At 50.5% G+C, this 139,467-nt stretch overlaps 3 protein-coding genes across 9 annotated transcripts; 1 reads left to right on the forward strand and 2 right to left on the reverse strand.

Moving 5' to 3' along the window:
- Positions 1 to 25,022: 25,022 nt before the first annotated feature.
- Positions 25,023 to 34,695, reverse strand: CLDN7 (claudin 7). Its single transcript, XM_073623502.1, is given in 5 exon segments — positions 25,023 to 25,637; positions 25,749 to 25,833; positions 26,762 to 26,863; positions 26,866 to 26,925; positions 34,417 to 34,695. Coding segments are annotated over 5 exon segments (651 nt in total). The 5' UTR covers positions 34,640 to 34,695; the 3' UTR covers positions 25,023 to 25,456.
- A 15,178-nt stretch (positions 34,696 to 49,873) lies between these two features.
- Positions 49,874 to 101,967, forward strand: SLC2A4 (solute carrier family 2 member 4). Of its 5 annotated transcripts, none has more exons than XM_073623505.1 (12): positions 49,874 to 50,541; positions 82,002 to 82,104; positions 82,227 to 82,340; positions 87,385 to 87,554; positions 94,751 to 94,875; positions 95,245 to 95,360; positions 95,444 to 95,606; positions 96,660 to 96,847; positions 96,937 to 97,041; positions 98,524 to 98,625; positions 98,865 to 99,068; positions 101,127 to 101,967. In XM_073623505.1, exons 2-12 carry the CDS (start codon positions 82,066 to 82,068, stop codon positions 101,331 to 101,333), a joined length of 1,533 nt encoding a protein of 510 aa, XP_073479606.1. In that variant the 5' UTR covers positions 49,874 to 50,541; positions 82,002 to 82,065; the 3' UTR covers positions 101,334 to 101,967. The 5 variants fall into 5 exon arrangements, with proteins under 5 accessions (XP_073479606.1, XP_073479604.1, XP_073479607.1 ...); XM_073623503.1 differs by lacking the exon at positions 49,874 to 50,541 and adding an exon at positions 80,156 to 80,249; XM_073623506.1 differs by lacking the exon at positions 49,874 to 50,541 and adding an exon at positions 80,156 to 80,249 and having other exon boundaries at positions 82,230 to 82,340.
- A 6,926-nt stretch (positions 101,968 to 108,893) lies between these two features.
- On the reverse strand, positions 108,894 to 120,537 carry YBX2 (Y-box binding protein 2). Of its 3 annotated transcripts, XM_073624389.1 has the most exons (10): positions 120,223 to 120,537; positions 113,966 to 114,029; positions 113,862 to 113,895; positions 113,696 to 113,785; positions 113,333 to 113,617; positions 111,727 to 111,824; positions 110,869 to 111,037; positions 110,688 to 110,789; positions 109,432 to 109,513; positions 108,894 to 109,047 (listed from the first exon to the last, which is right to left on the reverse strand). In XM_073624389.1, the coding sequence occupies exons 1-9, from the start codon at positions 120,320 to 120,322 to the stop codon at positions 109,463 to 109,465; spliced, it is 993 nt and encodes a 330-aa protein (XP_073480490.1). In that variant the 5' UTR covers positions 120,323 to 120,537; the 3' UTR covers positions 108,894 to 109,047; positions 109,432 to 109,462. The 3 variants fall into 3 exon arrangements, with proteins under 3 accessions (XP_073480490.1, XP_073480489.1, XP_073480491.1); XM_073624388.1 differs by lacking the exon at positions 109,432 to 109,513; XM_073624390.1 differs by lacking the exons at positions 109,432 to 109,513; positions 120,223 to 120,537 and adding an exon at positions 115,242 to 115,451.
- Positions 120,538 to 139,467: the final 18,930 nt, after the last annotated feature.

Here is a 139,467-nt window from a genome sequence, read left to right on the forward strand (position 1 = left end):
TCACATCACCCAAAGAACACCATCCCCACCGTGATACAAACCCATCACATCACCCAAAGAACACCATCCCCACCATGATACAAACCCAACACATCACATCACCCAAAGAACACCATCCCCACCGTGATACAAACCCAACACATCACCCAAAGAACACCATCCCCACCATGATACAAACCCATCACATCACCCAAAGAACACCATCCCCACCGTGATACAAACCCAACACATCACCCAAAGAACACCATCCCCATCGTAATACAAACCCAACACATCACATCACCCAAAGAACACCATCCCCACAGTGATACAAACCCAACACAACACATCACCCAAAGAACACCATCCCCACCGTGATACAAACCCAACACATCACCCAAAAAACACCATCCCCACCGTGATACAAACCCAACACATCACCCAAAGAACACCATCCCCACCGTGATACAAACACAACACATCACATCACCCAAAGAACACCATCCCCACAGTGATACAAACCCAACACAACACATCACCCAAAGAACACCATCCCCACTGTGATACAAACCCAACACATCACCCAAAGAACACCATCCCCACCGTGATACAAACCCAACACAACACATCACCCAAAGAACACCATCCCCACCGTGATACAAACCGAACACAACACATCACCCAAAGAACACCATCCCCACAGTGATACAAACCCAACACATCACATCACCCAAAGAACATCATGCCCACCGTGATACAAACCCATCACATCACCCAAAGAACACCATCCCCACAGTGATACAAACCCAACACATCAAATCACCCAAAGAACACCATCCCCACCGTGATACAAACCCAACACATCACATCACCCAAAGAACACCATCCCCACCGTGATACAAACCCAACACATCACATCACCCAAAGAACACCATCCCCACTGTGATACAAACTCAACACATCACCCAAAGAACACCATCCTCACCGTGATACAAACCCAACACATCACATCACCCTAAGAACACCATCCCCACCGTGATACAAACCCAACACATCACATCACCCTAAGAACACCATCCCCACCGTGATACAAACCCAACACATCACATCACCCAAAGAACACCATCCCCACCGTAATACAAACCCATCACATCACCCAAAGAACACCATCCCCACCATGATACCCATCACATCACATCACCCAAAGAACCCCATCCCCACCGTGATACAAACCCAACACATCACATCACCCAAAGAACACCATCCCCACGTGATACAAACCCAACACATCACCCAAAGAACACCATCCCCACTGTGATACAAACCCAACATGTCACCCAAAGAACACCATCCCCACCGTGATACAAACCCATCACATCACATCACCCAAAGAACACCATCCCCACCGTGATACAAACCCATCACATCACATCACCCAAAGAACACCATCCCCACCGTGATACAAACCCATCACATCACCCAAAGAACACCATCCCCACCGTGATACAAACCCAACACATCACCCAAAGAACACCATCCCCACCGTGATACAAACCCATCACATCACCCAAAGAACACCATCCCCACCGTGATACAAACCCAACACATCACCCAAAGAACACCATCCCCACCGTGATACAAACCCAACACATCACCCAAAGAACATCATCCCCACCGTGATACAAACCCATCACATCACCCAAAGAACACCATCCCCACCGTGATACAAACCCATCACATCACCCAAAGAACACCATCCCCACCGTGATACAAACCCATCACATCACCCAAAGAACACCATCCCCACCGTGATACAAACCCATCACATCACCCAAAGAACACCATCCCCACCGTGATACAAACCCATCACATCACCCAAAGAACACCATCCCCACCGTGGTACAAACCCATCACATCACCCAAAGAACACCATCCCCACCGTGATACAAACCCATCACATCACCCAAAGAACACCATCCCCACCGTGATACAAACCCATCACATCACCCAAAGAACACCATCCCCACCGTGATACAAACCCATCACATCACCCAAAGAACACCATCCCCACCGTGATACAAACCCATCACATCACCCAAAGAACACCATCCCCACCGTGATACAAACCCATCACATCACCCAAAGAACACCATCCCCACCGTGATACAAACCCATCACATCACCCAAAGAACACCATCCCCACCGTGATACAAACCCATCACATCACCCAAAGAACACCATCCCCACCGTGATACAAACCCAACACATCACCCAAAGAACACCATCCCCACCGTGATACAAACCCAACACATCACCCAAAGAACACCATCCCCACCGTGATACAAACCCAACACATCACCCAAAGAACACCATCCCCACCGTGATACAAACCCAACACATCACATCACCCAAAGAACACCATCCCCACCGTGATACAAACCCAACACATCACATCACCCAAAGAACACCATCCCCACCGTGATACAAACCCAACACATCACCCAAAGAACACCATCCCCACTGTGATACAAACCCAACACATCACCCAAAGAACACCATCCCCACCGTGATACAAACCGAACACAACACATCACCCAAAGAACACCATCCCCACCATGATACAAACCCAACACATCACCCAAAGAACACCATCCCCACCGTGATACAAACCCAACACATCACATCACCCAAAGAACACCATCCCCACAGTGATACAAACCCAACACATCACATCACCCAAAGAACACCATCCCCACCGTGATACAAACCCAACACATCACCCAAAGAACACCATCCCCACCGTGATACAAACCCAACACATCACATCACCCAAAGAACACCATCCCCACCGTGATACAAACCCAACACATCACATCACCCAAAGAACACCATCCCCACCGTGATACAAACCCAACACATCACATCACCCAAAGAACACCATCCCCACCGTGATACAAACCCAACACATCACATTACCCAAAGAACACCATCCCCACCGTGATACAAACCCAACACATCACATCACCCAAAGAACACCATCCCCACCGTGATACAAACCCAACACATCACATCACCCAAAGAACACCATCCCCACAGTGATACAAACCCAACACATCACATCACCCAAAGAACACCATCCCCACCGTGATACAAACCCAACACATCACATCACCCAAAGAACACAATCCCCACCGTAATACAAACCCATCACATCACCCAAAGAACACCATCCCCACCATGATACCCATCACATCACATCACCCAAAGAACCCCATCCCCACCGTGATACAAACCCAACACATCACATCACCCAAAGAACACCATCCCCACGTGATACAAACCCAACACATCACCCAAAGAACACCATCCCCACTGTGATACAAACCCAACACATCACCCAAAGAACACCATCCCCACCGTGATACAAACCCATCACATCACATCACCCAAAGAACACCATCCCCACCGTGATACAAACCCATCACATCACATCACCCAAAGAACACCATCCCCACCGTGATACAAACCCATCACATCACCCAAAGAACACCATCCCCACCGTGATACAAACCCATCACATCACCCAAAGAACACCATCCCCACCATGATACAAACCCAACACAACACATCACCCAAAGAACACCATCCCCACCGTGATACAAACCGAACACAACACATCACCCAAAGAACACCATCCCCACAGTGATACAAACCCAACACATCAAATCACCCAAAGAACACCATCCCCACCGTGATACAAACCCAACACAACACATCACCCAAAGAACACCATCCCCACCGTGATACAAACCCAACACATCACATCACCCAAAGAACACGATCCCCACCGTGATACAAACCCAACACATCACATCACCCAAAGAACACCATCCCCACTGTGATACAAACTCAACACATCACCCAAAGAACACCATCCTCACCGTGATACAAACCCAACACATCACATCACCCAAAGAACACCATCCCCACCGTAATACAAACCCATCACATCACCCAAAGAACACCATCCCCACGTGATACAAACCCAACACATCACCCAAAGAACACCATCCCCACTGTGATACAAACCCAACATATCACCCAAAGAACACCATCCCCACCGTGATACAAACCCATCACATCACATCACCCAAAGAACACCATCCCCACCGTGATACAAACCCATCACATCACCCAAAGAACACCATCCCCACCGTGATACAAACCCATCACATCACCCAAAGAACACCATCCCCACCGTGATACAAACCCAACACATCACCCAAAGAACACCATCCCCACCGTGATACAAACCCAACACATCACCCAAAGAACATCATCCCCACCGTGATACAAACCCATCACATCACCCAAAGAACACCATCCCCACCGTGATACAAACCCATCACATCACCCAAAGAACACCATCCCCACCGTGATACAAACCCATCACATCACCCAAAGAACACCATCCCCACCGTGATACAAACCCATCACATCACCCAAAGAACACCATCCCCACCGTGATACAAACCCATCACATCACCCAAAGAACATCATCCCCACCGTGATACAAACCCATCACATCACCCAAAGAACACCATCCCCACCGTGATACAAACCCATCACATCACCCAAAGAACACCATCCCCACCGTGATACAAACCCATCACATCACCCAAAGAACACCATCCCCACCGTGATACAAACCCATCACATCACCCAAAGAACACCATCCCCACCGTGATACAAACCCATCACATCACCCAAAGAACACCATCCCCACCGTGATACAAACCCATCACATCACCCAAAGAACACCATCCCCACCGTGATACAAACCCATCACATCACCCAAAGAACACCATCCCCACCGTGATACAAACCCAACACATCACCCAAAGAACACCATCCCCACAGTGATACAAACCCAACACATCACCCAAAGAACACCATCCCCACCGTGATACAAACCCATCACATCACCCAAAGAACACCATCCCCACCGTGATACAAACCCATCACATCACCCAAAGAACACCATCCCCACCGTGATACAAACCCAACACATCACCCAAAGAACACCATCCCCACAGTGATACAAACCCAACACATCACCCAAAGAACACCATCCCCACCGTGATACAAACCCAACACATCACCCAAAGAACACCATCCCCACCGTGATACAAACCCAACACATCACATCACCCAAAGAACACCATCCCCACCGTGATACAAACCCAACACATCACCCAAAGAACACCATCCCCACCGTGATACAAACCCAACACATCACCCAAAGAACACCATCCCCACTGTGATACAAACCCAACACATCACCCAAAGAACACCATCCCCACCGTGATACAAACCGAACACAACACATCACCCAAAGAACACCATCCCCACAGTGATACAAACCCAACACATCACCCAAAGAACACCATCCCCACCGTGATACAAACCCAACACATCACATCACCCAAAGAACACCATCCCCACAGTGATACAAACCCAACACATCACATCACCCAAAGAACACCATCCCCACCGTGATACAAACCCAACACATCACATCACCCAAAGAACACCATCCCCACCGTGATACAAACCCAACACATCACCCAAAGAACACCATCCCCACCGTGATACAAACCCAACACATCACATCACCCAAAGAACACCATCCCCACCGTGATACAAACCCAACACATCACATCACATCACCCAAAGAACACCATCCCCACAGTGATACAAACCCAACACATCACATCACACAAAGAACACCATCCCCACCGTGATACAAACCCAACACATCACATAACCCAAGGAACACCATCCCCACCGTGATACAAACCCAACACATCACCCAAAGAACACCATCCCCACCATGATACAAATCCAACACATCACATCACCCAAAGAACACCATCCCCACCGTGATACAAACCCAACACATCACCCAAAGAACACCATCCCCACCGTGATACAAACCCAACACATCACATCACCCAAAGAACACCATCCCCACCGTGATACAAACCCAACACATCACATCACCCAAAGAACACCATCCTCACCGTGATACAAACCCAACACATCACATCACCCAAAGAACACCATCCCCACAGTGATACAAACCCAACACATCACATCACCCAAAGAACACCATCCCCACCGTGATACAAACCCAACACATCACATCACCCAAAGAACACCATCCCCACCGTGATACAAACCCAACACATCACCCAAAGAACACCATCCCCACCGTGATACAAACCCAACACATCACCCAAAGAACACCATCCCCACCGTGATACAAACCCAACACATCACCCAAAGAACACCATCCCCACCGTGATACAAACCCAACACATCACATCACCCAAAGAACACCATCCCCACCGTGATACAAACCCAACACATCACCCAAAGAACACCATCCCCACCGTGATACAAACCCAACACATCACCCAAAGAACACCATCCCCACTGTGATACAAACCCAACACATCACCCAAAGAACACCATCCCCACCGTGATACAAACCGAACACAACACATCACCCAAAGAACACCATCCCCACCCTGATACAAACCCAACACATCACCCAAAGAACACCATCCCCACTGTGATACAAACCCAACACATCACATCACCCAAAGAACACCATCCCCACCGTGATACAAACCCAACACATCACCCAAAGAACACCATCCCCACCATGATACAAACCCAACACATCACATCACCCAAAGAACACCATCCCCACCGTGATACAAACCCAACACATCACCCAAAGAACACCATCCCCACCGTGATACAAACCCAACACATCACATCACCCAAAGAACACCATCCCCACCGTGATACAAACCTAACACATCACATTACCCAAAGAACACCATCCCCACCGTGATACAAACCCAACACATCACATCACCCAAAGAACACCATCCCCACCGTGATACAAACCCAACACATCACATCACCCAAAAAACACCATCCCCACAGTGATACAAACCCAACACATCACATCACCCAAAGAACACCATCCCCACCGTGATACAAACCCAACACATCACATCACCCAAAGAACACCATCCCCACCGTGATACAAACCCAACACATCACATCACCCAAAGAACACCATCCCCACAGTGATACAAATCCAACACATCACATCACCCAAAGAACACCATCCCCACCGTGATACAAACCCAAAACATCACATCACCCAAAGAACACCATCCCCACCGTGATACAAACCCAACACATCACATCACCCAAAGAACACCATCCCCACAGTGATACAAACCCAACACATCACATAACCCAAGGAACACCATCCCCACCGTGATACAAACCCAACACATCACCCAAAGAACACCATCCCCACAGTGATACAAACCCAACACATCACCCAAAGAACACCATCCCCACGTGATACAAACCCAACACATCAAATCACCCAAAGAACACCATCCCCACCCTGATACAAACCCAACACATCACCCAAAGAACACCATCCCCACCGTGATGCAAACCCATCACATCACCCAAAGAACACCATCCCCACCGTGATACAAACCCAACACATCACATCACCCAAAGAACACCATCCCCACCATGATACAAACCCAACACATCACCCAAAGAACACCATCTCCACTGTGATACAAACCCAAGACATCACCCAAAGAACACCATCCCCACCATGATACAAACCCAACACATCACCCAATGAACACCATCCCCACCGTGATACAAACCCAACACATCACCCAAAGAACACCATCCCCACCGTGATACAAACCCAACACATCACATCACCCAAAGAACACCATCCCCACTGTGATACAAACCCAACACATCACCCAAAGAACACCATCCCCACCGTAATACAAACCCAACACAACACATCACCCAAAGAACACCATCCCCACCGTGATACAAACCCAACACATCACCCAAGAAACACCATCCCCACCATGATACAAACCCAACACATCACCCAAAGAACACCATCCCCACCGTGATACAAACCAAACACATCACATCACCCAAAGAACACCATCCCCACCGTGATACAAACCCAACACATCACATCACCCAAAGAACACCATCCCCACCGTGATACAAACCCAACACATCACCCAAAGAACATAATCCATACCGTGATACAAACCCAACACATCACCCAAGGAACACCATCCCCACCGTGATACAAACCCAACACATCACCCAAAGAACACAATCCCCACCGTGATACATACCCAACACATCACATCACCCAAAGAACACCATACCCACCGTGATACAAACCCAACACATCACCCAAAGAACACCATCCCCACAGTGATACAAACCCAACACATCACCCAAAGAACACCATCCCCACCGTAATACAAACCCATCACATCACCCAAAGAACACCATCCCCACTGTGATACAAACCCAACACATCACCCAAAGAACACCATCCCCACCGTGATACAAACCCATCACATCACCCAAAGAACACCATCCCCACCGTGATACAAACCCATCACATCACCCAAAGAACACCATCCCCACCATGATACAAACCGAACACAACACATCACCCAAAGAACACCATCCCCACCCTGATACAAACCCAACACATCACCCAAAGAACACCATCCCCACCGTGATACAAACCCAACACATCACATCACCCAAAGAACATCATCCATACCGTGATACAAACCCAACACATCACCCAAAGAACACCATCCCCACTGTGATACAAACCCAACACATCACCCAAAGAACACCATCCCCACCGTGATACAAACCCATCACATCACCCAAAGAACACCATCCCCACCGTGATACAAACCCATCACATCACCCAAAGAACACCATCCCCACCATGATACAAACCGAACACAACACATCACCCAAAGAACACCATCCCCACCCTGATACAAACCCAACACATCACCCAAAGAACACCATCCCCACCGTGATACAAACCCAACACATCACATCACCCAAAGAACACCATCCCCACCGTGATACAAACCCATCACATCACCCAAAGAACACCATCCCCACTGTGATACAAACCCAACACATCACCCAAAGAACACCATCCCCACCGTGATACAAACCCATCACATCACCCAAAGAACACCATCCCCACCGTGATACAAACCCATCACATCACCCAAAGAACACCATCCCCACCATGATACAAACCGAACACAACACATCACCCAAAGAACACCATCCCCACCCTGATACAAACCCAACACATCACCCAAAGAACACCATCCCCACCGTGATGCAAACCCATCACATCACCCAAAGAACACCATCCCCACCGTGATACAAACCCAACACATCACATCACCCAAAGAACACCATCCCCACCATGATACAAACCCAACACATCACCCAAAGAACACCATCTCCACTGTGATACAAACCCAAGACATCACCCAAAGAACACCATCCCCACCATGATACAAACCCAACACATCACCCAATGAACACCATCCCCACCGTGATACAAACCCAACACATCACCCAAAGAACACCATCCCCACCGTGATACAAACCCAACACATCACATCACCCAAAGAACACCATCCCCACTGTGATACAAACCCAACACATCACCCAAAGAACACCATCCCCACCGTAATACAAACCCAACACAACACATCACCCAAAGAACACCATCCCCACCGTGATACAAACCCAACACATCACCCAAGAAACACCATCCCCACCATGATACAAACCCAACACATCACCCAAAGAACACCATCCCCACCGTGATACAAACCAAACACATCACATCACCCAAAGAACACCATCCCCACCGTGATACAAACCCAACACATCACATCACCCAAAGAACACCATCCCCACCGTGATACAAACCCAACACATCACCCAAAGAACATAATCCATACCGTGATACAAACCCAACACATCACCCAAGGAACACCATCCCCACCGTGATACAAACCCAACACATCACCCAAAGAACACAATCCCCACCGTGATACATACCCAACACATCACATCACCCAAAGAACACCATACCCACCGTGATACAAACCCAACACATCACCCAAAGAACACCATCCCCACAGTGATACAAACCCAACACATCACCCAAAGAACACCATCCCCACCGTAATACAAACCCATCACATCACCCAAAGAACACCATCCCCACTGTGATACAAACCCAACACATCACCCAAAGAACACCATCCCCACCGTGATACAAACCCATCACATCACCCAAAGAACACCATCCCCACCGTGATACAAACCCATCACATCACCCAAAGAACACCATCCCCACCATGATACAAACCGAACACAACACATCACCCAAAGAACACCATCCCCACCCTGATACAAACCCAACACATCACCCAAAGAACACCATCCCCACCGTGATACAAACCCAACACATCACATCACCCAAAGAACATCATCCATACCGTGATACAAACCCAACACATCACCCAAGGAACACCATCCCCACCGTGATACAAACCCAACACATCACCCAAAGAACACCATCCCCACCGTAATACAAACCCAACACATCACCCAAAGAACACCATCCCCACCGTGATACAAACCCAACACATCACATCACCCAAAGAACACCATCCCCACCCTGATACAAACCCAACACATCACCCAAAGAACACCATCCCCACCGTGATACAAACCCAACACATCACATCACCCAAAGAACACCATCCCCACCATGATACAAACCCAACACATCACATCACCCAAAGAACACCATCCCCACCGTGATACAAACCCAACACATCACCCAAAGAACACCATCCCCACCGTGATACAAACCCATCACATCACCCAAAGAACATCATCCATACCGTGATACAAACCCAACACATCACCCAAGGAACACCATCCCCACCGTGATACAAACCCAACACATCACCCAAAGAACACCATCCCCACCGTGATACAAACCCAACACATCACATCACCCAAAGAACACCATCCCCACCGTGATACAAACCCAACACATCACATCACCCAAAGAACACCATACCCACCGTGATACAAACCCAACACATCACCCAAAGAACACCATCCCCACCGTGATACAAACCCAACACATCACCCAAAGAACACCATCCCCACCGTGATACAAACCCAACACATCACATCACCCAAAGAACATCATCCCCACCGTGATACAAACCCAACACATCACATCACCCAAAGAACACCATCCCCACCGTGATACAAACCCAACACATCACCCAAAGAACACCATCCCCACCGTGATACAAACCCAACACATCACATCACCCAAAGAACATCATCCCCACCGTGATACAAACCCAACACATCACATCACCCAAAGAACACCATCCCCACCGTAATACAAACCCAACACATCACCCAAAGAACACCATACCCACCGTGATACAAACCCAACACATCACCCAAAGAACACCATCCCCACAGTGATACAAACCCAACACATCACATCACCCAAAGAACACCATCCCCACCGTAATACAAACCCATCACATCACCCAAAGAACACCATCCCTACTGTGATACAAACCCAACACATCACCCAAAGAACACCATCCCCACCATGATACAAACCGAACACAACACATCACCCAAAGAACACCATCCCCACCCTGATACAAACCCAACACATCACCCAAAGAACACCATCCCCACCGTGATACAAACCCAACACATCACCCAAAGAACACCATCCCCACCATGATACAAACCCAACAAATCACCCAAAGAACACATCCCCACCATGATACAAACCCAACACATCACATCACCCAAAGAACACCATCCCCACCGTGATACAAACCCAACACATCACATCACCCAAAGAACACCATCCCCACCGTGATACAAACCCAACACATCACATCACCCAAAGAACACCATACCCACCGTGATACAAACCCAACACATCACCCAAAGAACACCATCCCCACCGTGATACAAACCCAACACATCACCCAAAGAACACCATCCCCACCGTGATACAAACCCAACACATCACATCACCCAAAGAACATCATCCCCACCGTGATACAAACCCAACACATCACATCACCCAAAGAACACCATACCCACCGTGATACAAACCCAACACATCACCCAAAGAACACCATCCCCACAGTGATACAAACCCAACACATCACATCACCCAAAGAACACCATCCCCACGTGATACAAACCTAACACATCACCCAAAGAACACCATCCCCACCGTGATACAAACCCAACACATCACCCAAAGAACACCATCCCCACCATGATACAAACCCAACAAATCACCCAAAGAACACATCCCCACCATGATACAAACCCAACACATCACATCACCCAAAGAACACCATCCCCACCGTGATACAAACCCAACACATCACATCACCCAAAGAACACCATCCCCACCGTGATACAAACCCAACACATCACATCACCCAAAGAACACCATACCCACCGTGATACAAACCCAACACATCACCCAAAGAACACCATCCCCACCGTGATACAAACCCAACACATCACCCAAAGAACACCATCCCCACCGTGATACAAACCCAACACATCACATCACCCAAAGAACATCATCCCCACCGTGATACAAACCCAACACATCACATCACCCAAAGAACACCATACCCACCGTGATACAAACCCAACACATCACCCAAAGAACACCATCCCCACAGTGATACAAACCCAACACATCACATCACCCAAAGAACACCATCCCCACGTGATACAAACCTAACACATAACCCAAAGAACACCATCCCCACCGTAATACAAACCCATCACATCACCCAAAGAACACCATCCCCACTGTGATACAAACCCAACACATCACCGTAATACAAACCCAACACATCACCCAAAGAACACCATCCCCACCATGATACAAACCGAACACAACACATCACCCAAAGAACACCATCCCCACCCTGATACAAACCCAACACATCACCCAAAGAACACCATCCCCACCGTGATACAAACCCAACACATCACCCAAAGAACACCATCCCCACCATGATACAAACCCAACACATCACCCAAAGAACACCATCCCCACCGTGATACAAACCCAACATATCACCCAAAGAACACCATCCCCACCGTGATACAAACCCAACACATCACCCAAAGAATTTATTGTCGGCACCTTTTACATTTGTGTGACCTGAAAGTCTTGCGATTCGGCCGTGAATTTTTAGCGCTGACTTGAAGCAATGCCTATGTAATTCTTCAGGTCTGTGGACCTCAAGTCGCATCGATATGAACGGTGCTCATTGGAGATCATGGGGGGGGGGGGACTTGTCATGTGACTTTTGCAGTCCCAAGTCTCCCAAGTGTGAAAGGGACCTTAGAGGAAGAAAAATGCATCCCTCTAAAGTCTCTGTATGTCGCCCGGCTCCGTCGTGATGTTTAAAATCCCACTTTCTGCAAAAAAAAAAAACAACAACAACACACCTCCCCGTTATAAGGCATTGAAAACGCAGCAAGAACGTCTTAATAACGCACCTATGTTATGTTATGTTTTGCCGTTTTTTGAGTCACATGACCCATGAATAACACACCACAAGCGCAGTGATATCGCAGCACAATCACATGCGTTTTCTGCGCCATTATCAGCACCTTTTTTTTTATTCATGGGCAAAATGCTGAAAACACGGTTTTCGGGAGATATGTTTCGGCACATCTGTAATAACGAGTTTCCAGCTTAAAGCCTCCGACACAGGAGGAGATTATCGGAGGGACGATCGTCCGGATTTTTGCTGGTCTCATGTGGAGAATGAAGAGGTTCCTCAACTCCCAGGAATCCCCCTGGCACGGAATACACAGGAAGTGACGTCACGTGACGTACCAACCCAGTACCATGTGATCACTGTGACCAATCACAGGATTGGAGGCTTTGTTCTCACACAAGACTCTTCAAAGTCTCTGAGCTCCAGACCCCGATCCGGGAATTACAAAACTCGGAGAAACCCAAAAGCTTCGTTATTTCCAGTCGAAAGAGATTTTCCGGAGCCCCTCAATCTGCCCCCCGAGAATCCCAATGGCCTCCTTTTTAGCCCTTTTCCCATAGGGGCAGACCCTAACACTACATATATAGAAGAGAACACCGCCCATTTATACTATACCCCTCCGCCTCCTTTAAAATAATCCCATGCAGCCCAAAATGAAGGCAGACACAGTTTTCGTTTCATCCAGCTGTATTTATTCCATGCAACTTATACCATCCAAATGACAGATAGGGATATGAAAAAAGGATCCCTCCCTCCCCCCCCCTCTTAAAAATCAGGTGTAGCTAATAACCTTCTCAATGGCACACAAAGCCATGTGGACTGTCACCTGTGATCAGCTGTGGTCATTTTCATTAGATCAGCATGAAAAGAGCTTTCCTGGAGCATTTCAGTCCTTGGTAGTGCAAATGAAGCAAACAGTCACCTGTGGGTGGCGCTGTCACTGGGATCTCCGGGATAAAGCTGTGGACAGGCACAAGTCAGGAGATGGATACAAAGGCTTTATTAATGCCTTGAAGCGGGTGGAAATTGGTAGAACACAGGACCCCCCCCGGATCAGGACGTCGCTCCAAACTGGAGGAAACTGGTCAGAGAGGAGACCAAGAGGCCTACAGCAACTCTGACAAAGAGTGGTCATTGTGTGCATGTGACACCAAGATCACAAATTCATCAAAAGACGCTCCTCAAGAAAGGCCACACATCGTCACCACTGAGCTTTGCCAAAATGCACCGCGAAGATTCTGAGGCCGCATTGAGAAAGATGTTCTGGTCAGAGGAGAATAAAATGGAATGATTTGGCCTCAACACCAATCAATCCATCCAAATAGCACCATTCTTACAGTACAGCATGGAGGGGGTAATATCCTGTTATGGGGGTGGTAATATCTCATTATAGGGGAGGTAATATCCTGGTATGGGGGTGTTTGTTTGCAGCAGGGACTGGAGCACTTGTCAGGATAGAAGGAAAAATGGATGGGGCAACATACTGTCTGAGGAAAATCTTCTGCCCTCTGCTGGCAGAATGTTATGAATGGGAAGAAGGTTTCCCAGCAACAATGAGCACACAGTAGTTGGAGGACAAGACGGGTAATGTCCAGCAACAATGAGCACACAGTGGTTGGAGGAGAAGGCGGGGAATGTCCACCAATGAGCACACAGTAGTTGGAGAAGAAGGCGGGGAATGTCCACCAATGAGCACACAGTGGTTGGAGGAGAAGGCGGGGAATGTCCACCAATGAGCACACAGTGGTTGGAGGAGAAGGCGGGGAATGTCCACCAATGAGCACACAGTGGTTGGAGGAGAAGGTGGGGAATGTCCACCAATGAGCACACAGTGGTTGGAGGAGAAGGCGGGGAATGTCCACCAATGAGCACACAGTGGTTGGAGGAGAAGGCGGGGAATGTCCACCAATGAGCACAAAGTGTCTGGAGGAGAAGGCGGGGAATGTCCACCAATGAGCACACAGTGGTTGGAGGAGAAGGCGGGGAATGTCTTCCAATGAGCACACAGTGGTTGGAGGAGAAGACGGGGAATGTCCACCAATGAGCACACAGTGGTTGGAGGAGAAGGTGGGAAATGTCCACCAATGAGCACACAGTGGTTGGAGGAGAAGGCGGGGAATGTCCATCAATGAGCACACAGTGGTTGGAGGAGAAGGCGGAGAATGTCCACCAATGAGCACACAGTGGTTGGAGGAGAAGACAGGGAATGTCCACCAATGAGCACACAGTGGTTGGAGGAGAAGGTGGGAAATGTCCACCAATGAGCACACAGTAGTTGGAGAAGGCGGGGAATGTCCACCAATGAGCACACAGTGGTTGGAGGAGAAGGCGGGGAATGTCCACCAATGAGCACACAGTGGTTGGAGGAGAAGACGGGGAATGTCCACCAATGAGCACACGGTGGTTGGAGGAGAAGACGGGGAATGTCCACCAATGAGCACACAGTGGTTGGAGGAGAAGACGGGAAATGTCCACCAATGAGCACACAGTGGTTGGAGGAGAAGACGGGGAATGTCCACCAATGAGCACACAGTGGTTGGAGGAGAAGGTGGGAAATGTCCACCAATGAGCACACAGTAATTGGAGAAGGCGGGGAATGTCCCACCAATGAGCACACAGTGGTTGGAGGAGAAGGCGGGGAATGTCCACCAATGAGCACACAGTAGTTGGAGAAGGCGGGGAATGTCCACCAATGAGCACACAGTGGTTGGAGGAGAAGGCGGGGAATGTCCACCAATGAGCACACAGTAATTGGAGAAGGCGGGGAATGTCCCACCAATGAGCACACAGTGGTTGGAGGAGAAGGCGGGGAATGTCCACCAATGAGCACACAGTAGTTGGAGAAGGCGGGGAATGTCCACCAATGAGCACACAGTGGTTGGAGGAGAAGGCGGGGAATGTCCACCAATGAGCACACAGTGGCTGGAGGAGAAGGCGGGGAATGTCCACCAATGAGCACACAGTGGTTGGAGGAGAAGATGGAGAATGTCCACCAATGAGCACACAGTGGTTGGAGGAGAAGACGGAGAATGTCCACCAATGAGCACACAGTGGTTGGAGGAGAAAGCGGGGAATGTCCACCAATGAGCACACAGTGGCTGGAGGAGAAGGCGGGGAATGTCCACCAATGAGCACACAGTGGTTGGAGGAGAAGACGGGGAATGTCCACCAATGAGCACAAAGTGGTTGGAGGAGAAGACGGGGAATGTCCACCAATGAGCACACAGTGGTTGGAGGAGAAGGCGGGGAATGTCCACCAATGAGCACACAGTGGTTGGAGGAGAAGGCGGGGAATGTCCTCCAATGAGCACACAGTGGTTGGAGGAGAAGGCGGGGAATGTCCACCAATGAGCACACAGTGGTTGGAGGAGAAGGTGGGGAATGTCCACCAATGAGCACAAAGTGGTTGGAGGAGAAGGCGGGGAATGTCCACCAATGAGCACACAGTAGTTGGAGAAGGCGGGGAATGTCCACCAATGAGCACACAGTGGTTGGAGGAGAAGACAGGGAATGTCCTCCAATGAGCACACAGTGGTTGGAGGAGAAGGTGGGGAATGTCCACCAATGAGCACAGAATGGTTGGAGAAGACGGGGAATGTCCACCAATGAGCACACAGTGGTTGGAGAAGATGGAGAATGTCCACCAATGAGCACACAGTGGTTGTAGGAGAAGATGGAGAATGTCCACCAATGAGCACACAGTGGTTGGAGGAGAAGAGGGAGAATGTCCACCAATGAGCACACAGTGGTTGGAGGAGAAGATGGAGAATGTCCACCAATGAGCACACAGTGGTTGGAGGAGAAGGCGGGGAATGTCCACCAATGAGCACAGAATGGTTGGAGGAGAAGACGGGGAATGTCCACCAATGAGCACTCAGTGGTTGGAGAAGATGGAGAATGTCCACCAATGAGCACACAGTGGTTGGAGGAGAAGGCGGGGAATGTCCACCAATGAGCACACAATGGTTGGAGGAGAAGGCGGGGAATGTCCGCCAATGAGCACACAATGGTTGGAGGAGAAGATGGAGAATGTCCACCAATGAGCACAAAGTAGTTGGAGAAGGCGGGGAATGTCCACCAATGAGCACACAGTGGTTGGAGAAGGCGGGGAATGTCCACCAATGAGCACACAGTGGTTGGAGGAGAAGACGGGGAATGTCCACCAATGAGCACACAGTGGTTGGAGGAGAAGGCGGGGAATGTCCACCAATGAGCACACAGTGGTTGGAGGAGAAGGCGGGGAATGTCCATCAATGAGCACACAGTGGTTGGAGGAGAAGATGGGGAATGTCCACCAATGAGCACACAGTGGTTGGAGGAGAAGGCGGGGAATGTCCACCAATGAGCACAAAGTGGTTGGAGGAGAAGGTGGGGAATGTCCACCAATGAGCACAAAGTGGTTGGAGGAGAAGGCGGGGAATGTCCACCAATGAGCACACAGTGGTTGGAGGAGAAGGTGGGGAATGTCCACCAATGAGCACAAAGTGGTTGGAGGAGAAGGCGGGGAATGTCCACCAATGAGCACACAGTAGTTGGAGAAGGCGGGGAATGTCCACCAATGAGCACACAGTGGTTGGAGGAGAAGGCGGGGAATGTCCACCAATGAGCACACAGTAGTTGGAGAAGGCGGGGAATGTCCACCAATGAGCACAAAGTGGTTGGAGGAGAAGGCGGGGAATGTCCACCAATGAGCACACAGTGGTTGGAGGAGAAGATGGAGAATGTCCACCAATGAGCACACAGTGGTTGGAGGAGAAGGCAGGGAATGTCCACCAATGAGCACAAAGTGGTTGGAGGAGAAGGTGGGGCATGTCCACCAATGAGCACACAGTGGTTGGAGGAAAAGGCGGGGAATGTCCACCAATGAGCACAAAGTGGTTGGAGGAGAAGGCGGGGAATGTCCACCAATGAGCACACAGTAGTTGGAGAAGGCGGGGAATGTCCACCAATGAGCACACAGTGGTTGGAGGAGAAGGCGGGGAATGTCCACCAATGAGCACACAGTAGTTGGAGAAGGCGGGGAATGTCCACCAATGAGCACACAGTGGTTGGAGGAGAAGGCGGGGAATGTCCACCAATGAGCACAAAGTGGTTGGAGGAGAAGACGGGGAATGTCCACCAATGAGCACACAGTGGTTGGAGGAGAAGGTGGGAAATGTCCACCAATGAGCACACAGTGGTTGGAGGAGAAGGCGGGGAATGTCCACCAATGAGCACAAAGTGGTTGGAGGAGAAGACGGGGAATGTCCACCAATGAGCACACAGTGGTTGGAGGAGAAGGCGGGGAATGTCCACCAATGAGCACAAAGTGGTTGGAGGAGAAGATGGAGAATGTCCACCAATGAGCACACAGTGATTGGAGGAGAAGACAGGGAATGTCCACCAATGAGCACACAGTGGTTGGAGGAGAAGGCGGGGAATGTCCACCAATGAGCACAAAGTGGTTGGAGGAGAAGGCGGGGAATGTCCACCAATGAGCACACAGTGGTTGGAGGAGAAGGCAGTGAATGTCCACCAATGAGCACACAGTGGTTGGAGGAGAAGACGGGGAATGTCATCCAATGAGCACACAGTGGTTGGAAGAGAAGGCGGGGAATGTCCACCAATGAGCACACAGTGGTTGGAGGAGAAGACGGGGAATGTCCACCAATGAGCACACAGTGGTTGGAGGAGAAGGCGGGGAATGTCCACCAATGAGCACACAGTAGTTGGAGAAGGCGGGGAATGTCCACCAATGAGCACAGAGTGGTTGGAGGAGAAGGCGGGGAATGTCCACCAATGAGCACAAAGTGGTTGGAGGAGAAGGCGGGGAATGTCCACCAATGAGCACACAGTGGTTGGAGGAGAAGGCGGGGAATATCCACCAATGAGCACAGAATGGTTTCTAGGAGAAGACGGGGAATGTCCACCAATGAGCACACAGTGGCTGCAGGAGAAGGCGGGGAATGTCCACCAATGAGCACGCAGTGGTTGGAGGAGAAGATGGAGAATGTCCACCAATGAGCACACAGTGGTTGGAGGAGAAGGCGGGGAATGTCCACCAATGAGCACACAGTGGCTGGAGGAGAAGGCGGGGAATGTCCACCAATGAGCACACAGTGGTTGGAGGAGAAGATGGAGAATGTCCACCAATGAGCACACAGTGGTTGGAGGAGAAGACAGAGAATGTCCACCAATGAGCACACAGTGGTTGGAGGAGAAAGCGGGGAATGTCCACCAATGAGCACACAGTGGCTGGAGGAGAAGGCGGGGAATGTCCACCAATGAGCACACAGTGGTTGGAGGAGAAGGCGGGGAATATCCACCAATGAGCACAGAATGGTTTCTAGGAGAAGACGGGGAATGTCCACCAATGAGCACACAGTGGCTGGAGGAGAAGGCGGGGAATGTCCACCAATGAGCACACAGTAGTTGGAGAAGGTGGGGAATGTCCACCAATGAGCACACAGTAGTTGGAGAAGGTGGGGAATGTCCACCAATGAGCACGCAGTGGTTGGAGGAGAAGACGGCGAATGTCCACCAATGAGCACACAGTGGTTGGAGGAGAAGGCAGGGAATGTCCACCAATGAGCACACAGTGGCTGGAGGAGAAGGCGGGGAATGTCCACCAATGAGCACACAGTGGTTGGAGGAGAAGATGGAGAATGTCCACCAATGAGCACACAGTGGTTGGAGGAGAAGATGGAGAATGTCCACCAATGAGCACACAGTGGTTGGAGGAGAAGGCGGGGAATGTCCACCAATGAGCACACAGTGGCTGGAGGAGAAGGCGGGGAATGTCCACCAATGAGCACACAGTGGTTGGAGGAGAAGATGGAGAATGTCCACCAATGAGCACACAGTGGTTGGAGGAGAAGGCGGGGAATGTCCACCAATGAGCACACAGTGGTTGGAGGAGAAGGCGGGGAATGTCCTTGGATCGCCTAGTCAGGGCTCAGTCTTAAACCCCATAGAAAATCAGTGGAATGAATGAAGACTGCAGTCCACAAACGCTCACCATCAAATGAAGGCAGGCAGAACTCTGCTGAGAAGAGCGGGCAAATATTGCAAAGTTGCCCGAGACAAATCCCAACAGACTAAAGGCTGGAATTACAGCAAAAGGGGTCCAACAAAATACTGACACAAGGGGGGAGGGGGATTCTTTTCTTCAACTTAGTGATTCTGTTCTCTCTGACATGTTGGTGTTCTTTCACTTGAATGGTATAAGTTGCATGGAGTAAATACAGATGGATAAAACAAAAACTGTGTCTGTCTTCATTCCGGGCTGCAAAGCAACAAAATGTAATTTTAAGGGGGGGGGGTATTTTCTATATTCAATGTATATTATAGAGTGGTATTTGATCACCTCTGTGGTTTTTATTTTTTGCGCCATCAAAAAAAAAAAGTGACAATTTTGAAAATAAAATGTTTTACTTTCTGCTATAAAAACATTGAATAAAAAAAGTCTTTATCAATTTAGGCCAAAATGTATTCAGTTACATATTTTTGGTAAAAAAAAAAAAAAAACCCCAATAGGCTTATATTGATTGGTTGGTGCAAAAGTTATCATGTCTACAAACTACGGGATAGATTTATGGACTCATTTATTTTTACTAGTGATGGCGACGATCAGCGATTTTTAGCAGGACGGCGATATTGTGGCGGACAAATCTGATACAAAGTGACACTTTTTTGGGATCAGTGGTAAATAATATGCACTGACTGGGAAGGGGTTAACATCAGGGGCGATCGAAGGGTTAAGTGTACTCCTAGGAAGTGCTTTCTAACTGTGTGAGGTATACTATGACTGGAGGAACACAGATCCTTCTCCCTGCTTAGCAGAAACACAAGATCTCCATCTTCCTCCCGTTTATATAGGCATTGCGGGATGCGGGCGGACATCGGAACCTTCTGATTGGCTCCCGCTGTGTCCAATCACAGCAGGAGCGGGTCTCTGGAGCGCACGTGCCCCGGAACCACCGCTCCAAACCAGGTACAGGTGCGTTCTCACGCGGGAGGGCTACCCTGCCGCAGTATCTACATGTGGAGGTCCATAAATGGTTAGGTCACACTTGGATCACGATTAATACGACTCAATTTCCAGGTATTGTACTTTATAATATACAGCAGGGGCATCCGCATAACTTTTTTTCCAGGGGGGGCATCATTTTAGGGTCACCCATGCAACGCCCCTTTTTGACAATGTCATTATCACGTTATCATGGTCAGACTGCAGACATAGTACAGTCCCTAGGATAAGCAATGGATAATGGCCAACAGGCTCTCTTACCAGACCCAGCAAAACTAAAGCAGTGATCCCTCTGGCTAGACCAGGGATCTTCAAACTACGGCCCTCCAGCTGTTGCGGAACTACACGTCCAATGAGGCATTGTAAGACTCTGACATTCACAGACATGACTGGGCATGATGGGAATTGTAGTTCCTGAACAACTGGAGGGCCATAGTTTGAAGACCCCTGGGCTAGACAATCGCTCACTCTGGGTTCCCCGGGGGTGACTCTGGTCAGTAGTGTAGCATGTCATTACCCTGGTAGCAGCTCAGTCTCTCCCTCTGGTGGCACTGGGCAGCTTGGCTTTTTCTCTGGCTTGATGGTGTCACCCCATTGATTCCGGGGTGGGGGGGTCGGCACTTGACCCCCCTTGCCCCTACCTGCGGACGCCCATGAGCAGGGGTCTCCAAACTATTGGCCCTCCTGTTGTTCAGGAACTACAATTCCCATCATGCCTAGTCATGTCTGTGAATGTCAGTTTTACAATACCTCATGGGATGTGTAGTTCCACAACAGCTGGAGGGCCGTAGTTTGGAGATCCCCGATATACAGGATAGAAGTGGGCTGTCCCCCCACCATGGCATATCACCCCTAAAAAAGGCAAGATCACTTCTAAGGGGTACGTTCTGTGCACCCCTAAACAAATTCTCCAATTATGGACATTCCTCTTATCACGTGTATATATAAAATTTTACAGTAAAAAAAGCAGATTAGGAACTTCTGTTCCAGACAGACGTTGTGGTTAAACTGCATAATATCTAAATGTAAAGAAGTCTTCAATAAAACCAAATTAATCCAAATTCCTTCTTCACACTTGTTAGTAAATCCAGTATGTAGAAGTATTGCAGAACCAGCATCAGTTCTCTTTTCTTTATCCCGAGGATGTGGCAGGCCTTCATTGTGGTTGTCTGTCTTCACCACACATTGTCTACTTCTGGCCAGAACGTCGCTCTGTAAACAAGTTCTGCTTTCTCTAGTCTGAGAGTTCCAAGGCTTTTTACCAAGAAGTACGCTACATAAAATTACAATGAAGCCTAAGGGTTAGGTCAAAACAAAAAAGGGGTCCTTTACAATATCCTTTCAGGATTCATCCAAAGCTCGAATCTGACACGTCACAGAGAGAAGGCCAAGGAAGCTCAATATTTCCGATATGGAGGAACCTGCTGGATTACAACATACAGAATCCAATATCGGGCATGGAGGAATGCAGAGAACTGTGCTCAATGTAATGGAGGATTGGATATTATATACATCATATCCATCTCCACAGAACAGTGGTCTCCAAACTGCAGCCCTTTGCCAGCTGTTATCTGACGCCCCGGGTCACCATTTTTAGTGGCGCATAATTCCTCCTACTGACACCATCAATGGTGCACCATTCCTTCCACGGGCTTTCCCCCCCACCCCTTACTTTTACTGACCAAGCCTGACATTTATTCCCACTGATGCTGAGGCATTTTCTCCCCAAGTCTGAAGCACAAGCCCTTAGTTTAGAAAGTTTTAGCCCCCTGGTCTAATAGATGCCCCTCCAGTAGCAAGGGGTCCCCTCCCGTAGCGAGGAGCCCCCTGGTCTAATGGATGCCCCTCCAGTAGCGAGGAGCCCCCTGGTCTAATGGATGCCCCTCCAGTAGCAAGGAGCCCCCTGGTCTAATGGATGCCCCTCCAGTAGCAAGGAGCCCCCTGGTCTAATGGATGCCCCTCCAGTAGCAAGGAGCCCCCTGGTCTAATGGATGCCCCTCCAGTAGCGAGGAGCCCCCTGGTCTAATGGATGCCCCTCCAGTAGCGAGAAGCCCCCTGGTCTAATGGATGCCCCTCCAGTAGCGAGGAGCCCCCTGGTCTAATGGATGCCCCTCCAGTAGTAAGGGGTCCCCTTCCGTAGTGAGGAGCCCCCGTGTCTAATGGATTCCCCTCCAGTAGTAAGGGGTCCAATCCTGTAGCGAGGTGCCCCCCCCTGGTCTAATGGATGCCCCTCCAAGAGCAAAGCGCCCCCTGGTCTAATGGATGCCCCTCCAGGAGCGAGGAGCCCCCTGGTCTAATGGATGCCCCTCCAGTACAAAGGGGTCTCCTCCCGTAGTGAGGAGCCCCCCGTGTCTAATTGATGCCCCTCCAGTAGTAAGGGGTCCCATCCTGTAGCGAGGAGCCCCCTGGTCTAATGGATGCCCCTCCAGTAGTAAGGGGTCCCCTCCCGTAGTGTGGAGCCCCCTGGTCTAATGGATGCCCCTCCAGGAGCGAGGAGCCCCCTGGTCTAATTGATGCCCCTCCAGTACAAAGGGGTCTCCTCCCGTAGTGAGGAGCCCCCCGTGTCTAATTGATGCCCCTCCAGTAGTAAGGGGTCCCATCCTGTAGCGAGGAGCCCCCTGGTCTAATGGATGCCCCTCCAGTAGTAAGGGGTCCCCTCCCGTAGTGTGGAGCCCCCGGGTCTAATGGATGCCCCTCCAGTAGTAGGGGGTCCCATCCTGTAGAGGAGCCCCCTGGTCTAATGTAGTGGTTCCCGCCCTGTCCTCAAGTACCCCCAAAAGGCCATGTTTTCAGGTTTTCCTTTGCAGAGCTGCTTTAAATCAATATCAATGACATGGTATTGATAAGAGCCATGTTATCTAAGGGAAGTTGCCAAAACATAGCCCCTTGGTGGTACTTGAGGACTGAGGTTGAGAACCACTGGTCTAATGGATGCAACTTCAGTAGTGAGGAGCCCCTGGTCTAATGCAGTGGTTTTCAACCCATCCTCAAGTTACCCAATGGGCCATCCCAAGAGTGATCTACCCTCTTCCCTTGACTTCCTATTCTAGCCATCAACAGAAACTTAAAACCTCAATCTGGTACAGACCAATTTTTTTTTTTTACAGAGGTCTTAACCCCTCACTACTCAGAACTTGGGGACCATTCATAACATGGGATATGCTGCATATACATACATATATATATCAGCCTGTAGACCCCCTATCTTATGTGGACATGGTTGTGACTGTAAAGTTTTAGCAGTCTATGGAAGTCCATCCATCACCTGATCTGATTTTACAATCCTATTTGCATTTAGCTTCCCGTGCACTGTGAGGACCCCCCTGAACCATCATTGGTGGATCTGATCCTGCACAGCCCAATGCAAGTCATACGAGTGTAGTCATGTGCCCACCATGTAACGTGCCCGCCAGGTCTTTTATAACAAATACAAAATGTTTTATATATTTTAAACTTTTATTGAAAAAAAAAGTTATTTACAAAATCTACTAAAAATGCAAAAACACTCATGTACATATGAAGGCTGAGAGGTCACCAGGGACACTCACAATATACCGGGATAAAAGATCAGATACCAACCCCCTCCCCCCACCCCCCATATATAATTATAACAAACCAGTTACATTTCATAAGACACAATGGTGCAAAGTTACTCTGAAGCGAGGAGTAAAGCGGTCAGCTCGGTACTCCATGTGACCACACAATTTACAGTCCTGGAAAGGCAGAAAAAGATGGCGTCCATCTCCACACTGCAGAGGTAAAACCATGGCAGCCCACCACCTCTGCTCAGGAATCCTTCAAAAGTGCAGCATTATTGAAGTGTGGAGTCAGATGGAAGCTGGTAAGACACCACTTCAGCCACGCCTTAAGGTCAGACATATTCCTTGCCAGCTGATGATGGAGCCTTGGTCCGTGCTCCTCCCGTCTTTGGGTAACCACCTTTGGTGCTGTAGCCGGTTTTCCGGGGACACGAGCAGGCCAGGAGAGCACCACCAATCAGGGTCAAGAAAGAGCCAGCCCAGCCAAGGAAAACACCAGCACCGAATTCATACCTGGGGGGAGAAAGAGAAAGTTAGATAACCATCACGTGTTGGGGTTCTTGCTACCCCATCTAGTAGCAGAGGAAGGACAGCGGAGAAAGCAATACTGGAAGTGGCACTTACTTTGTGTTCACAGGAGTCAGAGGGTTGTAGAAGTCCCGGATGATTTGATTTCCGTACCAGGAGCAGGCAATGAGGGCCGCCAGACCTGCAGGCAAGACAATATACTATAAGTAAGGGTTCCACAAAAATCTGCCCCCTGCCAAAGACACCACCACAAAGACCTCTCCCTTAAAGCCCGTGTCACAAAAGGTTCCCTTTCCAATAACCCTGTCAGACCTCCCAGACAAAATGAGTCTTTACCATAAAGGCTTCCTCACCAAAAAAGCCTATGCCAGAAGCCTTCCCACCAGAGACCCCTTTGCCAATATAGCCTGCACCACAAGCCCTTCTAGCCAATAAAACACCATAGAGCTCCCACTAATAAAATCCATGCCAAAGGCCCATCCACCAATAAAGCCCACACTACAAAGACCTCCCACCACTAAAGTCCATGCCTTTCAAATGACCTCCCACTACCAAAACCCATCCCTTTCAAAGACCTATGCCAGGCATATGCAATTAGCGGACCTCCAGCTGTTGCAAAAACTACAAGTCCCATCATGCTCTGCCTCTGGGCGTCATGCTTGTGGATGTCAGAGTCTTGCTATGCCTCATGGGACTTTTAGTTCTGCAACAGTTGGAGGTCCACTAACTGAATATCCCTGACCTATGCCATCAATACCAAGCCCTTGTTGATATCAGTTTTCAGATTCTTCAGGTTTGGGCTCAGAGTCAACATTCCCCAGAGGTGCTAAAGGTTCACTCCATCCAAACTGAAGTCTGGTTTTAGCATCCAATGAACACTAAATCTAGGTTTCTTGTATCCGAGGATCTGGTGATCTGTGCCAAGTTTCTCGTTCTACAAAACCCACCTCAACCCTTGTAATGGGATCCCTCCCGTTCCTGCATGCCTTTATCTATAGATCTATTGGAAGTGGAAGACCAAAATCACCTCAATGCCTGGAAGTGTTACCCCAGAACAGCTGGGTATAGCACCCTCTATGAACAGATCCCACCCACAGCCTGGTACTCACCCCCCAGCAGAAAGATGAAGCCTCCAGTCATGGCAATCCGTGCCTTCTTCACCTTGTCATCACCCCCACATTTGGTGCACTTCATCCCCATGGTGGAAATGGCATGCCGACTACCCCGAGAACAATGGAGAGCACCATGAGAGCGCGGGTGGCCTGCAGGGCAGCTGTGGAGAGAAGAGAAGAGGATTAGTCACCTTCAATACTATGAGAACAAATCAGACTGTACTTTGCTTTTCAGGCCATGCACAGAGGAATAGTATAACAGCCAGACTTTTACCAGCAGCTCAGAGATAGCCCTTGTATTTCTGGTTTAAAGTGTCTCTAGCCAAAACGTCCCCCAGATTTGGATGGGGTGGAATGATCAGAACTTGTGCCCTTTGTCCCAGTGTCGTATGGACAGAAAGGTATGGGAAAGGCCTTTCCATTGTCACTAGAACAGGAAGTGGGGGAAATGTAGCTGGATAATTTCTGTTACTTCCTGATGGGTCTCTGGGACAAGAAATTTAGGGGAAATCTGATAGGACAAAACCTGGCAAAGCTACCAAATTCTTTCTCCAACCAACACTACAGCTTTGTCCAGTTACGCATTATAGCACTTCAGTGTCCAGCACCCCCCCGGAGAGAAAATGTTCAGAACATCTTCTGCCTTGTGTTCCCCCCAGTCCATGTTGCAGCTCTCCTCTAATGGCGGCCAGATCAGAACTCTACAGGAGAGCCTTATCTGCAGACCATCTAAAGGCCACAGACCAGCAATCTGAACCAGCACGCCAAGGACACCATTATGGCCTCAACCAGCACCCCAAGAGCCAGCACCCCAAGAGGGACCCCGTTATGACCCTCATATAAAATGTGAGCTTTTGGGGGTTGTTCAGAGCAAGAAACAGCTAGAAATTAGCTGCTGAGATTTACCGCCATTATGGAAAATCTCTGAACAGACAGTAATGTCCACATTCCTCTGCCCTGTAAAAGGTATAACCCTCCCGAGGGTAGGGAGATGCTTTCTGTGGATCACATTTCACATGACCAGGAAATCACGTGAGCAATCTATCCCACCCTCCCCCCCCAGGAGAGCCCTGAAGCCACCATACCTGGGCCTGCAGATTCTTGTCCTCGGCATCCAGCACATTTCTCACCGCAGGAGAAAAAAAAAAAAAAAACAAGCCTCCTTCCTCCTAGCACCAACACTACAGCTCACGGCATTGACATCTATCTCATCTTCCTCATACAATGCTACGGCTCATGTACCTGACATCAGTCTGAACATCTTCCCTGCCACACCCACCAGTCAGCCAGAACATTCTGACCAACAGGTAAAGTGAACATTAATGATCTGGTGACAATGACATTTGAAAGTGGGTGGGAATTATGAGGCAGCAAGTGAACATGTCCTTGAAGTTGGTCATTGCAGTTCATCGTATACGGGGATGTGGAGCCAGACCAGTCAGGGTGTCCATGCTGAACCCTGTCAACAGCTAAAAGCCCCTACAATGGGCACATGAGCCTCAGAACTGGGCCACAAAAGCAATGGAAGAAGGTTGCCTGGTCTGATGAACACAACGAGTTTGAGATATTGACTTGGTCTCCGAATTCTTCAGATCTCAATTCAAACAAACATCTGTGGGGTGTGCTGGAGAAACAAGTCCAAACCATGGAGGCCCCCACCTCCCAACTTACAGGACTTAAAAGATCTGCTACTGATAACACAGCACACCTTCAGAGGTCTAGTGGAGTCCAACTATGCCCCACCTCAAAACCAAATAAAAGATGGCCAGCACTGGAAAGTACTTCACACCCACAGAACTAACTTCAGAGCCAACCATCAGAATAAACCCCTTCACCTTAAAACTTGCCAAAACCTAAAAAACACAAAAACACAGAAAGCCACCATTCAGAAAACATACAATTCTCTCTTCAGTGAGCTTCTCAACACATGTGAGGAAATGTGACTACATCTCTCACCTTCATAAATAGACCTCCTATAACAGGAACGGTCTACAAGTGCATCTCATCAAGGGAGGATCCACCATTACTCATCAACTGCAACATATCAATCTTGGAAGGATTCTCATCTTTTGCCTTCCCAGAACAATTGTTCAAAGAGAAGGATAGATCATAGTGCTCACCGCTGTCCTATAGAAACATTTCTAAATAAAACGATTCCACTCACAAATCCCAAGCTTCATCCAACCAACAAGTGCAATCCCCCAAGGGGTGCGTAGAACTCATAGTGAGCCTGCTCATTTGTGAGGCTGTTGGAACTCTGTCCAAGTGGAACTGGTCTAAGTGACTACCAATTAAGGGGAGTGGTTAATTGCTCACAGGTGCTTGAGGCCTATATAACCTTGTGTAGAACTCATAGTGAGCCTGCTCATTTGTGAGGCTGTTGGCTCCTCAAGGCATCAGTAATCCCATGCTCCCTCCACACCCAATGTAAAGAAGTCCAGCAGCTTCTGAAGTGCAATGAAATCTACATCCTCCGATGGGTCCCATCCCCCCACTGGGAATATTTGATGCAGTTTTATGCATCTCTGTTTTGGCAAGTTGAGGGGATTTATTCTGGTGGAGGTCTTAGCTCTTCTGCACAGTTATGGTTTTGTCTGGTGGAATCGATGCCATGATGGGTCAGGGCTGTTCAGGTAGGAAGAGGGAGAGGGGACCTACTCAGTATTAGGTGGGTGGTCATAATGTTATGGCTGATTGGTGTGCAAGTCATGACCTGAGGAGCAGCTGGACATGAGCCATACCACAGGTTGTCTGTACATTGTCCCCCTAAATGCACCCCTGACCCCCACCTATACCACTGTACTACCCACCCTCCCTGAACACAGACCACGTGGCCCCCATTGTACCCCTGAGCACAGGCCACCATAACCCCCCCCCCCAGCACCAGACTACACCCTTCCAATGCCATACCCCCCAGCACAGGCCACCTGCCCCCCAAGCACCAGACTACACCCCCCTGTACAATACCCGAGCATAGGTCACCCTGCGCCCACACCCCCCCCCCCCAGCACCAGACCCCTGAGCACAGACCACCTTGCCGCCCCCCCCCCAGACCCCTGAGCACAGGCCACCCTGCTCCCCCCCCCCCCCCCCAGACTACACTATGCCCCCAGCACAGGCCACCATGCTCCCCCACTATAACACACCCCCCCTCCCCCCTCGAGCACCAGACTACACTACTCCCCAGTGCCATATCCCCAGCACAGGTCACCCTGCCCCCCTCCCAGCACCAGATTACACTCCCCCTGCACCATATCCCTGAGCACAGGTTAACCCTGCCGCCCCCCCCCCCAGCACCAGACTACACTATGCCCCCCCTGCACCATACACGCCCCCCCTCTGAGAACAGGCCACCCTGTCCCTCCCCCAACACCAGGACCGCATGTGACCACTTAGTACAAGTCCTGTGCACAGGGTGACCCCATAATCCCGGGGCAGACCGGCTCCTCTCCTCCAGATTGAATGACAGACAGGAGACTCCTTATCTTCACCGAGACGGAAAGTAACCGGAGAACCGAGCCGGATCAATTATACAGAAGATAGTTTTCCATAGACTCTGCACTACTCTGATCATGTATGGGAGGGGGGGGCCACATGTACAAAGGGGGGCCTGATCGGCCTGATCACACGTGAGGGGGGGCCTGATCACATGTACAGAGGGGGGCCTGATCACATGTACAGAGGAAGGGGAGCACTCACCCCGGGGGGGGGGTCTGATCACATGTACAGAGGAAGGGGGCACTCACCCCAGGGGGGGTCTGATCACATGTACAGAGGAAGGGGGGCACTCACCCGGGGGGGGGTCTGATCACATGTACAGAGGAAGGGGGGCACTCACCCCGGGGGGGGTCTGATCACATGTACAGAGGAAGGGGGGCACTCACCCGGGGGGGAGTCTGATCACATGTACAGAGGAAGGGGGGCACTCACCCCGGGGGGGGCCTGATCACATGTACAGAGGAAGGGGGGGCACTCACCCCGGGGGGGGCCTGATCACACGTACAGAGGAAGGGGGGCACTCACCCCGGGGGGGGCCCTGATCACACATACAGAGGAAGGGGGGCACTCACCCCAGGGGGGGGCCTGATACACGTACAGAGGAAGGGGGGCACTCACCCCAGGGGGGGCCTGATACACGTACAGAGGGGGACACTCACCCCAGGGGGGGCCTGATACACGTACAGAGGGGGACACTCACCCCAGGGGGGGCCCAAACACATGTACAGAGGGGGGGCACGATCACATGTACAGAGGGGGGGGGCAGACCACCCGTACAGACCAATCTCCTGCAGATTTCCCACTATGGGCAACCAATGTAAACCTACCAAATCCAGCCCCACACAGAGCGGGGAAATCTGAATGAGATTGTACAATCAGATTGCACCTGGTGTGTGCAGCATTAGACTATACACGGCCTCCAACATTCACCGTACTACAAGAGGGAGGGATAGTCTCCCTTCTACTGCTGCAGTATGAGGAGGAGGGACATCTGTACAATCAGCACTGAGGTGTGAGGAGTCAGGTGTTGTACTACGCAGCAGCATATGGCGGAGATGAGTCAGGACATCTAGGAGTCCCAGGTGACACAACAGTCACACCCCGAGAGGGGGGGAGGGGGTGGGTGAAGGGGGGAGGGGAGAGTTTCATAGAAACTGAACAGAGAATGAGAGGTAAACACAGGAGGAAACTACAACCCCCCCCCCCCCCCCCCCCCCCCCCCTACAAACTTCCTCCTCCGTCCAACCCAGAGAACAAATAACCACCAACCACACGTCACCCCAAGAGACCTGCTGAGGGGCAACTACTGCATTTCCTGCCCAATCACAGGGAAGCCTGAGAACCTTCTAGGGGCCCATAGCTCACCAACTAGCCCCAACGGGGGCAATTCACCAACTACCCCCCACTCCAACCTAAAGAACCTTCCAGAAGCTCCTTCATTCATAGGGCCCAGAGCTCACCGACTACCCCACCATCAACTAACCACAATGGGGCACCAACATAACCCCGTTATACAGTATAAATCATCCAATCAGCACACGGTATACGAGGGTAGAGGGTCCCCTCATACAATATGGGGGTCATATTGTGTAGTATAGGGCCGTGAAGTCCGTGTAGAGTGGCTCACACCTTCTGTAGAGGATTGGAGGCTCACGTGGCCTCCGCCCTCAGATAAGGGGGGTTATCAGTCCTTTCACTGACTTATCAGAAGATAACAGGTAACGGAAAACAGGTAACGGAAATGTCTGCACACCTGAGAAATGCCACAGGACACACCAACCGCCTTCCTGGGACCTTGCCTCATCTATAGGGGCATTTTAGGGACATGCTGAGCCTGGCATAGAGTCAGGAACACAGTCAATGCCGGGAGGAGAGGTGGGGGAGGGGGAGGAAAGTTCAAACTGAAACTGGTCTGACCGGTTCTGGGGAGCCAGAGAAAGAAATCGGCCACCGCCCAGCCAGCCCTCCGATCACCAACGTCTTACCAAGAGGAACTCAAGGCCCCCCCCGATAAACCACCATGGGGGGCCTCACCTGGGAATCCCGCCAAAACAACTGCCGTACAATGAGACTCAACCAGATCCACCCAACTGTACAAACAGCCAATACACCTGTTAAACCTGAGCCACCGTACAATAAACCACCGAACTGTACAATCAGCCACCCAACAAGATACCACCGAACCAGATCCACCCAACAAGATCCAGCAAGTCACCGTACAATAAACCACCGAACTGTACAATCAGCCACCCAACAAGATACCACCGAACCTGAGCCACCCAACAAGATCCAACAAGTCACCATATAACCAGAGCCACCCAACAACCAGATCCACCCAACCAATACACCTGCTGTACAATGAGCTACACTACAACCAGACCCACCCAGTCACCTCCCCATCAGAATAAACCCCTCCACCTTCCAATCACCCAACGTCACCATTGATGTCCCCACCAATATTCAAAGAGGATCTATCTATATATAATGAGTGGGGTGGAGGAGGAGACCTTGTCCTAAAGGCCCTCATTCACCACCAGGGAGGAGTAGTATGTGGATGATGGAGGTAGTAGGTGAGGGGGGAGTAGTAGATGGGGGTGGATGCTGGGAGTAGTAAGTGGTGGGTGGGAGGTGTTAGTAGGTAGATAGGGGGAGGGTGGAGGGGGTTGTAGTAGTAATAGATTGGGGGGGGGGGGATTTTTTGAGTAGTAGTAGGAGGAGGTGGGTGGGTGTAGTAGTAGGTGGGATGGAAGATGATGGGAGCAGTAGGCAGGGGGGGGGATGGGATTAGTACTCACCATCTAGCTGTAGTAGGTAGGGGATATTATGGGAGTAGTAGGTGAGGGAAGGGTGGATGGGGGTAGTAGTAGTAGGTGGGGGTGGATGATGGGAGTAGCAGTAGATGGGGGGTGATAGGCAGGGGGGAAATAAATGATGGGAGTAGCAGACGGGGGGGGGGGGGGGATAATGGGGGTAGTAGGTGGGAGATGGGAGGGTGGGATGATGGGGTAGTAGTACTTATGGGAGGGTGGTAGTAGGTGCAGGGGATGAAGGGGGAGTAGAAGATGATGGGGTAGTAGATGGGTGGGAGGATAATAGGGGTAGTAGTACTCACTGTCCAGCTGTAGTAGGGGGTGGGAGATGATGGGGGTAGTAGGTGGGGTGGATGATAGTAGTGGGTGGATGATGGGGGTAGTAGGTGGGGGGGGGTGGATGATGGGGGTAGTAGGTGGGGGGGGGTGGATGATGGGGGTAGTAGTAGTAGATGGGGGTAGTAGTACTCACCGTCCAGCTGTAGGAGGGAGTCATAGACCTTACACTGGATCTGGGGTGGTAGTAGTAGGTGGGGGGGGATGGATGATAGGGGTAGTAGTACTCACCGTCCAGCTGTAGGAGGGAGTCGTAGACCTTGCACTGGATCTGGGGTGGATGATGGGGGTAGTAGTAGTAGATTATGGGGGTAGTAGTATTGGGGGTGGATGATAGGGGTAGTAGTAGAGGATGGGGGTAGTAGGTGGAGGGTGGATGATGGGGGGAGTAGTAGTAGATGGGGGTGGTGGATGACGGGAGTAGTAGTAGATGATGGGGTAGTAGTACTCACCGTCCAGCTGTAGGAGGGAGTCGTAGACCTTGCACTGGATCTGGGGTGGATGATGGGGGTAGTAGTAGTAGATTATGGGGGTAGTAGTATTGGGGGTGGATGATAGGGGTAGTAGGTGGAGGGTGGATGATGGGGGGAGTAGTAGTAGATGGGGGTGGTGGATGACGGGAGTAGTAGTAGATGGGGTAGTAGTACTCACCGTCCAGCTGTAGGAGGGAGTCGTAGACCTTGCACTGGATCTGGAGTGGATGATGGGGGTAGTAGTAGTAGTAGTAGATGATGAGGGTAGTAGTAGTGGGGGTGGATGATAGAGGTAGTAGTAGAGGATGGGGGTAGTAGGTGGAGGGTGGATGATGGGAGTAGTAGTAAAGGATGATGGGGGTAGTAGTAGATTATAGGGTTAGTAGTAGGTGGGGGGTGGATGATGGGGGTAGTAGTAGATAGGGGTAGTAGTAGTAGAGGATGATGGGGGTAGTAGTAGTAGATGATGGGGGTAGTAGGTGGGGGGTGGATGATGGGGGTAGTAGTAGAGGATGATGGGAGTAGTAGTACTCACCGTCCAGCTGTAGGAGGGAGTCGTAGACCTTGCACTGGATCTGGCCGGTACTTTGGGTCACACAGGACATCCAGAGCCCCTGATAAATGGCCACCGCGGTGATGATGTTGTCTCCGGCGTACGATGACATCCTCCACTGCGGCATTATAGTCGCTGCGATCAGAGCGATCCATCCGATCAGACAAAGGACAAATCCCAACATCTGTAGCCCGGAATTCGCCATCTTCACCTCCGACCGACCGACCGACTAATGAGCTCACCTGAGACCGACCGCCCCCTTATATACCGCCCCGCCCCTCCCTCCCAGGTGAGAGTGTGACGTCACCAAAACCAGGCTCCGCCTGACGTCACCAAAACTCACAACACCGGTATCGGTGCTACAAAGAGTATCGGAGAGATCGGATGTGACTCACCGGAGACCCCGATCAATATTGTTATCAATATCCTCCTCCAATATATTATTATCATCACATTGTGTCCGATAATATCACTGAGCCCAGGAGCTGACACTCTAATGTCCCCTCCCCCACACTCATAACGATAGGAGGAAATCCGGGCTGATTGGTAGATTTCACTTTCTGTTATATTTATTTTCTCTATTTATTTATTTATATTTTTATTCATTTTATTTATTTTTATTTATTTCTATTGATATAAAAATGTTTTTATGAAGTTTTGTGTTTGTTGGATTTTGAATACACAAAAATGTGACCTCCGAAGACCTCCGATGACCTCCAAAGACCTCCAATAACCTCTGAAGACCTCCAAAGACCTCTGAAGACTTCCAAAGACCTCAGATGACCTCCGAAGACCTCCAATTACCTCTAAAGACCTCCAAAGACCTCAGATGACCTCCGAAGACCTCCGATGACCTCCAAAGACCTCCAATGACCTCTGAAGACCTCCAAAGACCTCTGAAGACTTCCAAAGACCTCAGATGACCTCCGAAGACCTCCAATGACCTCTGAAGACCTCCCATGACCTCCAAAGGCCTCCCATGAACTCTGAAGACCTCAGTTGACCTCCAATGACTCCGATGACCTCCAAAGACATCCAATGACCTCCAAAGACCACCGATGACCTCCGAAGACCCCTAATGACCTCCGATGCACATAGGAGGAAGCCTCTCTCTATCAGATTGATCAATGATGAGATATGAATTGATCTGGAGATTGCAGTGTATGGGGTGACAGAAGACATGTGGGGGATGGGAGTGTCACCTGTAATAGCAGTGCTGAGTATAAAGGTCTCGCACTGATAGGCTCTGGGTGTGGTCCTGTGTACACAAACACCTCCTTATCAGGTAATACAGCCAGCCGCACTCCTGTATATCTCAGTTTATACACCTTGTATATACCGATTATGATATACATTGTCACACGTCTTATGAGGGCTGAGATTGGCTGAGATTGGCAGATGTCTGAAGTCTCACATCTTCTGCCACCAGTACTGGTCACATAAAAGGAAAATAATCCCCACCATCCCATTTACTGATATCACTACTACTACTTCACTGGGGGCACATGGAATCTGCTCTACTCAGGGACCTGGAGTAGGAGAGGAACAATCACCTACCTCAGCTTTACCAAATCTGATCAGTCTCCATTCATGTTGGTATCTGTCAATGGTGGTTTCTACCATGGTGGTATCTGTCATTTGTAGTGTCTACCATGCTGGTATCTGTCAATGGTGGTGTCTACCATGGTGGTATCTGTCATTTGTAGTGTCTACCATGCTGGTATCTGTCAATGGTGGTGTCTACCATGGTGGTATCTGTCATTTGTAGTGTCTACCATGCTGGTATCTCTCAATGGTGGTGTCTACCATGGTGGTATCTGTCATTTGTAGTGTCTACCATGCTGGTATCTCTCAATGGTGGTGTCTACCATGGTGGTATCTGTCAATGGTGGTGTCTACCATGATTGTAGCTCTCAATGGTATTGTCTACCGTGATGGTATCTCTCAATGGTGGTGTCTACCATGGTGGTATCTGTCAATGGTGGTGCCTACCATGATGGTATATCTCAATGGTGGTGTCTACCACATGGTGGTATCTGTCAATTGTAGTGTCTACCATGTTAGTATCTCTCAATGGTGGTGTCTACCATGGTGGTATCTGTCAATGGTGGTGCCTACCATGATGGTATATCTCAATGGTGGTGTCTACCACATGGTGGTATCTGTCAATTGTAGTGTCTACCATGTTAGTATCTCTCAATGGTGGTGTCTACCATGGGGGTATCTGTCAATGGTGATGTCTACCATGATGGTATCTCTCAATGGTGGTGTCTATCAACTGTAGTATCTACCATGTTAGTATCTCTCAATGATGGTGTCTACCATGGTGGTATCTGTCAATGGTGGTGTATACCATAATGGTATCTCTCAATGGTAGTGTCTACCATGATGGTATCTCTCAATTGTGATGTCTACCATGGTGGTATCTGTCAATTGCAGTATCTACCGTGTTAGTATCTCTCAATGGTGGTGTCTACCATGGTGGTATCTGTCAATTGTAGTATCTACCATGTTAGTATCTCTCAATGGCGGTGTCTACCATGGTGGTATCTGTCAATGGTGGTTTCTACCATGATGGTATCTCTCAATGGTGGTGTCTAGTCTACCATATGGTGGTATCTATCAATTGTAGTATCTACTATGTTAGTATCTCTCAATGGTGGTGTCTACCATTAGGTATCTGTCAATTGTAGTGTCTACCATGTTAGTATCTCTCAATGGTGGTGTCTACCATGATGGTATCTCTCAATGGTGGTGTCTACCACATGGTGGTATCTATCAATTGTAGTATCTACCATGTTAGTATCTCTCAATGGTAGTGTCTACCATGGTGGTATCTGTCAATTGTAGTGTCTACCATGTTAGTATCTCTCAATGGTGGTGTCTACCATGATGGTATCTCTCAATGGTGGTGTCTACCACATGGTGGTATCTATCAATTGCTGTATCTACCATGTTAGTATCTCTCAATGGTAGTGTCTACCATGGTGGTATCTGTCAATTGTAGTGTCTACCATGTTAGTATCTCTCAATGGTGGTGTCTACCATGGTGGTATCTGTCAATGGTGGTGTCTACCATGATTGTATCTCTCAATGGTAGTGTCTACCATGATGGCATCTCTCAATGGTGGTGTCTGCCACATGTATCTATCAATTGTAGTATCTACCATGTTAGTATCTCTCAATGGTGGTGTCTACCATGGTGGTATCTGTCAATTGTAGTGTCTACCATGTTAAAATATCTCTCGATGGTGGTGTCTACCATGGGGGTGTCTGCTATGGTGGTATCTGTCAATTGTAGTATCTACTATGTTAGTATCTCTCAATGGTGGTGTCTACCATGGTGGTATCTGTCAATTGTAGTGTCTACCATGTTAGTATCTCTCAATGGTGGTGTCTACCATGGTGGTATCTGTCAATGGTGGTGTCTACCATGCTGCTATCTCTCACTGGTAGTGTTTACCATGGTAGTATCTCTCAATGGTGGTGTCTACCATGGTGGTATCTTTCAATGGTGGTGTTTACCATGCTGGTATCTCTCAATAGTGGCGTCTACCATGGTAGTATCTCTCATTGGAAGTGTCTTCCATAGTGGTATCACTTAATGTTGGTGTCTGCCATGGTGGTATCTTTCACATAGCATTGTTCACCATAAAGGTATCTCGCATATGGCGGAGTCCGCCATAGCAGTATCTCCCAATGGTGGGGTCTACCATGATGGTATCTCCCAATGGTGGGGTCTACCATGATGGTATCTCCCAATGGTGGGGTCTACCATGATGGTATCTCCCAATGGCGGGGTCTACCATGATGGTATCTTTCAATGGTGGGATCTACCATGGTGGTATCTCTCACATGGCAGTCTCTGATTGGGGCTCTTTAGATATCGGTCTCTCTGGTTCTGGCGCACCACTGCGATGGAATAGCAGAGCAGGTTGACCAATCAGCGAAGCACAATGGTCTTGTGCCCAATGTACCACATAAAATATGATGGCCGTACCATACAAAGGTTGGGGTGGCACATGTGGTCTGTGTGTTCACTGATTGGTTCATCATCCCTGTTACAGTTCGAGGACATTCCATCAGCTGGTTGTTGGCTTACAGTGGGGAGGAGCTTACGATCACTGTCCGGTATTGTGGATGTGTAGAAGATGGAGCTGGAAACACTAAGGGGGTCAATCTATCAACGTTTTCACCCAAGTTTCACCCATATTGTACTGTACATATACGGTAATTGCATTAGAAAAATGGATAAGTCATAGGTGAACTTTGTCGTGATTTTGGGTGAAAACATAAGTAGTCCCCTGATTGGTGATCTAATTCAGCACAATGTTTTATATTTTGGCTTATCTAGTAATCCTACTTGTGAGAAGACCACCCTGGAACCTCTACTGGTGAGAAGACCACCCTGCAACCTCCCTCTACTGGTGAGAAGACCACCGTGCAACCTCCCTCTACTGATGATAAGACCACCCTGTAACCTCCCTCTACTGGTCAGAAGACGACCCTGCAACCTACCTCTACTGGTGAGAAGACCACCCTGCAACCTCCCTCTATTGGTGAGAAAACCACCCTGCAACCTCCCCCTTATTGTGAGAAGACCACACTGCAACCTACCTCTACTGGTGAGATGAGCACCGTGCAACCTCCCTCTACTGGTGAGAAGACCACCCTGCAACCTACCTTCACTGGTAAGATGTCCACCCTGCAACCTCCCTGAACTAGTAAGATGACCACCCTGAAACCTCCCTCTACTGGTGAGATGATTTACCCTGCAACCTCCCTCTACTGGTGAGATGACCACCCTACGACCTCCCTCTACTGGTGAGATTACCACCCTGAAACCTACCTTCACTGGTGAGATGACCACCCTGCAACCTCCCTCTACTGGTGAGAATACCACCCTGAAACCTATCTTCACTGGTGAGATGACCACCCTGCAACCTCCCTCTACTGGTGAGATGACCACCCTGCAACCTCCCTCTACTGGTGAGATGATCACCCTGCAACCTACCTTCACTGGTAAGATGACCACCCTGCAACCTCCCTCTACTGGTGAGATGACCACCCTGCAACCTCCCTCTAGTGGTGAGATTACCACCCTGCAACCTAACTTCACTGATGAGATGACCACCCTGCAACCTACCTCTACTGGTGAGAAGACCACCCTGCAGCCTCCCTCTACTGGTGAGAAGACCACCCTGCAACCTACCTTCACTGGCGAGAAGACCACCCTGCAACCTCCCTCTACTGGTGAGAAGACCACCCTGCAACCTCCCTCTATTGGTGAGAAGACCACCCTGCAACATCCCCCTTATTGTGAGAAGACCACACTGCAACCTACCTCTACTGGTGAGATGACTACCCTGCAACCTCCCTCTACTGGTGAGAAGACCAACCTGCAACCTACCTTCACTGGTGAGATGACCACCCTGCAACCTCCCTCTACTGGTGAGATCACCCTGCAACCTACCTTCACTGGTGAGATGACCACCCTGCAACCTCCCTCTACTGGTGAGATGACCACCCTGCAACCTACCTTCACTGGTAAGATGACCACACTGCAACCTCCCTCTACTGGTGAGAAGATCACCCTGCAACCTACCTTCACTGGTGAGATGACCACCCTGCAACCTCCCTCTGCTGGTGAGATGAGCACCCTGCAACCTACCTTCACTGGTGAGATGAGCACCCTGCAACGTCCCTCTACTGCTGAGAAGACCACCCTGCAACCTCCCTCTACTGGTGAGAAGACCACCCTGCAACCTCCCTCTACTGGTGAGAAGACCACCCTGCAACCTCCCTCTACTGGTGAGAAGACCACCCTGCAACCTACCTTCACTGGTGAGAAGACCACCCTGCAACCTCCCTTCACTGGTGAGAAGACCACCCTGCAACCTCCCTCTACTGGTGAGAAGACCACCCTGCAGCCTCCCTCTACTGGTCAGAAGATGACCCTGCAACCTAACTCTACTGGTGAGAAGACCACACTGCAACCTACCTCTAGTGGTGAGATTACCACCCTGCAAACTACCTTCACTGGTGAGATGACCACCCTGCAACCTACCTCTACTGGTGAGATGACCACCCTGCAACCTCCCTTCACTGGTGAGAATACCACCCTGCACCCTCCCTCTACTGGTGAGAAGACCACCCTGCAACCTCCCTCTACTGGTGAGAAGACCACCCTGCAACCTCCCTCTACTGGTCAGAAGACCACCCTGCAACCTACCTCTACTGGTGAGAAGACCACCCTGCAACCTCCCTCTATTGGTGAGAAGACCACCCTGCAACCTCCCCCTTATTGTGAGAAGACCACACTGCAACCTACCTCTACTGGTGAGATGACCACCCTGCAACCTCCCTCTACTGGTGAGAAGACCACCCTGCAACCTCCCTCTACTGGTGAGAAGACCACCCTGCAACCTACCTTCACTGGTGAGAAGACCACCCTGCAACCTCCCTTCACTGGTGAGAAGACCACCCTGCAACCTCCCTCTACTGGTGAGAAGACCACCCTGCAACCTCCCTCTACTGGTGAGAAGACCACCCTGCAACCTCCCTCTACTGGTCAGAAGACGACCCTGCAACCTACCTCTACTGGTGAGAAGACCACCCTGCAACCTCCCTCTATTGGTGAGAAAACCACCCTGCAACCTCCCCCTTATTGTGAGAAGACCACACTGCAACCTACCTCTACTGGTGAGATGACCACCCTGCAACCTCCCTCTACTGGTGAGAAGACCAACCTGCAACCTACCTTCACTGGTGAGATGACCACCCTGCAACCTCCCTCTACTGGTGAGAAGATCACCCTGCAACCTACCTTCACTGGTGAGATGACCACCCTGCAACCTCCCTCTACTGGTGAGATGACCACCCTGCAACCTACCTTCACTGGTAAGATGACCACATTGCAACTTCCCTCTATTGGTGAGATGACCACTCTGGGACCTCCCTCTACTGGTGAGATGATTACCCTGCAACCTCCTGGGTCACCATCTCTCTCTACACGAGGTGGTCCCTTCAGTGCTCTGACACAACACGTCCCCTCCTGGGTCACCATCTCTCTACACCAGGTGGTCCCTTCAATGCTCTGACACAACACGTCCCCTCCTGGGTCACCATCTCTCTCTACACCAGGTGGTCCCTTCAATGCACTGACACAACATGTCCCCTCCTGGGTCACAATCTCTCTCTACACCAGGTGGTCCCTTCAGTGCTCTGACACAACACGTCTCCTCCTGGGTCACCATCTCTCTCTACACCAGGTGGTCCCTTCAGTGCTCTGACACAACTCGTCCCCTCCAGGGTCACCATCTCTCTCTACACCAGGTGGTCCCTTCAATGCTCTGACACAACACGTCCCCTCCTGGGTCACAGTCTCTCTCTACACCAGGTGGTCCCTTCAATGCTCTGACACAACACGTCCCCTCCTGGGTCACAGTCTCTCTCTACACCAGGTGGTCCCTTTAATGCTCCGACTCAACATGTCCCCTCCTGGGTCACCATCTCTCGCTACACCAGGTGGTCCCTTCAATGCTCTGACTCAACATGTCCCCTCCTGGGTCACCATCTCTCTACACCAGGTGGTCCCTTCAATGCTCTGACACAACACGTCCCCTCCTGGGTCACCATCTTTCTCTACACCAGGTGGTCCCTTCAATGCTCTGACTCAACACGTCTCCTCCTGGGTCACCATCGCTCTCTACACCAGGTGGTCCCTTCAGTGCTCTGACACAACACGTCCCCTCCTGGGTCACCATCTCTCTCTACACCAGGTGGTCCCTTCAATGCTCTGACACAACACGTCCCCTCCTGGGTCACCATCTCTCTCTACACCAGGTGGTCCCTTCAATGCACTGACTCAACATGTCCCCTCCTGGGTCACAGTCTCTCTCTACACCAGGTGGTCCCTTCAGTGCTGTGACACAACACGTCCCCTCCTGGGTCACCATCTCTCTCTACACCAGGTGGTCCCTTCAATGCACTGACTCAACACGTCTCCTCCTGGGTCACCATCTCTCTCTACACCAGGTGGTCCCTTCAGTTCTCTGATACAACACGTCCCCTCCTGGGTCACAATCTCTCTACACCAGGTGGTCCCTTCAGTGCTCTGACACAACACGTCCCCTCCTGGGTCACAGTCTCTCTCTACAACAGGTGGTCCCTTCAGTGCTCTGACACAACACGTCCCCTCCTGGGTCACCATCTCTCTCTACACCAGGTGGTCCCTTCAGTGCTCTGACACAACATGTCCCCTCCTGGGTCACCATCTCTCTCTACACCAGGTGGTCCCTTCAGTGCTCTGACACAACATGTCCCCTCCTGGGTCACCATCTCTCTACACCAGGTGGTCCCTTCAGTGCTCTGACACAACATGCCCCCTCCTGGGTCACCGTCTCTCTACACCAGGTGGTCCCTTCAATGCTCTGACACAACACGTCCCCTCCTGGGTCACCGTCTCTCTACACCAGGTGGTCCCTTCTAAGCTCTGACACAACACGTCCCCTCCTGGGTCACCATCTCTCTCTACACCAGGTGGTCCCTTCAATGCTCTGACACAACACGTCCCCTCCTGGGTCACAGTCTCTCTCTACATCAGGTGGTCCCTTCAATGCACTGACTCAACATGTCCCCTCCTGGGTCACAGTCTCTCTCTACACCAGGTGGTCCATTCAATGCTCTGACACAACACGTCCCCTCCTGGGTCACCATCTCTCTCTACACCAGGTGGTCCATTCAGTGCTCTGACACAACATGTCCCCTCCTGGGTCACCATCTCTCTACACCAGGTGGTCCCTTCAGTGCTCTGACACAACATGTCCCCTCCTGGATCACCGTCTCTCTACACCAGGTGGTCCCTTCAATGCTCTGACACAACACGTCCCCTCCTAGGTCACCGTCTCTCTACACCAGGTGGTCCCTTCAATGCTCTGACACAACACGTCCCCTCCTGGGTCACCATCTCTCTCTACACCAGGTGGTCCCTTCAATGCTCTGACACAACACGTCCCCTCCTGGGTCACCATCTCTCTCTACACCAGGTGGTCCCTTCAATGCTCTGACACAACACGTCCCCTCCTGGGTCACAGTCTCTCTCTACACCAGGTGGTCCCTTCAATGCTCTGACACAACATGTCCCCTCCTGGGTCACAGTCTCTCTCTACACCAGGTGGTCCCTTCAATGCACTGACTCAACATGTCCCCTCCTGGGTCACCATCTCTCTCTACACCAGGTGGTCCCTTCAGTGCTCTGACACAACATGTCCCCTCCTGGGTCACCATCTCTCTCTACACCAGGTGGTCCCTTCAATGCTCTGACACAACACGTCCCCTCCTGGGTCACAGTCTCTCTCTACACCAGGTGGTCCCTTCAATGCTCTGACACAACATGTCCCCTCCTGGGTCACCATCTCTCTCTACACCAGGTGGTCCCTTCAATGCACTGACACAACACGTCCCCTCCTGGGCCACAGTCTCTCTCTACACCAGGTGGTCCCTTCAATGCACTGACACAACATGTCCCCTCCTGGGCCACAGTCTCTCTCTACACCAGGTGGTCCCTTCAATGCTCTGACACAACATGTCCCCTCCTGGGTCACCATCTCTCTCTACACCAGGTGGTCCCTTCAATGCACTGACACAACATGTCCCCTCCTGGGTCACCATCTCTCTCTACACCAGGTGGTCCCTTCAGTGCACTCCAGTCCAAACAGCACGGACAGTTCCGCTCCCGGCTTGCCTTGATTCCGTTCCACAAACCTGCACAGGAGGCTCTGACCACTCCGCTAGGCTCCATTGCACCATGACATTACCCGACATGCTCCGGCACACACTGTAGTAAACACTCAGATGGTCCCGGCCGGCTCCGGAGCAGAACTTCCGAGCCGAGTGTCACAGCCATATTTCTTACTGGCAACCTTTTCCTGTCACTGGCAGGAGAAAAGTGCCAGTTTTTTACTGGCTGCCAGTAAAATACTGATGGTTGGCCACACTGTACCCTGGTAAGATGGCCATCCTGCACCTTTCCTCTCCTGGTGACATGGTCATCCTGTACCTTCCCTCTCCTGGTGACATGGCCATCTGCACCTTCACTCTACTAGTGACATGGTCATCCTGCACCTACACTCTACTGGTGACATGGCCATCCTGCACCTTCCCTCTCCTGGTGACATGGTCATCCTGCACCTTCCCTCTCCTGGTGACATGGTCATCCTGCACCTTCCCTCTCCTGGTGACATGGTCATCCTGCACCTTCCCTCTCCTGGTGACATGGCCATCCTGCACCTTCACTCTACTGGTGACATGGTCATCCGTCACCTTCCCTCTCCTGATGACATGGCCATCCTGCACCTTCCCTCTCCTGGTGACATGGCCATCCTGCACCTTCCCTCTCCTGGTGACATGGTCATCCTGCACCTTCCCTCTCCTGGTGACATGGTCATCCTGCACCTTTCCTCTCCTGGTGACATGGCCATCCTGCACCTTCCCTCTCCTGGTGACATGGCCATCCTGCACCTTTCCTCTCCTGGTGACATGGCCATCTGCACCTTCACTCTACTGGTGACATGGTCATCCTGCACCTTCCCTCTCCTGGTGACATGGTCATCTGCTCCTTCACTCTACTGGTGACATGGCCATCCTGCACCTTCACTCTACTGGTGACATGGTCATCTGCACCTTCACTCTACTGGTGAGATGGCCATCCTGCACCTTCACTCTACTGGTGACATGGCCATCTGCACCTTCACTCTACTGGTGACATGGTCATCCTGCACCTTCACTCTACTGGTGACATGGTCATCCTGCACCTTCACTCTACTGGTGACATGGCCATCTGCACCTTCACTCTACTGGTGACATGGCCATCTGCACCTTCACTCTACTGGTGACATGGTCATCCTGCACCTTCACTCTACTGGTGACATGGCCATCTGCACCTTCACTCTACTGGTGACATGGTCATCCTGCACCTTCACTCTACTGGTGACATGGCCATCTGCACCTTCCCTCTACTGGTGACATGGCCATCCTGCACCTTCCCTCTACTGGTGACATGGTCATCCTGCACCTTCACTCTACTGGTGACATGGTCATCTGCACCTTCACTCTACTGGTGACATGGTCATCCTGCACCTTCACTCTACTGGTGACATGGTCATCTGCACCTTCACTCTACTGGTGACATGGTCATCCTGCACCTTCACTCTACTGGTGACATGGTCATCCTGCACCTTCACTCTACTGGTGACATGGCCATCCTGCACCTTCACTCTACTGGTGACATGGTCATCCTGCACCTTCACTCTACTGGTGACATGGCCATCCTGCACCTTCACTCTACTGGTGACATGGTCATCCTGCACCTTCACTCTACTGGTGACATGGCCATCCTGCACCTTCACTCTACTGGTGACATGGTCATCTGCACCTTCACTCTACTGGTGACATGGCCATCCTGCACCTTCACTCTACTGGTGACATGGCCATCCTGCACCTTCACCCTACTGGTTACACGGCCACCCTACATCCTAACCCCCACCTCCTGCCTAGTGGTAAGAAAAGTGTCACATCTCTCTGGGGCCCCCTGCTGGTAAGGGAGTTGTCACATCTCTCTGGGGCCCCCTGCTGGTAAGGGAGGTGTCACATCTCTCTGGGGCCCCCTGCTGGTAAGGGAGGTGTCACATCTCTCTGGGGCCCCCTGCTGGTAAGGGAGGTGTCACATCTCTCTGGGGCCCCCTGCTGGTAAGGGAGGTGTCACATCTCTCTGGGGCCCCCAGCTGGTAAGGGAGGTGTCACATCTCTCTGGGGCCCCCTGCTGGTAAGGGAGGTGTCACATCTCTCTGGGGCCCCCTGCTGGTAAGGGAGGTGTCACATCTCTCTGGGGCCCCTTGCTGGTTTGCACCACACTGTAACCTACCCCAGATAGGAAAAGCATTCGATAAACTTGTTTTTAAGGTGCCCTCAAGAGATTTTTATCTTCTGCACTCGCTGTGGTGACGGGATGAGTTCTGAGACTTTCCCCTTATAACGGTCAAGGAGGGTTGCCAACCAATAGTGATCCTTCTCCTTCACGTATTCTTGGGTCCTTTCGCAGGTTTTGAAGCATGAGGGGGCCCATGTACCGCAAATTTGTGGAGGCATGAGAAGCAAACTCCTCAGGGCAGGGGCAGATCCGGGGGGGGGGCAACGGGGCAATTGCCCCCCTCCGAGAAATTAGTGATGGACAGGCCAGTCAGGGGAGGAGTGTGCGGGCGGGCCAGTCAGCGGGAGTTGGCAGGTGAGTGTGCCGGCGGGCCGGTTGGCAGGTGAGCAGAGGTGCTGGCCAGTCAGCGGGAGTTGGCAGGTGAGTGAGCGCGCCTGAGCGGGCACTGCAGGTCGGCGGATGAATAAGGGGGGAGTAAGTAGGTGAGTGTTCGGGCGGGCGGGGCAATTATCGAGTAAGTGGGCGGGCCGGTCGGCATGAGAGTGGAGGTGCTGGCCAGTCAGAGAGCCAGTGGGCGGGGAGCAGAGAGATGACATCATCTCTCACCGCCCGCCCTGCATCACTGCAGTTCCCCCCTGACTGTGCAGCCGCGGGCAGCAGAGAGATGACATCATCTCTCTGCTTCCTGCCTTCCCTCTGACAAGTGACAATCTGCATCTTAGCAGGCCAATGACAATCCGCAACATGTGGCAAGTGACACGCTCAGGGCTCCCACTGATTCTGCATTATGATGACTTGAACCATTTCAATTTATATTACAATGTAATAGTAGAAATAATGCGCTTCAATCATCCTGACACCATAACAACCATGGTGCCGGGATGATGAAAGCGCCAACACCAGCCACTGCCCCCATAACTTTAAAGCTAATAAAGGGTCTGGAGGATCTTAGTTATGAGGAAAGGTTGTGAGCTCTGAACTTATTCTCTCTGGAGAAGAGATGCTTGAGAGGGGATATGATTTCATTGTATAAATACCGGACTGGTGACCCCACAATATATAAATACCGGACTGGTGACCCCACAATATACAAATACCGGACTGGTGACCCTACAATATATAAATACCGGACTGGTGACCCCACAATATACAAATACCGGACTGGTGACCCCACAATATACAAATACCGGACTGGTGACCCCACAATATACAAATACCGGACTGGTGACCCCACAATATATAAATACCTGACTGGTGACCCCACAATATATAAATACCGGACTGGTGACCCCACAATATACAAATACCGGACTGGTGACCCCACAATATACAAATACCGGACTGGTGACCCCACAATATATAAATACCGGACTGGTGACCCCACAATATATAAATACCGGACTGGTGACCCCACAATATACAAATACCGGACTGGTGACCCCACAATATATAAATACCTGACTGGTGACCCCACAATATATAAATACCGGACTGGTGACCCCACAATATACAAATACCGGACTGGTGACCCCACAATATACAAATACCGGACTGGTGACCCCACAATATACAAATACTGGACTGGTGACCCCACAATATATAAATACCGGACTGGTGACCCCACAATATATAAATACCGGACTGGTGACCCTACAATATATAAATACCGGACTGGTGACCCCACAATATATAAATACCGGACTGGTGACCCTACAATATATAAATACCGGACTGGTGACCCCACAATATACAAATACCGGACTGGTGACCCCACAATATATAAATACCGGACTGGTGACCCCACAACATACAAATACCGGACTGGTGACCCCACAATATATAAATACCGGACTGGTGACCCCACAATAGGGATAAAAGTTTTTCGCAGAAGAGAGTTTAATAAGACTCGTGGCCACTCATTACAATTAGAAGAAAAGAGGTTTAACCTTAAACTATGTAGAGGGTTCTTTATTGTAATGCCCTGTACACACGGTCGGATTTTCCGATGGAAAATGTCCGATCGGAGCGTGTTGTCGGAAATTCCGACCGTGTGTGGGCTCCATCGGACATTTTCCATCAGATTTTCCGACACACAAAGTTGGAGAGCAGGAGATAAAATTTTCCGACAACAAAATCCGTTGTGGGAAATTCCGATCGTGTGTACACAAATCCGACGGACAAAGTGCCACGCATGCTCAGAATAAATAAAGAGATGAAAGCTATTGGCCACTGCCCCGTTTATAGTCCCGACGTACGTGTTTTACGTCACCGCGTTCAGAACGATCGGATTTTCCGACAACTTTGTGTGACCGTGTGTATGCAAGACAAGTTTGAGCCAACATCCGTCGGAAAAATCCTAGGAATGTCCGAACAAAGTCCGACCATGTGTACGCCCTATAAGAGTGGCAAGGATGTGGAATTCCCTTCCACAGGCGGTGGTCTCAGCGGGAAGCATTGATAGCTTCAAGAAACTATTAGATAATCACCTGAATGACCGCAATATACAGGGATATGTAATGTAATACTGACACATAATCACACAACATACAGGGATATACAATGTAATACTGACATATAATCACACACATAGGTTGGACTTGATGGACTTGTGTCTTTTTTTAACCTCACCTACTATGTAACTATGTAACTTTCCCGCAAAAAAAAACATATTTCCTGCCAGTGCCCCTCCCGGGACTAGGCTCTATATCGGCCCCCGCCTCAGGGTCACTGAGGATTACAGTATCTGGAACTTCCTCCTCCCAGCCACGTATTACTCCCAAGGGTTCTTACTGTTTGACGTATTCTTCCTCTGCTTCAATGCCTCTGAAACTGCCAGAATCCTCCTCCTCCTTCAATACTTACCAACTGTCCCGGATTTCCCAGGACAGTCCCGGGATTTAGACTCTATTCCCGATTTTATTGTTTCCCGGGAAATGTCCCGAGAAATCCAGTTCTTCACGGATTTTCGCTGCCGCCACCTGCTGCCGCTAGAGGTCCGCGGCCGGTGGATTGTCTCCGCTGGCCGCCATTTTTAAGAAGACTAGGAAGACGGCTGGGGGGCTAGACGGAGCTCCTGTGTCGCAGCCCACCCTCCGCCCTGCTCCGCCTCGCCTACCCCCCGCCCCACTGCCGGTCTGTTATGGAAAGGGGCGGGGGTTCTATTGTAATCATGCGGCCGGCGGAGGGAGACAGTATTTTGTATAACCCCTCCTACTAGGACTTACTAGGACACCTGAGGTGGGGGGGGGGCTCCGCTGGGGACATCTGATGTAAGGGGGGCTCCACTCGGGACACCTGATGTAAGAGGGGCACTGCTGGGGACATCTGATGTAAGGGGGGGCTCCGCTGGGGACATCTGATGTAAGGGGGGCTCCGCTGGGGACATCTGATGTAAGGGGGGCTCCGCTGGGGACATCTGATGTAAGGGGGGGCTCCGCTGGGGACATCTGATGTAAGGGGGGCTCCGCTGGGCACATCTGATGTAAGGGGGGCTCCACTGGGGGCACCTGATGCAAGGAAGGACTCTGCTGGGGCCACCTGATGCAAAGACGGACTCTGCTGGGACACCTGATGCAAGGAAGGACTCTGCTGGGACACCTGATGCAAAGACGGACTCTGCTGGGACACCTGATGCAAGGATGGACTCTGCTAGGACACCTGATGCAAGGATGGACTCTGCTGGGGGCACCTGATGCAAGGAAGGACTCTGCTGGGACACCTGATGCAAAGACGGACTCTGCTGGGACACCTGATGCAAGGATGGACTCTGCTGGGACACCTGATGCAAGTACAGACTCTGCTGGGGGCACCTGATGCAAGGACGGACTCTGCTGGGACACCTGATCACCTGATGCAAGGACGGACTCTGCTGGGACACCTGATCACCTGATGCAAGGACGGACTCTGCTGGGACACCTGATCACCTGATGCAAGGATGGACTCTGCTGGGACACCTGATCACCTGATGCAAGGATGGACTCTGCTGGGACACCTGATGCAAGGACGGACTCTGCTGGGACACCTGATCACCTGATGCAAGGATGGACTCTGCTGGGACACCTGATGCAAGGACGGACTCTGCTGGGACACCTGATGCAAGGACGGACTCTGCTGGGACAACTGATGCAAGGATGGACGGCTGGTGACACGCACAGGGATCCCACTGATTCGGCATTATGGTGAGTTGAATGATTTCATTTTATATTACAATAGTAATAGTAGAAATAATGCACTTCAATCACTCTGACACCATAACAATCATGGTGCCGGGGTGATTGAAGTGCTAACACCAGGTGTTTGGAGTATCTTTATCTGCTGATTGTTAAACTTTCTAGAATACACATATTTCTATTGTGGTGTAGGATCTGGGGCTGCTGTCCCTCCATCCCTCTCCCCCCTTTCCCTCTCCCTCTCCATCCCTCATTCATCTCAGACTCTAACCACACCACTTTGAGCCACGCCCATTTAAGACACGCCCACTATTTCACGTAAACCACACCCATTTTGCCGCATTTTTACTTTTTCCTATGCCACGCCCACAAACGCATGCCCCGCCCCCTATTTATAACAAGACCCCCGCCTACAGCCAAAAAAGTGTCCCTAAAATTTTTTTTACAATGTTAGCAGCTATGTCCTTCTCCTTGTGTGTTCTAGGGCATAGGAACAATGGTGTCTGCATAAAGTCGGCCTTGAGAGGAAAGGAAGTCCTCCTCTTCCTCCCGCTCCTCTTCCCCGAGTGCCCTGTCCATAATGCCATGCAGAGTCTTCTCTGGCAGGAAGACAACTGGGATTGTGTCACTGATGAATGCATTGTCACCATTCTTGTGGCCTCCTCAAATGGTGACAATACAGTGCATGTATCCTTCATGAGCAACCATGGGGCAAAAAAAGCCGAGCCGGCCTGAGCCTGTCGTCGTGCCGTACTCACACAGGTACTCGTTGACGGCCCTCAGCCGCATGGGCAGCCACTGCAGCATTGCCAAAGTCGAGTTCCACCTGGTGGGCATGTCACAAATCAGGCAGTTTACGGGCAGGTGGAATTCCCGCTGAATTTCAGCCCACCGAGCACTGGCTGTGTATGACCGCCTGAAATGGCTACAGACTCTTCTGGCCTGCTTTAGTACATCTTGCAACCCCTGGGTGCGTACTTAGGAAACCCTGCACCACCAAATTGAGGACAAGTGCCAGGCATGGCATGTGTCAACTTTCCCTGTCTGAGGGCGGACAGGAGGTTTGAGCCATTATCGGACACCACCATTCCTGGCTCCAGCTGGCGTGGTGTGAACCACCTCTGGGCCTCTCCCTGCAGAGCTGCAAGAATCTCTTCTCCGGTGTGGTTTCTGTCCACTAAACACACCAGCTGAAGCACTGCATGGCACCTTTTAGCCTGACTCTGGGAATAGCCCTTCGAACGCTAAGGGGGTACCTGATGTTCATAGGACAATTCTGCAGAGGAGGGCATGGAGATGGCAGAGGAGGAGGAGGAGGAGGAGGAGGGGTGGAGCTCACAGGTCTGGCATCATCACCACCAGCTGTATGGAGATGTAGGGGCACAACAAGCTGCAGCACTAAGCCCTGTCCTGCATCCTTCCGAGTTGCAAGCAGAGTTACCCAGTGTGCTGTGAACAAAATATATCGTCCCTGTCCATGCTTGCTGGACCACGTGTCAGCAGTAACGTGGAGTGCCTTGCGCAATGATGACACAACATTCCCTTCCACATGATGATAGAGAGAAGGAATGGCCTTACGTGAAAAGAAATAGCGACTGGGAACCTGCCATTGTGGTACAGCACATTCTGCAAATTCGTGGAAGGGGTCAGAATCCACCAGGTGGAAAGGCAGAAGTTGGAGAACCAGGAGCTTTGACAAGCTTGCATTTAGAAGCTGGGCATGTGGGTGGCAGGGACTGTATTTTTTAATAACGCTGCAGAAAAATTTGCCGGCTACAGTCTACAGCTGGTGGTGAGCTGCTGGCAGATGTGCTGAAAGGACCTGGGACACCCTGTACTATACCATCATCCCTGTCAGTGGAGGCTGCTGAGAGGTCATTAGATATAGCTGGGACAGACCGAGGTGAGTAAGGAGGAGGGGCAGATTTGTGCCCCTTTAGTGTGACTTTCAGGTGCTCTTGCCAATGGGCTGAGTGGTGGGAGGTTAAGTGCCTTGTCAAGCATGTGGTACCCAAATGGTTGGAGTTTTTTCCACACTTGATGTGCTTGAGACAAAGTTTGCAAATAGCAACAGTGCGATTGGCTGCACATGTACTAAAAAAGGTCCAGACAGCTGAGCTGTGGGAAGTGGGCCGGGAGATAACAGATCCACAATGTGATGGAATAGGGGGGCTGCTCTCTACTCTTCCATGATGGCTGCCTCCTTGGGGTTGTCCCTCACCCTCACTTTCCTCCTCTGCTCTATCCGACACCCAAGTCACGTCAGTGACCTCATCATCATCATCACCATCATCATCATCATCTCCTCCTCCTCATCATCATCATCTCCTCATCATCTCCTCATCATCATCATCATCATCTCCTTATCATCATCATCATCATCTCCTCCATCCTCATTACCACTGGAGACAAGTTGGCATTACTCTGTGGCTTGGTGAACATGAATGCCAGTTTATGGACCAGTCTTCTCCTCTCTCTGTAGGCTCATGTTCCTGCCTTCCTCAACCTCAGAACATCTGATACAAGTCCTGGTTGAGCATCATCAAGGAGGAAGTGGCTGACTCTGTGTTCACATAACTCAGCTGACTCTGTTCTATGTCTCTCTACATACGATATCACACTACAAATGACCGCCATAGAAAGATGCGCCATGATTGGATACAGTCATCATGACAGATTCCAATCATGGCTCTGACGGTGCTTTGTGCCCAGATTGGGCGAAGCTTTCATTGCTTCAGCCAATCAGGGCTTTCAGTGCACTGTCAGGCGCATTGCATTGTGGTCGTTCGTCCGACCCTATAATTTGTTTGTTTGGAGAACTTCCAAACAGCCAATGTTCGGCCCAAACTCATCCTCGGGCCAAACCATTCGCTGATCCTTAGAGGTGACATATCTCTTTGGGGCCCCCTGCTGGCCAGTACAGTGTGATATCTCTATGGGGCCCCCTGCTGGCCAGTACAGTGTGATATCTCTCTGGGGCCCCCTGCTGGCCAGTACAGTGTGATTTCTCTCTGGGGCCCCCTGCTGGTGAGTACAGTGTGATATCTCTCTGGGGCCCTCTGCTGGTCAGTACAGTGTGATACCTCTCTGGGGCCCCCTGCTGGTCAGTACAGTGTGATTTCTCTCTGGGGCCCCCTGCTGGTGAGTACAATGTGATATCTCTAAAGGGCCCCCTGCTGGTCAGTAGAGTATGATATATCTATAGGGCCCCCTGCTGGTCAGTACAATGTGATATCTCTATAGGGTCACCTGCTGGTATGTACAGTGTGATATGTCTATAGGGCCCCCTGCTGGTGAGTACAGTGTGATATCTCTCTGGGGCCCCCTGCTGGTCAGTACACTGTGATTTCTCTCTGGGCCCCCCTGCTGGTCAGTACAGTGTGATATCTCTATGGGGCCCCCTGCTGGTCAGTACAGTGTGATATATCTCTGGGGCCCCCTGCTGGCCAGTACAGTGTGATATCTCTCTGGGGCCCCCTGCTGGTCAGTACAGTGTGATATCTCTCTGGGGCCCCCTGCTGGTCAGTACAGTGTGATATATCTCTGGGGCCCCCTGCTGGTCAGTACAGTGTGATATCTCTATGGGGCCCCTTGCTGGCCAGTACAGTGTGATATCTCTATAGGGCCCCCTGCTGGTCAGTACAGTGTGATATCTCTATAGGGCCCCCTGCTGGTCAGTACAGTGTGATATCTCTCTGGAGCCCCCTGCTAGTCAGTACAGTGTGATATCTCTCTGGGGCCCCCTGCTGGTGAGTACAATGTGATATCTCTATAGGGCCCCCTGCTGGTCAGTACAGTGTGATATCTCTAAAGGGCCCCCTGCTGGTCAGAAGAGTATGATATCTCTATAGGGCCCCCTGCTGGTCAGTACAGTGTGATATGTCTATAGGGCCCCCTGCTGGTCAGTACAGTGTGATATCTCTATAGGGCCCCCTGCTGGTCAGTACAGTGTGATATCTCTATAGGGCCCCCTGCTGGTCAGTACAGTGTGATATGTCTATAGGGTCCCCTGCTGATCAGTACAGTGTGATATCTCTCTGGGGCCCTCTGCTGGTCAGTACAGTGTGATACCTCTCTGGGGCCCCTTGCTGGTCAGTACAGTGTGATTTCTCTCTGGGGCCCCCTGCTGGTCAGTACAGTGTGATATCTCTATAGGGCCCCCTGCTGGTCAGTACAGTGTGATATCCCTCTGGGGCCCCCTGCTGGTCAGTACAGTATGATATCTCTATAGGGACCCCTGCTGGTCAGTACAGTGTGATATGTCTATAGGGTCCCCTGCTGGTCAGTACAGTGTGATATCTCTCTGGGGCCCCCTGCTGGTCAGTACAGTGTGATATCTCTATAGTGCCCCCTGCTGGTCAGTACAGTGTGATATCTCTATAGTGCCCCCCTGCTGGTCAGTACAGTGTGATATCTCTATAGGGCCCCCTGCTGGTCAGTACAGTGTGATATCTCTATAGGGCCCCCTGCTGGTCAGTACAGTGTGATATCTCTATAGGACCCCCTGCTGGTCAGTACAGTGTGATATCTCTATAGTGCCCCCCTGCTGGTCAGTACAGTGTGATATCTCTATAGGGCCCCCTGCTGGTCAGTACAGTGTGATATCTCTATAGGGCCCCCTGCTGGTCAGTACAATGTGATATCTCTAAAGGGCCCCCTGCTGGTCAGTACAGTGTGATATATCTCTGGGGTCCCCTGCTGGTCAGTACAATGTGATATCTCTATAGGGCCCCCTGCTGGTCAGTACAATGTGATATCTCTATAGGGCCCCCCTGCTGTTCAGAACAGTGTGATATCTCTATAGGGCCCCCTGCTGGTCAGTACAATGTGATATCTCTATAGGGCCCCCTGCTGGTCAGTACAATGTGATATCCCTATAGGGCCCCCTGCTGGTTAGTACAGTGTGATATCTCTATAGGGCCCCCTACTGGTCAGTATAGTGTGATATCTCTATACTGACCAGTAGGGGGCCCTATAGAGGTATCACACTGTACTTACCAGCAGGGGGCCCTATAGAGATATCACACTGTACTGACCAGCAGGGGGCCCTATAGAGATATCACACTGTACTGACCAGCAGGGGGCCCTATAGAGATATCACACTGTACTGACCAGCAGGGGGCCCTATAGAGATATCACACTGTACTTACCAGCAGGGGGCCCTATAGAGATATCACACTGTACTGACCAGCAGGGGGCCCTATAGAGATATCACATTGTACTGACCAGCAGGGGGCCCTATAGAGATATCACACTATACTGACCAGTAGTATAGGGCCCCCTGCTGGTCAGTACAGTATGATATCTCTGTAGGGCCCCCTGCTGGTCAGTACAATGAGATATCTCTATAGGGCCCCCTGCTGGTCAGTACAGTGTGATATCTCTCTGGGGCCCCCTGCTGGTCAGTACAATGTCATATCTCTATAGGGCCCCCTGCTGGTCAGTACAGTGTGATATCTCTCTGGGGCCCCCTGCTGGTCAGTACAATGTGATATCTCTATAGGGCCCCCTGCTGGTCAGTACAGTATGATATCTCTGTAGGGCCCCCTGCTGTTCAGTACAATGTGATATCTCTATAGGGCCCCCTGCTGATCAGTACAGTGTGATATCTCTATAGGGCCCCCTGCTGGTCAGTACAGTGTGATATCTCTCTGGGGCCCCCTGCTGGTCAGTACAGTGTGATATCTCTCTGGGGCCCCCTGCTGGTCAGTACAATGTGATATCTCTATAGGGCCCCCTGCTGGTCAGTACAGTGTGATATCTCTATAGGGCCCCCTGCTGGTCAGTACAGTGTGATATCTCAATAGGGCCCCCTGCTGGTCAGTACAGTGTGATATCTCTATAGGGCCCCCTGCTGGTCAGTACAGTGTGATATCTCAATAGGGCCCCCTGCTTGTCAGTACAATGTGATATCTCAATATGGCCCCCTGCTGGTCAGTACAGTATGATATCTCTATAGGGCCCCCTGCTGGTCAGTACAGTGTGATATCTCTATAGGGCCCCCTGCTGGTCAGTACAGTGTGATATCTCTATAGGGCCCCCTGCTGGTCAGTACAATGTGATATCTCTATAGGGCCCCCTGCTGGTCAGTACAGTGTGATATCTCTCTGGGGCCCCCTGCTGGTCAGTGCAATGTGATATCTCAATAGGGCCCCCTGCTGGTCAGTACAGTATGATATCTCTGTAGGGCCCCCTGCTGGTCAGTACAGTGTGATATCTCTATAGGGCCCCCTGCTGGTCAGTACAGTGTGATATCTCTATAGGGCCCCCTGCTGGTCAGTACAATGTCATATCTCTATAGGGCCCCCTGCTGGTCAGTACAGTGTGATATCTCTCTGGGGCCCCTGCTGGTCAGTACATTGTGATATCTCTATAGGGCCCCCTGCTGGTCAGTACAATGTCATATCTCTATAGGACCCCCTGCTGGTCAGTACAGTGTGATATCTCTATAGGGCCCCCTGCTGGTCAGTACAGTGTGATATCTCTATAGGGCCCCCTGCTGGTCAGTACAATGTGATATCTCTCTGGGGCCCCCTGCTGGTCAGTACAATGTGATATCTCTATAGGGCCCCCTGCTGGTCAGTACAATGTGATATCTCTCTGGGGCCCCCTGCTGGTCAGTACAGTGTGATATCTCTATAGGGCCCCCTGCTGGTCAGTACAGTGTGATATCTCTATAGGGCCCCCTGCTGGTCAGTACAATGTGATATCTCTATAGGGCCCCCTGCTGGTCAGAACAATGTGATATCTCTATAGGGCCCCCTGCTGGTTAGTACAGTGTGATATCTCTATAGGGCCCCCTACTGGTCAGTATAGTGTGACATCTCTATACTGACCAGTAGGGGGCCCTATAGAGGTATCACACTGTACTTACCAGCAGGGGGCCCTATAGAGATATCACACTGTACTGACCAGCAGGGGGCCCTATAGAGATATCACATTGTACTGACCAGCAGGGGGCCCTATAGAGATATCACACTGTACTGACCAGTAGGGGGCCCTATAGAGATATCACACTGTACTTACCAGCAGGGGGCCCTATAGAGATATCACACTGTACTGACCAGCAGGGGGCCCTATAGAGATATCACATTCTACTGACCAGCAGGGGGCCCTATAGAGATATCACATTGTACTGACCAGCAAGGGGGCCCTATAGAGATATCACACTGTACTTACCAGCAGGGGGCCCTATAGAGATATCACACTGTACTTACCAGCAGGGGGCCCTATAGAGATATCACACTGTACTGACCAGCAGGGGGCCCTATAGAGATATCACATTGTACTGACCAGCAGGGGGCCCTATAGAGATATCACACTGTACTGACCAGCAGGGGGCCCTATAGAGATATCACACTGTACTGACCAGCAGGGGGCCCTATAGAGGTATCACACTGTACTAACCAGCAGGGGGCCCTATAGAGATATCACACTATACTGACCAGCGAGGGGTCCTAAAAAGATATCACACTATACTGACCAGTAGGGGGCCCTATAGAGATATCACACTGTCCTAACCAGCAGGGGGCCCTATAGAGATATCACACTATACTGACCAGTAGTATAGGGCCACCTGCTGGTCAGTACAGTATGATATCTCTGTAGGGCCCCCTGCTGGTCAGTACAATGTGATATCTCTATAGGGCCCCCTGCTGATCAGTACAGTGTGATATCTCTCTGGGGCCCCCTGCTGGTCAGTACAGTGTGATATCTCTCTGGGGCCCCCTGCTGGTCAGTACAATGTGATATCTCTATAGGGCCCCCTGCTGGTCAGTACAATGTCATATCTCTATAGGGCCCCCTGCTGGTCAGTACAGTGTGATATCTCTATAGGGCCCCCTGCTGGTCAGTACAGTGTGATATCTCTCTGGGGCCCCCTGCTGGTCAGTACAATGTGATATCTCTATAGGGCCCCCTGCTGGTCAGTACAATGTCATATCTCTATAGGGCCCCCTACTGGCCAGTACAGTGTGAAATCTCTCTGGGGTACCCTGCTGGTCAGTGTATATTGTGATATCTCTAAGGGCCCCCTGTTAGTCAGTACAGTGTGATATCTCTATAGGTCCCCCTGCTGGTCAGTACAGTGTGATATCTCTATGGGGCCCCCTGCTGGTCAGTACAATGTGATATGTCTATAGGGCCCCCTGCTGGTCAGTACAGTGTGATATCTCTCTGGGGCCCCCTACTGGTCAGTACAGTGTGATATCTCTATAGGGCCCCATACTGGCCAGTACAGTGTGATATCTCTATGGGCCCCCCTGCTGGTCAGTACAGTGTGATATCTCTCTGGGGCCCCCTACTGGTCAGTACATTGTGATATCTCTATAGGGCCCCCTGCTGGTCAGTACAGTGTGATATCTCTATAGGGCCCCCTGCTGGTCAGTACAATGTGATATCTCTATAGGGCCCCCTACTGGTCAGTACAGTGTGAAATCTCTATAGGGCCCCCTGCTGGTCAGTACAGTGTGATATCTATATAGGGCCCCCTGCTGGTCAGTACAGTGTGATATCTCTATGGGGCCCCCTGCTGGTCAGTACAGTGTGATATCTCTATAGGGCCCCCTGCTGGTCAGTACAGTGTGATATCTCTATAGGGCCCCCTGCTGGTCAGTACAGTGTGATATCTCTATAGGGCCCCCTGCTGGTCAGTACAATGTGATATCTCTATGGGGCCCTGCTGGTCAGTATATATTGTGATATCTCTATGGGCCCCCCTGCTGGTCAGTATATATTGTGATATCTCTACAGGGCCCCCTGCTGGTCAGTACAATGTGATATCTCTATAGGGCTCCCTACTGGTCAGTACAGTGTGATATCTCTATAGGGCCCCCCTACTGGTCAGTACAGTGTGATATCTCTCTGGGGCCCCCTTCTGGTCAGTACAGTGTTATATCTCTATAGGGCCCCCTGCTGGTCAGTACAGTGTGATATCTCTATAGGTCCCCCTGCTGATCAGTACAGTGTGATATCTCTATAGGGCCCCCTGCTGGTCAGTACAATGTGATATCTCTATAGGGCACCCTGCTGGTCAGTACAGTGTGATATCTCTATGGGGCCCCCTGCTGGTCAGTACAGTGTGATATCTCTCTGGGGCCCCCTGCTGGTGAGTACAGTGTGATATCTCTATAGGGCCCCCTGTTGGTCAGTACAGTGTGATATCTCTATAGGTCCCCCTGCTGGTCAGTACAGTGTGATATCTCTATGGGCCCCCCTGCTGGTCAGTACAGTTTGATATCTCTATAGGGCCGCCTGCTGGTCAGTACAGTGTGATATCTCTCTGGGGCCCCCTGCTGGTCAGTACAGTGTGATATCTCTATAGGGCCCCCTGCTGGTCAGTACAGTTTGATATCTCTATAGGGCCCCCTGCTGGTCAGTACAGTGTGATATCTCTATAGGGCCCCCTGCTGGTCAGTACAGTGTGATATCTCTACAGGGCCCCCTGCTGGTCAGTACAGTGTGATATCTCTATAGGGCCCCCTGCTGGTCAGTACAATGTGATATCTCTATAGGGCCCCCTGCTGATCAGTACAGTGTGATATCTCTATAGGGCCCCCTGCTGCTCCGTACAATGTGATATCTCTATAGGGCCCCCTACTGGTCATTACAGTGTGATATCTCTATAGGACCCCCCACTGGTCAGTACAGTGTGTTATCTCTATAGGGCCCCCTGCTGGTCAGTACAATGTGATATCTCTCTGGGGCCCCCTGCTGATCAGTACAGTGTGATATCTCTATAGGGCCCCCTGCTGGTCAGTACAGTGTTTTATCCCTATAGGGCCTCCTGCTGGCCAGTACAGTGTGATATCTCTATAGGGCCCTATGCTGGTCAGTACAATGTGATATCTCTATAGGGCCCCCTGCTGGTAAATACAGTGTGATATCTCTATAGGGCCCCCTGCTGGTCAGTACAGTGTGATATCTCTATAGGGCCCCCTGCTGGTCAGTACAGTGTGATATCTCTATAGGGCCCCCTGCTGGTCTGTATAGTGTGATATCTCTATAGGGCCCCCTGCTGTTCAGTACAATGTGATATCTCTATAGGGCCCCCTGCTGATCAGGACAGTGTGATATCTCTATAGGGCCCCCTGCTGGTCAGTACAGTGTGATATCTCTATAGGGCCCCCTGCTGATCAGTACAGTGTGATATCTCTATAGGTCCCCCTGCTGGTCAGTACAATGTGATATCTCTATAGGGCCCCCTACTGGTCAGTACAGTGTGATATCTCTATAGGATCCCCTACTGGTCAGTACAATGTGATATCTCTATAGGGCCCCCTACTGGTCAGTACAGTGTGATATCTCTATAGGACCCCCTACTGGTCAGTACAGTGTTTTATCTCTATAGGGCCCCCTGCTGGTCAGTACAGTGTGATATCTCTATAGGGCCACCTGCTGGTCAGTACAGTGTGATATCTCTATAGGACCCTCTGCTGGTCAGTACAGTGTGATATCTCTATAGGGCCCCCTGCTGGTCACTGCAGTGTGATATCTCTATGGGGCCCCCTGCTGGTCAGTATATATTGTGATATCTCTATAGGGCCCCCTGCTGGTCAGTACAGTGTGATATCTCTATGGGGCCCCCTGCTGGTCAGTACAGTGTGATATCTCTATCCCCTGCTGGTAACTACAATGTGATATCTCTATGGGGCCCCCTGCTGGTCAGTATATATTGTGATATCTCTATGGGGCCCCCTGCTGGTCAGTACAGTGTGATATCTCTATAGGGCCCCCTGCTGGTCAATACATTGTGATATCTCTATAGGGCTCCCTACTGGTCAGTACAGTGTGATATCTCTATAGGGCCCCCCTACTGGTCAGTACAGTGTGATATCTCTATAGGGCCCCCCTACTGGTCAGTACAGTGTGATATCTCTATAGGGCCCCCTGCTGGTCAGTACAATGTGATATCTCTACAGGGCCCCCTACTGGTCAGTACGGTGTGATATCTCTATAGGGCCCCCTGCTGGTCAGTACAGTGTGATATATCTCTGGGGCCCCCGCTGGTCAGTACAGTGTGATATCTCTAGAGGGCCCCCTGTTGGTCAGTACAGTGTGATATCTCTATAGGTCCCCCTGCTGATCAGTACTGTGTGATATCTCTATAGGGCCCCCTGCTGGTCAGTACAGTGTGATATCTCTATAGGGCCCTCTGCTGGTCAGTACAGTGTGATACCTCTATAGGGCCCCCTGCTGGTCAGTACAGTGTGATATCTCTCTAGGGCCCCCTGCTGGTTAGTACAGTGTGATATCTCTATAGGGCTCCCTACTGGTCAGTACAGTGTGATATATCTATAGGGCCCCCTACTGGTCAGTACAGTGTGATATATCTATAGGGCCCCCTACTGGTCAGTACAATGTGATATCTCTATAGGGCCCCCCTACTGGTTAGTACAGTGTGCTATATCTATAGGGCCCCCTACTGGTCAGTACAATGTGATATCTCAATAGGGCCCCCCTACTGGTCAGTATAGTGTGATATCTCTATAGGGCCCCCTGCTGGTCAGTACAGTGTGATATCTCTATGGGGCCCCCTGCTGGTCAGTATATATTGTGATATCTCTATAGCGCCCCCTGCTGGTCAGTACAGTGTGATATCTCTATGGGGCCCCCTGCTGGTCAGTACAGTGTGATATCTCTATAGGGTCCCCTGCTGGTAAGTACAATGTGATATCTCTATGGGGCCCCCTGCTGGTCAGTATATATTGTGATATCTCTATGGGGCCCCCTGCTGGTCCGTATATATTGTGATATCTCTATAGGGCCCCCTGCTGGTCAGTACAATGTGATATCTCTATAGGGCCCCCTACTGGTCAGTACGGTGTGATGTCTCTATAGGGCCCCCTGCTGGTCAGTACAGTGTGATATATCTCTGGGGCCCCCTGCTGGTCAGTACAGTGTGATATCTCTATAGGGCCCCCTGCTGGTCAGTACAGTGTGATATCTCTATAGGGCCCCCTGCTGGTCAGTACAGTGTGATATCTCTATAGGGCCCCCTGCTGGTCAGTACAATGTGATATCTCTATAGGGCCCCCCTACTGGTTAGTACAGTGTGATATATCTATAGGGCCCCCTACTGGTCAGTACAATGTGATATCTCTATAGGGCCCCCCTACTGGTTAGTACAGTGTGATATCTCTATAGGGCCCCCTACTGGTCAGTACAGTGTGATATCTCTATAGGGCCCCCTACTGGTCAGTACAATGTGATATCTCTATAGGGCCCCCCTACTGGTTAGTACAGTGTGATATATCTATAGGGCCCCCTACTGGTCAGTACAATGTGATATCTCTATAGGGCCCCCCTACTGGTTAGTACAGTGTGATATCTCTATAGGGCCCCCCAACTGGTCCGTACAGTGTAATATCTCTATAGGGCCCCCTTATTGGTCAGTACAGTGTGATATCTCTATAGGGCCCCCTGCTGGTCAGTACAATGTGATATCTATATAGGGCCCCCTACTGGTCAGTACAGTGTGATATCTCTATAGGGCCCCCTGCTGGTCAGTACAGTGTGATATCTCTATAGGGCCCCCTGCTGGTCAGTACAATGTGATACCTCTCTGGGGCCCCCTGCTGGTCAGTACAGTGTGATATCTCTATAGGGCCCCCTGCTGGTCAGTACAGTGTGATATCTCTATGGGGCCCCCTTCTGCTCAGTACAATGTGATATCTCTATAGGGCCCCCTGTTGGTCAGTACAGTGTGATATCTCTATAGGGCCCCCTGCTGATCAGTACAGTGTGAAATCTCTATAGGGCCCCCTGCTGGTCAGTACAATGTGATACCTCTCTGGGGCCCCCTGCTGGTCAATACAGTGTGATATCTCTCTGGGGCCCCCTGCTGGTCAGTACAGCATGATATCTCTATAGGGCCCCCTGCTGGTCAGTACAGTGTGATATCTCTATAGGGCCGCCTGCTGGTCAGTACAGTGTGATATCTCTATAGGGCCCCGTTTTGGTCAGTACAGTGTGATATCTCTATAGGGCCCCCTCCTGGTCAGTACAGTGTGATATCTCTCTGGGACCCCCTGCTGGTCAGTACAGTGTGATATCTCTATAGGGCCTCCTGCTGGTCAGTACAATGCGATATCTCTATAGAGCCCCCTCCTTGTCAGTACAGTGTGATATCTCTCTGGGGCCCCCTGCTGGTCAGTACAGTGTGATATCTCTATAGGTCCCCCTGCTGATCAGGACAGTGTGATATCTCTATAGGTCCTCCTGCTGGTCAGTGCAATGTGATATCTCTATAGGGCCCCCTACTGGTCAGTACAATGTGATATCTCTATAGGATCCCCTACTGGTCAGTACAGTGTTTTATCTCTATAGGGCCCCCTGCTGGTCAGTACAGTGTGATATCTCTATAGGGCCCCCTGCTGGTCAGTACAATGTGATATCTCTATAGGGCCCCCTACTGGTCAGTACAGTGTGATATCTCTATAGGACCCCCTACTGGTCAGTACAGTGTTTTATCTCTATAGGGCCCCCTGCTGGTCAGTACAGTGTGATATCTCTATAGGGCCACCTGCTGGTCAGTACAGTGTGATATCTCTATAGGACCCTCTGCTGGTCAGTACAGTGTGATATCTCTATAGGGCCCCCTGCTGGTCACTGCAGTGTGATATCTCTATAGGGCCCCCTGTTGGTCAGTACAGTGTGATATCTCTATAGGGCCCCCTCCTGGTCAGTACAGTGTGATATCCCTCTGGGGCCCCCTGCTGCTCAGTACAGTGTGATATCTCTATAGGGCCCCCTGCTGGTCAGTACAATGTGATATCTCTATAGGGCCCCCTGTTGGTCAGTACAATGTGATATCTCTATAGGGCCCCCTACTGGTCAGTACAGTGTGAAATCTCTCTGGGGCCCCCTGCTGGTCAGTACAGTGTTTTATCTCTATAGGGCCCCCTGTTGGTCAGTACAGTGTGATATCTCTCTGGGGCCCCCTGCTGCTCAGTACAGTGTGATATATCTATAGGGCTCCCTACTGGTCAGTACAGTGTGATATCTCTATAGGGCCCCCTGCTGCTCAGTACAGTGTGATATCTCTATAGAGACCCCTGCTGGTCAGTTCAGAGTGATATCTCTATAGGGCCCCCTGCTGGTCAGTACAGTGTGATATCTCTATAGGGGCCCCCTACTGGTCAGTATAGTGTAATATCTCCATAGGGCCCCCTACTGGTCAGTATAGTGTGATATCTCTATAGGGCCCCCTGCTGGTCAGTACAGTGTGATATCTCTATGGGGCCCCCTGCTGGTCATTATATATTGTGATATCTCTATAGGGCCCCCTGCTGGTCAGTACAGTGTGATATCTCTATGGGGCCCCCTGCTGGTCAGTACAGTGTGATATCTCCATAGGGGCCCCCTACTGGTCAGTATAGTGTGATATCTCCATAGGGCCCCCTACTGGTCAGTATAGTGTGATATCTCTATAGGGCCCCCTGCTGGTCAGTACAGTGTGATATCTCTATTGGGCCCCCTGCTGGTCAGTATATATTGTGATATCTCTATAGGGCCCCCTGCTGGTCAGTACAGTGTGATATCTCTATGGGGCCCCCTGCTGGTCAGTACAGTGTGATATCTCTATAGGGTCCCCTGCTGGTAAGTACAATGTGATATCTCTATGGGGCCCCCTGCTGGTCAGTATATATTGTGATATCTCTATGGGGCCCCCTGCTGGTCAGTATATATTGTGATATCTCTATAGGGCCCCCTGCTCCTCAGTACAGTGTGATATCTCTATAGGGCCCCCTGCTGGTCAATACAATGTGATATCTCTATAGGGCTCACTACTGGTCAGTACAGTGTGATATCTCTATAGGGCCCCCTGTTGGTCAGTACAGTGTGATATCTCTCTGGGGCCCCCTGCTAGTCAGTACAGTGTGATATCTCTCTGGGGCCCCCTGCTAGTCAGTATATATTGTGATATCTCTATGGGGCCCCCTGCTGGTCAGTATATATTGTGATATCTCTATAGGGCCCCCTGCTCCTCAGTACAGTGTGATATCTCTATAGGGCCCCCTGCTGGTCAATACAATGTGATATCTCTATAGGGCTCACTACTGGTCAGTACAGTGTGATATCTCTATAGGGCCCCCTGCTGGTCAGTACAATGTGATATCTCTATAGGGCCCCCTGCTGGTCAGTACAGTGTGATATCTCTATGGGGCCCCCTGCTGGTCAGTACAGTGTGATATCTCTCTGGGGCCCCCTGCTGGTGAGTACAGTGTGATATCTCTATAGGGCCTCCTGTTGGTCAGTACAGTGTGATATCTCTATAGGGCCCCCTGCTGGTCAGTACAGTGTGATATCTCTATAGGTCCCCCTGCTGGTCAGTACAGTGTGATATCTCTATAGGGCCCCCTGCTGGTCAGTACAGTGTGATATCTCTATAGGGCCCCCTGCTGGTCAGTACAGTGTGATATCTCTATAGGTCCCCCTGCTGGTCAGTACAGTGTGATATCTCTATGGGGCCCCCTGCTGGTCAGTACAGTGTGATAAATCTATAGGGCCCCCTGCTGGTCAGTACAGTGTGATATCTCTCTGGGGCCCCCTGCTGGTCAGTACAGTGTGATATCTCTATAGGGCCCCCTGCTGGTCAGTACAGTTTGATATCCCAATAGGGCCCCCTGCTGGTAAGTACAGTGTGATATCTCTACAGGGCCCCCTGCTGGTCAGTACAGTGTGATATCTTTATAGGGCCCCCTGCTGGTCAGTACAATGTGATATCTCTATAGGGCTCCCTACTGGTCAGTACAGTGTGATATATCTATAGGGCCCCCTACTGGTCAGTACAATGTGATATCTCTATAGGGCCCCCCTACTGGTTAGTACAGTGTGATATCTCTATAGGGCCCCCTACTGGTCAGTACAGTGTGATATCTCTATAGGGCCCCCCTACTGGTCAGTACAGTGTGATATCTCTATAGGGCCCCCCAACTGGTCCGTACAGTGTAATATCTCTATAGGGCCCCCTTATTGGTCAGTACAGTGTGATATCTCTATAGGGCCCCCTGCTGGTCAGTACAATGTGATATCTCTATAGGGCCCCCTACTGGTCAGTACAGTGTGATATCTCTATAGGGCCCCCTGCTGGTCAGTACAGTGTGATATCTCTATAGGGCCCCCTGCTGGTCAGTACAATGTGATACCTCTCTGGGGCCCCCTGCTGGTCAGTACAGTGTGATATCTCTATAGGGCCCCCTGCTGGTCAGTACAGCATGATATCTCTATAGGGCCCCATGCTGGTCAGTACAATGTGATACCTCTGTGGGGCCCCCTGCTGGTCAGTACAGTGTGATATCTCTATAGGGCCCCCTGCTGCTCAGTACAATGTGATATCTCTATAGGGCCCCCTGCTGGTCAGTACAGTGTGATATCTCTATAGGGCGCCCTGCTGGTCAGTACAGTGTGATATCTCTCTGGGGCCCCCTGCTGCTCAGTACAGTGTGATATCTCTATAGGGCCCCCTGCTGGTCAGTACAGTTTGATATCTCTATAGGGCCCCCTGCTGGTCAGTACAGTGTGATATCTCTATAGGGCCCCCTGCTGGTCAGTACAGTGTGATATCTCTATAGGGCCCCCTGCTGGTCAGTACAATGTGATACCTCTGTGGGGCCCCCTGCTGGTCAGTACAGTGTGATATCTCTATAGGGCCCCCTGCTGCTCAGTACAATGTGATATCTCTATAGGGCCCCCTGCTGGTCAGTACAGTGTGATATCTCTATAGGACCCCCTACTGGTCAGTACAGTGTGATATCTCTATAGGGCCCCCTGCTGGTCAGTACAGTGTGATATCTCTCTGGGGCCCCCTGCTCGTCAATACAGTATGATATCTCTATAGGGCCCCCTGCTGGTCAGTACAGTGTGATATCTCTATAGGGCCCCCTGCTGGTCAGTACATTGTGATACTTCTCTGGGGCCCCCTGCTGGTCAGTACAGTGTGATATCTCTCTGGGGCCCCCTGCTGGTCAATACAGTGTGATATCTCTATAGGGCCCCCTTTTGGTCAGTACAGTGTGATATCTCTATAGGGCCCCCTCCTGGTCAGTACAGTGTGATATCTCTATAGGGCCCCCTGCTGGTCAGTACAGTGTGATATCTCTATAGGGCCGCCTGCTGGTCAGTACAGTGTGATATCTCTATAGGGCCCCCTTTTGGTCAGTACAGTGTGATATCTCTATAGGGCCCCCTCCTGGTCAGTACAGTGTGATATCTCTATAGGGCCCCCTGCTGGTCAGTACAATGCGATATATCTCTGGGGCCCCCTGCTGGTCAGTACAGTGTGATATCTCTATAGGGCCCCCTGCTGGTCAGTACAGTGTGATATCTCTATAGGTCCCCCTGCTGATCAGTACAGTGTGATATCTCTATAGGGCCCCCTGCTGGTCAGTACAGTGAGATATCTCTATAGGGCCCCCTGCTGGTCAGTACAATGTGATATCTCTATAGGGCCCCCCGCTGGTCAGTACAGTGTGATATCTCTATGGGGCCCCCTGCTGGTCAGTACAGTGTGATATCTCTCTGGGGCCCCCTGCTGGTGAGTACAGTGTGATATCTCTATAGGGCCTCCTTTTGGTCAGTACAATGTGATATCTCTATAGGTCCCCCTGCTGGTCAGTACAGTGTGATATCTCTATGGGGCCCCCTGCTGGTCAGTACAGTGTGATACCTCTATAGGGCCCCCTGCTGGTCAGTACAGTGTGATATCTCTCTGGGGACCCCTGCTGGTCAGTACAGTGTGATATCTCTATAGGGCCCCCTGCTGGTCAGTACAGTTTGATATCTCTATAGGGCCCCCTGCTGGTCAGTACAGTGTGATATCTCTATAGGGCCCCCTGCTGGTCAGTACAGTGTGATATCTCTACAGGGCCCCCTGTTGGTCAGTACAGTGTGATATCTCTATAGGGCCCCCTGCTGGTCTGTACAGTGTGATATCTCTATAGGGCCCTCTGCTGGTCAGTACAATGTGATATCTCTATAGGGCCCCCTGCTGATCAGTACAGTGTGATATCTCTATAGGGCCCCCTGCTGCTCCGTACAATGTGATATCTCTATAGGGCCCCCTACTGGTCATTACAGTGTGATATCTCTATAGGACCCCCTACTGGTCATTACAGTGTGATATCTCTATAGGGCCCCCTGATGGTCTGTACAGTGTGATATCTCTATAGGGCCCCCTGCTGGTCAGTACAGTGTGATATCTCTACAGGGCCCCCTGCTGGTCAGTACAGTGTGATATCTCTATAGGGCCCCCTGCTGGTCTGTACAGTGTGATATCTCTATAGGGCCCCCTGCTGGTCAGTACAATGTGATATCTCTATAGGGCCCCCTGCTGATCAGTACAGTGTGATATCTCTATAGGGCCCCCTGCTGCTCCGTACAATGTGATATCTCTATAGGGCCCCCTACTGGTCATTACAGTGTGATATCTCTATAGGGCCCCCTACTGGTCATTACAGTGTGATATCTCTATAGGGCCCCCTGCTGGTCTGTACAGTGTGATATCTCTATAGGGCCCCCTGCTGGTCAGTACAATGTGATATCTCTATAGGGCCCCCTGCTGATCAGTACAGTGTGATATCTCTATAGGGCCCCCTGCTGCTCCGTACAATGTGATATCTCTATAGGGCCCCCTACTGGTCATTACAGTGTGTTATCTCTATAGGGCCCCCTGCTGGTCAGTACAATGTGATATCTCTCTGGGGCCCCCTGCTGGTCAGTACAGTGTGATACCTCTATAGGGCCCCCTGCTGGTCAGTACAGTGTGTTATCCCTATAGGGCCTCCTGCTGGTCAGTACAGTGTGATATCTCTATAGGGCCCCCTGCTGGTCAGTACAGTGTGATATCTCTCTGGGGCCCCCTGCTGGTGAGTACAATGTGATATCTCTAAAGGGCCCCCTGCTGGTCAGTAGAGTATGATATATCTATAGGGCCCCCTGCTGGTCAGCACAGTATGATATCTCTATGGGGCCCCTGCTGGTCAGTACAGTGTGATATCTCTCTGGGGCCCCCTGCTGGTCAGTACAGTGTGATATCTCTCTGGGGCCCCCTGCTGGTCAGTACAGTGTGATATCTCTATAGGACCCCCTGCTGGTCAGTACAATGTGATATCTCTATAGGGCCCCCTCCTTGTCAGTACAGTGTAATATCTCTATAGGGCCCCCTGCTGGTCAGTACAATGTCATATCTCTATCGGGCCCCCTGCTAGTCAGTATAGTGTGATATCTCTATAGGGCCCCCTGCTGGTCAGTACAGTGTGATATCTCTATATGGCCCCCTGCTGGTCAGCACAATGTGATATCTCTATAGGGCCCCCTGCTGATCAGTACAGTGTGATATTTCTATAGGGCCCCCTGCTGGTCAGTACAGTGTGATATCTCTATAGGGCCCCCTACTGGTCAGTACAGTGTGATATCTATATAGGACCCCCTACTGGTCAGTACAGTGTGTTATCTCTATAGTTGCACCTGCTGGTCAGTACAATGTGATATCTCTCTGGGGCCCCCTGCTGGTCAGTACAGTGTGATATCTCTATAGGGCCCCCTGCTGCTCAGTACAATGTGATATCTCTATAGGGCCCCCTGCTGGTCAGTACAGTGTGATATCTCTATAGGGCCCCCTGCTACTCAGTACAATGTGATATCTCTATAGGGCCCCCTGCTGCTCAGTACAATGTGATATCTATATAGGACCCCCTACTGGTCAGTACAGTGTGTTATCTCTATAGGGCCCCCTTCTGGTCAGTACAATGTGATATCTCTCTGGGGCCCCCTGCTGATCAGTACAGTGTGATATTTCTATAGGGCCCCCTGCTGGTCAGTACAGTGTGATATCTCTATAGGGCCCCCTACTGGTCAGTACAGTGTGATATCTATATAGGACCCCCTACTGGTCAGTACAGTGTGATATCTCTATAGGGCCCCCTGGTGGTCAGTACAATGTGATATCTCTCTGGGGCCCCCTGCTGGTCAGTACAGTGTCATATCTCTATAGGGCCCCCTGCTGCTCAGTACAGTGTGATATCTCTCTGGGCCCCCCTACTGGTCAGTACAGTGTGATATCTTTATAGGTCCCCCTGCTGGTCAATACAGTGTAATATCTCTATAGAGCCCCCTGCTGGTCAGTACAGTGTGATATCTCTATAGGGCCCCCTACTGGTCAGTACAGTGTGATATCTCTCTGGGGCCCCCTACTGGTCAGTACAGTGTGATATCTCTATAGGGCCCCCTGCTGGTCAATACATTGTGATATCTCTATAGAGCCCCCTGCTGGTCAGTACAGTGTGATATCTCTATAGGGCCCCCTGCTGGTCAGTACAGTGTGATATCTCTATAGGGCCCCCTGCTGGTCAATACAGTGTGATATCTCTATAGAGCCCCCTGCTGGTCAGTACAGTGTGATATCTCTATAGGGCCCCCTGTTGGTCAGTACAGTGTGATATCTCTATAGGCCCCCCTGCTGGTCAGTACAGTGTGATATCTCTATAGGGCCCCCTGCTGATCAGTACAGTGTGATATCTCTATAGGGCCCCCTGCTGGTCAGTACAGTGTGATATCTCTATAGGGCCCCCTGCTGATCAGTACAGTGTGATATCTCTATAGGGCCCTCTGCTGGTCAGTACAGTGTGATATCTCTATAGGGCCCCCTGCTGATCAGTACAGTGTGATATCTCTATAGGGCCCCCTGCTGCTCAGTACAATGTGATATCTCTATAGGGCCCCCTGCTGGTCAGTACAGTGTGATATCTCTATAGGGCCCCCTGCTGATCAGTACAGTGTGATATCTCTATAGGGCCCCCTTCTGCTCAGTACAATGTGATATCTCTATAGGGCCCCCTGCTGGTCAGTACAGTGTGATATCTCTATAGGGCCCCCTGCTGGTCTGTATAGTGTGATATCTCTATAGGGCCCCCTGCTGTTCAGTACAATGTGATATCTCTATAGGGCCCCCTGCTGATCAGGACAGTGTGATATATCTATAGGGCCCCCTGCTGATCAGTACAGTGTGATATCTCTATAGGTCCCCCTGCTTGTCAGTACAATGTGATATCTCTATAGGGCCCCCTACTGGTCAGTACAGTGTGATATCTCTATAGGACCCCCTACTGGTCAGTACAGTGTGTTATCTCTATAGGGCCCCCTGCTGGTCAGTACAGTGTGATATCTCTATAGGGCCCCCTGCTGGTCAGTACACTGTGATATCTCTATAGGGCCCCCTACTGGTCAGTACAGTGTGATATCTCTATAGGACCCCCTACTGGTCAGTACAGTGTTTTATCTCTATAGGGCCCCCTGCTGGTCAGTACAGTGTGATATCTCTATAGGGCCACCTGCTGGTCAGTACAGTGTGATATCTCTATAGGACCCTCTTCTGGTCAGTACAGTGTGATATCTCTATAGGGCCCCCTGCTGGTCACTGCAGTGTGATATCTCTATAGGGCCCCCTGTTGGTCAGTACAGTGTGATATCTCTCTGGGGCCCCCTGCTGCTCAGTACAGTGTGATATCTCTATAGGGCCCCCTGCTGGTCAGTACAGTGTGATATCTCTATGGGGCCCCCTGCTGGTCAGTACAATGTGATATCTCTCTGGGGCCCCCTGCTGGTCAGTACAGTGTGATATCTCTATAGGACCCCCTACTGGTCAGTACAGTGTGAAATCTCCATAGGGCCCCCTGCTGGTCAGTATAGTGTGATATCTCCATAGGGCCCCCTTCTGGTCAGTATAGTGTGATATCTCTATAGAGTCCCCTGCTGGTCAGTTCAGAGTGATATCTCTATAGTGCCCACTGCTGGTCAGTACAGTGTGATATCTCTATAGGGGCCCCCTACTGGTCAGTATAGTGTGATATCTCCATAGGGCCCCCTACTGGTCAGTATAGTGTGATATCTCTATAGGGCCCCCTGCTGGTCAGTACAGTGTGATATCTCTATGGGGCCCCCTGCTGGTCAGTATATATTGTGATATCTCTATAGGGCCCCCTGCTGGTCAGTACAGTGTGATATCTCTATGGGGCCCCCTGCTGGTCAGTACAGTGTGATATCTCTATAGGGTCCCCTGCTGGTAAGTACAATGTGATATCTTTATGGGGCCCCCTGCTGGTCAGTATATATTGTGATATCTCTATAGGGCCCCCTGCTCCTCAGTACAGTGTGATATCTCTATAGGGCCCCCTGCTGGTCTGTACAATGTGATATCTCTATAGGGCTCCCTACTGGTCAGTACAGTGTGATATCTCTATAGGGCCCCCCTACTGGTCAGTACAGTGTGATATCTCTCTGGGGCCCCCAGCTGGTCAGTACAGTGTGATATCTCTATAGGGCCCCCTGCTGGTCAGTACAGTGTGATATCTCTATAGGGCCCCCTGCTGGTCAGTACAGTGTGATATCTCTCTGGGGCCCCCTGCTGGTGAGTACAGTGTGATATCTCTATAGGGCCCCCTGTTGGTCAGTACAGTGTGATATCTCTATAGGTCCCCCTGCTGATCAGTACTGTGTGATATCTTTATAGGGCCCCCTGCTGGTCAGTACAATGTGATATCTCTATAGGGCCCCCTGCTGGTCAGTACAGTGTGATATCTCTCTGGGGCCCCCTGCTGGTGAGTACAGTGTGATATCTCTATAGGGCCCCCTGCTGGTCAGTACAGTGTGATACCTCTATAGGGCCCCCTGCTGGTCAGTACAGTGTGATATCTCTCTGGGGCCCCCTGCTGGTCAGTACAGTGTGATATCTCTATAGGGCCCCCTGCTGGTCAGTACAGTTTGATATCTCTATAGGGCCCCCTGCTGGTCAGTACAGTGTGATATCTCTATAGGGCCCCCTGCTGGTCAGTACAGTGTGATATCTCTACAGGGCCCCCTGCTGGTCAGTACAGTGTGATATCTCTATCCTGCTGGTCTGTACAGTGTGATATCTCTATAGGGCCCCCTGCTGGTCAGTACAATGTGATATCTCTATAGGGCCCCCTGCTGATCAGTACAGTGTGATATCTCTATAGGGCCCCCTGCTGCTCCGTACAATGTGATATCTCTATAGGGCCCCCTACTGGTCATTACAGTGTGATATCTCTATAGGGCCCCCTGCTGGTCAGTACAATGTGATATCTCTCTGGGGCCCCCTGCTGATCAGTACAGTGTGATATCTCTATAGGGCCCCCTGCTGGTCAGTACAGTGTGTTATCCCTATAGGGCCTCCTGCTGGTCAGTACCGTGTGATATCTCTATAGGGCCCCCTGCTGGTCAGTACAATGTGATATCTCTATAGGACCCCCTGCTGGTCAGTACAATGTGATATCTCTATAGGGCCCCCTCCTTGTCTGTACAGTGTAATATCTCTATAGGGCCCCCTGCTGGTCAGTACAATGTCATATCTCTATAGGCCCCCCTGCTGGTCAGTACAGTGTGATATCTCTATAGGGCCCCCTGCTGGTCAGTACAGTGTGGTATCTCTATAGGGCCCCCTGCTGGTCAGCACAATGTGATATCTCTATAGGGCCCCCTGCTGATCAGTACAGTGTGATATTTCTATAGGGCCCCCTGCTGGTCAGTACAGTGTGATATCTCTATAGGGCCCCCTACTGGTCAGTACAGTGTGATATCTTTATAGGACCCCCTACTGGTCAGTACAGTGTGTTATCTCTATAGGGCCCCCTGCTGCTCAGTACAATGTGATATCTCTATAGGGCCCCCTCCTTGTCTGTATAGTGTAATATCTCTATAGGGCCCCCTGCTGGTCAGTACAATGTCATATCTCTATAGGCCCCCCTGCTGGTCAGTACAATGTGATATCTCTCTGGGGCCCCCTGCTGGTCAGTACAGTGTCATATCTCTATAGGGCCCCCTGCTGGTCAGTACAGTATGATATCTATATAGGACCCCCTACTGGTCAGTACAGTGTGATATCTCTATAGGGCCCCCTGCTGGTCAATACAGTGTGATATCTCTATAGAGCCCCCTGCTGGTCAGTACAGTGTGATATCTCTATAGGGCCCCCTGCTGGTCAGTACAGTGTGATATCTCTATAGGCCCCCCTGCTGGTCAGTACAGTGTGATATCTCTATAGGGCCCCCTGCTGCTCAGTACAATGTGATATCTCTATAGGGCCCTCTGCTGGTCAGTACAGTGTGATATCTCTATAGGGCCCCCTGCTGATCAGTACAATGTGATATCTCTATAGGGCCCCCTGCTGCTCAGTACAATGTGATATCTCTATAGGGCCCCCTGCTGGTCAGTACAGTGTGATATCTCTATAGGGCCCCCTGCTGGTCAGTACAGTGTGATATCTCTATAGGGCCCCCTGCTGATCAGTACAGTGTGATATCTCTATAGGGCCCCCTGCTGGTCAGTACAGTGTGATATCTCTATAGGGCCCCCTGCTGATCAGTACAGTGTGATATCTCTATAGGGCCCGCTGCTGGTCAGTACAGTGTGATATCTCTATAGGGCCCCCTGCTGATCAGTACAGTGTGATATCTCTATAGAGCCCCCTGCTGGTCAGTACAGTGTGATATCTCTATAGGGCCCCCTGCTGGTCTGTACAATGTGATATCTCTATAGGGCCCCCTGCTGGTCAGTACAGTGTGATATCTCTATAGGGCCCCCTGCTGGTCAGTACAGTGTGATATCTCTCTGGGGCCCCCTGCTGGTCAGTACAGTGTGATATCTATATAGGGCCCCCTGCTGGTCAGTACAGTGTGATATCTCTATAGGGCCCCCTGCTGGTCAGTACAGTGTGATATCTCTCTGGGGCCCCCTGCTGGTCAGTACAGTGTGATATCTCTCTGGGGCCCCCTGCTGGTTAGTACAGTGTGATATCTCTATAGGGCCCCCTGCTGGTCAATACAGTGTGATATCTCTATAGAGCCCCCTGCTGGTCAGTACAGTGTGATATCTCTATAGGGCCCCCTGCTGGTCAGTACAGTGTGATATCTCTATAGGCCCCCCTGCTGGTCAGTACAGTGTGATATCTCTATAGGGCCCCCTGCTGATCAGTACAGTGTGATATCTCTATAGGGCCCCCTGCTGCTCAGTACAATGTGATATCTCTATAGGGCCCTCTGCTGGTCAGTACAGTGTGATATCTCTATAGGGCCCCCTGCTGATCAGTACAATGTGATATCTCTATAGGGCCCCCTGCTGCTCAGTACAATGTGATATCTCTATAGGGCCCCCTGCCGGTCAGTACAGTGTGATATCTCTATAGGGCCCCCTGCTGATCAGTACAGTGTGATATCTCTATAGGGCCCCCTGCTGGTCAGTACAGTGTGATATCTCTATAGGGCCCCCTGCTGATCAGTACAGTGTGATATCTCTATAGGGCCCGCTGCTGGTCAGTACAGTGTGATATCTCTATAGGGCCCCCTGCTGATCAGTACAGTGTGATATCTCTATAGAGCCCCCTGCTGGTCAGTACAGTGTGATATCTCTATAGGGCCCCCTGCTGGTCTGTACAATGTGATATCTCTATAGGGCCCCCTGCTGGTCAGTACAGTGTGATATCTCTATAGGGCCCCCTGCTGGTCAGTACAGTGTGATATCTCTCTGGGGCCCCCTGCTGATCAGTACAGTGTGATATCTCTATAGGGCCCCCTGCTGGTCAGTACAGTGTGATATCTTTATAGGGCCCCCTGCTGCTCAGTACAATGTGATATCTCTATAGGGCCCCCTGCTGGTTAGTACAGTGTGATATCTCTATAGGGCCCCCTGCTGCTCAGTACAATGTGATATCTCTATAGGGCCCCCTGCTGCTCAGTACAATGTGATATCTCTATAGGGCCCCCTGCTGGTCAGTACAGTGTGATATCTCTATAGGGCCCCCTGCTGCTCAGTACAATGTGATATCTCTATAGGGCCCTCTGCTGGTCAGTACAGTGTGATATCTCTATAGGGCCCCCTGCTGGTCAGTACAGTGTGATATCTCTATAGGGCCCCCTGCTGCTCAGTACAATGTGATATCTCTATAGGGCCCCCTGCTAATCAGTACAGTGTGATGTCTCTATAGGGCCCCCTGCTGATCAGTACAGTGTGATATCTCTATAGGGCCCCCTGCTGCTCAGTACAATGTGATATCTCTATAGGGCCCCCTGCTGCTCAGTACAATGTGATATCTCTATAGGGCCCCCTGCTGGTCAGTACAGTGTGATATCTCTATAGGGCCCCCTGCTGGTCAGTACAGTGTGATATCTCTATAGGGCCCCCTGCTGGTCAGTACAGTGTGATATCTCTCTGGGGCCCCCTGCTGGTCAGTACAGTGTGATATCTCTCTGGGGCCCCCTGCTGGTCAGTACAGTGTGATATCTCTATAGGGCCCCCTGCTGCTCAGTACAATGTGATATCTCTATAGGGCCCTCTGCTGGTCAGTACAGTGTGATATCTCTATAGGGCCCCCTGCTGGTCAGTACAGTGTGATATCTCTATAGGGCCCCCTGCTGCTCAGTACAATGTGATATCTCTATAGGGCCCCCTGCTAATCAGTACAGTGTGATGTCTCTATAGGGCCCCCTGCTGATCAGTACAGTGTGATATCTCTATAGGGCCCCCTGCTGCTCAGTGCAATGTGATATCTCTATAGGGCCCTCTGCTGGTCAGTACAATGTGATATCTCTATAGGGCCCCCTGCTGCTCAGTACAATGTGATATCTCTATAGGGCCCCCTACTGGTCAGTACAATGTGATATCTCTATAGGGCCCCCTGCTGCTCAGTACAATGTCATATCTCTATAGGGCCCCCTGCTGGTCAGACTTTGTGTCGTTATTTATTTTTCTGCTCTTCAGTGTTGGATATAATGGAGTTGTTGGTCGCCCTCTGCTGGACACATAGCGGTAGTGCAGGGCTGTATTTAGTGATTATTTTGGACTATTAAGGGTCTTATTTTTTTTGCAGTTTTGGGATCTTTGATGCGATTGGTTGGATTGGAGTCAGGAGAGAATCTTCAGATCGATATTAATAAGGATCGTCTCATTCCTCAGATTATATCATTACATATAAATGGAGAGATTGATGGTCTTCCTCTTGGAATTCTCCCATCCCCCACCATCGGGGTGAAGAAGCCCCCCATATATGTATCTTATTAGAGGTTTTTTTATAACTTTTCGGGGGGTGAAGATTTATTATTTAAAGTTTTTTGTTTGCTATGAACTACCCCACCCCCGCACTCCGCTCTTCTCTGATATCTACTGTATGTAAACTGTTTATGTATATACCCTCTATTACATCACTATGTGTGTGTATATATACAGTATGTGACAAAAGTAAGTACACCCCTCAGTGACATTTGTGTAAATCTTTTCTTCTATCTTTTCATGTGACAACACTGAAGAAATGACACTTGTCTACAATGTAAAGTAGTGAGTGTACAGCTTGTATAACAGTGTAAATTTACTGTCCCCTCAAAATAACTCAACACACAGCCATTAATGTCTAAACCACTGGCAACAAAAGTCAGTACACCCCTAAGTGAAAATCTCCAAACTGGTCCCAAAGTGTCAATATTTTGTGTGGCCACCATTATTTTCCAGCACTGCCTTAACCCTCTTGGGCATGGAGGTCACCAGAGCTTCACAGGTTGTCACTGGAGTCCTCTTCCCCTCCCCCATGATGACATCACAGAGCTGGTGGATGTTAGAGACCTTGCGCTCCTCCACCTTCCGTTTGAGGATGTCCCACAGATGATCAATAGGGTTTAGGTCTGGAGACATGCTTGGCCAGTCCATCACCTTTACCCTCAGCTTCTTTAGCAAGGCAGTGGTGGTCTTGGAGGTGTGTTTGGGGTGGTTATCATGTTGGAATACTGCCCTGCGGTCCAGTCTCTGAAGGGAGGGGATCATGCTCTTCTTCAGTATATCACAGTACATGTTGGCATTCATGGTTCCCTCAATAATCTGTAGCCCCCCAGTGCCGGCAGCACTCATGCAGCCCCAGACCATGACACTCCCACCACCATGCTTGACTGTAGACAAGACACACTTGTCTTTGTCCTCCTCACCTGGTTGCCCCCACACACGCTTGTCACCATCTGAACCAAATACGTTTATCTTGGTCTCATCAGACCACAGGACATGGTTCCAGTAATCCATGTCCTTAGTCTGCTTGTCTTCAGCAAACTGTTTGTGGGCTTTCTTGTGCATCATCTTTAGAAGAGGCTTCCTTCTGGGACGACAGCCATGCAGACCAATTTGATGCAGTGTGCGGCGTATGGTCTGAGCACTGACAGGCTGACCCCCCACCCCTACAACCTCTGCAGCAATGCTGGCAGCACTCATACGTCTATTTCCCAAAGACAACCTCTGGATATGACGCTGAGCACGTGACCTCAACTTCTTTGGTGGACCATGGTGAGGCCTGTTCTGAGTGGAACCTGTCCTGTTATATCGCTGTATGGTCTTGGCCACCGTGCTGCAGCTCAGTTTCAGGGTCTTGGCAATCTTCTTATAGCCTAGACCATCTTTATGTAGAGCAACAATTCTTTTTTTCAGATCCTCAGAGAGTTCTTTGCCATGAGGTGCCATGTTGTACTTACAGTGACCAGTATGAGAGAGTGAGAGCGATAACACCAAATTTAACACACCTGCTCCCCATTCATACCTGAGACCTTGTAACACGAACGAATCACATGACACCGGGGAGGGAAAATGGCTAATTGGGCCCAATTTGGAGATTTTCACTTAGGGGTGTACTGACTTTTGTTGCCAGCAGTTTAGACATTAATGGCTGTGTGTTGAGTTATTTTGAGGGGACAGTAAATTTACACTGTTATACAAGCTGTACACTCACTACTTTACATTGTAGACAAGGGTCATTTCTTCAGTGTTGTCACATGAAAAGAGAGAAGAAAAGATTTACACAAATGTGACTGAGGGGTGTACTTACTTTTGTCAGATACAGTGTGTGTGTGTATATATATATATATATATATATATACTAGAGGTACACATTTGGGTTGTTATATAGATATATATTTTATATTACTGTGTGCACAGATTTGTTTGTTTTATAATATAAATATATATAATATTATATAATGTGTGTATTGGGGGGTTTGTTACGTGCGGTTGCCCTGCGTCCCCCTGATATAAGCCCCCTGCCATGACGCAGTGTCTGTATCTATGTAGATACACGTGGTTGGCTGGAGAGCTGACAATCTATTATTACCCCGCGGTGTAAGCCTCTGGAAAGGTTACGGGTTTGCGTCGGCGTCCACGTGTGTGACTGGCGAGCTCCTGTGTGTTGCTGACCCCTCCGGCCCCCCAATGAGGGTGTTGGGTTTCAGTTGGTATTTTAGTCAGAGGACATGACGCCCCTCCACCAGGGACAGCTGCATGGGTCCTCCAACCTCCCAGTGACAGCCTGTGGGGGGGGGGGGGGGGGTGTCAGTCAGCTGACAGTTCTCTTTATATCTTCTATGGGATCCTAATATTCAGCATGCAGTGCAGCTCTACACTGAACTCAACAACCTGGGGGGGTCTAATGATGCCCTCCACCCCCCACCCCACCCCTCCGTCCTCCATCCATGTACCCTCCACTCCTTTGACTGCCCTGCCCGGGGTGATCTCCTTTTATAACCTTTCCAAACCTTCAATGAAAGGTTGTATCCAGATTTAGACCCCCTCCCGGCTCGCCCCCCCCCCTCTGCCCCCTCCCAGGGTAGACACTACAACGTTCTTTATTTTCACACCTCGCAGTCATTGTGGTGCCACGCTCCTCCAGCTGGCAGAGATTCAAGGTACCTCTTCTATCTGCTTCACTTTCCCCAGCTCCTTCCTCTTCCTCATTCTTCCCTCTGGATCTACCAGCGTCAGGGACCCCTCTGTGTCCCCCCTACATACCACCCTTAGGGGGCCCCCTCAACCTTTACCCCTGAATGTCCTGTGCTCCTCTGTTAACCTACCCCCCCCCCCCCCGAGTGTCTTCCTCTTCTTACCCTCCTCTTCTCCCAACCACCATGAACCCATAAATACCCCCCGATAACTTCTGACTCCCCCCTCCATGAACCCACCTGAGCCCCCTTCCTCTATATATCAGTGTGTCGCTGCTGCAGGACCTCTTGGAGGGTTCAAGGTCTTCTCAGCTGTTCTGTCCCATCTTTGTCACCTTGTCCCCCCCCGTGTGACGGACCTCAGCCTGGACAACCTCTGACCCAGGGCTGAGCCTGGACTTCTATCTCCGGGACACCCTCCATCTCCTGGATACCTTCTATCCCAGGGCTGAGCCTAAACAGCCTCTATCTCCGGGACACCCTCCATCTCCTGGATACCTTCTATTCGAGGGCTGAGCCTAAACATCTTCTATCTCCTAGACACCCTCTTTCTCCGGGACACCCTCTATCTCCGGGACACCCTCTATCCCAAGGGTGAGCCCGAACTTCTATCTCTTAGACACCCTCTTCCTCCAGGACCCTCTCTATCTCTCAGTCACCCACTATCTCCTGGACCCCCTCTATCCCAGGACTGAGCCTGTACACCCTCTATCTCCTGGACACTCTATATTAGGGCTGAGCCTGGACTTCTATCTCTGGGACCCCCTCTATCTCCTGGACAGCCCCTCTATTCCAGGGCTGAGCCTGTACACCTTCTATCTCCTGTACACCTTCTATCTCCTGATCTCCTGTACACCTTCTATCTCCTGTACACCTTCTATCTCCTGATCTCCTGTACACCTTCTATCTCCTGTACACCTTCTATCTCCTGATCTCCTGTACACCTTCTATCTCCTGATCTCCTGTACACCTTCTATCTCCTGTACACCTTCTATCTCCTGATCTCCTGTACACCTTCTATCTCCTGTACACCTTCTATCTCCTGATCTCCTGTACACCTTCTATCTCCTGATCTCCTGTACACCTTCTATCTCCTGATCTCCTGTACACCTTCTATCTCCTGTACACCTTCTATCTCCTGTACACCTTCTATCTCCTGATCTCCTGTACACCTTCTATCTCCTGTACACCTTCTATCTCCTGATCTCCTGTACACCTTCTATCTCCTGTACACCTTCTATCTCCTGATCTCCTGTACACCTTCTATCTCCTGATCTCCTGTACACCTTCTATCTCCTGTACACCTTCTATCTCCTGATCTCCTGTACACCTTCTATCTCCTGTACACCTTCTATCTCCTGATCTCCTGTACACCTTCTATCTCCTGATCTCCTGTACACCTTCTATCTCCTGATCTCCTGTACACCTTCTATCTCCTGTACACCTTCTATCTCCTGTACACCTTCTATCTCCTGATCTCCTGTACACCTTCTATCTCCTGTACACCTTCTATCTCCTGATCTCCTGTACACCTTCTATCTCCTGATCTCCTGTACACCTTCTATCTCCTGTACACCTTCTATTTTCTGTCTCAGTCTGTCTCGTTCTTCTTTCACATTCTGCTAAACCTTGTAAAAGTTTGTTGTCCCTCTTGTGACGGCTTGCCTGGGGCGGCCCTCCTCCCCCTCGCCTCTCTCTCTCTCTCTTCTCTCCTACAAGGTCACAGACTGAGCTCTCCCAACGTTTCACCCTCTCGGGGGTTTTCTAGGAAGAGAAAGGAAAAATGCCCTCCGGAGGATTCCAGCCCATCGATGGAGGACAGGTATGGGGGGACTGGCTGATACTTTTGAGGGGAGACTGTGTGTGTCTGTGGGGGAGGGTGTCACCATTGTTGTACTTTGGAGACGTTGTGGTCACAGGTGGACTCTCTTGGTTCTTTCGCAGCAGGTGGTGGTCCGAACTGCCGTCACCAAGACTCTGGTCCTGTCAGTCTTCACCGCCATCCTGGGCTCATTCCAGTTTGGATACAACATTGGAGTCATAAATGCACCCCAAAAGGTAGGTGAGAATTCGGTAAGAATTAGAAACAAGGGGGAGAGGGGGGCCCAGAAGGAGGATGGTACCAACAAGGACTCTCCTTCCCCCATCCGGATCCTGGTACAACCTGTGAGCTTAGACAGTCCACATCCCGATATCCTATGACATCATATTCCTGAGTGATGTCATACCTGGTGCCCCATCTGATGATAACATTGTACTGCGCCATGGTATAGTGTACTGTCATACCTCATATTATCGGGGTATGTCATGTGTTTTGTGTCTCATATCTGGAGGTGGTAACAAGGTAAGTCGCACGATTCCAGGAATCTGACGTCAAAAGTTCAGGTTGGGGGTTTCTGATTGGCTGGTTTTCAACCATTCGTAATTGATCTTGTGAATTCATGTTTATAATCATAAGTGAATCTGACTCTTCCATTGGCAGATTTCAGTTGCTTTTTCTGATATTTTTTTATTTAATTTTTTTTGAAGAAAGACCAGTCCCACCCCCAGGGTGCAATAACGAGGTTAGAAGTAATAACGCCAGGGGTAGGAGATTCAGGGAATATCTGATCATTGATCCATGGGATATCCGATTATTGATCCAGGGAATATCCGATTGTTGATCCATGGGATATCCGATTGTTGATCCATGGGATAGCCGATTATGTATCCACGGGATAGCCAATTGTTGATCCATGGGATATCCGATTGTTGATCCATGGGATATCCGATTGTTGATCCATGGAATATCCGATTATTGATCCCGGGAATATCCAATTGTTGATCCAGGGAATATCCGATTTTTGATCCATGGGATAGCCGATTGTTCATCCAGGGAATATCCGATTATTGATCCAGGGAATATCCAATTGCCTCCTTGGATCAGGAAGAATTTTTTTTCCCCCCACTGGAGTGAATTGGATCATTTTTTTGGGGGTTGTTTGCTTTCCTCTGGATCAACTGTGGGTAAGGATGGTGTATATGGAAGTTTTTTACTGGCTGAACTAGATGGACTTGTGTCTTTTTTCAACCAGGAATGTAACTATGTAACACGTGAGGCCAACAATGAGGTGATGTGTGTATATATATATATATATATATATGTGTGTGTGTATTGTAGGTGTAGGCTCGGAAGGTGGGAATAGGAGACAGGTTCTCCACATTGGTGAAATCTAACAGGAGATGGATTTCTCTGGGGAAGCGGAGCAGAGAGGAAATCCTGGGAGATGAACAGAGATTAATGAATTGGAACAAATCCATTTCCTTCACAAAGCCCCCCCCCCCCACCTGCCAGGATGGAGCTCACATATGTAATGTCCCAGGTTGGCCTGTTCCATCCAGCAGCCTCTGGTGGCTCCATGCCACATTCCCTTCCTCCATTTTGGATGTCAGAGGCTTTTCTTCTTCTTTGTGGTGTGCTGATGATGTTTGAAGAGCTCCCCCATCCAGAAGCTCTTCTTCTTGATTGGGGCATGAGGAAGGCTCTCCACTGGCAGAGTACAATAGCACTGAGAGAGATATTCCCCCATCAACGTTGACTGTGTTGAAGAGGGAATTGAGCAATTTTCTATCCTTCCAACTGTGGTGGAAGAAAAGAAAATGGCATAATCTATGGCCTGCCTAATATTCTGACCCTCGGACCATTGTAGAGTAGAGTGGTGGTGCAATGTGCTTACCCTCACCATCTGGTCATTGCAGAGTGGAGTAGAGGTGTAGGGCGCCGACCCCCCCAGGCCATTGAAGAGTAGAGGTGTAATGTGAGAAATTGGAGGGACGGGGCTGATTGTAGCTGTAGGATACATTTTATAATGAGGTTGTGGCTTGGTCCCTCAGATTGTCCTGACACATGAAAGATGGACATGTGTTAGTGGGAGCATTGCTCGTTATTATTGGATATTATATTTGGTGTTCTTTGCTATCCTGCAGACATTGTACAGTCATTTACAGCCAGAAGCCCTTATCAAACAGCTGGTCCTATAGTGAGCGATCTGTGTGGAACATTTGGTCTTTGTGTGTACGCTGTGATTGTCCATCCATCTCCATCGTCCATACGCAATCCAGGGGCCAGTCCAGGCAACGAGTAAGCCGAGACTTCTATAGGGAGGTCAGGCTACACAAAGCCTTCCAGGGTTGAGGGTCTCCACCTCTGATAATAAACATTGGCTGTGGTAACAGGTTCTCTTTGCAATGGCTGCTGAAGAAGTAGATGATAAAGGTTGGGTGTACGGCCACAGAAGATGGTGCCACCCTGGTCATGCAGCTTTGTAAGTGTTGGACACCAGTGTCTATCAGCCTGGCCACAACATACAGGGATATGGGAAACAATTATCGACACTGACACACGTACACCTACACAGGTTGAACTGGATGGACTATTTGTCTTTATTCATTCTTACCTACTATGTAACTGACAGCCTCACAGACACACATAAACCTCAGGACAAAGGACCAGTTTTTAAAAATTAAATGCTTCCATTGCATATGCATTCATGCAAACAAAAAGGACTGACTGGGCCAACCCTATAAAAGGACTTCATTAAAACCAGCAACTGTTGGACTTTGGTGTAAAGGGAAACTCTGATGTCAGGGAGTGTCTGATCAGCAAAGCCCCCATGACCCCCCTCCCCCACCTTAGATTAGAGTTCTTCTTACATTAGAGTCCTCAGAGTTCCCCTTTACATCACAGTCCACAGCGAACCCCCTTTCATCAGATTCCACAGCGTTCCCCTTTACATCTCAGTCCACAAAGTTCTTCCTTACATCAGAGTCCCCAGAGTTCCCCTTTACATTACAGTCCACAGAGATCCCCTTACATCAGAGTCCACAGAGATCCCCCTTATATCATAGTCCACAGAGATCCCCTTTACATCTCAGTCCACAAAGTTCACCCTTACATCAGAGTCCCCAGAGTTCCCCTTTACATTACAGTCCACAGTGTTCCCCTTTACATCAGAGTCCACAGTGATGCCCCTTTCATCAGATTCCACAGCGTTCCCCTTTACATTACAGTCCACAGAGTTCCCCTTACATTACAGTCCACAAAGTTCACCCTTACATCAGAGTCCCCAGAGTTCACCCTTTACATCTCAGTCCACAAAGTTCACCCTTACATCAGAGTCCCCAGAGTTCCCCTTTACATTACAGTCCACAGAGATCCCCTTTACATCAGAGTCCACAGTGATCCCCCTTTCATCAGATTCCACAGCGTTCCCCTTTACATTATAGTCCACAGCGTTCCCCTTCAGACCGTGATGTAAAGAGGGAATTCTGATGTAAGGGGGTCTCTGGTCACTAGAGCCCCCTCTTACACAAGACTTCACAGAGTTCCCCCTTACACCAGAGTCTGCAGGATTCCCCCATTACAGTGAAAGTGGGAACTCTGTGGACCCTGATGTAAAGGGGAATGCTGCGGACTCTGGTGTCCCCGGGAGTATGAGGAGAGGGCCTCCCGTCCCCGGGAGTATGAGGAGAGGGGCCCTGTCCCCGGGAGTATGAGGAGAGGGCCCCTGTCCCCGGGAGTATGAGGAGAGGGCCCCTGTCCCCGGGAGTATGAGGAGAGGGCCTCCCGTCCCCGGGAGTATGAGGAGAGGGCCTCCCGTCCCCGGGAGTATGAGGAGAGGGCCTCCCGTCCCCGGGAGTATGAGGAGAGGGCCTCCCGTCCCCGGGAGTATGAGGAGAGGGCCTACCGTCCCCGGGAGTATGAGGAGAGGGCCTACCGTCCCCGGGAGTATGGGGAGAGGGCCTACCGTCCCCGGGAGTATGGGGAGAGGGCCTACCGTCCCCGGGAGTATGAGGAGAGGGCCTACCGTCCCCGGGAGTATGAGGAGAGGGCCTACCGTCCCCGGGAGTATGAGGAGAGGGCCTACCGTCCCCGGGAGTATGAGGAGAGGGCCTACCGTCCCCGGGAGTATGAGGAGAGGGCCTACCGTCCCCGGGAGTATGAGGAGAGGGCCTCCCGTCCCCGGGAGTATGAGGAGAGGGCCTCCCGTCCCCGGGAGTATGAGGAGAGGGCCTCCCGTCCCCGGGAGTATGAGGAGAGGGCCTCCCGTCCCCGGGAGTATGAGGAGAGGGCCTCCCGTCCCCGGGAGTATGAGGAGAGGGCCTCCCGTCCCCGGGAGTATGAGAGGGCCTTCCGTCCCCGGGAGTATGAGGAGAGGGCCTTCCGTCCCCGGGAGTATGAGGAGAGGGCCTTCCGTCCCCGGGAGTATGAGGAGAGGGCCTTCCGTCCCCGGGAGTATGAGGAGAGGGCCTCCCGTCCCCGGGGTATGAGGAGAGGGCCTCCCGTCCCCGGGGTATGAGGAGAGGGCCTCCCGTCCCCGGGGTATGAGGAGAGGGCCTCCCGTCCCTGGGAGTATGAGGAGAGGGCCTCCCGTCCCCGGAGTATGAGGAGAAGGCCTCCTGTCCCCGGGAGTATGAGGAGAGGGCCTCCTGTCCCCGGGAGTATGAGGAGAGGGCCTCCTGTCCCCGAGAGTATGAGGAGAGGGCCTCCTGTCCCCGGGAGTATGAGGAGAGGGCCTCCTGTCCCTGGGAGTATGAGGAGAGGGCCTCCTGTCCCTGGGAGTATGAGGAGAGGGCCTCCTGTCCCCGGGAGTATGAGGAGAGGGCCTCCTGTCCCCACAGTATGAGGAGAGGGCCTCCTGTCCCCGGAGTATTAGGAGAAGGCCCCTACCCTCAAGAAGAGGCATTGGCTGGGCCGAGCCCTGGTGAGCAATATAAAAGTTATAGGAGGTGTGAAGCGAGTGTCTACATTACAAGGACATTCAGTTATCGCAGTGCCGGAAATGTCACATTGTGTGACACAAAACACGGGGACAGCAAAGTCCTGGGATCACGGATTATGGGAGAAGCAGCTGCAAGCTTTCTGTGTTTGTAATGCAGAAATGAAAGACGTGATACCATTAAAATACAAATCACTTGACCTGTTTATAGTGTCAGCCGATCAATAAGAAGCTATGAAAGTTCTGAGGGGAAGATATTTGCCCACACACTGCTGACTTCCTATACAATGGGGGGGATGCAGGCTGTATTCTTCATTATCTTTACCCCGTGATTTGTCTCTTAGATCATAGAACAAAGCTACAATGAATCGTACATCAGTCGGAACAGTCCCGAGTCTCATTCCATCGATACCGGCCTCCTACGGACGTTGTGGGCGCTGTCGGTGGCCATTTTCTCTATTGGTGGCATGGTGTCCTCTTTATGTGTCGGGGTCGTGTCTCAGTGGCTGGGACGGTAAGTGAGGATTGTGGTTGACAAGAATATGGCAGCCAGGATAATATGGATGGAATTTATAAAATATGGAGAATACGAGGGAAGGGGGAGCCAGGACAATGTATATGGAGATCAGGGAATATGGAGAATGAGGGAAGGGGGAGCCAGGACAATGTACACCAAGATCAGGGAATATGGAGAGTATGAGGGAAGAGGGAGCCAGGACAATGTACATGGAGATCAGGGAATATGGAGAGTACGAGGGGAGGGGGAGCCAGGACAATGTACATGGAGATCAGGGAATATGGAGAGTACGAGGGAAGTGGGAGCCAGGACAATGTACATGGAGATCAGGGAATATGGAGAATACGAGGGAAGGGGGAGCCAGGACAATGTACATGGAGATCAGGGAATATGGAGAATGAGGGAAGGGGGAGCCAGGACAATGTACACCAAGATCAGGGAATATGGAGAGTATGAGGGAAGAGGGAGCCAGGACAATGTACATGGAGATCAGGGAATATGGAGAGTACGAGGGAAGTGGGAGCCAGGACAATGTACATGGAGATCAGGGAATATGGAGAATACGAGGGAAGGGGGAGCCAGGACAATGTACATGGAGATCAGGGAATATGGAGAATACGAGGGAAGGGGGAGCCAGGACAATGTACACGGAGATCAGGGAATATGGAGAATACGAGGGAAGGGGGAGCCAGGACAATGTACACGGAGATCAGGGAATATGGAGAATACGAGGGAAGGGGGAGCCAGGACAATGTACACGGAGATCAGGGAATATGGAGAATACGAGGGAAGGGGGAGCCAGGACAATGTACACGGAGATCAGGGAATATGGAGAATGAGGGAAGGGGGAGTCAGGACAATGTACACGGAGATCAGGGAATATGGAGAATACGAGGGAAGGGGGAGCCAGGACAATGTACACGGAGATCAGGGAATATGGAGAATAGGAGGGATGGGGGAGTCAGGACAATGTACACGGAGATCAGGGAATATGGAGAATACGAGGGAAGGGGGAGTCAGGACAATGTACACGGAGATCAGGGAATATGGAGAATAGGAAGGATGGGGGAGCCAGGACAATGTACATGGAGATCAGGGAATATGGAGAATGAGGGAAGGGGGAGTCAGGACAATGTACACGGAGATCAGGGAATATGGAGAATAGGAGGGAAGGGGGAGCCAGGACAATGTACACGGAGATCAGGGAATATGGAGAATACGAGGGAAGGGGGAGTCAGGACAATGTACACGGAGATCAGGGAATATGGAGAATACGAGGGAAGGGGGAGCCAGGACAATGTACATGGAGATCAGGGAATATGGAGAATACGAGGGAAGGGGGAGCCAGGACAATGTACACGGAGATCAGGGAATATGGCGAATACGAGGGAAGGGGGAGTCAGGACAATGTACACGGAGATCAGGGAATATGGAGAATACGAGGGAAGGGGGAGCAAGGACAATGTACACGGAGATCAGGGAATATGGAGAATAGGAGGAATGGGGGAGCCAGGACAATGTACACGGAGATCAGGGAATATGGAGAATACGAGGGAAGGGGGAGTCAGGACAATGTACACAGAGATCAGGGAATATGGAGAATACGAGGGAAGGGGGAGCCAGGACAATGTACATGGAGATCAGGGAATATGGAGAATACGAGGGAAGGGGGAGTCAGGACAATGTACACGGAGATCAGGGAATATGGAGAATACAAGGGAAGGGGGAGTCAGGACAATGTACACGGAGATCAGGGAATATGGAGAATGAGGGAAGGGGGAGCCAGGACAATGTACACGGAGATCAGGGAATATGGAGAATACGAGGGAAGAGGGAGCCAGGACAATGTACACGGAGATCAGGGAATATGGAGAATGAGTGAAGGGGGAGCCAGGACAATGTATACGGAGATCAGGGAATATGGACAATGAGGGAAGGGGGAGTCAGGACAATGTACACGGAGATCAGGGAATATGGAGAATGAGGGAAGGGGGAGCCAGGACAATGTACACGGAGATCAGGGAATATGGAGAATACGAGGGAAGAGGGAGCCAGGACAATGTACACGGAGATCAGGGAATATGGAGAATGAGGGAAGGGGGAGCCAGGACAATGTATACGGAGATCAGGGAATATGGACAATACGAGGGAAGGGGGAGCCAGGACAATGTACACGGAGATCAGGGAATATGGAGAATGAGGGAAGGGGGAGCCAGGACAATGTACACGGAGATCAGGGAATATGGAGAATACGAGGGAAGAGGGAGCCAGGACAATGTACACGGAGATCAGGGAATATGGAGAATGAGGGAAGGGGCAGCCAGGACAATGTGCATGGAGATCAGGGAATATGGAGAATATGAGGGAAGGGGGGGGCCAGGACAATGTACACGGAGATCAGGGAATATGGAGAATAGGAGGGATGGGGGAGCCAGGACAATGTACACGGAGATCAGGGAATATGGAGAATACGAGGGAAGGGGGAGCCAGGACAATGTACACGGAGATCAGGGAATATGGAGAGTATGAGGGAAGGGGGAGCCAGGACAATGTACACGGAGATCAGGGAATATGGAGAATGAGGGAAGGGGGAGTCAGGACAATGTACACGGAGATCAGGGAATATGGAGAATACGAGGGAAGGGGGAGCCAGGACAATGTACACGGAGATCAGGGAATATGGAGAATAGGAGGGATGGGGGAGCCAGGACAATGTACACGGAGATCAGGGAATATGGAGAATACGAGGGAAGGGGGAGTCAGGACAATGTACACAGAGATCAGGGAATATGGAGAATACGAGGGAAGGGGGAGCCAGGACAATGTACATGGAGATCAGGGAATATGGAGAATACGAGGGAAGGGGGAGTCAGGACAATGTACACGGAGATCAGGGAATATGGAGAATACGAGGGAAGGGGGAGTCAGGACAATGTACACGGAGATCAGGGAATATGAAGAATGAGGGAAGGGGGTGCCAGGACAATGTACATGGAGATCAGGGAATATGGAGAATAGGAGGGATGGGGGAGCCAGGACAATGTACACGGAGATCAGGGAATATGGAGAATACGAGGGAAGGGGGAGTCAGGACAATGTACACGGAGATCAGGGAATATGAAGAATGAGGGAAGGGGGTGCCAGGACAATGTACATGGAGATCAGGGAATATGGAGAATAGGAGGGATGGGGGAGCCAGGACAATGTACACGGAGATCAGGGAATATGGAGAATACGAGGGAAGGGGGAGCCAGGACAATGTACATGGAGATCAGGGAATATGGAGAATGAGGGAAGGGGGAGCCAGGACAATGTACACGGAGATCAGGGAATATGGAGAATGAGGGAAGGGGGAGCCAGGACAATGTACACGGAGATCAAGGAATATGGAGAATGAGGGAAGAGGGAGCCAGGACAATGTACACGGAGATCAGGGAATATGGAGAGTATGAGGGAAGGGGGAGCCAGGACAATGTACACGGAGATAAGGGAATATGGAGAATGAGGGAAGGGGGAGCCAGGACAATGTACATGGAGATCAGGGAATATGGAGAATACGAGGGAAGGGGGAGTCAGGACAATGTACACGGAGATCAGGGAATATGGAGAATGAGGGAAGGGGGAGCCAGGACAATGTACACGGAGATCAGGGAATATGGAGAATACGAGGGAAGAGGGAGCCAGGACAATGTACACGGAGATCAGGGAATATGGACAATACGAGGGAAGGGGGAGTCAGGACAATGTACACGGAGATCAGGGAATATGGAGAATGAGGGAAGGGGGAGCCAGGACAATGTACACGGAGATCAGGGAATATGGAGAATGAGGGAAGGGGGAGCCAGGACAATGTACACGGAGATCAGGGAATATGGACAATACGAGGGAAGGGGGAGCCAGGACAATGTACACGGAGATCAGGGAATATGGAGAATACGAGGGAAGGGGGAGCCAGGACAATGTACACGGAGATCAGGGAATATGGAGAATAGGAGGGATGGGGGAGCCAGGACAATGTACACGGAGATCAGGGAATATGGAGAATGAGGGAAGGGGGAGTCAGGACAATGTACACGGAGATCAGGGAATATGGAGAATGAGGGAAGGGGGAGCCAGGACAATGTATACGGAGATCAGGGAATATGGAGAATACGAGGGAAGAGGGAGCCAGGACAATGTACACGGAGATCAGGGAATATGGAGAATGAGGGAAGGGGGAGCCAGGACAATGTACACGGAGATCAGGGAATATGGAGAATGAGGGAAGGGGGAGCCAGGACAATGTACACGGAGATCAGGGAATATGGAGAATACGAGGGAAGGGGGAGCCAGGACAATGTACACGGAGATCAGGGAATATGGAGAATACGAGGGAAGGGGGAGCCAGGACAATGTACACGGAGATCAGGGAATATGGAGAATAGGAGGGATGGGGGAGCCAGGACAATGTACACGGAGATCAGGGAATATGGAGAATGAGGGAAGGGGGAGTCAGGACAATGTACACGGAGATCAGGGAATATGGAGAATACGAGGGAAGGGGGAGCCAGGACAATGTACACGGAGATCAGGGAATATGGAGAATGAGGGAAGGGGGAGCTAGGACAATGTACACGGAGATCAGGGAATATGGAGAATAGGAGGGATGGGGGAGCCAGGACAATGTACACGGAGATCAGGGAATATGGAGAATACGAGGGAAGGGGGAGTCAGGACAATGTACACAGAGATCAGGGAATATGGAGAATACGAGGGAAGGGGGAGCCAGGACAATGTACATGGAGATCAGGGAATATGGAGAATACGAGGGAAGGGGGAGTCAGGACAATGTACACGGAGATCAGGGAATATGGAGAATGAGGGAAGGGGGAGCCAGGGCAATGTACACGGAGATCAGGGAATATGGAGAATGAGGGAAGAGGGAGCCAGGGCAATGTACATGGAGATCAGGGAATATGAAGAATACGAGGGAAGGGGGAGTCAGGACAATGTACATGGAGATCAGGGAATATGGAGAATGAGGGAAGGGGGAGCCAGGACAATGTACACGGAGATCAGGGAATATGGAGAATGAGGGAAGGGGCAGCCAGGACAATGTACATGGAGATCAGGGAATATGGAGAATGAGGGAAGAGGGAGCCAGGACAATGTACACGGAGATCAGGGAATATGGAGAATACGAGGGAAGGGGGAGTCAGGACAATGTACATGGAGATCAGGGAATATGGAGAATGAGGGAAGAGGGAGCCAGGACAATGTACATGGAGATCAGGGAATATGGAGAATGAGGGAAGAGGGAGCCAGGGCAATGTACATGGAGATCAGGGAATATGAAGAATGAGGGAAGGGGGAGCCAGGACAATGTACATGGAGATCAGGGAATAAGGAGAATACGAGGGAAGGGGGAGCCAGGACAATGTACACGGAGATCAGGGAATATGGAGAATACGAGGGAAGGGGGAGCCAGGACAATGTACACGGAGATCAGGGAATATGGAGAGTATGAGGGAAGGGGGAGCCAGGACAATGTACACGGAGATCAGGGAATATGGAGAATACGAGGGAAGAGGGAGCCAGGACAATGTACACGGAGATCAGGGAATATGGAGAGTATGAGGGAAGGGGGAGCCAGGACAATGTACATGGAGATCAGGGAATATGGAGAAAGAGGGAAGGGGGAGCCAGGACAATGTACACGGAGATCGGGGAATATGGAGAATACGAGGGAAGGGGGAGCCAGGACAATGTACATGGAGATCGGGGAATATGGAGAATGAGGGAAGGGGCAGCCAGGACAATGTACATGGAGATCAGGGAATATGGAGAATATGAGGGAAGGGGGGGGGCCAGGACAATGTACACGGAGATCAGGGAATATGGAGAATACGAGGGAAGGGGGAGCCAGGACAATGTACACGGAGATCAGGGAATATGGAGAATACGAGCGAAGGGGGAGCCAGGACAATGTACATGGAGATCAGGGAATATGGAGAATACGAGGGAAGGGGGAGTCAGGACAATGTACTTGGAGATCAGGTAATATGGAGAATACGAGGGAAGGGGGAGCCAGGACAATGTACATGGAGATCAGGGAATATGGAGAATGAGGGAAGGGGGAGCCAGGACAATGTACATGGAGATCAGGGAATATGGAGAATACGAAGGAAGGGGGAGCCAGGACAATGTACTTGGAGATCAGGGAATATGGAGAATACGAGGGAAGGGGGAGCCAGGACAATGTACTTGGAGATCAGGTAATATGGAGAATATGAGGGAAGGGGGAGCCAGGACAATGTACATGGAGATCAGGGAATATGGAGAATACGAGGGAAGGGGGAGTCAGGACAATGTACATGGAGATCAGGGAATATGGAGAATACGAGGGAAGGGGGAGTCAGGACAATGTACACGGAGATCAGGGAATATGGAGAATGAGGGAAGGGGGAGCCAGGACAATGTACACAAAGATCAGGGAATATGGAGAGTACAGGGGAAGGGGGAGCCAGGACAATGTACACAAAGATCAGGGAATATGGAGAATACAAGGGAAGGGGGAGTCAGGACAATGTACACGGAGATCAGGGAATATGGAGAATGAGGGAAGGGGGAGCCAGGACAATGTACACAAAGATCAGGGAATATGGAGAGTATGAGGGAAAAGGGATCCAGGACAATGTACACAAAGATCAGGGAATATGGAGAATGAGGGAAGGGGGAGAGCCAAGACGATGTACAAGGGATTCAGGAATATGGAGAATACGACGGAAGGGGGAGCCAGGACGATGCATAATTAGTTTTGGTAGATCACATTTACTTTTTACATGCCAAAAAAAATTGGTGTTTCCATTCAGCCAATATTTTGGTTTAGGGGCCCCTGTCAAACAGTACATCCAGGCATTGGACACTAATTTCCAGGTTTATGGTAGTTTGCTGTGTCTCCTCCACCTCCAAGCTCCTCACTAAGCATTGAACCCGTATTGTTCAGTGAGCATTGAGGTGATCCTGGAAATAATCTTCCTGGCCATGCAGTTGGATCAGTCAGTTGTGTACATTCCAAGACTGGCTAAGCAGAATTACAGATCCTTATAATGATGTGCAAGTTATACCAGAAGCTTTCAATCAAATTTGGAAACTGGAGTCTCAGTTTTCTGTGCTGATCATGTTTGTTTTTCTTTTCTTCCATCCCTGAACAGGAAGAGAGCCATGATTGTGAATAACATCTTTGCCTTCATTGGTGGGGCCATGATGGGACTAAGTCAGATCAGCCAGTCGTATGAGATGATGATCCTGGGAAGGTTCATTATTGGAGTATATTCAGGTAGGAAAGTTGAAAACAGACCATCGGAAGATATCACACAGTACAATGAAAATGCAGGCCACCTATTGGACTCTATTGTCCAAGAGAGGTCCTTGTAGACCTTCCTCAACATTGGTCACATGACATCACCACATTGCCAACTTTCACTTGGTCGGATCTGAGTGGTCACATGACATCGCCAGCTGTCGGGATAGCGGGTGTGTGGCCACATTTTATAAATAGTTTGAGGGCCGGCTCACATACTATGAGCGTGTTCTAATAAGTCTTGGTTATGTAATGTAACACAAATCTGTTGGTCTTTCTCTTTGCTGCATTTGTTCCATCACCTCCTCGTGATATCTCGGTAAAACGTTCTCTGTGTTATGCCAGGTCTGGCCTCTGGGTTGGTTCCAATGTATGTAGGAGAAATTTCCCCAACACACCTGCGAGGGGCGCTGGGCACCCTCCACCAGCTATCGCTGGTCATCGGCATTCTTGTGGCTCAGGTAATCTGATGGATGGTTCTCCCTCTCTGCCCTTATTATCTCCCCCACCTCTTTTCTTCACCTTTTTGTGTCTCGTTTCTCAGGTTCTGGGTCTGGATTTGTTCCTGGGCACAAACTCTCGGTGGCCGGTCCTCTTCTGGGTGACTCTGATCCCAGCTGCTCTGCAGTCAGTGCTGCTGCCATTTTGTCCGGAGAGCCCCCGCTTCCTGTACATTGTGTGCGAGCAGGAGGGACATGCCAAGACCAGTAAGTGGCACCCTCCTGTATAAGCATGGCCAGAACAAGGGGTGGACAGGAGGGGAAGGTGCCCTGGGCACTGTGGTATTATGTGAGGTGGGGGGGGCACTGTGAGAATTAGAGGGGAGGGCATTTGTGTTGGGAGGAGGAATTTGAGAGGGAGGGGGCAGCAGAGGGTAAGAATTGTTCTAGGCGGGAAAATGGGGGGGGGTGCTAGGAGTGGTGATTAAGGGAGAATTGTGTTGGGAGAAGGGGGCGGGGAGAGTGTGTACTCTGAGGGGAAATTTGAGGGGTGAAGGATTTGTGCTAGGAGGGGGATTTGGAGTTTGGGGGGAGTATGTGTACTTGGAGGGGACATTTTTTTGGGTGGGGGGATGAGGGGGCAGAGATTTGTGCTGGGAGGGCAAATTTAAGCAGGGGGATGGATTTGGGGAATTCATTCTTGGGGGTAATCGTGGAGGTTGGTGCCCAATTTCTTTCTTTATTTTTTTTTGGGGGGGGGGGTGCTAGTAGGGATGATTGGGGGTGGTGTGTGCTAGGAAGTGGGATCGGGGTGCTAGTAGAGATGATTGGGGGCAGTTTGTGCTAGGAAGTGGGATGGGGGGAGGTTAGTTGTGCTAGGAGGGGGATTTGGAGTGGGGGGGGGGGCGTGAATGTGTACTTGGAGGGGAAATTTGAAGGGTGGTGGATTTGTGCTTGGAGGTCATTTTTTTTGGAGGGGGGGATTTGTGCTGGCAGGGGGGGGGGGGGGGGGTTCAGCAGGAGGTGGATTTGTACTGGGAGGAGGGGGAATTTATGGTTAGAGGGTAATCATGCAGATTAGTGCCACATTTTTTGGGTGGGGGGGATTTTTGCTGACACAAAACACTCATATTGGGGGGGGTGCAGTTTGGCATACTTGCACTGGGCTTGACCCGGCACTGAGTATAAGGGGCAGGAGGGGACACTGACCACAGTATGAGTGGAGTATATTGGAGTGTGGGGTCACCATATGGCTTGGACCAGTGACAATAAGCTTGGTGGTCTCCTGACACGTCTTATCCCCGCTCCTCCTTTCCCCAGGTCTCCGGCGTCTCACTGGTCTCATGGATGTATCAGATGCCATCTCGGAGATGAAGGAAGAGAAGAGACGGATGGACATGGAACAGAAAGTCACCATCCTGCAGATCTTCAGAATCAGACAATACCGGCAACCCATGATTGTGGCCATAATCCTCCAACTCTCCCAACAATTTTCCGGAATCAATGCGGTGGGTCTTTACACTCGCTGTCCTGTGTAAAGTCCCTCAGTAATGTGAAGGAGATTGAGATCTGATCGGTTTCCATTGTCTTTCCTCAGATCTTCTATTATTCCACCGATATCTTTGCTAAAGCCGGAGTGGAACAGCCCATCTACGCCACGATTGGGGCAGGAATCGTCAACACGGCCTTCACGGTGGTGTCGGTACGAGAAGAGATTTATCTCCATTCTCTATGTCAATGACCAAACATCTGGTTACACAACGTCACTTCTTATTGTATGAGAGTTCCCTCAACTATGTGGCTGACTCGATGTTGACCAGAAATATTGTTTTCAGAGGGATCTTCTTTCTCCTGATCTGCTGGGTAGAAAAGAAAGGCGTAGAAAGGATTGGGTTGGCTTTTATATTGGGAAGGAGCTCTTGTGTTGCACAAAGTTGGAACCAATCGCAGTTCCGGGTCTCAGAGGTCACAAGCTGCCAGCAATGCTCGGAGTTTAGCGAAAATGATAAGCGAGGCTCCTTGGGGGCGGGCCTAACGTTAATGCCTTCTAAGCTTAAAAAAAAAAGGTCCACAGGAGTGATATAGCTTCTTAGGACAACTATTAGTGGAATATGCAGACGCTGGGACAAGAGTGCTACACTACTACACTATTCCACCTCCCCCTTTTCAAAACCGATTTTCCTGGGTCTCACGTTACCAACAGGCACGTGCGATTCGTTTTTGTTATTAATCGAAATTCGGAAGAAGTTTTCATTATTCAGATGTATGTGAATTTTCCGACTTACAATAGTAATCAATTTCAATGAATCCAAAATAATAAAAATTTTATAACCAAACAAATTATCCGAATTCAAATATAAATTCAAATTTGAAAATGGATTTGAAATGGAAACATAGTGCAATAAATACAGTAAGGTATAAAAGTGAAATAAGATGATGATTCCGACTTGGGCTGCTTTTATAGAACAGAAACAAATAGAATAGAATAGAACATAAAAGAACAGAACAGATTAGAAAATGAAAATAATAGAACAGAATAGATAATGAAAAAAATAGAGTAGAATAGAGAAAAAATTGAATAGAATGAATATAGACTTCTTCCGCAATTCGAATCAATTTGAAAATAACGAATATATGAAACAAATTCCTAAAACGAGTCATTCTAACATAACGAATATGATGAAACAAAATTATTTAACTTAATGAAGAAAGCCAAAATGAAACTTCCACGGTATTCTAGTTACCAAGCCGTAATCTTGGGGGCCATTGAGGTTGGAGCGCCCCGTTTATTGGCGAATGGTTTGGTGGAAAGGTTTATATAGGAAAATCTTTGGTGTGACACCAAAGAATCTCCTTAAAGAACATCAGCCACGAACGAGCTTACACACACAGAGCTGAATCATCCACAAGGCAAACTAAGGGCCAGGGGCCCAGTTATAACCTACCTGGCTCCTGCAGTAAACCAGAGCAAAAGGCCATTGGACAAATCTAGGCAGTTAGTGTCTGGTGGGTGGGGCCATACCAGTACAGACGATATAGATGAGACGGCTTCTCTGTAGACATAAATTCTTATGAATGTCGATCAAAGCTGCTACCATGCCTAGGGCCCCAATTGTGCCTCGCTCCACCTCTACAGTTCTGGTTCTCTTCCATGATTGTTGGGCTCTCATTGTTTTCTTTGCAGCTGTTCCTTGTGGAGAGGGCAGGAAGACGGACTCTGCACCTGGTGGGCCTAGCGGGAATGATCCTCTGTGCCTTATTAATGACGGTGGCCATGGTCCTACAGGTGAGAAGTACATGGGGGTCTCCTGGGGGGGGGGGGCAGGGTTGGGAGTTATAAGGTAAAGCCAGACATGGTTCCCGCACCAAAGCAGACCTTCATCTTGCCGATTTATAAGAGAACCCACTTACTGTTCCCAGAAGCGATTACATTGGTTTCCAGTTTTAGAAAATTGGTTGGGTTGCCGTTTGACACCAGAAGTTTTAGCTCATTATTTTCCCCCTCGATTCCTCCCGTCTCTCCAGGAAACCATCCCTGCCATCAGCTCTCTCAGCATGGCCGCCATTTTTGGATTTGTGGCGTTCTTCGAGGTGGGGCCTGGTCCTATTCCGTGGTTCATTGTGGCGGAACTCTTTAGTCAAGGTCCTCGGCCTGCAGCCATGGCCATCGCTGGATGTACCAACTGGACGTCAAACTTCATCATTGGGATGGGATTCCCATACGTTGCGGTAAGAAACCAACATTTCCACTAGACGTGCGGTTCGTTTCGTTCCGAAATTTTTTTGTCATTTGAATGTATCCGAATTTTCGATTTACAATTGTAACAAATTTAACCCCTTCATGCCTTTTTCTGACATTTGTTGCTTACAAGTTAACCACTTCCGGACCGCCCACCGTCATTATACGTCGGCACTTTGAAGAGGGGTGTCGTTGTCGTTGAAAGCATCTAGCTACTATAACCCCAGTATCCTCTTCTTCAGCGGGCGGTCCGCTTTCAGATAAAAGTGGTCTCTGTGGCGGATTCGCAGCGAGATCACTTTTATAGTCAGTGGGAGAGTGGGGCCCCCCCCTCTTGCCACGCTCCGGTGCCATCGGTAGCAATCGGATCCTTCTCCCTGTTAGGTATGGAGATGACTGAGGGGAAGATGGCCCCACCCATCTCCATACCAGTGCAGGGCGGAAGCGACGTCAAAACATCACTTCCACCCATAGTTCTTAAATGATATTTAATTTAATTTTTTATTGTATTTTAATGTAAATATAAGACGTGAAGTCTTTCTTGACCCCCCCAGATCTCATATTTAAGAGGTCCTGTCATGCTTTTTTTTTTTTTCAAGGGATGTTTACATTCCTTGTAATGGGTATACAAGTGACACCATTTTTCTTTTTTTTAAATAACAGTGTAAGAATAAAAAATAAAAAAGGTAAAACAAATAAAAAAAAAAAAATTTTTAAACGCCAAGTTTGCGTGCAGAAGCGAACACATACGTGAGCAGCGCCCGCATATGAAAACCACACATGTGAGGTATCGCCACGATCGTTAGAGCGAGAGCAGTAATTCTAGCCCTAGACCTCCTCTGTAACTTAAAACATGCAACCTGTAGAGTTTTTAAACTTTGCCTATTGAGATTTTTAAGGGTAAAAGTTTGTCGCAATTCCACGAGCCGGCGCAATTTTTAAACGTAACATGTTGGGTATCAATTTACTCGGTGCAACATTTTCTTTCACAATTAAAAAAAAAAAAAAACGGGCTAACTTTACTGTTGTCTTATTTTTTTCATCCAAAAAAGTGCGCTTGTAAGATACGGCATGACAGAAAGTATTGCAACGACCGCCATTTTATTCCCTAGGGTGTTAGAACCCCCAAACTTTAAATTTTTTTGTTTTCTAAGTAATTTTCTAGCAAAAATAAGTTTGCTAGAACTCAGTCCAAAGGGGTTGAACAAATCCAAAATAACAAAACAAAAATACTTCAAGGAAAAGGGAAAAAACAAAGAATATAACCGTCTTTCAAAATTCAAATTTTGAATAGAATAAATTTGAATAGATTAGAAAATAGAATTAAAAAAAAATAACCGTCCTCCGAAATTCGAACAGAATGAATTCGAAGGCCCATTTAAATTATTTTTACAAATTACACAACGAAGTCAGAAAACAAATTTCTGAACAATAACAAATTTAACGAATCCGAAATAATGAAACAAAATTACGTCCAATTTGAATACGAAATTGAATTTGAAAACAAGAATAGAATAAAATAGAAGAGAACAGAATTTAAAATAAAATAAAAGAATATAACCATCTTCTGAAATTCGAATAGAATAAATTTTAAATAGAATACAGAATAAAAGAATTGTATAGAACCCCCCCCCAAAAAAAAATAGAATATAATACAAAAAACAATAGAATAGAGTAGAATAAAATAAAAGTTTTGAATAGAATAAATTTGAATCCGAAGTTTCCAGATTCAGTTGAATTGAATTCGACCGAATTCGGAAAATTCAAATTAGAATGAACGAAACAAATTCCGAAAATGAATTCAACTAAACAAATTTATTGAAATAACGAATCAAAACAAAGGTTTTCGTTCTGCACATGTCTAATTTTAAATGTCAGACTGATTTATTGGATCAAACAATTTTATAATGTCTCCCATTCGTTGACCTGTAGAGAGTGTTGGTCACCTACCTCCACACCCTTTTATATGTAGGTCATCACAACACGGGGAGAGTAAGGCTGAAGATGATGTCCTTTGCCCGTAACTCATGTTCTCTTCTTATTTCCAGGACCTCTGTGGGCCGTACGTCTTCCTCCTCTTCGCTTCGTTATTGTTGGGTTTCCTGATCTTCACGTATTTCCGTGTCCCAGAAACCAGGGGAAGATCATTTGATGAGATTGCCCACGCTTTTCGTAGAAGGAACCCGTCGTTGTTGGACCACGAGATTAAGGCCAGCACCGAGCTGGACAGTCTTGGTGGTGGAGAGGAGGCATAAAGTCAGAAGATGAACCCATCCTGAGCCAAGCATTGTTCCGGAAGCTCTGAAGGAACCTGCCTGGAATGAAGCCTCCTGCAGGACAAAAACGTTACTGAACTCACTTCACCGAACTTCTGAATGTTTGTGTTGCGGCGTACGAACTGAGCAGTGTTATTCTGTACATATCAAGAGCGCCAGTTCTAGATAATGTCAATTAAGGGCAAGTAGGTGGAAGGAGGCAGCTACCCCCATCACCTGCAGGATCTTCCCATTGCCAGGACTCATATAGCCAATGTATGTGGTGAGAGAATTCATAACCAAAGTATTATGTGTGATGACATATGAATGTTAGGGATTACGCCAAGGGTGGTCTCGGCTCTGGAAATCACTGCATATGCCGTACAGCAACAACCAGAACCGTGACCTCGTACAGGAAGCACTGGAGTCTAATATCACCTAGCTAGATTTTCTTATATTGTGTATAATTTAATATTTTTTTTTCATATCAACTGAAAAATGGCAGAGGTCCCCCTACAGAGGGCGACCAGGGAGCAGAGGCCACTATAGGTGAAATGTGTCATATAGAGGTATATATTCTGTATAAATATGTATATAATCCTGCTGTGATAATAAATTATTACAATGGTTTCCACAGACGTCCCTGGCAAGTACGTACTCATACACCGATCAGCCATAACTTTTTTGACCACCCACCTAATTTTGAGTAGATCCTCCTTTTCTGACCCTTCAAGGCATGTACTCCACTAGACCTCTGAAGAAACACTGTGGTATCTGGCACCATGCCATCACTAGCAGATTCTGTAAGTCCTGTAAGGTGGGGACTCTATGGATCGGACTTGTTTTTACAGCACATCCCAGAGATTCGCGCTTGGAATGAGATCTGGAAAATTTGGAGGCAAAGTCAACACCTCAAACCATTCCTGAATTCATTAAACCAGGTCACCTTCTTCCATTGCTCTGTGGTCCAGTTCTGATACTCAGGTACCCATTGTAGGTGCTTTTGGCTGTGGACAGGGATCAGCATGGACACCCTGATCGGTCTGCAGCTACACCGCCCCAAACAAACTGTGATACTCTGTGTGTTCCGACACCTTTCTATCAGAACCAGCATTACCTTCACAAGCAATTTGAGCTCCAGTAGCTCTTCTATTGGTTTGGACTACACATGCCAGCCATCCCTCCCCCACCTCCATCAATGAGCTCCCCCCCCGATAAATTAGCATTCCCTGCTCAACCTCCATTAATGAGCCAACCCGAATCAATGGGCCTTCCCTCCCCCAAGCTCCATCAAAAAGCCCCCCAACCTTCAACAATGAGCCTTCCCTCCCCCCCACCTCCATCAATGAGCCTCCCCCCCCCCATCAATGAGCCTTCCCTCCCCAACCTCCGCCAATGAGCCTCCTGCCCCCCCCACCTCTGCCAATGAGCCTTCCCTCCCCAACCTCCATCAATGGGCCTCCCGCCAACCCCCATCAATGAGCCATTTCCCCCCACCTCCATCAATGAGCCTTCCCCCCAACCTCCATCAATGAGCCTCTCTCCCCACCTTCATCAATGAGCCTTCCCTCCCCAACCTCCGTCAATGAGCCTCCCCTCCCCAACCTCCGTCAATGAGCCTCCTGCCCCCCCAACCTCCATCAATGAGCCTCCTGCCCCCCCAACCTCCGTCAATGGGCCTCCCGCCAACCCCGATCAATGAGCCTTCCCCCCAACCTCCATCAATGAGCCTCCCTCCCCACCTTCGTCAATGAGCCTTCCCTCCCCAACCTCCGTCAATGAGCCTCCCCTCCCCAACCTCCGTCAATGAGCCTCCCCTCCCCAACCTCCGTCAATGAGCCTCCCCTCCCCAACCTCCGTCAATGAGCCTCCCCTCCCCAACCTCCGTCAATGAGCCTCCTGCCCCCCCAACCTCCATCAATGAGCCTTCCCTCCCCAACCTCCATCAATGAGCCTCCCTCCCCACCTTCGTCAATGAGCCTTCCCTCCCCAACCTCCGTCAATGAGCCTCCCCTCCCCAACCTCCGTCAATGAGCCTCCCCAACCTCCGTCAATGAGCCTCCCCAACCTCCGTCAATGAGCCTCCCCTCCCCAACCTCCGTCAATGAGCCTTCCCTCCCCAACCTCCGTCAATGAGCCTGCAGCCCCCCCCAACCTCCATCAATGGGCCTTCCCTCCCCAACCTCCATCAATGAGCCTACCTCTCCACCTCCGTCAATGTGCCTCTCCTGCCCAACCTCCATCAATGAGCCTCCTGCCCCCCCCCAACCTCAGTCAATGGGCCTCCCGCCAACCCCGATCAATGAGCCTTCCCTCCCCAACCTCCATCAATGAGCCTCCCTCCCCACCTTCGTCAATGAGCCTTCCCTCCCCAACCTCCGTCAATGAGCCTCCCCTCCCCAACCTCCGTCAATGAGCCTCCCCTCCCCAACCTCCGTCAATGAGCCTTCCCTCCCCAACCTCCGTCAATGAGCCTTCCCTCCCCAACCTCCGTCAATGAGCCTCCTGCCCCCCCCCCCCCAACCTCTATCAATGGGCCTTCCCTCCCCAACCTCCATCAATGAGCCTACCTCTCCACCTCCGTCAATGTGCCTCTCCTGCCCAACCTCCGTCAATGAGCCTGCTGCCCCCCCCCCCCAACCTCCATCAATGGGCCTTCCCTCCCCAACCTCCATCAATGAGCCTACCTCTCCACCTCCGTCAATGAGCCTCTCCTGCCCAACCTCCGTCAATGAGCCTGCTGCCCCCCCCAACCTCAGTCAATGGGCCTCCCGCCAAACCCCATCAATGAGCCTTCCTTCCCCAACCTCCATCAATGAGCCTCCCTCTCCACCTCCGTCAATGAGCCTTCCCTCCCCCTACCTCCACCAATGAGCCTCAACTCCCCAACCTCCATAGATGAGCCTCCCTCTTCACCTCAATCATTGAGCCTTCCCTCCTCACCTCCAAAGAGCCTTCTCTTACCACCTCCATCAAAGAACCTTCCCTCGCCCCACCTCCATCAATGGGCCTTTTCTCCTCACCTCCATCAATGAGTCTCCCCCCCCACACCTCCATCAATGAGCCTCCCCCCACCTCCATCAATGAGTCTTTGCCGTCCATGACCCTTTCTCCGGTTTTCCTTCCTTGGGTCACTTTTGGTCGGTCCTGACCACTGCAGGCCTGGAACATCCCAAAAGTGCTGCAGTTCTGGAGTTGCTCTGACCCCGTTGTCTAGACATTACAATTTGGTCCTTGTCAGAGTCCCTCAAATCCTTAAACTGGTCCATTTTTTTCTGCTTTCATCACATCAACTTCAGAAATGACATGTTCACTTTCTGCCTAACATATCCCACCAACCTTCAGATGCCCTTGTAACCAGATAATCAATGTTAATCACAGTACGGGGCAGTGGTCAGAATGTTATGGCCGATTGTACAATCTGTGTAGCACCACATACACCAATCTGGTAGTGAGAAGAGAACAGTAAAGCACAAAGTCCACTCTGAATGCCTGAAGTCTATTGTGGTTAAATGATCTTATTTCAGCAGAGGTACCAATGTCAGTCCTTGATTATCAGACTCCAACAAAGGGAGAACCTACCTTCTCCACGTAGAATTACTCTGGATAGAACTCACTATAGAACAGGTTCTCCCTCTACAGCAGGCCTGGGATTCCCTAAAAATGTGCTCCACCACTAGCAGGAGAGAGGAGGCTGCTTCTAACCAAACCTAGGCAGTCTCATTACGCAAACATAAAACCTGCATCGCCCCAACCATTGTTATTGGTCAGTGAAGCAGCACAGCCCAAGGACAGACCATTGGGAAGGCCAGTATTTGCACAATTGAGCCTTCTGGGTGCTCTTGAAACTAGGTGAAGTTAAGTAGGGCACCTGGTAATGAGGTGGTAATTCTTGACACCCAAGTGCTGATTCTACCTTCTATTCTGCTACAGAAAGTAATACCTCCCATTGATATGCCCTACCCCAAGCAAGCATGACCACATCTTCATTGAGGCGGTTCACAGGGACATTGTATATCATTAAAACCACCTACAGGAGCCACACCAGGGAGGACAGCCCTTCTGCAGGACCAACACACTATATGGTCATTATGAAGCTCTGAAGAACTTGCTTCATGACTTGACTGGTGTTTTTTTTTTTTTTTTTTTTTGAGGGGGGGGGGGGGGGGGTGTTCCATAGAATTCATCTTCAAGAAAAGAATGTTCCACTGGGCAGTTTCAGGAGCATTCCATCATGCTGCCATGAGAAGCCAAGTAATACACCACAAGTGACCAGCAGGACAACGTCAGGCTCATCCAAGTCTAAACTTTGTAAGAGTCTGAATCGGATGTGGGAAGTTGTGTATGCACGATACACAATTTGAACAATCATGCCTAGTACGGAATTCTTCATTGTGTGTACCCCAATTTAGTCTAGCAGGGACCCACTTTGGACCAACTCAGTGATTGCAGAGAACCATGTAGAGCAAATAAAAGTTGAAGAGAATTGTGAGTAGATGTCCACATCCTGTAGGAGAGGCTCAGCCACCTCACGGAGTCTGTGTGGGGGAAACATGAGACAACTAGACACAAGCTGCCAAAACCCATGAGCCTGGAGGGGGGGAAAGAGGTGGACCAGTAGGCAAAGCTACGATTGCATGTGTAGTGAATGTCTTGAACCCCTGAACTACAAGCATGGCAGGCTATGTGGAGCTTACAGAAGTCCGTTAAGGAACTTCTCTAACTAGTTTCAGCTTAGAGGGACACAGATCAGATGCTCAATCACTCTAACAGAGCTAGCGATCAATCCCAACATTGTGTGAATAGAAGTCAGATGGGCGCCTCCCTACAGCGCGATCACTACCAGAATCGTGGTGGAATGGGAATCACAGTTCTACAGCATAAGAGAAATTGTAAAGGAATGAAGGTCAAATAAAGAAAATATATAAAAATCATGCCGAGTTTTACAGATGAAGAGGCTCTGAAATGTCACTGGGAGGGAAGTCGCCATAAACAAATCACCCTGTAAAGAGACCAGATCATCCAGGTAGAGATCACCCCACAGGGAGGTGTGGGCCTCATCTACACCAGTGATCACACCACAGGGGGCAGGGTGCCTCATCTGTGCAACAATCACCTTATCTGTGGATCAATTACCCCACAGGGGGCATGGGCCTTATCCCTGCAGCAAGCACCCCCACAGGGGGCGTAAGGCCTCAGCCACACAGCAATCCCACCACAGGGGGGGGGCAGCGTGCCTCGTCTGTGTATCAATCACCCCCCCAGGGGGGCATGTGCCTCATCTCTGCTTCAATCACCCTACAGGGGAGGCGTGGGCCTCATCTCTGCTGCAATCACCCCCCCCCCCCAGGGGGGCAGCGTGCCTCATCTGCGTATCAATCACCCCCCCCCAGGGGGGCATGTGCCTCATTTCTGCTGCAATCACCCCCCCCAGGGGGGCATGTGCCTCATTTCTGCTGCAATCACCCCCCCCCAGGGGGGCATGTGCCTCATTTCTGCTGCAATCACCCCCCCCCAGGGTGGCATATGCCTCATCTCTGTAGCAATCACCCCACAGGGGGGCATGGGCCTCACCCCTGCAGTAATCACCCCAGAGGGGCGTGGGGCCTCAATATCCATACACAGTCTCAGGCACAGCAGCTTAGTAAGCCCGGTGTTGAAGATTACAAGGACAGGTTTGGCAGGTATGAGAACAATGTAGCACTTCTGCTGTGCAGCCGAGAGCACAATGCATGGAGCACCTTCATCCGCCCAATACCTGATAGAGCTTTATGGCGCTGGTTGAATACACCTTTATATCCTCTTCCAGCAATAATCACCTTTCCCATAACACACCCTTTGGGGGCAGGCTGCTGGTGTATGGTCTAAAACTCTTCTATTCACAGCCAAGAACATGACAATACCGACTTCCTTGACAGACTTTACCAGTGAAGAACATGTGCTGAATTACGGACCAGGAGACAAGGCAGCTTAGACCCAACAGATGGAGCATTTACAATTAGACACTTTGCAGCTCCAGGGCTGGAGTAATCGCACAGCTCCACCACTCAGACCACCTTGTCAGAATGGTAGTTGAGACCCACAAATGGAAGGATTGTGGTGGTCCATCACTGTCATAACACACAACCCATCAAATAGTGTAGGTCCTCTTCCTAAAGACAAGCACTGGCCACCTAGGAAGTAGTAGGTTTTGGCCCAGGAAAACAAAGGATGAATTCACCAACACAAGAACATTACATATGTTCCTACACAAATTCTTGTGGTAAAAAGTCCAGTCAGAAAACTCCCAGGCGAGTATGGAGTTAGGACATTTGCCAGGTACAGAATAGACCACCAGAAGGAGAGGCTGAAGGCACAATTTCTGCTGGTGGGTTTGGGCAAGAGCAAGGTATGCCAAAGCCAATATTGGATAAGAAGGTGCTTACTTAGAATGCCTCATCTCTGCATCTTCTATTCTTTTTGCTCCTCCACCCATTAAGCAGCCTTAGTACTACAAAACCCAAGACCTGGATTTAAATACCCCCTAGGCCAGTGATGGTGAACCTTGGCACCCCAGATGGAACTACATTTTTCATGATGCCCATGCACTCTCCAGTGTAGTGGAGCATCATGGGAAATCTAGTTCCAAAACATCTGGGGTGCCAAGGTTCGCCATCACTGGCCTAGGCTCTTGACTTGGCAGGTGAAATTCTGTGGCAAGTTGGATGAGCTCCAGTGCACTTTTCACTAAAATTGGACCAGGTTGTCTGAACACCAGAAGTGGTTTTATAACTTGTAGAACCACCACTGGATCATGCAAAGCAGTCTGACCAGCACAGGCAATACAAAAGGTGGAAATGGGGGGGTGCTGCAATTACCAAACCTAAATTATAAAACTAATAGAATAGTCCTAGAACCGATCCTCGGAGGGGGTGCGTTCTCCAGCTTTGTTAGGCCAATTTAATCTACTGTATGCCTCAACTCATGCAACACATGAAATCCCACCAGCTCATTGTAGTAGCACCTACTTTTCCTACCCCCATCTGTCCACTGTGTAACCATCTCCTGATTGTCCACCATCTACTTGTTACTGCTAGGGGTACACACACACACACCTGAGGGACGTGCCTTGTCAGCACCTCCTGAACAGGAAGGACTTGGAGGTGGGTGATGCCCGGTGAATTGAAGAACATGCCCAGAGATGAGATTTACTGTAGATTTTTTCGAATGTGGTCTCGCATAACATGGTCTGGCCATCCAAGCATGAAAACAGGACACCTGGTCATCCATGGCAATACACGCTGGTTGAGGAACCCCCCCCCCCCCCAAGAAGGGCTGTGGCTGAGAAACCCCCAAGGAGGGAGGACTCAAGTTCTGGGTGAGGAATGTTGTGTATTGGAGGTTACAGAGATGAATTTATTTACTCCCATTGACTGGAGGATCCAGACCACCATGTACAACCTTCATTTCTCTCCAGTCAACACGCCCTGCCAGGACCAGCTGGCACCTGACTCAAGGATAGTCATACCCCATAGTAACTTTACACCCCATCCACAGACTGAACACATGACAGCACACAGATTGTTGGTCTTCCATCTTTACTACAGCACAAGTCAGTGCAATAAAGAAATAAAGTCCTAAAGTGCATACAATCCCATACATAGTGACACGCCCCATTTCATCCCACATTGTGCTCCAAAGATGAATGCTGCAGCAAGATGGAAATCCAAGGCACCTGAGGAAGAAAACAAAACATGGGTCAAAGTCCAAGCAAGTGTGCCCCCTCCCCAAGAGAAGAGCCATCAATCTCCCCACTCCTAAGGGCCAACCCATACCACACCCCCAGATTAGAACCCACAACACCAAGAAGTTCATCCACACCACCACCTCCAGAGAAGAGCCAACCACCCCAAGACAAGATCACCAACATCAGCCCCCTCCAGAGAAGAGTACACCAAGAAGAGACCATCCTTCCACCAGATTAGAGCCTGCCTCAAGAAGAGCCTACCCACATAACTCCCTTCCAGAGAAGAGCACACCACCCCAAGAAGAGCCCATCCACACCCCCCATCTATAACAGCCAATAGACAGGGTGCACATGGGAAGGCCTCTGCAATACCTGATAACAGACGCAGCTGGTATTTGAGGGATCACTCTGGAGCAGGGACATCTGCTGCCACAGCTGGGGGTGGAGAAGAGGCCTGAACAGAGTAGATACTGGAATTACGACCAAATGGGAACATCCATCCCCACCATCAGGAGCACCACACTTAGCCCTGTACTACAATACATTGGTCATTTACTAGAAGCTCCACTAGTATCCACACCGGAATACGGGTACCAACCCTGACAAGCTGAGCTCCGACACTGAAAGCAACAGGTCTGGAGCCTAAACCAATCAGCATTTAGTTTTTTATGATGCCAATGGAATAATATGGGGAAGCCAATTTAACTGACCTCAGCCATAATAAAGCTCATCTAGAGGGCAGGGCTTGCTAAAAAGCCATTAGAACTTTAAAAGATAAGGGTCTGAACCTACATGCAGCGATGATACTGGAGACCTACGGAGCAGATGGGAACCTACAGGCAGCCATGATACTGGAGACCTACAGAGCAGATGGCAACCTACAGGCAGCCACGATACTAGAGACCGACAGAGCAGATGGCAACCTACAGGCAGCCACGATACTAGAGACCGACAGAGCAGATGGCAACCTACAGGCAGCCACAATACTGGAGACCTACAGAGCAGATGGGAACCTACAGGCAGCCACGATACTGGAGACCTACAGAGCAGATGGGAACCTACAGGCAGCCATGATACTGGAGACCTACAGAGCAGATGGCAACCTACAGGCAGCCATGATACTGGAGACCTACATAGCAGATGGCAACCTACAGGCAGCCACAATACTGGAGACCTACAGAGCAGATGGCAACCTACAGGCAGCCACAATACTGGAGACCTACAGAGCAGATGGCAACCTACAGGCAGCCACGATACTGGAGACCTACATAGCAGATGGCAACCTACAGGCAGCCATGATAGTGGAGACCTACAGAGCAGATGGGAACCTACAGGCAGCCACGATACTGGAGACCTACAGAGCAGATGGCAACCTACAGGCAGCCACGATACTGGAGACCTACAGAGCAGATGGCAACCTACAGGCAGCCATGATAGTGGAGACCTACATAGCAGCCATGATACTGGAGACCTACAGAGCAGATGGGAACCTACACGCAGCAATGATACTGGAGACCTACAGAGCAGATAGCAATCCACAGGCAGCCATGATACTGGAGACCTACATAGATGGAAACCTACAGGCAGCCATGATACTGGAGATGTATAGCAGATGGTTGAACACATACCTCAGCCCGGCTCTTCCCAGCCTCTGTAGGGCTACCTGATTGCTTTGGAGCATCTTCCGAGGGGGGACTTTGGCTGGGCTCAGCAGCATTTTTTTCCTCACCCTGGAGAAAAAGTCCAGGTTAGAAATGGTCTCATTATCCTCAAAAAGAACCTTCATATGCAAAGATCCAGAAAACCCACCGGGGCTGCGGCCTGCCCTGGGGCCCCTCCTCCCCTCCTGCGACGCTGGAAATAGGGGCGGTTCCTCTGACGCTGAGGCTCTGGACGGAGCTCTTCGTTAGCTGTGGGTTTGGGAGCATTCTCTCCTCCTTCAGCGTTCTGCGTTGGTGGGGGTCGAGGGCGGAAAGGTCTGAAGCGATACAACAACAACAACATTAGACATTTGAACACCCAGAGAAAAATGCCGCTCCAAGTCCTCAGGCCTGGATACCCAGAGAAATGCCAAGGATCAGCTCATTCTACCACAGCACCATCCTTAGTGCATAAGGCATGCATAAGGCATGCATAAGGCATTCAACCACAGCCCCCGTCCCTACTGCACGCCATTCATGAGGCATTCAGGGTATGCACACAAGCTACAGGAAAGAGTATATGGTAAACTTTGTGCCCACACTTCCATAGAGTTGGGGAATGAGAAGCTTGTATACAAACAACCTCTTCATAGCACCTCACCGAGAGTGCCCACCAGGAGACTTCAACAGACTAAGGTGGACTTTTGAATCTGAACTTTGATATCCTAAACGTTCAGTTGGAGGGGACAGTGAAGGTACACCAAAGCCCCCAATAGCTGCTGGAAGGAGGAAGCTACTCTTCCTGCCCTGGAAATGAGCATTGGGGGAATCCTGAGGGTACATTGGAGATTTAGACATGGCACCCCAGCTCTTCCTGGAAGCCTGATGGACCAACATCTTTACTGCCCCTAGACTGTTGGCCTAACAAGATCAGGTGGTTAACCATCACTTCAAGCAGTAAAAAAAATTTGCCTCCAAACACCATCCCTCCAGATACACACATGCTGCACCCAATGCTTGCTCGTACCTGCGCCATCTGGGACGGAAACGGCGTGGAGGCAGCCTTTGCTGGTCATCTCCACCAGGCTGAGCTTCTGCTGATGCTGGATCTTTATTCTCCGCATCCTACAGGAGAGACAGAAGACCATGGTGACTTCTAGTACCCTGACCAAGGCCAATACTTATCGTCAACACAAGACCCAATGTGCACCTCCTAAGCCAACTTCCACAGACTGAAAACCCAACATGTTCCTCCTAATCCACCCTCCAGACACAAGAACCCAACTTGTGTCTCCTAATCCACCCTCCACAGACACGAGAACCCAACGTGTGCCTCCCAATCCACCCTCCAGACACGAGAGCCCAACGTGTGCCTCCCAATCCACCCTCCAGACACGAGAATCCAACGTGTGCCTCCCAATCCACCCTCCAGACACGAGAACCCAACGTGTTCCTCCTAATCCACCCTCCACAGACCGAAAACCCAACGTGTCCCTACTAATCCACCCTCCACAGACACAAGAACCCAACGTGTGCCTACTAAGCCACCCTCCACAGACACAAGAACCCAACGTGTGCCTACTAATCCACCCTCCACAGACACGAGAACCCAACGTGTGCCTACTAATCCACCCTCCACAGACACGAGAACCCAACGTGTGCCTACTAATCCACCCTCCAGACACACCAGACCCAACGTGTGCCTCCTAATAGACCCTCCAGACACGAGAACCCAACTTGTGCCTCCTAATCCACCCTCTACAGACACAAGAACCCAACGTGTGCCTCCCAATCCACCCTCCAGACACACGAGAACCCAACAAGTGCCTCCCAATCCACCCCCCCCAGACACGAGAACCCAACGTGTGCCTACTAATCCACCCTCCACAGACCGAAAACCCAACGTGTTCCTCCTAATCCACCCTCCACAGACACGAGAACCCAACGTGTGCCTACTAATCCACCCTCCACAGGCACGAGAACCCAACATGTGCCTCCTATTCTACCCTCCACAGGCATGAGAACCAAACGTATGCCTCCTAATCCACCCTCCACAGACATGAGAAACCAACGTGTGCCTACTAATATACCCTCCAGACACACCAGACCCAACGTGTGCCTCCTAATAGACCCTCCACAGACACGAGAGCCCAACATGTGCCTCCTAATCCACCCTCCACAGACCGAAAACCCAACGTGTTCCTCCTAATCCACCCTCCACAGACACGAGAACCCAACGTGTGCCTACTAATCCACCCTCCACAGGCACGAGAACCCAACATGTGCCTCCTATTCTACCCTCCACAGGCATGAGAACCAAACGTATGCCTCCTAATCCACCCTCCACAGACATGAGAAACCAACGTGTGCCTACTAATATACCCTCCAGACACACCAGACCCAACGTGTGCCTCCTAATAGACCCTCCACAGACACGAGAGCCCAACATGTGCCTCCTAATCCACCCTCCACAGACACGAGACCCAATGTGTGACTCCTAATGCACCTTGCACCCACTAGAAATTGAAGCCCCAACATGTGCCTCCACTTCCATCAGTAGAATCAGCCAGTGGGCAATGTGCTCAGGAGGTACATGGTGCCACAGGAAACCAATATACAAGTTTTACCCTTACCTCTGAGGCCTGCTGCTGACCAGGTGGCCTGGGGCCTCTTCCAAAGCGACGCCTGTAGAAGAAAGGAGGTGGGCGCCTCCGTGGTGGTGGTCTTTGCTGGGGGGAGGCATCCTCTCCTCTCTCCCCCTCACTCAGAGGCTCTGCATTTCCACCTTCTCCACCAGACCCGGCCATATCCCCTCTTGGCCGAAATGGGCGCCTACGGAACCTCCGTCTGTTTGGGGCAAATCTGCTGCCCTTCACCGGCACACCCCCGGGGCCAGTCACATTGGCAGCTTCTGCACCCTGAACAGAGATGAGAGGATAAAACAAGAGCCGCCAAAGAGCAATGACACCCACGTCATTACAAGGAGCAACACCTACCTTCTCTCCTTCCACCACATCAAACTCTACAGTCTCCCCGTCCCCAACACTGCGAAGAAACTTCCGAGGGTTGTTTCTCTTTATTGCCGTCTGTGAAGCCAGTGAAGAAAAATGGTTACTTTCCATATTACCGGAACCCCTCCCGGAGTCACAGCCCAGAACTCACCTGATGGACAAAGACGTCTTCCTTGGTGTCATTCCTGTAAAAAAGGTCCCGGTGTTAGTGTACCATACCAGCCTGGCCCAGAGAAGAGCCCGCCCATGTCATACCTGTTTATAAAGCCGTATCCATTCCGCACATTGAACCATTTCACCGTGCCCTGCACCTGGGTGGCTGCAATACAAGAAACGCCAGTCAGACGCACAATCGCCAGCCTGCACCTCCCTGATCTACGGCAAGAGGGTCATTCACTCACCCCCTAGGAGACCTCACCTATATGAAGGCCATCTCCAGGAACTCTACATACTCAACGCTGGAAAGCAATTCATCTCTGCAAGATAAGCCGTGCCAGCTCCACCCACACCTCAACAGCAGCATGACGACTGGCTGCGCCATTAGGTCTGAACCCAAGTGTCTTCCTAGAGGGTGGGGGGGAAATCTAAACCACACTACCCAAAGAGAGGCTCTGGCATGGGGGGGGGGGGTGGCTGGGCCCCACCACCACATGGCCAATCCCTCCATCACCCCCAGCAAATATTCCACTGGCCATCACCTGCCAAGCACTCAACTAGCACGCCACCTACCCTACCAATCCCTCCACTCCACCGATTTCTCCACACCACCCCACCTATATCTGCCAACCCCTCATCTTCCACCACCCGCCCTGCCAATTGCTCCACACACCACCTGCCAACTCCTCCATTACCCACCTACATCTGCCAACCCCTCAACCCCTCTGTCAGTTCCCCCTTTACCCACCAAACTCTCCACCCCCCCCCCCCAAACCCTCAATACATTTTAGCCTAAACTCATGATGGACACCACACCCCTCCGATCCCTCCCGGGGGGGGGGAGAGGGGGACGTCACCCCTCCGATCCCCTCCCGGGGGGGGAGGGGGACGTCACCCCTCCGATCCCCTCCCGGGGGGGGGGAGGGGGACGTCACCCCTCCGATCCCTCCCGGGGGGGGGGGGGGGGGGAGGGGGACGTCACCCCTCCGATCCCCTCCCGGGGGGGGGGGGGGTGGGGGACGTCACCCCTCCGATCCCCTCCCGGGGGGGGGGACGTCACCCCTCCGATCCCCTCCGGGGGGGGGGGGGGGGAGGGGGACGTCACCCCTCCGATCCCCTCCGGGGGGGGTGGTGGACGTCACCCCTCCGATCCCCTCCCGGGGGGGGGGGGGGGGGGGGGAGGGGGACGTCACCCCTCCGATCCCCTCCCGGGGGGGGGGGGGGGGGAGGGGGACGTCACCCCTCCGATCCCCTCCCGGGGGGGGGGGGGGGGAGGGGGACGTCACCCCTCCGATCTCCCCCGCAGGGGTGCAGAGTAATCAATGCAAACTGATGTCTATTTCTCCAAGTCTTGGTAATGCAGCTTTGTCTCCACCTGCTGGAGGGTTTCCTGTACTGCAGCGTGTGATGATTTCCCCATGCGTGGGGTCCATGTACTCAGCATATGGGGTGGGGAGGGTTCTATTGTCGTCGTTCCCCCAACATTCACTCCAATCACCACTGTGAAGTCATACGATTCCAAAGCTGCGGGTCGGTGGTGATTTCATACACTGATGTCTATGGAGGCAACACAGAACAGGGCAGGAACATTTCCCCAATCAGAGAGCTTTCTATTACCCACAATGGGGGTGTGACCCTGTCCTGTGATTGGAAGTGTAAGCGGTGTACTACCAAAAACCCCCAACCACGTCCCTTCAGTTCTGACAGAACACTGGCAGTGTATACACTCCACCATACAATCACTGGACATTGTCCAACCGATACAACCAACAACATGGCCGCCTCCAGGGTGGGGACAACTTTTATTACTCCTTAGCTGTGTTCTGTCAGAATCTGCGACCCATCAGATTAGGTAACAGAAGTGACGCTCTGTCAGCTGTACATACATTCCGCTGCTGACAGGTTTGCAGTCAGAAGAAGGTGGCAGCCATCTTACTACACCCAGTTCTGTCTTGAATTGCAGAATAATTGTATCTATAAGAGAGCGTATATAAATCTAATATAGTTACATCTGTGATGGTGATTGGATGTTACATTTTATAACAAGCTGGATGCTGGTGTTCCGTCAGATTAGGCAACCTGTCAGATCTGAGGTTGCCTCACCGCCATCTTGGTACACCCCGCACTCAGCTACACTAAGTCTGAAGCCGCCAAGCGGACATCTTGGTACACCAACAGTGGGAAGCTGCCTGGGGGGGGGGGGGGCCCCATGTTGGTGTACCCAGCAGTGGGAAGGTGGCCTGGGGGGGGGGGGGGGGCCATGTTGGTACACCCAGCAGTGGGAAGGTGGCCTGGGGGGGGGGGGCCATGTTGGTACACCCAGCAGTGGGAAGGTGGCCTGGGGGGGGGGGGGCCATGTTGGTACACCCAGCAGTGGGAAGGAGGCCTGGGGGGGGGGGGGGCCATGTTGGTACACCCAGCAGTGGGAAGGTGGCCTGGGGGGGGGGGGGGGGCCCATGTTGGTACACCCAGCAGTGGGAAGGTGGCCTGGGGGGGGGGGGGGGCCATGTTGGTACACCCAGCAGTGGGAAGGTGGCCTGGGGGGGGGGGGGGGCCATGTTGGTACACCCAGCAGTGGGAAGGTGGCCTGGGGGGGGGGGGGGGGGGCCATGTTGGTACACCCAGCAGTGGGAAGGTGGCCTGGGGGGGGGGGGCCATGTTGGTACACCCAGCAGTGGGAAGGTGGCCTGGGGGGGGGGGGGGGGCCATGTTGGTACACCCAGCAGTGGGAAGGTGGCCGGGGGGGGGGGGGCCATGTTGGTACACCCAGCAGTGGGAAGGTGGCCTGGGGGGGGGGGGGGGGGGGCCATGTTGGTACACCCAGCAGTGGGAAGGTGGCCTGGGGGGGGGGGGCCATGTTGGTACACCCAGCAGTGGGAAGGTGGCCTGGGGGGGGGGGGCGCCATGTTGGTACACCCAGCAGTGGGAAGGTGGCCTGGGGGGGGGGGGGGCCATGTTGGTACACCCAGCAGTGGGAAGGTGGCCTGGGGGGGGGGGCCCCCATGTTGGTACACCCAGCAGTGGAAAGGTGGCCGGGGGGGGGGGCCATGTTGGTACACCCAGCAGTGGGAAGGTGGCCTGGGGGGGGGGGGCCATGTTGGTACACCCAGCAGTGGGAAGGTGGCCTGGGGGGGGGGGCCCCCATGTTGGTACACCCAGCAGTGGAAAGGTGGCCGGGGGGGGGGGCCATGTTGGTACACCCAGCAGTGGGAAGGTGGCCTGGGGGGGGGGGCCCCCATGTTGGTACACCCAGCAGTGGGAAGGTGGCCTGGGGGGGGGGCCCCCATGTTGGTACACCCAGCAGTGGGAAGGTGGCCGGGGGGGGGGGGCCATGTTGGTACACCCAGCAGTGGGAAGGTGGCCTGGGGGGGGGGCCCCCCATGTTGGTACACCCAGCAGTGGGAAGGTGGCCGGGGGGGGGGGCCATGTTGGTACACCCAGCAGTGGGAAGGTGGCCGGGGGGGGGGCCATGTTGGTACACCCAGCAGTGGGAAGGTGGCCGGGGGGGGGGGGGGCCCATGTTGGTACACCCAGCAGTGGGAAGGTGGTGAGGGGGGCCCATGTTGGTACACCCAGCAGTGGGAAGGTGGTGAGGGGGGCGCCATGTTGGTACACCCAGCAGTGGGAAGGTGGCCTGGGGGGGGGGGGGGGCCCATGTTGGTACACCCAGCAGTGGGAAGGTGGCCTGGGGGGGGGGGGGGCCCATGTTGGTACACCCAGCAGTGGGAAGGTGGCCGGGGGGGGGGGGGGCCATGTTGGTACACCCAGCAGTGGGAAGGTGGCCTGGGGGGGGGGGCCCCCATGTTGGTACACCCAGCAGTGGGAAGGTGGCCGGGGGGGGCCATGTTGGTACACCCAGCAGTGGGAAGGTGGCCGGGGGGGGGGCCATGTTGGTACACCCAGCAGTGGGAAGGTGGTGAGGGGGGCCCATGTTGGTACACCCAGCAGTGGGAAGGTGGCCGGGGGGGGGGGGCCATGTTGGTACACCCAGCACTGCTTACCCTTTCAAAAGGCAACATCCACACAGTATGAAAGATACTCACAAAAGACTGCAGAGTCTAGATGTAGCTGGGTGTAGTAAGATGTCCGCTACCCCCTTCTGACTGCAGCTGTTCTGTCAGATTAGGAAACCTGCATGCGCGGTAAGTATTCAGCTGACGGAGCGTCACTTCCATTACCCAATCTGACAGGTCGCCGATTCTGACAGAACATTGGTTAAGGAGGAAAAAAGCAGTCACTGCCTTGGAGGCGGCCATGTTGTCGGTTAGTATCAGGAGGACAAAGTCCGGTCATTATATGGTGGAGTGTTCTGTTAGAACCGAAGAGTCACAGGAAGTCGGACCGGTCCATACACACACATATATATATATGACCAGTCCATACACACACACACATATATATATATATATATATATATATATATATATATATATATATATATATATATATATATATATATATATATATATATATATATATATATATATATATATATATATATATATATATATATATATATATATATATATATATATCGGACCGGTCCATACACACACATATATATATATATATATCGGACCGGTCCATATATCACACACATATATATATCGGACCGGTCCATATATCACATATATATATCGGACCGGTCCATATATCACACACACACACATATATATATATATGACCGGTCCATACACACACACACACATATATATATATATATCGGACCGGTCCATATATCACACACACACATATATATATGACCAGTCCATACACACACATATATATATCGGACCAGTCCATATATCACACCCAGCACTTTCTTGTTGGTCTGCTCCCGGTCTATACACATATATATTGGACGGGTCTATACACATATATATTGGACCGGTCTATACACATATATATACACATCGGACCGGTCCATATATCACACATACGGTCCTCACCCAGCACTTTCTTGTTGGCCTGCTCCCAGTCTATACACATATATACCGGACCGGTCTATACACATATATACCGGACCGGTCTATACACATATATACCGGACCGGTCTATACACATATATACCGGACCGGTCTATACACATATATACCGGACCGGTCTATACACATATATACCGGACCGGTCTATACACATATATACCGGACCGGTCTATACACATATATACCGGACCGGTCTATACACATATATACCGGACCGGTCTATACACATATATACCGGACCGGTCTATACACATATATACCGGACCGGTCTATACACATATATACCGGACCGGTCTATACACATATATACCGGACCGGTCTATACACATATATACCGGACCGGTCTATACACATATACACCGGACCGGTCTATACACATATACACCGGACCGGTCTATACACATATACACCGGACCGGTCTATACACATATACACCGGACCGGTCTATACACATATACACCGGACCGGTCTATACACATATACACCGGACCGGTCTATACACATATACACCGGACCGGTCTATACACATATACACCGGACCGGTCTATACACATATATACAGGACCGGTCTATACACATATATACAGGACCGGTCTATATACATATATATATGGGACCGGTCTATACACATATATACAGGACCGGTCTATACACATATATACAGGACCGGTCTATACACATATATACAGGACCGGTCTATACACATATATACAGGACCGGTCTATACACATATATACAGGACCGGTCTATATACATATATATATGGGACCGGTCTATACACATATATATATGGGACCGGTCTATACACATATATATCGGACCCCTCACCCAGCACTTTCTTGTTGGCCTGCTCCCGGTCTATACACATATATATCGGACCGGTCTATACACATACATATCGGACCGGTCTATACACATATATATCGGACCCCTCACCCAGCACTTTCTTGTTGGCCTGCTCCCGGTCTATACACATATATATCGGACCGGTCTATACACATATATATCGGACCGGTCCATATATCACACACACGGCGCCCCTCACCCAGCACTTTCTTGTTGGCCTGCTCCCGGTCTATACACATACATATCGGACCGGTCTATACACATACATATCGGACCGGTCCATATATCGGACCCCTCACCCAGCACTTTCTTGTTGGTCTGCTCCCGGTCTATACACATATATATCGGACCGGTCCATATATCACACATACGGCGCCCCTCACCCAGCACTTTCTTGTTGGTCTGCTCCCGGTCTATATACATATATATCGGACCCCTCACCCAGCACTTTCTTGTTGGCCTGCTCCCGGTCTATACACACATATATTGGACCGGTCCATATATCACACACACGGCGCCCCTCACCCAGCACTTTCTTGTTGGCCTGCTCCAGGCTCCTGGCGGTCTCTTTCTTGTCGGGCTCCTGTAGGGCCGGTTCGGGGCCCCGGGGCTCCACCTCCGTCATGTTGGGTCGGTTGGGCGTGTCCTGCTGTTCGCGGAGTCAGTTGTGCCCCTCCCCCCACCTGTTACCGAGAGCCGAGCCCGCCCGGGGCCGCCCGCCTCTTCTACCTCTCCGCTCCGGAGGGGAGACTTCTCATTGGACGGCCGCCCTGTCCGTCAAAGCCAGCCGCCCGCTGAATGGCCGGAGGAACAAGACCCGCCCCCTTATCAGACTGTGGCGGGAAAGAGGAACCTGCGCTGAGGGAGAACAGATCGCCTCTGTGATTCGCCGGTCCGCGTCACGTGTCCTTAGCGCCGCTCTCTGATTGGATGAGAGGAATTCCTGACAGGAATCGGAGAACACTGTGTATCGGAGTGCAGGTGAGAGAGAGAGGGGGCGGGGTGTGTGATCCTCCATGACGTCACACAGTGACATCAAAATGTACCCAGAAATCTCTGCCTCCTGATTGGTCACCTCTAGAGGGACCTGTATTTCCCCCATAGCAACACATCACCCATAGCAACACATCACCCATAGCAACACATCACCCATAACAACACATCACCATAGCAACACATCACCCATAACAACACGTCACCCATAGCAACACATCACCCATAGCAACACATCACCCATAACAACACGTCACCCATAACAACACATCACCTATAACAACACATCACCATAGCAACACATCACCCATAGCAACACGTCACCCATAACAACACGTCACCCATAACAACACATCACCCATAACAACACATCACCCATAGCAACACGTCACCCATAACAACACGTCACCCATAACAACACATCACCCATAACAACACATCACCCATAACAACACGTCACCCATAACAACACATCACCCATAACAACACATCACCCATAACAACACATCACCCATAGCAACACATCACCCATAACAACACATCACCCATAACAACACGTCACCCATAACAACACATCACCCATAACAACACATCACCCATAACAACACATCACCCATAACAACACATCACCTATAACAACACATCACCCATAGCAACACATCACCCATAACAACACGTCACCCATAACAACACATCACCCATAACAACACATCACCCATAACAACACATCACCCATAACAACACATCACCCATAACAACACGTCACCCATAACAACACGTCACCCATAACAACACATCACCCATAACAACACATCACCCATAACAACACATCACCCATAACAACACATCACCCATAACAACACATCACCCATAACAACACATCACCCATAACAACACATCACTCATAGCAACACATCACCCATAACAACACGTCACCCATAACAACACATCACCCATAACAACACATCACCCATAACAACACATCACCCATAACAACACGTCACCCATAACAACACATCACCCATAACAACACATCACCCATAACAACACATCACCCATAACAACACATCACCCATAACAACACATCACCCATAGCAACACGTCACCCATAACAACACATCACCCATAACAACACGTCACCCATAACAACACATCACCCATAACAACACATCACCCATAACAACACGTCACCCATAACAACACATCACCCATAACAACACATCACCCATAACAACACGTCACCCATAACAACACGTCACCCATAACAACACGTCACCCATAACAACACATCACCCATAACAACACATCACCCATAACAACACGTCACCCATAACAACACGTCACCCATAACAACACATCACCCATAGCAACACATCACCCATAACAACACATCACCCATAACAACACATCACCCATAACAACACATCACCCATAACAACACATCACCCATAACAACACATCACCCATAACAACACATCACCCATAACAACACATCACCCATAACAACACATCACCCATAACAACACATCACCCATAGCAACACGTCACCCATAACAACACATCACCCATAACAACACGTCACCCATAGCAACACATCACCCATAACAACACATCACCCATAGCAACACGTCACCCATAGCAACGCTTCCCTCATAGCAACACATCACCCATAACAACACGTCACCCATAACAACACGTCACCCATAACAACACATCACCCATAGCAACACGTCACCCATAGCAACACGTCACCCATAACAACACATCACCCATAACAACACATCACCCATAACAACACATCACCCATAACAACACATCACCCATAACAACACATCACCCATAACAACACATCACCCATAACAACACATCACCCATAACAACACATCACCCATAACAACACATCACCCATAACAACACGTCACCCATAACAACACATCACCCATAACAACACATCACCCATAACAACACATCACCCATAACAACACATCACCCATAACAACACATCACCCATAACAACACATCACCCATAACAACACGTCACCCATAACAACACATCACCCATAACAACACGTCACCCATAACAACACATCACCCATAACAACACGTCACCCATAACAACACATCACCCATAACAACACGTCACCCATAACAACACATCACCCATAACAACACATCACCCATAACAACACGTCACCCATAACAACACATCACCCATAACAACACATCACCCATAGCAACACATCACCCATAACAACACATCACCCATAACAACACATCACCCATAACAACACATCACCCATAACAACACGTCACCCATAACAACACGTCACCCATAACAACACATCACCCATAACAACACATCACCCATAACAACACATCACCCATAACAACACATCACCCATAACAACACATCACCCATAACAACACGTCACCCATAACAACACATCACCCATAACAACACATCACCCATAGCAACACGTCACCCATAACAACACGTCACCCATAACAACACGTCACCCATAACAACACGTCACCCATAACAACACGTCACCCATAACAACACGTCACCCATAACAACACATCACCCATAACAACACGTCACCCATAACAACACGTCACCCATAACAACACATCACCCATAACAACACATCACCCATAACAACACGTCACCCATAACAACACATCACCCATAACAACACATCACCCATAACAACACATCACCCATAACAACACGTCACCCATAGCAACACATCACCCATAGCAACACGTCACCCATAGCAACACGTCACCCATAGCAACGCTTCCCTCATAGCAACACATCACCCATAACAACACGTCACCCATAACAACACATCACCCATAGCAACACATCACCCATAACAACACGTCACCCATAACAACACATCACCCATAACAACACATCACCCATAGCAACACATCACCCATAGCAACACGTCACCCATAGCAACACATCACCCATAGCAACACATCACCCATAACAACACATCACCCATAGCAACACGTCACCCATAGCAACACGTCACCCATAACAACACGTCACCCATAACAACACATCACCCATAACAACACATCACCCATAACAACACATCACCCATAACAACACGTCACCCATAGCAACACATCACCCATAACAACACATCACCCATAGCAACACGTCACCCATAGCAACGCTTCCCTCATAGCAACACATCACCCATAACAACACGTCACCCATAACAACACATCACCCATAACAACACATCACCCATAACAACACATCACCCATAACAACACATCACCCATAGCAACACATCACCCATAACAACACATCACCCATAGCAACACGTCACCCATAGCAACGCTTCCCTCATAGCAACACATCACCCATAACAACACGTCACCCATAACAACACATCACCCATAACAACACATCACCCATAACAACACATCACCCATAACAACACGTCACCCATAACAACACATCACCCATAACAACACATCACCCATAACAACACGTCACCCATAACAACACATCACCCATAACAACACATCACCCATAACAACACGTCACCCATAACAACACATCACCCATAACAACACGTCACCCATAACAACACATCACCCATAACAACACATCACCCATAACAACACGTCACCCATAACAACACATCACCCATAGCAACACATCACCCATAACAACACATCACCCATAGCAACACATCACCCATAACAACACGTCACCCATAACAACACATCACCCATAACAACACATCACCCATAACAACACATCACCCATAACAACACATCACCCATAACAACACGTCACCCATAACAACACATCACCCATAGCAACACATCACCCATAACAACACATCACTCATAGCAACACATCACCCATAACAACACATCACCCATAACAACACGTCACCCATAACAACACATCACCCATAACAACACATCACCCATAACAACACATCACCCATAGCAACACGTCACCCATAACAACACATCACCCATAACAACACGTCACCCATAACAACACGTCACCCATAACAACACGTCACCCATAACAACACGTCACCCATAACAACACATCACCCATAACAACACATCACCCATAGCAACACGTCACCCATAACAACACATCACCCATAACAACACGTCACCCATAACAACACGTCACCCATAACAACACATCACCCATAACAACACGTCACCCATAACAACACGTCACCCATAACAACACATCACCCATAACAACACATCACCCATAGCAACACATCACCCATAACAACACATCACCCATAACAACACATCACCCATAACAACACGTCACCCATAACAACACGTCACCCATAACAACACATCACCCATAACAACACATCACCCATAACAACACATCACCCATAACAACACATCACCCATAACAACACGTCACCCATAACAACACATCACCCATAGCAACACATCACCCATAACAACACATCACCCATAGCAACACATCACCCATAACAACACATCACCCATAACAACACATCACCCATAACAACACATCACCCATAACAACACGTCACCCATAGCAACACATCACCCATAACAACACATCACCCATAACAACACATCACCCATAACAACACGTCACCCATAACAACACATCACCCATAACAACACATCACCCATAACAACACATCACCCATAACAACACGTCACCCATAGCAACACATCACCCATAACAACACATCACCCATAGCAACACGTCACCCATAGCAACGCTTCCCTCATAGCAACACATCACACATAACAACACGTCACCCATAACAACACGTCACCCATAACAACACATCACCCATAACAACACATCACCCATAACAACACATCACCCATAACAACACGTCACCCATAACAACACATCACCCATAACAACACGTCACCCATAGCAACACATCACCCATAACAACACATCACCCATAGCAACACGTCACCCATAGCAACGCTTCCCTCATAGCAACACATCACCCATAACAACACGTCACCCATAACAACACGTCACCCATAACAACACATCACCCATAACAACACGTCACCCATAGCAACACATCACCCATAACAACACATCACCCATAGCAACACGTCACCCATAGCAACGCTTCCCTCATAGCAACACATCACACATAACAACACGTCACCCATAACAACACGTCACCCATAACAACACATCACCCATAACAACACATCACCCATAACAACACATCACCCATAACAACACATCACCCATAACAACACATCACCCATAGCAACACATCACCCATAACAACACATCACCCATAACAACACATCACCCATAACAACACATCACCCATAACAACACATCACCCATAACAACACATCACCCATAACAACACATCACCCATAACAACACATCACCCATAACAACACATCACCCATAACAACACATCACCCATAGCAACACATCACCCATAACAACACATCACCCATAACAACACATCACCCATAACAACACATCACCCATAACAACACATCACCCATAACAACACATCACCCATAACAACACGTCACCCATAACAACACATCACCCATAACAACACGTCACCCATAGCAACACATCACCCATAACAACACATCACCCATAGCAACACGTCACCCATAGCAACGCTTCCCTCATAGCAACACATCACCCATAACAACACGTCACCCATAACAACACGTCACCCATAACAACACATCACCCATAACAACACATCACCCATAACAACACATCACCCATAACAACACGTCACCCATAACAACACATCACCCATAACAACACATCACCCATAACAACACATCACCCATAACAACACATCACCCATAACAACACATCACCCATAACAACACATCACCCATAACAACACGTCACCCATAACAACACATCACCCATAACAACACGTCACCCATAACAACACATCACCCATAACAACACGTCACCCATAACAACACATCACCCATAACAACACGTCACCCATAACAACACATCACCCATAACAACACATCACCCATAACAACACGTCACCCATAACAACACATCACCCATAACAACACATCACCCATAGCAACACATCACCCATAACAACACATCACCCATAACAACACATCACCCATAACAACACATCACCCATAACAACACGTCACCCATAACAACACGTCACCCATAACAACACATCACCCATAACAACACATCACCCATAACAACACATCACCCATAACAACACATCACCCATAACAACACATCACCCATAACAACACGTCACCCATAACAACACATCACCCATAACAACACATCACCCATAGCAACACATCACCCATAACAACACGTCACCCATAACAACACGTCACCCATAACAACACATCACCCATAACAACACGTCACCCATAACAACACGTCACCCATAACAACACGTCACCCATAACAACACGTCACCCATAACAACACGTCACCCATAACAACACGTCACCCATAACAACACATCACCCATAACAACACGTCACCCATAACAACACGTCACCCATAACAACACATCACCCATAACAACACATCACCCATAACAACACGTCACCCATAACAACACATCACCCATAACAACACATCACCCATAACAACACATCACCCATAACAACACGTCACCCATAGCAACACATCACCCATAGCAACACGTCACCCATAGCAACACGTCACCCATAGCAACGCTTCCCTCATAGCAACACATCACCCATAACAACACGTCACCCATAACAACACATCACCCATAACAACACATCACCCATAGCAACACATCACCCATAGCAACACGTCACCCATAGCAACACATCACCCATAGCAACACATCACCCATAACAACACATCACCCATAGCAACACGTCACCCATAGCAACACGTCACCCATAACAACACGTCACCCATAACAACACATCACCCATAACAACACATCACCCATAACAACACATCACCCATAACAACACGTCACCCATAGCAACACATCACCCATAACAACACATCACCCATAGCAACACGTCACCCATAGCAACGCTTCCCTCATAGCAACACATCACCCATAACAACACGTCACCCATAACAACACATCACCCATAACAACACATCACCCATAACAACACATCACCCATAACAACACATCACCCATAGCAACACATCACCCATAGCAACACATCACCCATAACAACACATCACCCATAGCAACACGTCACCCATAACAACACGTCACCCATAGCAACACATCACCCATAGCAACACATCACCCATAACAACACGTCACCCATAACAACACATCACCCATAACAACACGTCACCCATAACAACACGTCACCCATAGCAACACATCACCCATAACAACACGTCACCCATAACAACACATCACCCATAACAACACGTCACCCATAACAACACGTCACCCATAGCAACACATCACCCATAGCAACACATCACCCATAACAACACGTCACCCATAACAACACATCACCCATAACAACACGTCACCCATAACAACACGTCACCCATAACAACACGTCACCCATAGCAACACATCACCCATAACAACACATCACCCATAGCAACACATCACCCATAACAACACATCACCCATAACAACACGTCACACATAACAACACATCACCCATAACAACACATCACCCATAACAACACGTCACCCATAACAACACATCACACATAACAACACATCACCCATAACAACACGTCACCCATAACAACACATCACCCATAACAACACATCACCCATAACAACACGTCACCCATAACAACACATCACCCATAACAACACGTCACCCATAACAACACGTCACCCATAACAACACATCACCCATAACAACACATCACCCATAACAACACATCACCCATAACAACACATCACCCATAGCAACACATCACCCATAACAACACGTCACCCATAACAACACATCACACATAACAACACATCACCCATAACAACACGTCACCCATAACAACACATCACACATAACAACACATCACCCATAACAACACGTCACCCATAACAACACATCACACATAACAACACATCACCCATAACAACACGTCACCCATAACAACACATCACCCATAACAACACATCACCCATAACAACACGTCACCCATAACAACACATCACCCATAACAACACATCACCCATAACAACACGTCACCCATAACAACACGTCACCCATAACAACACATCACCCATAACAACACATCACCCATAACAACACATCACCCATAACAACACATCACCCATAACAACACATCACCCATAACAACACGTCACCCATAACAGCACGTCACCCATAGCAACACATCACCCATAACAACACGTCACCCATAGCAACGCTTCCCTCATAGCAACACATCACCCATAACAACACGTCACCCATAACAACACATCACCCATAGCAACACATCACCCATAACAACACGTCACCCATAACAACACATCACCCATAACAACACATCACCCATAACAACACATCACCCATAACAACACATCACCCATAACAACACGTCACCCATAACAACACATCACCCATAACAACACATCACCCATAGCAACACATCACCCATAACAACACATCACCCATAGCAACACATCACCCATAGCAACACGTCACCCATAGCAACACATCACCCATAGCAACACATCACCCATAACAACACATCACCCATAGCAACACGTCACCCATAGCAACACGTCACCCATAGCAACACGTCACCCATAACAACACGTCACCCATAACAACACATCACCCATAACAACACGTCACCCATAACAACACGTCACCCATAACAACACGTCACCCATAACAACACGTCACCCATAACAACACATCACCCATAACAACACGTCACCCATAACAACACGTCACCCATAACAACACATCACCCATAACAACACATCACCCATAACAACACGTCACCCATAACAACACATCACCCATAACAACACATCACCCATAACAACACATCACCCATAACAACACGTCACCCATAGCAACACATCACCCATAGCAACACGTCACCCATAGCAACACGTCACCCATAGCAACGCTTCCCTCATAGCAACACATCACCCATAACAACACGTCACCCATAACAACACATCACCCATAACAACACATCACCCATAGCAACACATCACCCATAGCAACACGTCACCCATAGCAACACATCACCCATAGCAACACATCACCCATAACAACACATCACCCATAGCAACACGTCACCCATAGCAACACGTCACCCATAACAACACGTCACCCATAACAACACATCACCCATAACAACACATCACCCATAACAACACATCACCCATAACAACACGTCACCCATAGCAACACATCACCCATAACAACACATCACCCATAGCAACACGTCACCCATAGCAACGCTTCCCTCATAGCAACACATCACCCATAACAACACGTCACCCATAACAACACATCACCCATAACAACACATCACCCATAACAACACATCACCCATAACAACACATCACCCATAGCAACACATCACCCATAGCAACACATCACCCATAACAACACATCACCCATAGCAACACGTCACCCATAACAACACGTCACCCATAGCAACACATCACCCATAGCAACACATCACCCATAACAACACGTCACCCATAACAACACATCACCCATAACAACACGTCACCCATAACAACACGTCACCCATAGCAACACATCACCCATAACAACACGTCACCCATAACAACACATCACCCATAACAACACGTCACCCATAACAACACGTCACCCATAGCAACACATCACCCATAGCAACACATCACCCATAACAACACGTCACCCATAACAACACATCACCCATAACAACACGTCACCCATAACAACACGTCACCCATAACAACACGTCACCCATAGCAACACATCACCCATAACAACACATCACCCATAGCAACACATCACCCATAGCAACACATCACCCATAGCAACACATCACCCATAACAACACATCACCCATAACAACACGTCACACATAACAACACATCACCCATAACAACACATCACCCATAACAACACGTCACCCATAACAACACATCACACATAACAACACATCACCCATAACAACACGTCACCCATAACAACACATCACCCATAACAACACATCACCCATAACAACACGTCACCCATAACAACACATCACCCATAACAACACGTCACCCATAACAACACGTCACCCATAACAACACATCACCCATAACAACACATCACCCATAACAACACATCACCCATAACAACACATCACCCATAGCAACACATCACCCATAACAACACGTCACCCATAACAACACATCACACATAACAACACATCACCCATAACAACACGTCACCCATAACAACACATCACCCATAACAACACATCACCCATAACAACACATCACCCATAACAACACATCACCCATAACAACACATCACCCATAACAACACATCACCTATAACAACACATCACCCATAACAACACATCACCCATAACAACACATCACCCATAACAACACGTCACCCATAACAACACATCACCCATAACAACACATCACCCATAACAACACGTCACCCATAACAACACATCACCCATAACAACACATCACCCATAACAACACATCACCCATAACAACACATCACCCATAACAACACATCACCCATAACAACACGTCACCCATAACAGCACGTCACCCATAGCAACACATCACCCATAACAACACGTCACCCATAGCAACGCTTCCCTCATAGCAACACATCACCCATAACAACACGTCACCCATAACAACACATCACCCATAGCAACACATCACCCATAACAACACGTCACCCATAACAACACATCACCCATAACAACACATCACCCATAACAACACATCACCCATAACAACACATCACCCATAACAACACGTCACCCATAACAACACATCACCCATAACAACACATCACCCATAGCAACACATCACCCATAACAACACATCACCCATAGCAACACATCACCCATAGCAACACGTCACCCATAGCAACACATCACCCATAGCAACACATCACCCATAACAACACATCACCCATAGCAACACGTCACCCATAGCAACACGTCACCCATAACAACACGTCACCCATAACAACACGTCACCCATAACAACACATCACCCATAACAACACATCACCCATAACAACACATCACCCATAGCAACACATCACCCATAACAACACATCACCCATAACAACACGTCACCCATAACAGCACGTCACCCATAGCAACACATCACCCATAACAACACATCACCCATAACAACACGTCACCCATAACAACACATCACCTATAACAACACATCACCCATAGCAACACATCACCCATAGCAACACATCACCCATAGCAACGCTTCCCCCATAGCAACACGTCACCCATAGCAACACGTCACCCATAGCAACACGTCACCCATAGCAACACATCACCCATAGCAACACATCACCCATAGCAACATGTCACCCATAGCAACACATCACCCATAGCAACACATCATCCATAGCAACGCTTCCCTCATAGCAACACGTCACCCATAACAACACATCATCCATAGCAACGCTTCCCTCATAGCAACACGTCACCCATAGCAACGCTTCCCTCATAGCAACACGTCACCCATAGCAACGCTTCCCCCATAGCAACACATCATCCATAGCAACGCTTACCTCATACCAACACGTCACCCATAGCAACGCTTCCCTTATAGCGACACGTCAGCCATAGCAACACATCACCCATAGCAACGCTTCACCCATAGCAACACGTTACCCATAGCAACGTGTCACCCATAGCAACGCTTCACCCATAACAACGTGTCACCCATAACAACACATCACCCATAGCAACGCTTCACCCATAACAACGTGTCACCCGTAGCAACGTGTCACCCATAGCAACACGTTACCCATAGCAACGCTTCACCCATAGCGCCACATCACCCATAGCAACACATCACCCATAGCAACACGTCACCCATAGCAACACATCACCCATAGCAACGCTTCACCCATAACAACGTGTCACCCGTAGCAACATGTCACCCATAGAAACACGTCACCCATAGCAACGCTTTCCCCATAGCCACACTTACCCCATAGCAACACATCACCCATAGCAACGCTTCACCCATAACAACGTGTCAACCATAGCAACACATCACCCAACCACATTCTTCTGTGGAGAGGAATGGCAGGAAGCAGTTGGTTGTCGTGGACAATGACGTGGGGTCCTCCAGAGGGCGGAACCAAACCTGTGGAGGTCACAACATCATATTTGCATCATCATCGCTGGGTTGGGTCTCCTGGGTTGGGTCTCCTGGGTTGGGTCACCTGGGTTGGGTCTCCTGGGTTGGGTCACCTGGGTTGGGTCTTCTGGGTTGGGTCTTCTGGGTTGGGTCTCCTGCATTGCGTCTATTGCTTTGGGTCTCCTGGGTTGCTTCTTCTGGGTTTGGTCTCCTGCATTGCATCTCTTGCTTTGCATCTCCTGGGTTGAGTCTCTTGCAGTGCATCTCCTGGGTTGGGTCTCTTGCGGTGCGTCTCCTGGGTTGGGTCTCTTGCGGTGCGTCTCCTGGGTTGGGTCTCTTGCGGTGCGTCTCCTGGGTTGGGTCTCTTGCGGTGTGTCCTCTGGGTTTGGTCTCCTGGGTTGGGTCTCTTGCAGTGCGTCTCCTGGGTTGGGTCTCCTGCGGGACGTCTCCTGGGTGTGGTCTCCTGGGTTGCGTCTCCTCGGTTTGGACTCCTGGGTTGCGTTTCCTGGGTTGGGTCTCCTGCGGGACGTCTCCTGGGTGTGGTCTCCTGGGTTGCGTCTCCTCGGTTTGGTCTCCTGGGTTGCGTCTCCTGGGTTGGGTCTCCTGCATTGCGTCTCTTGCTTTGGGTCTCCTGGGTTGGGTCTCCTGCATTGCGTCTCTTGCTTTACGTCTCCTGGGTTGGGTCTCTTGCGGTGCATCTCCTGGGTTGGGTCTCTTGCGGTGCATCTCCTAGGTTGGGTCTCCTGGGTTGGGTCTCTTGCGGTGCGTCTCCTGGGTTGGGTGTCCTGCAGGGTGTCTCCTGGGTTTGTTCTCCTGGGTTGCGTCTCCTCGGTTTGGACTCCTGAGTTGCGTTTCCTGGGTTGGGTCTCCTGGGTTGCGTCTCCTGGGTTGGGTCTCCTGCATTGCGTCTCTTGCTTTGGGTCTCCTGGGTTGCGTCTTCTGGGTTTGGTCTCCTGGGTTGGGCCTCCTGCATTGCGTCTCTTGCTTTGCTTCTCCTGGGTTGGGTCTCTTGCAGTGCGTCTCCTGGGTTCGGTCTCTTGCGGTGCGTCTCCTGGGTTGGGTCTCTTGCGGTGTGTCTTCTGGGTTTGGTCTCCTGGGTTGGGTCTCTTGCGGTGCGTCTCCTGGGTTGGGTCTCCTGGGTTGGGTCTCTTGCGGTGCGTCTCCTGGGTTGGGTCTCCTGCGGTGCGTCTCTTGCTTTGGGTCTCCTGGGTTGCGTCTCCTGGGTTGCGTCTTCTGGGTTTGGTCTCCTGGGTTGGGTCTCCTACATTGCGTCTCTTGCTTTACTTCTCCTGGGTTGGGTCTCTTGCGGTGCGTCTCCTGGGTTGGGTCTCCTGCGGTGCATCCTCTGGGTTGGGTCTCTTGCGGTGCGTCTCCTGGGTTGAGTCTACTGCGGTGCGTCTTCTGGGTTTGGTCTCCTGGGTTGGGTCTCCTGCATTGCCTCTCTTGCTTTGCGTCTCCTGGGTTGGGTCTCTTGCGGTGCATCTCCTGGGTTTCACCCATAACAACGTGTCACCCATAGCAACATGTCACCCATAAAAAACACGTCACCCATAGCAACGCTTTCCCCATAGCCACACTTACCCCATAGCAACACATCACCCATAGCAACGCTTCACCCATAACAACGTGTCACCCATAGCAACACATCACCCATAGCAACGCTTCACCCAACCACATTCTTCTGTGGAGCGTAATGGCAGGAAGCAGAGGGCGGAGCCAAACCTGTGGAGGTCACAACATCATATTTGCATCATCATCGCTGGGTTGGGTCTCCTGGGTTGGGTCACCTGGGTTGGGTCTTCTGGGTTGCGTCTCCTGGGTTGGGTCTTCTGCATTGCGTCTCTTGCTTTGGGTCTCCTGGGTTGCTTCTTCTGGGTTTGGTCTCCTGGGTTGGGTCTCCTGCATTGCATCTCTTGCTTTGCATCTCCTGGGTTGGGTCTCTTGCAGTGCATCTCCTGGGTTGGGTCTCTTGCGGTGCGTCTCCTGAGTTGGGTCTCCTGGGTTGCGTCTTCTGGGTTTGGTCTCCTGGGTTGGGCCTCCTGCATTGCGTCTCTTGCTTTGCTTCTCCTGGGTTGGGTCTCTTGCAGTGCATCTCCTGGGTTGGGTCTCTTGCGGTGCGTCTCCTGGGTTGGGTCTCTTGCGGTGCGTCTCCTGGGTTGGGTCTCTTGCGGTGCGTCTCCTGGGTTGGGTCTCTTGCGGTGTGTCTTCTGGGTTTGGTCTCCTGGGTTGGGTCTCTTGCGGTGCGTCTCCTGGGTTGGGTCTCTTGCGGTGCGTCTCCTGGGTTGGGTCTCCTGCGGGGAGTCTCCTGGGTGTGGTCTCCTGGGTTGCGTCTCCTCGGTTTGGACTCCTGGGTTGCGTTTCCTGGGTTGGGTCTCCTGGCTTGCGTCTCCTGGGTTGGGTCTCCTGCATTGCGTCTCTTGCTTTGCGTCTCCTGGGTTGGGTCTCTTGCGGTGCATCTCCTAGGTTGGGTCTCTTGCGGTGCGTCTCCTAGGTTGGGTCTCCTGGGTTGGGTCTCTTGCGGTGCGTCTCCTGGGTAGGGTGTCCTGCAGGGCGTCTCCTGGGTTTGTTCTCCTGGGTTGCGTCTCCTCGGTTTGGACTCCTGAGTTGCGTTTCCTGGGTTGGGTCTCCTGGGTTGCATCTCCTGGGTTGGGTCTCCTGCATTGCGTCTCTTGCTTTGGGTCTCCTGGGTTGCGTCTTCTGGTTTGGTCTCCTGGGTTGGGCCTCCTGCATTGCGTCTCTTGCTTGCTTCTCCTGGGTTGGGTCTCTTGCGGTGCGTCTTCTGGGTTGGGTCTCTTGCGGTGCGTCTCCTGGGTTGGGTCTCTTGCGGTGCGTCTCCTGGGTTGGGTCTCTTGCGGTGTGTCTTCTGGTTTGGTCTCCCGGGTTGGGTCCTCTTGTGGTGCGTCTCTTGCTTTGGGTCTCCTGGGTTGCGTCTTCTGGGTTTGGTCTCCTGGGTTGGGTCTCCTGCATTGCGTCTCTTGCTTTGCTTCTCCAGGGTTGGGTCTCCTGCGGTGCATCTTCTGGGTTGGGGTCTCTTGCGGTGCGTCTCCTGGGTTGAGTCTACTGCGGTGCGTCTTCTGGGTTTGGTCTCCTGGGTTGGGTTTCCTGCATTGCCTCTCTTGCTTTGCGTCTCCTGGGTTGGGTCTCTTGCGCTGCATCTCCTGGGTTTCACCCATAACAACGTTTCACCCATAGCAACATGTCACCCATAGAAACACGTCACCCATAGCAACGCTTTCCCCATAGCCACACTTACCCCATAGCAACACATCACCCATAGCAACGCTTCACCCATAACAACATGTCACCCATGGCAACACATCACCCATAGCAACACTTCACCCAACCACATTCTTCTGTGGAGAGGAATGGCAGGAAGCAGTTGGTTGTCGTGGACAATGACGTGGGGTACTCCAGAGGGCGGAGCCAAACCTGTGGAGGTCACAACATCATATTTGCATCATCATCGCTGGGTTGGGTCTCCTGGGTTGGGTCTCCTGGGTTGGGTCACCTGGGTTGGGTCTCCTGGGTTGGGTCACCTGGGTTGGGTCTTCTGGGTTGCGTCTCTTGCTTTGCTTCTCCTGGGTTGGGTCTCTTGCAGTGCATCTCCTGGGTTGGGTCTCTTGCGGTGCGTCTCCTGGGTTGGGTCTCTTGCGGTGTGTCTCCTGGGTTGGGTCTCTTGCGGTGCATCTCCTGGGTTGGGTCTCTTGCGGTGTGTCTTCTGGGTTTGGTCTCCTGGGTTGGGTCTCTTGCGGTGCGTCTCCTGGGTTGGGTCTCTTGCGGTGCGTCTCCTGGGTTGGGTCTCCTGCGGGGCGTCTCCTGGGTTGCATCTCCTCGGTTTGGACTCCTGGGTTGCGTTAACTGGGTTGGGTCTCCTGGGTTGCGTCTTCTGGGTTGCGTCTCCTGGGTTGGGTCTCCTGCATTGCGTCTCTTGCTTTGGGTCTCCTGGGTTGGGTCTCCTGCATTGCGTCTCTTGCTTTGCGTCTCCTGGGTTGGGTCTCTTGCGGTGCATCTCCTGGGTTGGATCTCTTGCAGTGCGTCTCCTAGGTTGGGTCTCCTGGGTTGGGTCTCTTGCGGTGCGTCTCCTGGGTTGGGTGTCCTGCAGGGCGTCTCCTGGGTTTGTTCTCCTGGGTTGCATCTCCTCGGTTTGGACTCCTGAGTTGCGTTTCCTGGTTGGGTCTCCTGGGTTGCTTCTCCTGGGTTGGGCCTCCTGCATTGCGTCTCTTGCTTTGCTTCTCCTGGGTTGGGTCTCTTGCGGTGCGTCTCCTGGGTTGGGTCTCTTGCGGTGCGTCTCCTGGGTTGGGTCTCTTGCGGTGTGTCTTCTGGGTTTGGTCTCCTGGGTTGGGTATCTTGCGGTGCGTCTCCTGAGTTGGGTCTCTTGCGGTGCGTCTCCTGGATTGGGTCTCCTGCGGTGCGTCTCTTGCTTTGGGTCTCCTGGGTTGCGTCTCCTGGGTTGCGTCTTCTGGGTTTGGTCTCCTGGGTTGGGTCTCCTGCATTGCGTCTCTTGCTTTGCTTCTTCTGGGTTGGGTCTCTTGCGGTGCATCTCCTGGGTTGGGTCTCTTGTGGTGCGTCTCCTGGGATGGGTCTCCTCGGTGCATCTTCTGGGTTGGGTCTCTTGCGGTGCGTCTCCTGGGTGAGTCTACTGCGGTGCGTCTTCTGGGTTTGGTCTCCTGGGTTGGGTCTCCTGCATTGCCTCTCTTGCTTTGCGTCTCCTGGGTTGGGTCTCTTGCGGTGCATCTCCTGGGTTGGGTCTCCTGCAATGGGTCTCCTGGGTTGCGTCTCCTGGGTTGGGTCTCCTGGGTTGGGTCTCCTGCATTGCGTCTCTTGCTTTGGATCTCCTGGGTTGCGTCTTCTGGGTTTGGTCACCTGGGTTGGGTCTGCTGCATTGCGTCTCTTGCTTTGCTTCTCCTGGGTTGGGTCTCTTGTGGTGCATCTCCTGGGTTGGGTCTCTTGCAGTGCGTCTCTTGTGGTGCCTCTCCTGGGTTGGGTCTCTTGCGGTGCGTCTCCTGCGGTGCGTCTCCTGGGTGTGGTCTCCTGGGTTGCGTCTCCTCGGTTTGGACTCCTGGGTTGCGTTTCCTGGGTTGCGTTTCCTGGGTTGGGTCTCCTGGGTTGCGTCCCCTGGGTTGGGTCTCCTGCATTGCGTCTCTTGCTTTGGGTCTCCTGAGTTGCGTCTTCTGGGTTTGGTCTCCTGGGTTGGGTCTCCTGCATTGGGTCTCTTGCTTCGCGTCTCCTGGGTTGGGTCTCTTGCGGTGCATCTCCTGGGTTGGGTCTCTTGCGGTGCATCTCCTGGGTTGGGTCTCTTGCGGTGCGTCTCCTGGTTTGGGTCTCCTGCGGTGCATCTTCTGGGTTGGGTCTCTTGCGGTGCGTCTCCTGGGTTGAGTCTACTGCGGTGCGTCTTCTGGGTTTGGTCTCCTGGGTTGCGTCTCCTCGGTTTGGTCTCCTGGGTTGCGTCTCCTGGGTTGGGTCTCCTGCATTGCGTCTCTTGCTTTGGATCCCCTGGGTTGCGTCTTCTGGGTTTGGTCTCCTGGGTTGGGTCTCCTGCATTGCGTCTCTTGCTTTGCGTCTCCTGTGTTGGGTCTCTTGTGGTGCATCTCGTGGGCTGCATTGCGTCTCTTGCTTTGGGTCTCTTGCGGTGCGTCTCCTGGGTTTGGTCTCCTGGGTTGGGTCTCCTCGGTTTAATCTCCTGGGTTGAGTCTCCTGCATTGCGTCTCCTGGGTTGGGTCTCCTGCATTGCGTCTCTTGCTTTGGTTCTCCTGGTTTGCATCTTCTGGGTTGGGTCTCCTGGGTTGGGTCTCCTGGGTTGGGTCTCTTGCGGTGCATCTCCCGGGTTGGGTCTCTTGCGGTGCATCTCCTGGGTTGGATCTCTTGCGGTGCATCTCCTTGGTTGGGTCTCCTGCGGTGTATCTTCTGGGTTGGGTCTCTTGCGGTGCATCTCCTGGGTTGAGTCTACTGCAGTGTGTCTTCTGGGTTTGGTCTCCTGGGTTGGGTCTCCTGTGTTGCTTATCTTGCTTTGCATCTCCTGGGTTGGGTCTCTTGCGGTGCATCTTCTGGGTTTGGTCTCTTGCGGTGCGTCTCCTGGGTTGAGTCTACTGCGGTGTGTCTTCTGGGTTGGGTCTCCTGGGTTGGGTCTCCTGCATTGCGTCTCTTGCTTTGCGTCTCCTGGGTTGGGTCTCTTGCGGTGCATCTCCTGGGTTGGGTCTCCTGGGTTGGGTCTCTTGCGGTGTGTCTCCTGGGTTGGGCCTCCTGGTTTGGTTCTCTTGCGGTGCGTCTCCTGGGTTGGGTCTCCTGGGTTGGGTCTCTTGCGGTGCTTCTCCTGGGTTGGGTCTCCTGCGGTGCGTCTCCTGGGTTGCGTCTCCTCGTTTTGGACTCCTGGGTTGCGTTTCCTGGGTTGGGTCTCCTGGGTTGCGTCTCCTGGGTTGGG

This window comes from Aquarana catesbeiana, linkage group LG03, assembly GCF_042186555.1.
Source record: "Aquarana catesbeiana isolate 2022-GZ linkage group LG03, ASM4218655v1, whole genome shotgun sequence".
NCBI lineage: Eukaryota > Metazoa > Chordata > Amphibia > Anura > Ranidae > Aquarana > Aquarana catesbeiana.

What these genes read in the sequence shown, in the direction of transcription:
- SLC2A4 (XM_073623505.1), top strand. Translation starts at nt 82,066, where the DNA reads ATGCCCTCCGGAGGATTCCAGCCCATCGATGGAGGACAG. An exon ending in CATTATTGGAGTATATTCAG is followed by an intron (nt 94,876 to 95,244) that starts GTAGGAAAGTTG and finishes GTGTTATGCCAG; the next exon opens with GTCTGGCCTCTGGGTTGGTT. An exon ending in CGGTGGCCATGGTCCTACAG is followed by an intron (nt 98,626 to 98,864) that starts GTGAGAAGTACA and finishes CCGTCTCTCCAG; the next exon opens with GAAACCATCCCTGCCATCAG.
- YBX2 (XM_073624388.1), bottom strand. Translation starts at nt 120,322, where the DNA reads ATGACGGAGGTGGAGCCCCGGGGCCCCGAACCGGCCCTACAGGAGCCC. An exon ending in ATGTGGTGGAAGGAGAGAAG is followed by an intron (nt 113,618 to 113,695) that starts GTAGGTGTTGCT and finishes ATCTCTGTTCAG; the next exon opens with GGTGCAGAAGCTGCCAATGT. An exon ending in GTCAGCAGCAGGCCTCAGAG is followed by an intron (nt 111,825 to 113,332) that starts GTAAGGGTAAAA and finishes TCTCTCCTGTAG; the next exon opens with GATGCGGAGAATAAAGATCC.